General features: G+C 44.9%; 3 protein-coding genes across 6 annotated transcripts; all 3 read left to right on the forward strand.

Moving 5' to 3' along the window:
• The first annotated feature begins 14,233 nt into the window (after positions 1 to 14,233).
• Positions 14,234 to 81,909, forward strand: MAN1A2 (mannosidase alpha class 1A member 2). The gene is made up of 13 exons (XM_081112049.1): positions 14,234 to 15,608; positions 22,691 to 22,946; positions 30,513 to 30,609; positions 39,239 to 39,357; positions 45,331 to 45,411; positions 50,339 to 50,433; positions 54,114 to 54,237; positions 56,849 to 56,942; positions 62,113 to 62,228; positions 63,356 to 63,572; positions 70,007 to 70,179; positions 72,531 to 72,646; positions 79,498 to 81,909. The coding sequence occupies exons 1-13, from the start codon at positions 15,307 to 15,309 to the stop codon at positions 79,628 to 79,630; spliced, it is 1,923 nt and encodes a 640-aa protein (XP_080968175.1). The 5' UTR covers positions 14,234 to 15,306; the 3' UTR covers positions 79,631 to 81,909.
• LOC308533874 (ADP-ribose glycohydrolase MACROD1-like) lies at positions 32,345 to 33,395 on the forward strand (the record flags this gene model as incomplete). The annotated part of the gene is made up of 2 exons (XM_081112050.1): positions 32,345 to 33,313; positions 33,354 to 33,395. The coding sequence occupies 2 exons, from the start codon at positions 32,345 to 32,347 to the stop codon at positions 33,393 to 33,395; spliced, it is 1,011 nt and encodes a 336-aa protein (XP_080968176.1).
• A 44,385-nt stretch (positions 81,910 to 126,294) lies between the features above and the next one.
• On the forward strand, positions 126,295 to 143,355 carry TENT5C (terminal nucleotidyltransferase 5C). Of its 4 annotated transcripts, none has more exons than XM_081112556.1 (2): positions 126,295 to 126,395; positions 141,130 to 143,355. In XM_081112556.1, exon 2 carries the CDS (start codon positions 141,156 to 141,158, stop codon positions 142,329 to 142,331), a length of 1,176 nt encoding a protein of 391 aa, XP_080968682.1. In that variant the 5' UTR covers positions 126,295 to 126,395; positions 141,130 to 141,155; the 3' UTR covers positions 142,332 to 143,355. The 4 variants fall into 4 exon arrangements, 3 of the variants coding, with proteins under 3 accessions (XP_080968682.1, XP_080968684.1, XP_080968683.1); XM_081112558.1 differs by lacking the exon at positions 126,295 to 126,395 and adding an exon at positions 128,046 to 128,168; XM_081112557.1 differs by lacking the exon at positions 126,295 to 126,395 and adding an exon at positions 129,441 to 129,718.
• Positions 143,356 to 144,179: the final 824 nt, after the last annotated feature.

Raw genomic sequence — 144,179 nt, forward strand, 5'->3', positions numbered from 1 at the left:
GCAGAGCGGAGGGTCATAAATGACTGACATTTAGAGAATAGGCCTCATTACTCTCGTTTTGAAAGTAGCCTGGGGATGAATATAAGCTTTACAAATAAGTTTGTCATTACAGAGAGAAGTATCCTTTAAGCATATTTTGGATGAGCTATGAGGAAATGTGGTTGTTACGGTGTTTTGAGATAATTAGATTAAAACCACTCGCATTTTCTGCAAGACAGGATATCCTTTGTCCACGATATAAAGCCCTGAGCACCTTTGCTCTTAGGGAGGGAGATCAGGAGGGGCTGGGTCTCAACGTGAGACACACACCAGGCACAATGGAATGGAACTGACAGCCTGCCACCAAATAGAATGTCTTGGCCCGAGACAGTGAATCCATGTTCTCATCACCTGCCTTATACCTCACTTTCCCCCCCAAAGCTCATACTGTCGGTTAATAGTCCCTTGCACCTGCCTGAATGGCTGTGTCCCCTCGGTGGGGCAGTGTGCTGGGGCCAGCGTGCCTACAGGAGCAGACAGAGGAGTGCCCCAGTGTGATCCTGCCATGATGTTACATTGCTCCCTTCACTGTGGGATGGTCCAGGGCCAGGCCCCCTACAATTCAGGCATCACGTGAATCAACAGTATCACCCAGCCTCAGCACACTTCGAGGTGCTGCTTAGCTCAGGGGCTGGAAAAGCTCAGCTTCAGAGGACGAGACTCCAGAATGAGACGGAAGGCAGGATGGGGCTGGACCTGTCTGGCCAGTGGGAGCGAGGCTGGCACCTTAGGTGGCAGGCAGTTCAGTGCAGTGGTTATGAGTCCAGGCTGTGTGGTTAGACAGTCTGATTCCTAACTAACCAATTAATCATAGGCACATCTCTAAACCTCGCCAGTTTCAGTGGCAGCACTGAGTTCCCTTATTTCAAAAATGAAAAAAATATGTTCCAATAATTACAAGAGCTAACATGTACAATTTGTCTGGTATGTAGCAAGCACTCAATAAGTGTTAGATATTGTCATCAAAAGCAAACTAGATTCACAATATATGTAAGTCAAACCATTATGCTGTATACCTTACACTTATACAGTGATGTATGTCAATTATATCTCAATAAAACTGGAAACATAGGTCATGGCTCATGTGGCTCAGTTGGCTGAGCATCCTCCTCCCATGCACTGAGAAGTTGCCAGTTCGATTCCGGGTCAGGGCACATGCCCAGGTTGTGCAACCTGGGCTCAATATCCAGTAGGAGGGGTGCAGGAGGCAGCTGATCGATGTTTCTCCCTCTCTTTCTCTCTCTCTCTCAAATCAATAAAAACTTATTTTAAAAAAAGCTGGAAACATTGAGTAAAATAAAAAACAATAACTATACATTAAATTTTTTAAAAGAGTGAACAGAGTTTCCAAATGGCATCTGATGTGTGACTGATGTCTTTTTGTCCCTGCGCCCAGCTTCTCGAGGGACAAGCAGAGGGGCACGTTTAGCTGGGCTTTCTATTATTGCTTAGCTTCAGTTCTGCAAATGTTGATTTTGTGTTGGATTAATTTCTGTGCAGAGGAGGTGGCATGAAAGTAGTCTGAGCTCTCAGTTGGCTATTTTCCCTTTATGCTCTACCTGGTCACTACAAGCTGTCTAATGAATATTAATGAAGCGGCTTTAATAAATGTCTACCTGAGAGAATTGCAGAGTGGTAACCTCTGACCTTTCATCCTGTCTCCCCCGTTTGCTGGGTTTTGAGAGTGACAATTATGGTTGTAACATCAATTTTTATTAATAAGGAAAGAGACGAAATTAGAAAAATGAAAGGCTTGGGTGCAATCGGCTGCGCTGTTTTGTAAAACGTGCATTAACTATTAACATTAACTTTGTTCTGGGCCCCGTGCCAGCTGCTTTCCTCAGGCTCTGCCCTTTAGTTGAAGTTATTTGAGCTCTGCTGTCCTGAGGACCAGAAAAGTCGAGTAACCTACTCCAAGTCACACAGCTACAAGTGGCAGGTTTCCACTCCATTATTAGCCACATCCAACTATCCATCCACTCCTTAAATATTTTTGGAGTGCCTGCTATGTGTGATTCACTGTTCTAGGTGCTGGGGACATAATGTGGAGTCAGAGAGACCCAATCCTGATCCTCAAGGAGCTCCCAGCCTTCTGAGGACGGGCTGACAGACAGGCAATTGTGATTTGTTGCAACAGAGAGTGCGGGGTGGTATAGGCATTCCAGGCAGGCAAACCCCGCCTCTGCTCAGGCCCAGGGGCAAAGGTGAACAAGGCACTTTGGGGAACTGCAAGGCATTCACTGAGGTGTTAAATGTTATATGATAAATAAAGACCCAAGAAGGGCCTGTGGGTGCTCAGGGAAGGGGATCACATCTCTGCTCAGGCTGACTTTGAGTTTACTTGACAGATTGGGCTGTCTGACTCTGGTGTTATCCAAAGCAGTCATAATAGGCTCTGAGGATGATGATGTGTGTTCTCTGATTGTAATTGTCCAAGACACAACAGGACTGAAGGTTTCTCCAGGGTTGCTCTGTGTTGCTGTGTTCCTGTGCCACAGCAGAAGACAGGGGCAGCCCTGCCTGGGCCACAGCACGTCAGCTTCACCGGACAAGTGACCGAAACAAGACATAGCATGTGTACGCAGGCCCAGGGCGAGGTCCTGATGTCCTGGAGGGGCGAAACATGTCTCCCAATCACATCGCCTGACCTTGCCCCCTAACACTGTGTGCCAGGCTGTGCTCCTGAGCTGCACAGGTTCCGACTCCCTGAGTCTTCACAATAACCTTACAAGGTGGAGCAATCACCCCTGATGCTTCAGTCGAGGAAAATGAGGCACAGACAGCTTAAGTAAGACGCCCATGCTTTCACACTAGTAGGAGCCAGAACCAGAATTTAACCCCCCTGGTAGCATGGCCCTAGAGTCTATGCTCTTATTCACGGTCCTGTGTCCTCTTCTCCAACTGTCGGAGGTATATTCCAATTGCTGAGAGCTCATGCAGTCATCTACGGGAAGCATGGAGGAGGAGCCATAGTCCCATCCCCTAGCAGGACATGAATGAGAGCCATTTACGGGCAACCTCGTGGGTAAAGCTCCCGCCACCCACACTCGCCCCAGTACTTTCGACTCATCGCTTCTACACCTTCACCAAACAACCAGATGTTGTACAGCTTGTTACTTTCAGTGGAGCAGGAAGCAAAGGCATCACGCTGAACCCTGGCTCCACGGAAGTGGAGCCACTGCCTGTAAGTGGGTGCTTTTTTCACTCAAGCCTGAGCCCTGGCTCCTCCTCCGATGGCTCCAGAAAGGCTCAGCCTCGGGTGGTGGTGGGGACACTGCGGCAGCCTCTTGTTGCCAGGGAAGCACCTTAGGGTTCATGACACGATCGCGTCCCCCTCCAGGAGATTCTGATTAAGTGGCTCAGGGAAGGGCTGGGGTATGCAGATTCAAAAAAACCCCACACCAACTCAGATAAACTGAACTGGTCACCAGATGGGGCTCATTAATATGCTGGTCAACAGAGAAAGGTGAAGAATGCCTGTCACCAGTGATGATGATGATGGTGATGACAAATTAAACAAATGAATGAAGTAATACTTCCATGAAGCCTTGGGATTTAGATGCTCCTAGACCAGGGGTGGGCAACCCATGGCACGCGTGCCAAACATGGCACGCCAGTAACTTTTGCTGGCATGTGAAACCCTCTCTTACAATCTTCCATTTACAATTTTTTTCTTAATATCGACTTTTTTATTTTTCAGATAAATTCAGTGTAGGTGCATCTTAGATAAATAATTTTACATAACATGTATACATTAAAAAATAAATGTATTTTTCATCATCATATACTGTGTTTTTGTCGCTCAAATGAATTTTATTATTTCTTCAAGGTTCTTCACGTACGTACACCTTAAGAGATATCAAGTAGGCGTAACATGTTCTCAAATTACGGTTGGCATGCAGAAGAATTTTGAGTCAGAGATTTTGCTGGTTTTGGCACGCACTCACAAAAAGGTTGCCCACCCCTGTCCTAGACTATTATGTTAGTTCATTAGGAATAAACAGAGCTCCCTGCCTTTGCTGTGCCAGTCTTGTCAAGAGACCCATCTCTGTTATGGAAAGTTATAACCTGGGACCTCTGTGTCCCTTTCCCATAATCAATGTGCCGCTCTGTGCCTCTTGGTCCCTCTCCCCTCAGGTTTTATTCAGATTGCTCCCCAGTATTCTTTTCTTCCTATATTTACGCACTAGTTCGTTCGCTTGCTTACCTTGAGGTTAGTGGTTCCTCCCCAGCTCTGCTTTTATCTGCATAGGAATTTCTGCTTCTCTTGTTACATTAGCTTAAGTGAACCTGAGGTCTGAGATCATTTTCCTCTCTGCCTATCAGAATCGCTGGTAGAGAAGGAAAGGAGGTCTGTTCAGATGCAGAGAACAACTTTGTATGAAATAGCAAGACAGACATATGAGGGGTATTTTCCCCGAAATTCATATAAACAAGGTCGTCAACGTCTTGTGGGGACACTATGGATGCTTTGCTGAAAAATAAAAGGCAGCACTAAAGGCCTTTCCGGTTCCGTGTTATTACGTTATTATAATGATTAGCATTGCTGCTGTGGAAATGATACCATTAACTATTTTCCTGACAGGTGCTGATTCTATCTTCAAATCTGGACTCTCTGTAGTGTGTATAAATCTTGAGCATTCTTCACATCTGCTGGTTTATCGGTTCCTTCCTCCCTCCCTCCTTTCCTTCCTCCCTTCCTTCCCTCCTTCCTTCCTTCCTTCCTTCCCTCCCTCATGCATATATATTTTCAGAAAGTACAAAAATTTGAAGAAAAAAAATTACCACCAAACACACACAGAAAGAACCCCTTAACTTTAATACATATGTGGTTCAACTGGAAATATAAAGAACTATAATTTTATTGCCATGGCCTAATTTTGTCCATGCTGTTTAAAACTAACAAGTTACGATTTTGGAAAATATCAGAAAAGCAAAGTGCAGCAGCTCTATTATCTTACATTATAGGGAAGAGGCACCCCGCATCTTGACAGCAGGACCTCTGTGATTTTAGCGTTTCTCCACTACGAGATGTCTGCATAGCACGGGGCACCCAAATCATTCTTTAGGTTGAGCGTCAGAGCCACTGGCCCGGAAGGAGAAGCCCACTCACTGTTTTGCTTGCACTGCCCCTGCCTGAATGCAGAGGGCTGCAGAAGCAATGTGGTCTGAGGCGAAATTGTACAATAATGGCTTGCAATACACAACTGACTCCATGTGTGAAATTTAATGCAATATTAGCCCTCAAAAAAGGTTTCGTCTTCTCAAGAACACGTCCTTGCCATCACTTAAGAGGCAATACTAGGGTAGCATATCTCATTATGGTTCTTTTACTTTCAGGAAACTCCCAGTCTGCAGATTCCCAGCCAGATTCCTTCTACGATTCCAAAGGTTTCTGGGCCCTTGCAGCAGCCCTGTTCTGGATTCCAGGCTCAAGCTTTACTAGATGTGGTAAATGTTGGGCTGAAATTGCACAGCACGTCTTATTTGCATTAAAACTAAATCTTATTTGCATTTTGGAATGGCATTAAAATAAATACAGTACAAAATCTTAACATTCATAATAGGAAATCTGTAAGTCCTTCCCACCTTTTTCATGCTTGAAGCTACTAGGTGAAGTGCCTTTGTAAAAACAGCTCCTTAATTTTCAGTACTTCTTAAGTGACCTCAGTTTGGCTGTATAATAGGTACATGGCTCCCAACTTCAGTCAATGCCAGAATCATTGTTCTGGAAGGATAAACACATATCATAAACTCACACAATAGTTTAAGGTAATTAATAACAAGCAGAAAAAAAGAAAAGTAGCTATGTGCTACGAAATCTATGGCTCTCTGTAAGAATTCACAGGTCATCAGATTGGATTTATTGTCCTTAATACAAGCTGTGCCCTAAGAAAAGTCATGACTAGCTTATTTCTTCAGTCAGTAGGCATATTGGTGTGTTTGAATATTCATTATGTATAGAAAAGTATGACAATATGGAATAAAATAATCTTAAAGGACTATTACTATTATGTGGAAGTGATTATTTAGAATAGACACATTTTGGGGGGATATTGTTAAAGTATAATTTTCCCCAGATTATTGAAACATCCCCTAAGCACCAAAAGTTTAAAACAGAATTTTTGATTGTTCATTTTGTTGAACTTTTTGATAGACATCTTTTAAAATTGATTTACATTGTATTTTGAATATAATTTAAGTCTTTTAAAATTTTGATTGATTTTAGAGGAAGGGGGAGAGACAGATATCGATTTGTTGTTCCACTTATTTATGCATTCACTGGTTGATTCTTGTATATACTCTGACCAGGAATTCACCCTGCAACCTTGGCATATTGGGGTGATGCTCTAACCAAATAAGCTACCCAACCAGGGATAATTTAACTTTTTTAATGAGCCAGTTTGAATGTCATAATTGAGAGGCTGAGAGTTAAGTGGTATAATCAGAAACAAGGGATCAGTACCACTTTCCTCCCCAAAGCCCTGCTCTTCCTCCTCATTGTCATGCATCAAATTTTCTAGGGCAGGAATATGGATACTATCCTTGATCCCCTCCCCTGCCATCCAATCAACTATGCTATCTGAATGCCTCTTGAAATGCTTACTCTTCTTCTTCACCAATGGTACTACTGTAGTTCAGGCCATTCATGTCTCTTCGATAGATGGTAGAGTTTTTTAAACTGGTGTCCCTGCCTCTATGTAGTAGTCTGACCACCCTGAAGTCCGTTATCCATTTTATAGGCAAAGTGGTCCTTCTAAAAATGCATGTCTGATTTAAGCATTCCTCTGCCTAAAACCCTTTAATGGCTTCCTATTGCTCTCAGAATAAAACCCAACTCCTTAATGTGGCCTCCTTGGAGGCCCTTCATGATTCTATCTCTATTAGCTCTGTTTTTGTCTGTTTGATCTAGCTGTGTCTGATAGATTGTTAAAGTTTCCCACTCAAATGGTGGGCTTGTCGATTTCTCTTTGTAATTTTGGTGGTTTTGTTTTCTGTAATTGAAAGCAATGTTATTAGGAACATTTAACTTCTCAGTAATGACCCTCTTTGTTTCTATTAATACATTTGGTTTAAAAGACTTTTTGAAATCTAATATTAATAATGTTTCATAGGTTTCCTTTTTTTATCCCTTTATGTCCAGTATATCAGGGGTTTAGTTTTGTGTGTCTTTTGGTAGCATTATATGCCTAAATATTATTTTATACCAATCAGATAATGTCTTTTATTAAGAAATTTAAATCTCTTCAGTTTTGTGTTTGCTGTTATATTGGTACTTAATTCTACTATTGTCTTTTGTGTGTCGTGTTTGACATGCCTCTCTTTTCGTCGTTTTTTTCTGTCTTCTATATAGAATGATCAGTTTTCTGTATCAAATTTCCTTAACCCTTGGCCACATTTTTCTCGCTGTGGTTTTAGAAGTTCTGTATCAGCTTTTTGTTAATATAAAGTTTCTTATAAAGTATTCAGACAAAGTCATTATTTTTATACCTCTCCCAAACATGACAAAGGCCTTAGCATGCTTTAACTACCCATTGTGTATTTCCATTCTTCTGATTTTTTTAAACAGTAGAGTAGTGAACCGAGTCCAGCACGGCCAGGGGTGAACCTGAGGAGGGGCGGTGAAGAATTAAAGAAGACAAGAGAATATAGTTGGGACCAGGTGGGATCACTGTGCCTGGATGAGGAAACTGACACAGCCTGTAAATTGAAGCTTTATAGTCAGATCACACAAAGCAAAACAAGGGCAAGATATTTACAGTGTTCTTGCGACTTTCAAATCTGCTTCTTTCCTGTTGTTGCCATTCTCTGAACTCGTTCAAGCCTTGTTTTGGCAGCACTTCCTGCACACCCTGCAGCCCACATCCCTTAGCTACCTGAGGGTCGGACTATAAGGTCAAGCTTACAGCCATAGCCCTTTGGCTATAATTGTGCTGGGAGGGCTTTGTCCTCCAAGCTGGGACTCGTATGTGGCTTTGCCACAAGTCAGTCCAAGGCTTGAGCCTGCCCAAACGTGGTAGCCGCTCTCCACAGAGTAGTTATTTTTAATTCTACCATCACATTTTATTTATTTCTTCCCTCACCAGTACTTCTTGTGTGCTTTCTCTCTGGGCTTATTTTTCTTACTGGGAGAAGTACAATCTCCAGTAGTCCTTTGGGTGTAGGTCTGTGAGTGTTAAACTCTTTTCGCCTTTTATGATTGAAATGTTTTTGTTGTGCTTTCTCCCTTAAATGACAGTTTATCTGGAAATCGAATTCTTGGTTGAGAGTGTTCCATTCAATATTTCTAAGATGCTCAGTTGTCTTTTCTGTTGTTGTTTTTTAGCACTCTAGGTATAGTCCTTTTGTAGATAATCAATGTTTTCCCTTCGGTAGCTTGAGATTTTATCTTTTTTACCATATTGCTCTGTGGTTTCACTATGTGATAAAAGTGTTACCTCACTCTTATTTGTCTTGCTCATTACAGGTGTTCTGATGTTTTGATTAGAAAACTTTCGTCATTTTTTCCTTTTTTTAAAGTATAGCTTCTCTCCTCTTCTCTTCAGTTTTCAGTTTTTCCTTCTGGAACTCCTGTGAGACATATGTTGGCACCACTCAACAGAATCCTGATGAATCTTAACTTTTATTCACATTTTAAAAATATCTTTATTATTCTCTACTGTGTTCTGGATGAATTCTTCAGAGCATCCCTTTAATTCATTACTTTTCCTCTTAAACTTTGGCAAGTTCCCCAGTTAACTCAATCTGTTGACTTTTTTTCATCTCAGTGATCATATTTTTTTTTAAGTTTTCTATTAGTTATTTTTCATATTTATCTGTTCTCAAATCAGCTTGCATTTGTTCCCTCATTTCTTCGTGGCTTTGAGAATGCAGAAACATTAAAAAAAATCATTGTCAGGCAGTTCCATGTAGTAAATCCATGTTCTGATTGTTCATTCTGTTGGCCTTTCTTAGTATTAGATATTTGTATGTGTTTGGAACTTGGTGGTTATACTCACGCTGAATGGGAAGTTTTTATATGCTTTTATCTGTTTTCCTCTTGCTGCCTCTATGCTTGCCTCTCCATGTCCAGCGATTTTTGCCCCCACCTGGCCCCTTGGACCTCCATTCTAGAATCAGGTCTAATGTTGGCATTTTGATGCTCCTACCCCACAGGGATGTTGGGGATTTTGCAGAACCAATCACATGGCCAGTTGCTTGGCTTGGTTCCTGACTCCAAGGCCATATCTTTGTCCTCTGCTTCCCCAGGCAGCGGGTTGGCTGTTTGCTTCCAGCCTCCGTTCACAAGCACGGCTTCAGGAACTAGCATGGCTCCTGTCCTGCACCTTGTGGGGAACATCTTTAGTTCCTGTCCCTCTGCAGGAGACGGACAGCTTGGCTTTTGGAACAGGCCCACTGGGGTCCGGTGGCTTCAGACTTTCTGTTCTATTTCTGATCTATGAAAAGGTTTGTTTTTGAGCCTGGTTATGTCTTTTTGGTTTTCTCTTTGTATATTTTAGCTATCATTATTATTTGTGTGCAGTAAAGGGAGTGGATCAAAACATAATCTTGCTGTACCAATTTGAGCAGAAATCTTTCTGTATTTTCCTCTTCAGCGTTCTCTCGCCATCCCTTCCTCTACAATCTATGTTCTAGCCATAGTTAATTTCTTTAGAGGATCAATTAATTGAATGTCCTGCCCCCATCACTCTGCATAAAGTTTGGATGAAATAAGCCAAAGAGGATAGGCAAGTGTAGATTTTTTAAATGTCAGCTTTATTGCAGGTAAGTTAATAAAGAACAAAGTTCTAGATTTGTAACCCAAAGGAGCTTGCTAACATTTTTCAACTCTCAACCATCACAGATTTTAGGCTGAGAACAGCCCACTAAAGGGGAAGGTTGTGTTTGAGGGCAGACACATTTATCCAAGATCATTGTCAGCACTGGTGTTCTGGGGCAGAGAACAAGAGAAAGAATCCTCAGTAATTAGGGGTCTTTTTAAAAAATATATATATTTTATTGATTTTTTACAGAGAGGAAGGGAGAGAGAGAGTTAGAAACATCGATGAGAGAGAAAGATCGATCAGCTGCCTCCTGCACACCTCCTACTGGGGATGTGCCTGCAACCAAGGTACATGCCCTTGACCAGAATCGAACCTGGGACCTTTCAGTCCGCAGGCCGACACTCTATCCACTGAGCCAAACCAGTCAGGGCAATTAGGGGTCTTTTTACTAGATTAACTCCATCCAGTCAAAAACTATGAGCCAATGAATGTAACAGTACTCATCAGTCAAGTTAACTCCCTTCTGAATGTGAAGGTTAGTGGTGTAGGAGCCAAAAGTTATGGTCTAATGAATAATCTTCCAACACCTTCCTCTGCCCCTGTGGGAAATGGGGCTAGGGGAAAGGAGGTTCCCCTAACACATGCCATGCTCTTCCTCCTTCATCCAAGTCTTTTCACAGGTTCTCCCCACCTCTTTTTCTGCCAACTCCTTACTCATCCTGATGCCTAGAATAAAAATAGTAGTTACTATTTATTGAAACCCAACTATGGGAAGTACTATCATATACATTACCTCATTTAATCTTCATAACAACTCTATAAGGTATGGATTTTAATTTTAATTTTAGGGGCAAAGAAATTAAGCATAAGGAAGGTTTTCAAGATCACATAGGTAAATGGTGGAGGTAGGATTAGATCCAGGGTTCTCTAGTTTCAGAACTTATATTCTTTTCATTATATCCAGCTGCTTCCCATATTTTATTCATCTTTGGACATGCTCAATACCATTTAATGAATGAATATGTAAATCAGTGAAACATTCTCAGGCTAACTGCCTTGAGTGGATTAGAAACAACTGTAATATGAGGATTTATAAAGAATGCTTCACCTCCTTTGGCATCAGATTGCTCTCTATGAAGGTGACATGAACATCCGATTTCGAAGAGCTGTGTAGGGGCTGCAAGGTTTGACATATCTCTGCTGTCACCTCTGTCCAGCCCTTTCAATTTTAGATCTTCCCCTGGCTGCCCAAGAAGTCAATTGCTCTCTCTACAGGGGATGAGCTTGCAATCCCTCCCTGCATGGGGCCACGCCCAATCTACCAGGCTGCACTGGCCAGGGCTGTTGTCATTACTGTATTTGAAAATCTAAGGGAAAAGAGGTCAGTGCCCCTGACTAAACAGTCGGACATTGCTTGTTTTAAAAATTCTTGCAGCACAAGGGTTGAAAATCGCTGCATGGAAGAATACAGAAAAAGCAAGGCTAAAGTCTGGTCACTTTTTTCCCCATATATTTTTCCCATTTCCTACATTTCTCTACACATGGTCATGTCTGGTAGTTTCTTCACTAACATCTTCCTTGGATATATTGGGAACTAGTTGAAAGTAAGAAGAACAGGTTATATAAGTAAATCAAAGGCTCTTTTTTCAACTGTATCTTTTCCCCTCTAGCCTATGAATCTAGTTTAATTAACACAGAGCTAGAAGAAATGTGTGTACTGGGTGTTAAAATTGTTTCAACAATGGAAAAGTAAACATATGACTGAACAATACAAGTAATTTTTATATTGCAATACATAAGTGAATTTCAGGAATGATCCTATAAAACTGAAATATGGAGGGGGTAAATGTTGCTTGGCTGGAATTTAATGCTTTTAATTTCCTAAAATGCTATTTAATTTATATAGATTTGTAAAAGGGAAATCACCGCTTTGTGACCGCTTTGGAATGCTGTCTATGCCTTTGATCAGAGCATAACCACTCTTGGAAGATAACAGTTTAGACCCTCTAGAATGAGATCTGTCCCTGTTGCATATATATTTATTGATTTATTTCACGTACTCTCTGCTTTCTGTTGCTTACCCTCTGATGGACTCATTCATGCGTTCACCTTGATAAAACGGAGTCCACCTATTTGAAATCTGATCTTAACTTTTCCAAGTACCAGTTTCATTAAACTCATTTATTTATTTAATTACAAAAGCAACACAAACAGCACCCATGGGGGGAAATCATAGGTAATACCAACATCTTAACATAACAGCTATGGTATTTTTCAAGTATTCCCTTTTGACTTTTTATATGCATATTTTTATATACTCATGTCCTATTAGCAACTTCTTTTAAAAACACACACGAAACAGTACTGATTATTTTAAAACTCATTTCAGACAGACCTAGTCTCCATAAGATAACATATACACACGTACACATACCTTTTGATGCCAGTGTAGGGTTGTAATAAAGTAATTGATACCATCATCAACGGCTTTAGAATTGCAGACTGCTTGCAGTAACCCCCAACTTAAATAAGCAAAACAGGCAAAGGCAAGAAAATGGAAGGGGCACAAATAAGCCTTCTTCTCGGGCTAACAGGTTGAAGCTGCTTAAGTCACAGTTGTCAGCTAGGTGATGGCAGGTTTCAGTTATCTCCCTGGTTAATGATTTGGTGTCAACCTAGATAGTATTTACTTTCCCAGACTCACGTAACTTGCTATTTTATCCAGAGGTCAATATTTATTTTCCCTCTTCTTTTTTGTGGAAAAATAATGACCTCGAAGGTAGGAAACCAATGTGTTCTCAGAGAGGCTGGGCATTGGAAGCCTACTCATACCATTGACACGTTTTACTATTTAAAGGCGCACTGGGAAGGCAGAAGTTCCTTACAGTCGCTTCCCAAGTGCCAGCAGCCATCTCACTCAGGACTGGGCGCCCTTCCTGCCAGCCTGCCAGGCGAACATGGGCGCTGGCCCTTCACGCGTGTCTGTCTTTGGTTTGGCGAAGCAGGGCCCGTGACCATGACTTCTTTTGTCCTATGGTGGGTAGGCAGACATGCCGAGCTTCTGGGTAGTGCAGCCTGGAATGGACTTCGAACTGTGCCAATGAGCAGGAGGCTATTTTGCTTGTTTTTCAACCCACGGCCGACATTTCCCCTCGCTGCCATTTAAGGGCCTCCTCCCTAATTCCCAGTCATCAGTGAGGGTGTGTGGAGAGGATGGCAGTTAACTATCTGAATAAAACACAACCTGGAAGCAAGAACATATATGTATATATATATTATATATATATACATATATATATATAATATATATATAATATATATACACCGAGTGGCCAGATTATTAATTATGACCACCCCATCAGTACTTCATTGACACTTCCAAAAATACTGAATATTGAAAACTTCCTAAGCAAATACTCTCAAGGTTTTATTATTATTATTATTATTTGCATAACTAATTCACTTCATTGTACTGATGGGGTGGTCATAATAATCTCACCTCTCTCTCTCTCTCTCTCTCTCCATATATCTATCTATTTATATATAATTTTTTTTACTTCATACTATGGACAGCAGAATCCACTCAGACAGCGTTGAGCCTAATGTGAACGCACTGTGGTCTTGGGGCTCTGGCACCCCCTCATTGACACATCTCTTACATGGGGAGGGGGGGGCGGTGGTGAGGACCCTGGACCGGGACAAGGCTCTGTCCTAGATCCCTCGGAAAGGAAGCCCAATGGGAAGGGCAAGGTGGCCGTTCTATTTTTAACACAGAGCCCGGCACAAGGGCTGGCGCTCAATATTGCGGCCTCGGGTGCCCCGCCACGTGCACATGGGCCGCGTGGAGAAAGTTGAGACCTCGTCGTGGGCCCTAGGAACCCCTGGTCCTGGTCGGTAACCGGGGAGAGTAACAGGGGAACCTCGGCCGCCAGAACCCTTGGAGCCGTGACACTCAACGGCGGCGAACCCCCCACGACCCAGCCTCCCCTCGCTCGCCCGAACGCCGGGGCGTCCCCCACCCCATGGCGGCGCGCTCGGCACCGGCGGGGTTACCGGAGAAGCGCCGGGGGCGGCCGGCTTCCCTCGCGGGTCCGCACGGCGGCGGCAGGGAGCTTCCGGGGGCGCGGGCGCCGCAGCGGCGCGAGGCCGGAGCGCGGCCGGCGGGCGGGGCGGGCGGGCGGGCGGAGCGTGCGCGCGCACCTCGCACTCGCCGCCCGGGGACGCCCACTCGCGAGTCGGGGCAGTGAGGCCAGTGCGTGCCCGCAGCCCCCGCCCGGCCCCTCTCCCGCGTGTGCCCAACGGGTGTGGGCCCCGGCCGTGCGGCGCTCCCCGGCCCGAGGCGGCGGGGACCAGGGCCCGCTCGCAGCCCCGCACCGCGTGGACGCACCGCCCCTCCCGCAGCCGTCTCCGAGCGAGCCGCTGCGAGGACCGGAGGCGGCCCCGAGGAGGCCCTCCCGGCCGCCGGGCCGACCTCCCCGCCCGAGGCGCCGCTGCTCCCGCGCGCTCGGGGCCGCCGCCGCCTCCCCGGAGCCGAGCGAGGAATGAGCAGGCGCCGGGCCCGCGCTCTCGGAACGAGGGGCCGCGGCTCGGCTTCTCCTCCCGCCGCGGAGCCGCGGGGGCTCGGTCAGCGCGTCCGGGCGCGGCGGGGACAGCGGCGGCCTCGCTCGGGAGGCAGGCGCCCGGGTTAACTCCACCGGCCGCCGGGAGGAGGAGGAGGGAGGAGGAGGAGGAGGAGGAGCCGGCGGGGCGGCCCGCGCTCCCTCCCCGCGCGACGCCCGGGCTCCTCAGTGGCCGCCGGAGGAGGAAGTTCCGCTCCTGACAGAGCCGCGCGGTAGCGACAGCGGCGACGCGGCGGCGGCCAGGAGGCGCTGGGGCTCGGGACGCGGATGCCCTGCGCGCCAGCCGTCCGCTGGGCAGTGTCGAGCCCTCCCCGGAGCCGGGGCCGTGTCGGGCGGCGCGGGCGGCCGAGACCTGCTGTCGGTCCGCCCGGCGCGGTGGGAGACCGCCCTCCCTGTCGGCCGACTTCCGAGGAGACCCTGGTTTTTCCCGCCGCCGAGGGTGAGAGACCGCGGGACCCGAGCCTCCGAGGCGGCGAAGGGAACCTTCCCTGACTGACTCCGCGGATCGGGCCGGGCGGCCTTCGGGGGCGCGAGACCCCCTCGGAGCACCCCGGGGCGCCGGCATGGAAGAAGCCGCCGGGCGTCCTCGCTGCGGCGCTGCCCGCCTGGCCCACCCCCGGGCATGAGGAGGAGGCTGGCGAGAGCCCCGCACCCCCAGGCGAAGGCGCTGTCAGCGGGCGTGAGCCGCCAGTCGCGGGGCCACACGTGTGTCAGTGTCCCGGGCCCGCGCGGGGAGGCGCCCTGTGGAGGGAGCGCCGCGGTCCTGGCCGAGGAGAGCAGCTGCGCTCCCCCGTCGCTGCCCGGGCTGGGAAGGGGGTCCCATGTGTCGCGCCTTGGCCCGGAGAGGAGGACTGGATAGCGCATTTCGTGCGAGAGCGTGAACGATGACCGCCCCCGCGCTGCTGCCCCTGTCCGGACGGAGGATCCCGCCCCTGAGCCTGGGGCCGCCCTCCTTCCCGCACCACCGGGCCACCTTGAGACTTTCCGAGAAGTTTATCCTCCTGCTCATCCTCAGTGCCTTCATCACCCTGTGTTTTGGGGCATTCTTCTTCCTTCCAGACTCTTCGAAACACAAACGCTTTGATCTGGGTTTGGAAGATGTGCTGATTCCGCACGTCGATGCCCACAAAGGGGCGAAGAACCCCGGAGGCTTCCTGATTCACGGGCCCGATGAGCATCGACACAGGTTGGTTCATTTCACAAGTTGTGGTGGTGACATTGGGCAGAGCAAGGTATGATTTATTGCATCAGATCTGTCGTTTGTGGTGTGTGTGTGTGTGTGTGTGTGTGTGTGTGTGTGTTTTGCTCCGCCTTCTTTTTTCAGTAAAATGTAATTTTCCCCGAGTTGTGAGACTTGTTATTTCAAAACTGGTTTAGTAGAACCATGGCCTGAAAGGGCTCCCGGAGCCCCATTGAGTGTCCAGCGCCTTCGTTTTGTACAGGAGAAGCATTTGTGTCCAGGGGTAACCTAGAGAAATAGTGACCTAGGTTGTGCCTTCATTTATTAAGAATGTGTTGCATTCGGTCATTGTGCCACCCGGTGAAATAGATGCATTGATTGAATCCTGACAGCTTCTACGGGTTTGTCCTCTCCTAAAGGGCTCTCGTTCTCTGACTTTGTAATTAAAGCTTGGTAGTGAATCTGAGCTTTTTAGGAAGACAAAGACGGGCTGAATATACCTGTATAATCAATATATATATATATTGAAAGAAGGGAGAGGGAGAGAGAAACATCCATGATGAGAGAGAATCATTGATCCGGTTGCCGCCTCCTGAGGTTCGAGCCTGCAACCCCAGCATGTGCCCTGACGGGAAATCGGACTGTGATCTCCTGGGTCATAGGTCCACACTCAGCTACTGGGCCACGTTGGCCCGGCCTCATTTCTTAACATGTAGAAATGCCCTGGTTGTTGTTATTTTCGGGGGGGATGCCTTTGGGGGCTCTATGTGGAATCAGTTAAGTTAAAGATGCCATTGAATCCTGTCGTTTCACTTTGAGAGTCATGTAGACAAGATCTGGTTTATGTTTTAAAATTTAATTTTACCCTTATCTATATATTTAGTTGAGAGGTGGAATGTGTCAAGTAACTATTAGAAGGTGATCGATTAAAGGGTTCAACTTCTTTCAAATAACCAAATCTGAAGTGACCTCTTGGGAGAGTTTGGCCAAATTGGGATAAAATGGGAGCTTTAGTTACAATCTCTTTAAATCATTTATGTAATTTGTATCAAAAAAAAAGAGTTTGAGAAAGTATTTACTTTTCTCAAACCTACATTTCCCCCCTTCTTTTCTTACAATAATTTTTCAGTGTGTGATGAGAATCATATGCTTGAGTTGTTTTCGGCTGATGTTATTTTAACTTTTTATCAAGCATAAAGTTTTTGAGAAAGCGTAGGTTCAAATGTGAGCCTGAGTTAAATACTTGGGAAAATGCACTGTTGTAATGAGAGCTGGTTTTTCCTTTTCTCAATCTTGTTAATTTATTATTTGCTTGCTGGTTCTTTTGGCTGAACGTTATGGAGTAGTTACTTCTAAAATTGTTTCATGCCATTATTTTGTAATTAAATTAATTTGGAACTTTTGCCATCATTTTCAACTTCTGTACTCTTTTGTATTTATTTTATTTTGCCTTTGCTCTATGTGAATTTGAAAAAAATTAAGATTTAAAAAATCATTTTATAAATGGCTAGAATTTATTTATTTATTACAGTAGTCATCTACCCCCTCCCCCCACCCCCACCCTTCCATGGTTCTGCTTTTTGTGGTTTCAGTTACCTGAAGTCACCCATGGTCAGAAAATATTAAATGGGAAATTTCAGAAATAAATAATTCATAAGTTTTAAATTGTGTGTCTTCTGAGTAGCATGATGAAATCCCATTCCATCCTGCTCTGTCCCTCCTGGAAAGTGAATCATCCCTTTGTCCAGTGAGTCCACACTGTATACTCTACCTGTAGTCACATAGCAGCCCTCTCAGTTATCAGATCCGCTGTCCTGGTATTGCAGTGTTTGTGTTCAAGTCACTCTTGTTTTACGTAGTAATCGCCCCAAAGCAAAAGAGTAGTGATACTGACAATTCGGTTATGGCAAAGAAAAGCCATAACCTGCTTTCTTTAAGTGAAAAAGTATGTGTGTATAGGGGAAAACAATGTATATAGGATTTGGCACTATTCATGGTTTTAGGCACCCACTGGGGGTCTTGGAATGTATCTCCTGTGGATAAGGGGAGAATACTGTATATGATTATTTATATAATGAAATCTGTACCAGTTTAAAAAGTAAATGAATGAAATGGTATATACATTCTAGTTTTTCATGAGTTTAAAAGTAAACTTTATTGAACATTTTATATACTAGCCTGAAGGTAATAGGTATATTTACAGAAGTATTTCCAGGTGTCACTTTTGAGCCTGGTTAACAATTACATCTCTTAATTTATCTAAGACTATAGGATAGTAGGATAGATTTTGTGAAAAACAGGAGTCCTTTAGTAATTCAGGCCTCAGACCTTGTGAAATTTTCTTTGATTTAAGACTGTAATTTTCTAGCATTAATATTGAGAGATGTCTTTGACGGTGTTCTCCTTTGTTCTTCATATCTTAACAAGAACTTTAGAGACAAGTTATATAGTTTTTTTTTAAAAAAAGGATATGAAGTAATCTAGAGACTACAAAGAATAATGTGTGTGCTGTTTTCTTTTTATATTTTTTGACATTTACCTGTTTATAAAATCAACCTCTGTTACTTATGCAGATCTCTTGATGTCTCCTTAGTGATATTGCTGTTTTCATTTAAAAATATTGGTCATATTTATTCAGCAAATGTTTGGAGTAGTTATTATGTACTAAGCATTATACTAAGTATCGGGGATTATTGGAGAATAATGAAGATGATTAATTTTGACTCAGACATGACTGAAACATTTAAATCTTAGATTCAAATCTCAACATCATTCTTAAAGCATATATTATCATCTTTGGAGTCAGATTCTAGGGGTTCTTTTCACTTAGATGAGGCTCTGGTCATTGGCATTTTTCAAAAGTTCAGATAAGTTATTGTTTTATCTTTCCTTCCCCCCCCCCCCTAAGCATTTATGCCATTAACTTACATATTTCTGGCATGTGGACTAGGCTATCTGGATATAAGGGGCAATGCGCCCGCAGCTTTTTTTCCATAAAGAACTAGACCCTGGCATCTGAAAAAAATGTGCTAATCATTGTGCTAAATTGAGATCTCGCACAATTCTATGTATTTATGTATCTAAAACTATTTCTGTATAGCTATATGGTTATGTCTGTTAAGTTTATTTATAAAGTACAGTAGGTCCTTGGGTTACGTCGGAGATTCGTTCCTATGGCGCGACATAACATGATTTTTGCCATAAGTCAGAACCCACCTACATAAGCACCTATGTCACTCGCATGGAGCACACACACAGCAGTAATGAAGTGAAACAGTAAAAAAAAAAATTAAAAAGAAAGATAACAATTCCTGACCTTTACTTGTGGTAAATAAATAATAAAAAACATAAAGCACATATGTACATACGTTGAAATGACGTAACTTGAGGACTGCCTGTAATATGTGCATGTATTACCCCTTCAGTACTTGGCAGTAAGGTGGTATCTGATATGAAGTTTATATCTGTTTGGTGTATATCTGTTACGTATATAACAGTAAATGTGAATTATTTTTCCGTTAGTTTGTGATGCCATTATAAAACATTTTGTTTTTCATGATCTAGATTTTTTCCCTGTACTTAGAAAGATTGGTAATACCTAGGGTGTGGTGAGCAGCGAACAGCTGGTTCATCCTGTGCTTAGACTGTTGGTGTAAGTCTAAGTTAATAGAATTTTTTTTTGTAATATTAGCTCATTTAAAGTACATATTCTTTGATCCAGCAGTTCTTCTAAGAACTTATTCTTGGTAAATCTTCACATCAGTGCACAAAGTAATGTACAAGAATGTTTCCTGAAGCCAAAACATGACATATTGTAAATGATCCAAATGTCTGTCAACAGGGGATTAGTTAACTAAATGATAATATATCACTATGTGTGCAGAGTTCTTTTCTTTTTTAACTCCCCCTATGGATTTTTCTGGCTATTCCTAACAGCACCATGCTATTTTAATTTCATAATTTTATAATAGTATGTTCTGATACCTAGTATATATTTTCTATACCATTCTTGTTTTTTAAAAAGTTATAGGCATACATAAAAGTCTTAACAGATAATATTACTGTCATTGTACCCACTACTTCAAATCTGAAAATTTCAGCGGAAGATTACCTTTCTTGAGGTAAGCCTCTGAGTTTGACATTACATGGTTTTATGCTTCTACAGCATATATATTGATATAAATTATATATCAATATACATATTGTTTTGTATGTTCTTAAACATATATATCATTCTGCAAATTTTTTTCTTTTTGCTCAACATTTTTTAAGGATTTATGTATGTTGATATATTGGGCTGTGATTCAGTTATCTACTTTAGGTATACATGATTAAACTTCAAATTACTTCTACATTCCCCTGTTGATAAATGTTTAGGTCAAGTCCATATTTTTGCTACAAAAACATTCTTGTACATGTATTCTTGTGCCCCCCTGAGTTTTTCCTCCAGGGTAAAAGCTTAATAATAAAACTATTAAGTTGTAAAGTATGTGCATTATTGACTCAAATTTTGTTACTCAATTAGTCTGTACAGTAGTTGTACCAATTTGTACTCATCTTTGCAAACCAAGTTATTGTGTATTTAAAAAATCTTCACCAATCTGATGCCAATTTTAGTTTTTATTACTCTCATTACTGAGTGAAGTGGGATATTTTTTAAAACATTGATTGGTTATTTGGGTTTCCTAGCCTTTGAGTTGTTTACTCACATTTTTTTGGCCTGTTATTTCTTATGGCTTATTCTCCCTTTTCAAATTCATTTGTAGGAATTATTTATACATCCTGATGAATTCTTAGGTAGATGCATTACATGTATCTTCTTGCAATGGGTGTCTTATTTTTATACTTTGTTTATGGTATCCTTAGTTTTACAGAAGTGTCACATTTTAATAAAATTGAAAGTGTCAATATTTTCCTTTATGGTATTGCTTTTTGGATTTTGCTTAGGGAATGCTTTTCTACCCTGAAGTTATAGTCTCCTTATTTTCACTTTTGGTAGTTTTAAAGTTTGTTTTTCACAGCTTGGTGTTGATTTTTGTGTATGATGAGGTTAGGACTGAATTTATATTTTTCTATGCTGGTGTCCACTTGTTCCCGTGCTCCTTATTGAAGAGTCTGTCCTTTCCCATGGATTTGTAATGCCATTTCCGCTGTATAACATTTTTTCATATGCTCATAGGTTTGATTTTGGGTTGCACTAATAGGAAACCAGCTGACAAAGAAAGAGGCAGAGGTAATTTGCAGAGTCTAAGCCCCAGCATCATGAAGTAGAGTATAGAAGAGCGGATTTGGAGTTGAGAATTTTGGTTTACTCACTGGTGCTGTATGGCTCTCTTGTTTTTAGTGCCTTGACTTGAAGGAGAGGAATGTTGGATACAAATAGAAGAAACCAGCTGTAGTGCATGTAAAATAGGTATTGGAAGGATATTGGTTGGCTTTCAGAATTGATATAAGATCTGGAGAACTAGGTTTAGCAGATATTCAGGCATTAAAGGAAGGCAGGTATGCAGAACCATAGTGAAGGTTAAGGAACAGTTAATGTACCATTGTTGGTGCTGCAGGTCACTGAGTGCTGGTTATAGCTTTGCTGCCTCTGGACACTAGATTCCTCTGCTTTCTGAGTGACTTCTAAAATTGAGTTATTGTTCCTTTATGCCACTTACTCCAGATCTGTAGTTTCAGCCTGAGCATCTGATTTCAAAAGTGTACATCACAGGGCCTTCCTTGCCTTGCTGTTAGACAATAGAAAGATAAAGTACCCAGAACCATTTGACTTCTGTAGGAAGAGAAGGGATTCTACTACCAATATACTGGTGAATTTCTGTTAGATAGGAGATTACATATTAACATCTTAAGAAATGTAAAGTAAACTGCAAAGAACCCAAGTTGTATTGCAGTGATGAAGTTCTGACTTGTGCTGTGCTATTTAGAAATGTAGATAATAGTCTTCCTAGATCAGGGGTGGGCAACCCCTGGCATGCATGCCAAATATGGTAGGCCAGTAACTTTTGCTGGCACGCGAAACCCTCTCTTATAATCTTCCATTTACAATTTTTTTCTTAATATCGACTTTTTTATTTTTCAGATAAATTCAGTGTAGGTGCATCTTAGATAAATAATTTTACATAACATGTATACATTAAAAAATAAATGTATTTTCCATCATCATATACTGTGTTTTTGTTGCTCGAATGCATTTTATTATTTCTTCAAGGTTCTTCACATACGTACAACTTAAGAGATATCAAATAGGCGTAACATGTTCTCAAAAAATTAGGGTTGGCACGCAGGTGAATTTTGAGTCAGAGATTTTGCTGGTTTTGGCACGCACTCACAAAAAGGTTGCCCACCCCTGTCCTAGACTGTACATTTTAGCACTTTCTGTGCGGTGGTTTAAAATGGGCCAGTTACTGCTCTCCTTAATAATATTAATTCATGGGTGTCACACGGACCTGCTGAATTGGAATCTGTATTTTTAACAAGGGCTCAAGAGACTTTTAAGTAGTCATGCCCACATTAGTTGGGAACCGTTGTGCTGTAAGCTCTATGTTATTTCCAAAATTCAAAAGTTGTAGAAGAATATGATGTACTATATAACAAAATGAAAGAATTTCCATCCTCTTATTTTTCTGCTTATCTCTTTCCTTGACCCTGTTTATATTTTTGTTCATCTTGATACTGAGTTCTTAATTCTATTTTTAATTTTCTCTCTCTCCCCGCAAGTTTTTCACTGGTATGTCTCTTGTCCTTTCTCCCTCTTCCCCTCCCTCCTTTTTTTCTTTTTTTTTCATGTGTCTACTTATAAGTTACTGATTGCCGTTTCCTCTGTTTTCATTGGCCCTGAAATTGTAACTTTCTTTCTAGGTTCCCTCTTCCTCCATTGTGTAAAGTGTCAGCTCTTTGGCATCCAGAGCTCATACCAAGTTATATTTATCCTGTTCTTTGGGCAGATAAATATGAGTCTCTCACAGATCATTGCTGTCTTTCAATGGTAGGAGTAGCAATCAACTATCTGGGTTTGTAAGTTTCATGTTTAAAGCTTGGAGGTTTTAAGGGTCATTCTAACCAGTCTTTTTTTCTCCTTACAGGGAAGAAGAGGAACGTTTGAGGAATAAAATTCGAGCCGATCATGAGAAGGCCCTGGAAGAAGCAAAAGAAAAATTAAAAAAGTCGAGAGAGGAAATACGAGCAGAAATTCAGACAGAGAAAAATAAGGTAGTCCAAGAAATGAAGATTAAAGAGAAAAAGCCACTACCACCAGTCCCTATACCAAACCTTTCAGGAATAAATGGTGGAGATCCAGAAGATGATGACATAAGAAAGAAAAGGGAAAAAATTAAAGAGGTAAAAATAAGCTGAGATTTATGATATGAAGTGGTTATAGATATATATTTGACTGGAGACACACACACACACATATGCACACCATTTATGCTGTTTTACTTTGGTCTTGTTTGTTTTTGGGTCATAGTTGTAGTTCATTTTCCAAGTTAACAGTAAGGGCTAGAACTCTCTTAATATGTGTTATACGTATTGGTCACTTAAAATTCTGCTATAATGTTGTTTGGATGGTTACATCATTCTCCCTGTGTTCAGAGATCTTTTGATAGTCAGCATTTTATAAATAATGTAGAATAGATTTATAAATAAGTTATTGAATAAGAAATTTCTTTAGTGTTAAGTTATAAGGGACTCTGCTGGATACTATGCATATCTCCTCATAAACATGCTTCTCAAGAGTTAGCTTTATAACTGTCATCTTTTTTAAAATTACATTTGTATTGATTTCAGAGAGGAAGGGAGAGGGAGAAAGAGATAGAAACATCAGTGATGAGAGAGAATCATTGATCAGCTGCCTCCTGCACGCCCCACACCAGTGATTGAACTGGCAACCCAAGCATGTACCCCGACTAGAATTGATCGGTGACCTCCTGGTCCAGGTTGACGCTCAGCCACTGAGCCATGCCCACTGGTCATATCTGTCATCTTTTAGGGAACGTGCTATGAAACCCCGTAACTATACAGTAGATTAAGAACACATTCCTTCCAAAGAATCTCAATGGACTGAAGAATGGGGAGGGATTGATCTCAGAATTCTTTATATTTATTTAGTCACAGAAGTCTTTCAGTTTGTTATTTTAGGAATGACTTGGAGATAAAGAGAATGCCATAGTGTGTGTGTGGGGGGGTGTAATTTAGTGAATATTTCAGTTGAACTTTGTAAATTAAAACTCCAGCTAATTTCAGATGGAGTTTGCAGTTGTATTGCCTATGTAGATTTTGTCTGGGTGTAATTGCACAACAATATTCCAAAGATATTGTTTATCATAAAATAAGGTAATTTAATTCAAATATTCAAATATCTATATGGATATATTCTAGTAATGAATATGAATGATTTAGCAGGTACTTTAAACTTGACCTTATGAATTATTATAAGACAACCTCGATGGAATCAAAATAGAACTTTACTCTGATTTTACCTCCCCTTTGATGTTTTGTTTTATGCCCAGACTGTTAAGGCACTTTCTTTGGACAGTGTTGGGGAGACATTGATAGGTAGTTATTGTTTTTGTAAGATGGGTGACCTGCTTTTTTTAGATGTCATTAGATTTTATTGAAATACTTTCTCATGTACATAATAATTCAGATAGATAGCTGTATGTTAAGACCACCCAAAGGCTCATTGATTTGCTAGAAGTACGCACAGGATTCAGCAAAGCTGTTGTATTTATTGTTTCAGTTTATTACAATAAAACTAAAGTTAGTAATAGAAAAGGCACATAGGACAGAGTCCAGGAGACACCCGCTGGAGTGATAGAGACAGTGCCTGGTTCTCCCAGCAGTGATGTGTGGCAGTGTGCGTGAAGTGTTGCCAACCAGGGAAGTTCATCTGAGCCTTGGTGTCCAGGGCTTTTATTGGAGGTTTGTTATGTAGGCTTGCCTGAGCTTAGTTCTTCAACTCCTCCAGAGGTCAGGCTAATACCATGTGGCCCAAGGCCCCTACCATAAATCACATTGTTAACATAAACTCTGACACAGCCCAAGGCTTCAGGTAAGCAGTTACTCTTAACAGGCAGGGTAATAAAGGGTTAGAGGTTATTTTCTAGGAGCCTACCACTGGCCAAACCTTTCTTTGGGATGTGCTGGGTTTGGACCACCCAGACCTGCTGAATTAACCCTTTTCAGTGGTTCTCAACTTTCCTAATGCCGCGACCCTTTAATACAGTTCCTCATGTTGTGGTGACCCCCAACCATGAAATTATTTTTGTTGCTACTTCATAACTGTAATTTTGCTACTGTTATGAATCATAATGTAAGTATCTGATATGCTATATGTGTTTTCCAATGGTCGCGACCCACAGGTTGAGAACCAATGCTTTAGATTAAGAATACCATATACGGTGTTCTTGTAAATCAGCATAAAACATATTAACCCCTGTGTAGGTTTCTGTTAAACATTATGGTTACTGACTTAACAAGCAGAGAAAGTTGAAACACAAGCTTGCAGGGGAAGGAGCTAAATAAGCAAGGTGATGTGAACAGCAGAATACCTTAAAGTGTCAAGAATGAGAGAACATTTCAAGAATTAGACACTATTTACCTTTGAAGGCAGGAGTTAAAAATAGAGCTGGGAAAGGATTATTTGAAAGTTTTAAAAGGAGCATTTAACCTCTAGATCCGTAATTCCCTAGACTATGCATTCTAGCTACTGTTCTTTTCCCAACAGAAGACCAAAGTTAACCTTATGAAGGGATTAATTGGAGAAGATCTGGCTTGGGGAATACCAGGTATGACTGTGTAAAAGCATAGAGGTCATTCTGAAAAATGAAGAGAGTGGTGGGGGTAGAGGGAATTAAGTGAAAAATGAATCTGAATATTGAGATCACTTTCTCCTGCTCAGTTCTCAGAATTCTGGAAGCCAGGTTTATATTCAGTAAACTGGAGAATGGGAGGATTTCTCTCTGGGGAGACTGGCCCAAGAGAAGAGACCTACCCTGTTCCTCAAACACCCCTGGGCTTCACTGCTCTCTAGATGAGGCTCAGGCACTAGTGTTACCCACTCACTGACAGTCTTTGTCTCGCAAGTGCTTCGCTCTTACTTGGAGAGCAAATCAAAGGTCACTGGATATTTACCAACATTTTCTTACATGAGAAACAGATGGAAGAAAAATTCAGAGGATACAGAAACAATACAAGGAGCAGAAAAAATATATTAAAAAATGACACCATTGGGATGACAAAATTTAATTCATGAAATAAGAACAGTAAATTATAAAAAGGAACATTTTATATAAAGTAAGAAAATGGTCTTAGAAATTAAAAATATGATAGAATTTAAAAATTCAATAGAAGAGTTGGAAGTTAAAATTGAACAAATCTCAGTAAGACAAGAAAATTGAATAAAAAAGATCAATTTGGAACATCTGACAAGTGATTAGATAGGTATGGTAGGAAGAGAATAGGAATAATGGGAAGAAGTTAGAGAAACAATTCAAGAAAATTAGCCAAATCTAAAGGAAGTGGGTTGCCAGATTGAAAGGACCTGCCAGGTATCCATCCCAATGAGAAAAAAAGAAAAAAATGTCCTGAAATTTTAGAAAAATAGTCATAAAAAAAGATCCTAAAAGTTTACAGAGGAAAAAAAAGGTTCCACTCACAAGATTGGGATTGTACAATAATGGCACATCAGATTCCTCAACAATAATATTGGGAACTAGGAAGAATTTTATGTTCAATCAAATTAAGAATCAAATCTGAGGGTCAAGATATATTTAGGCATTTTCTCAGATTGCTATAAAATATACTTAAGCTCAAAAATAGGAAGAGAAGGGTTTTGAATACAGGGTATCTATCACTAGAGAGAATAAAGAAGCATTCCTAGGAATGAGTAAGGAAATCAGCAGGATGATGGCTGCACTTCAGGTGGAGAGAACATAAATCCAGATTAGAGTAGGAGGATAGAGCTTCCGGAAGGATATGTTACAGAATAAAGTGGAACTGACAGTTTATCTGATGTGTTTAATTGTATTGAGACAAGTTGTAAACCTCACAAATTTTAGAGGTAAATCATAATTATTGCATTAAAAACTAATCAAACAAAAACCACCAAACCCTCAGACCAGTAGCTAACAGCAGGGAAAACAAAAGTTGAACAAAGTAATGTAACAATCCTATGTAATAAAAAGCTAATATGCAAATTGTCCCTCGGGAGTTCGGGAGACCGGGAGTTCAATCGCTCGCTATGACATGTGCTGACCATCAGGCGTCAGAGCAGAACATGGTGGGCGACCAGCGGTGGTGGCGGGGCGCTGAGGGAGTGAGGGAAGGAGGAGGCGGGGAGGCCGGGAAGCGGGGAACAGTGCAGTGGCGGTGTGTGGGTGGCAAAGGAACGGGGAGGTGGGGAACCTGATCGGCCCTGATTGCTGGCCAGGCCTAGGGACCCTACCCATGCATGAATTTTGTACACCGGGCCTCTAGTTGTAAGATAAACATGTAACTTATTGGGAAAATGTAGGTCAGGGAAATATATGGGGGACAAGTATATGTGGAGATGAGTTGATAGAGGCATAAGAGAGCTAAATTATTTTAACTATAGGAGAAGATACTAAATATCTAAAACAAAAAAAATCAAGAAATAGCACTATCCTATATCCTATATAATAAAAGGCTAATATGAAAATCGACTGAATGGTGGAATGACCGGTTGCTATGATGCATACTGACCACCAGGGGGCAGACGCTCAATGCAGGAGCTGCCCGCTGGTGGTCAGTGCACTCCCACAGGGGAGCGCCACTCAGCCAGAAGCCCGGCTGACGGCTGGTGAGCGCAGCAGCGGTGGCGGGAGAGGCAGCGCTAAGCCGTCAGTTGGACATCTCCCAAGGGCTTCTGGACTGGAAGAGGGCGCAGGCCAGGCTGAGGGACCCCTCTTCGTTCCCCAAGTGCACAAATTTTGTGCACTGGGCCTCTAGTAACCTATATTTAACAATATAGAGAGAGGTAAATAGAAAAAGAGGTGAAAGTTTAAGTAATTGTCACAGGAGAGTGGTAATTACGTGTGGAGCAGCTTATTAGATTTTCTAAAAAATTCAACTTTATGGAATCAATTTATATACAACAAAATATACGTATTTTAAGAGTATATAGTTTGATAGGTTTTGACAGGTGGATACATCTGTGTAACAGTAATTACAATCAAGATGTGACTATGTCCGTAATCTCAAAACAGTTTTCTTTTGTCCTCTCAGGTCAGTCCACCTGATTCCTTTGTCCCTGGCAACTACTGATCTGCTTTTATTATAGATTAGATTTGCCTTTTCTAGAGTTTCAGTCAAATGTAATAATAAAGTCTGTGATGTTTTGTTGCTGGGCTTTTGCTCAGCATAATGTTTTTGAGATTTATATGTGCAGATGCACTAAAGGTAATTTTTTCTTAGTGATATTCCTTTTTATGGGTATACCATGGTTCTATTCATTCACCTGTTGAACATTTGCTCAACATTTGTTTCATTTTTTGGCTGTTATGAATAAAGTTGCTATGAACATTTGTGTGCAAGTCTTGTGTGGGCACATGCTTTAGTTTTAGTTTTCACATTTCAATCTGTTGTTATACTGTGAGTTAATTTTTTTATTATGAGAAGTAAAGGTCTTGCATTATTTTTTTCACATAGGGCTTTCTAGTTGTTCCAGTTGTTGGAAGGATTATCCTTTTCTGATTGAATTATCTTGATGCTTTTGTTCAAAATCAATTGACAAAATCAGTAGGTGGTGAGTCTCTTTCTGGGCTCATATCTATTTCATTAATCTACATATTTATTCTTAATGCCAATATGACACTGTGTTGATTGATTTATAGTAAGTTTTTAAATCAGATAAGTCCTCCAATTTTATTCTTTATATAAATTGTTTTGGCCATTCTGGGTCCTTTGCCTTTCTGTAATTAACTTTTCTGTGAAAATAAAAGGTTGCTGGATTTTGATTGGGATTTTATTGATCTATTAATGAACTTGGAAAAATTGTCATCTTAACTATAGTTTTCCATATCTTTCCACTTTTTTCGGTTTTCTTTAATTTTTCTCAGCAGTATTTTGTAGTTCTTATTATATAGTTATTGCACATATTCTGTTATATTTATTTCTAAGTATGTCAGGTTTTTGATGCTATTATAAATGGAATTGTTTTAAAATTCCTATTTCTGTTGTTTATTACTAGCATATAGGAATATATTTTATTTTAGTTTGCTAAACTTTTATCCTGTTTTTTTCCTGAAGTCATTTATTAATTCTAGTGGCTTTTTAAAAGATTGCTTAGAATTTTCCTTGTACAGAGTCATGTCCTTTGTGACTAGAGAAACTTACCTTTTATGTCCTTAATTCTTTTTCTTCTCTTACTGCACTCTCTAGGACTGCTAGTACATTTTTGAAAAGAAATAGTGAGAGTGGACATACTTGATTTTTTTCTCGATTTTAGGGGTTAAGTATTTGGTCTTTTACCATTAAATATGTTGTTAGAAATAGCTTTTTTGACAATGCCTTTTATTACATTGAGGATATTTCCTTGTAGTTATAGCTCATTGACAGTCTTTATCATGAGTGGGTGTTTAATTATGTCAGATGCTTTGTCTACGTCTATAAAGATTATTGGAGGATGGTGTTTTTTTTTATTCTGTTAACAGTGAATTATATTGATTGGTGTTTGAATGTTAAATTAGTCTTATATTTTTGAGTTAAACTGCATTTGGTCATTATGTGCTCATATATTGCTAATTTTTAGTTCAGTAGTTTTGCATTTGTGTTTTATATTGGTTTTCAGTTCCCTTGTAATGTCCTTGTCTACCTTTGGTGAAGAGTAAGGCTGGCTGCAAAAAGCAAGTTGAGAAATATTTTCATAAATAGTGTACTTTAAATGAACAGATTTTTGATACGCTACCATCTATTAAATAATTTAGTTGATATATAAATACTTTGCTATTGTATTGCTTAGACTTCTGAGTTGTAAGAAACTCACTTCAACCTTCTTGATATAAAAATATTTATTAGCTTAATGGCTCTGAGGGCTTCAAGCTTTGCTGAATCCAAGTCTGTAGATGTTACTGTCAATAGTATGTATCTGTCTCTTTCTCTCATTATTTAGTTTCTCCATTTTGGGAGAGAGTTAGCCTCCATCAGCTTTAGGGTTACATATTGCTTGGAGTTTGAGATTGCAAAATGAGATAGGCCTTCTGTCTCCTATCATCTATAATAATATGTATAAAAGGACTTGAATATCCCTACTTGAATCACATTTATACAGTCACTTTGTCTAGGTCTGAAGTAGGTAAACCACAACCTGTGGGCCAAATTCTGCCTTTATTTTTTAAAAGTAAAGTTTAATTGGAACAGTCATGCTCATTGTTTATGTATTTTCAAGTGCTGCTTTTGTGCTACAACAGCATAATTAAGTAGTTGGTATAGAAATTGTATGGACTGCAAAGCCTAAAATACTTACTTTAAAGAAAGAGTGCTGATCTTTGGTCTAGTCAGGCTGTGTTAATTGGTTGTGGAATCAGAGCCTCTTGATTGACAGCTCTATCATAATCACAGTGGGGGAAGAGAGCAATTCCCAAAAGGATTGGCAGTTCCTAAAAGCAAAGGATATGAAACAGACACCTTCCTTCTAAATATAAAAGGACTTGTCTGTTACACTCAATTTTTCCTTGTGTTGCATAGACCCTGAGATTAAACATTATAATGTGTACTTCACACTGATACAAATGTTAATAGAATAACATATTATGAGTAAGGCTGATTAATGTAGGAGACATAGGAGAATATGTAAGGATATAGGAATGGAACCCTTAAATTACTTAAATTACAAAGATAGCAGTGTGAATAATGTAAATTGATGGTTTATAATTTTTCTTTTCTCAGATGATGAAACATGCCTGGGATAATTATAGGATATATGGATGGGGACATAATGAACTCAGACCTATTGCAAAGAAAGGACACTCTACTAATATATTTGGTAAGTTTACTTTTTCTGGTTACTATTTCCATTTTCTATGTCCATTTTTAAAACAAGACTTAACTTTTTAAATTCTTTCTAAACCCTGAGTATTTCTATGGAATGGAATTATAATTTGAAGCAACATGTATTTTTTCTCAAGTTTCAGTCAAGATTGGTTATGGTTGCCTTGGAATACACAGATACGTGGTTTGATCTGTCGACTACTAAATCTTTCTTTATATCAGCAGTAAGGCTGTTTTCCTTTTTAAATATTTGTATATTCCCTGGAGTAGCACTTTTTATCTCCTTCAAGAACTTTTTATTTTCATTCACAGCTTGGCTGACTGGTGCAAAAGGTCTAGCTTTCAGCCTACCTTGGCTTTCAACATGCCTTCCTCTGTAAGCTTCATCATTTCTAGCTTTTAATTTAAATTGAGACATGCGACTCTTCCTTTTATTTGAATAGTTAGAGGCCATTGTAGGTTTATTAATTAGTATAATTTTAAATTGTTGTGTCTCAGGGAATAGGGAGACCCGAGGGAGAGGGAGAGAGACGGCGGACAGCTGGTTGGTGGAACAGTCAGAACATATACAGCATTTATTAAGTTTTGCATCTTATATGGGCACCACAAAATAATTACAAGAGTAACATTAAATACCACTGATCACCATCACAATAATGAAAAAGTTAGAAATATTGTGAGAATAATAAAAATGTGAAGTGAGCAAATGCTGTTGGAAAAATTTGGGCTGATGGACTTGCTCGGCAGAGGGTTGCCACAAACCTTCAATTTGTAAAGAACACACAGTATCTGTGAAGCACAGTAATACAAAGAGCAATAAAATGAGGGATGCCTACACATACAAAAATTAACATGCCCAAGGCGATCTACTTGGTAAATTGAGTGGGTTATTTTATACATTTACAATTACAAAGGAAAAATTAACAATGTGAATGTGGATGGAAGTCTGGGGAAGAGCTGTGTTGACTCTAATGTTCTGCCTTTCTTGAGTTCAGCCCACTTGTTAAACTTCTCAGTTCAAAGTTAACTTACTTAACTAACTTAACATCTTTTACTTAGTCCAGTGATAAGTTTGAGAATTATAAAAACTGTTTTTAGAATCTTCACTTCTTCCCACTATTTTAAATCTTTTTTGTTGTGAGGGATATCTTTTAAATAAAAATAGGTGAAAATACTATTGGGGTAACAAGGCACATAAACTAGTCATATACAATGTAGTTGTCTCTGCTAGCTGTAACAGATCACTACAGTACTTCAAATAGCAGCATATTTCTTTGTAAAACTATGGAAGAATTTTTCTAATGTTATAATTCTCTTACAATTTGTTTATTTTGCTTGGATGCTTTCTGTAAAAAAAGAAAATGACTGGGAAGTTAATTTTCCCTGGGTTTGAAAGATGTTGGGATGGAGGAATAATGGAAAAATTTTAAAAAATATTTATAGTATTATTTAAAATTTAAAATTGTAACGACATGTGAGAGATCTCATTATATGACATTTAATTTAGAGATCACTTAATGAAATAAGTATATTTCCTCAGCAGAGGTTACAGATGGAAAAGTTCCCATTGCTTTGTGGATGCCACAATATGAGACATTAGTGCAGGAAAATCCATTATATTTAATGGTTAATTAAAATTAGATCCGCTAGGAGCGTGTCCCTGAGGGCTGGCATGCGCCACCTGGTACCGGAACTCCAAGTGGGCGGGACCCACTCCTGGCTGACCGCTCATGTCTCTGCAGAGCCGAGTCCCTGGCCCCCTGGCACAGCTGTGTTTGGCGGGACAGGTGCTTAGTGCCCCACGCCCCTGGCCAGGCACCTCAGCCTGTGCCAAGTGGCCCCGCAGCAGTGCATGCGGTCCTCCGGCGTCCCCTGATGCCAACGGGCCCCGCACGTGGACCCCAGCGGGAGTTGGGGCTTGGGAGGCGCTGGCGGTGGGGCGGAGAGCTGGGGTGTGCACCTGGGCCCCCCTGGCCGTGGCGGCGAAAGTGGACCCGAACACCTGCACCAACTGGAAGGAGGCAAAATCCTTTCTGAAGGGCCTGAGTGACAAGCAGCGGGAGGAACATTACTTCTCCCAGGACTTCATCAGGCTGAAGAAGATCCCGACCTGGAAGGAGACGGCGAAAGGGTTGACCCCGAAGGTGGAGGAGCCCAAGTACAAAAAGGACAAGCATCTCAATGAGAAGATCTCCCTGTTCCGAGGTGATATCACCAAGCTGGAGGTGGACGCCATTATCAACGCCGCCAACAACTCCCTGCTCGGAGGCGGCGGTGTGGACGGCTGCATTCACCAGGCCGCCGGGCCCCTCCTCACCGCGGAGTGCCGGACCCTGCAGCACTGCGAGACTGGGAAGGCCAAGATCACCGGCGGCTATAGGCTGCCGGCTAAGTATGTCATCCACACGGTGGGGCCCATCGTCCGCGGAGCGCCTGGCGCCAGCCAGGCTGCCAAGCTCCGCAGCTGCTACCTGAGCAGCCTCGCCTTGCTGCTGGAGCACCAGCTCCGCTCCGCCGCCTTCCCCTGCATCTCCACCGGAGTGTTTGGCTTCCCCAACGAGGCAGCTGCAGAGGTGGTGCTGGTCACGCTACGCGAGTGGCTGGAGCAGCACAAGGACAAGGTGGACCGGCTGATCATCTGTGTGTTTCTGGAGAAGGACGAAAACATCTACCTGCAGCGGCTCCCCCACTACTTCCCAGTGGCCTGACCAGGTCTGAGTTGCTGCACACCCTGACCAGGGGGAGTCGCCTGGGCCTGCTGGACCTTGCTCCCAGCTCTAAGAGGTCGCTGAAGCCGGCAGCTGGGCCTGGGCCTGGCCACCCCATCCTGTCCCTCAGCCCCCTGCCCCTCAGCAGCCTCCTAATAAAGATCACCCTTGTTGCAATAAATAAATATCCTCTCTTCAAGTAAATATCCCGTTAAATTAAACTCAGTGGTAAAGGGTGAGCCCTTTTAAAGGGTTGGAGTATAACAGCGTACTGAAAACAAGAGTTGGATATTAATTTTCTAAATTAAAATTTTAGAGAGGAAGGGAGAAAGAAAGAGAAACATCGATTTGTTGTTCCACTTATTTATGCATTCATTGGTTGATTCTTGTATGTGTCTTGACTGGAATCAAACCGGAAACCTTGGTGTATCAGGATGATGCTCTAATGGTTAGAGCATGGAAGCATCCATGCTGGGGTGTGCACCTGGTTGAGCTACTCAACCAGGGCCTCTGCTTGTTGGTTTTTTTCTTTTCTTTCCTTTTTTTCCTCCTCCTCCTCCTCCCCCTCCTCCTCCTCCTCCTCCTCCTCCTCCTCCTCTTCTTTCGCTTTCTCTCTCTCTCTCTTTCCTCTCCTCTCCTCTCCTCTCCTCTCCTCTCCTCTCCTCTCCTCTCCTCTCCGCCTCCCCCTCCCCCTCCCCTCCCCCTCCTGCTCCCCTCCTCCTCCCCCTCTCCTTCCCCCTCTCCATTGATTTCAGAAAGGAAGGGAGAGGGAGAGAGAGATAAAAACAATCAGTAATGAGAGAGAATCATCGATTGGCTGCCTCCTGCACGCCCCCCACTGGGGACTGAGGCTGCAACCCTGGCTTGCGCCCTTGACTAGAATCGAACCCGGGACCCTTCAGTCCACAGGCTGACACTCTATCCACTGAGCCAAACTGGGTAGGGCCTCTGCTTGTTTTTTTTAAAAACTTCTTTCTCAGAACATTTAATGTATTAACATTTATCAAACAGATACTGGTTCTAGGCAAGGTAGTAGGTAAGTCACACATTATTTCATATAATCATTGCAATAATTATGTAAGGAAAGATTGCTGAATTTAAATTCAGAAGATAAATGAGCTTTCATGTAACTTTAAAAATTTCATTCCTTAGAAGTCAGTACAGATCTTTCAAGTGAGCAAAAGGGATGTTTCTTAACTGAATGTAATTTTGTTAAATCCTAGTGGAGAAGTTTTGACTTAATGTTTTTTTAAAAAATAATAGGATCTTTAAAAAATGAAAAGCAGTTTTAATTTTTGGTAATTTGGTCAGACTTCTTTAAATGTAAACTTGTAGATCACTGTTTGGTTAGGTTGGTAAGTGATGATGGGTCCTGGCAGGTTCAGATTATTGTTAGGAGAGTTCTTGCTAGCTGGCCATTAGGAGCACTTAAATTGGTTTACTGGACACACTGAGTTATTTGCGAGATCATAAAAGTTAAAGGAAGTTACAGTGTTGGAAAGGGAGGTTTTACAAAAGAAGCCCTTTCCTTCTGGATTAACTGGGTATAGAAGCAGGATTTTCCCAGTGGTCCTCCATTTCAGAGGGATCATTCTTACAATGAATAGTAATTAAGTATACTTTCCAATAAAATGTTTTACCTTCTTCTACCAATCTGACATGAGGTCAGTAATGTGCTTTAGATTCTGAAATTTGGTTTGTTGAATAAGACTCTATTTTTCTTCAGAGCAATAGTTATATACACATTAATAGTAAAACATCTATAGTATTTATATAGTTTATTCTGCTGTAGATTGAATTGTGTCTGTCACAGATTTACATGTTGAAGCTCTAACACCCAATATATATTTGGAGATAGAGCCTAATTGGGAGTTAAGCCTAATTAAGGTTAAATGAGGTGGTAAGTGTGGAACCCTAATCTCAATAAGGTTAAATTACATAAGTGTGGGGCCTCTTACAAGAAGAGAAAAAAACACCAGATCGCACTCTTCCCATGTACACACACCAGGGAAAGACCATGTGAGGACATGGTGAGAAGGTGGATGTCTACAAGCCAGGAAGAAAGCCTTCACCAAAACCTGGAGCCTTAATCTTAGATTTCTAGTCTCCAGAACTATGAGAAAATAAATTTCCGTTGTTTAAGCCTCCTAGTCTATGATATTCTGTTGCGGCAGCTTGAACAGTCTAATAAACATACTGTATGCCACAGACTTATTTCAGAGATTGATGTGAATTGGACTAACAGCAACCTTATGAGACAGGGACTGTTATTATTGTTCCTATTTTACAGATGAGAAAGCCAAAGCACATTTAGGGTCAACTAACTTTTCTTAGGTCATGCAATTAGGAAATAATGGGGCCAGGATTTGAATCCAAACATTCTAGTGCTAAGATCCATGCTTATAACCACTATTCTATACTGCTTCAGGAATCCTTCAAGAAAGGAAAAGGTAGTATCAGCACACGGGAAAAATCCAGTGTGAGAAGAAAATGATAGTGAAATGGTAGACAAAGTGGAAAATGTAATCTGCAGAAGTTTTAGTAGTCAAAATTAGCTGCATGTATCTTTTAATAATTTTGCCTGTCTGTGCCTTGGGGTTTTTATCCAATAGCACAAACCTAAAACTACCTATAAACTTTGAAATAAGAACGAAAACTGGTACTCTTAAGGATTTAAAATGAGCATGATAAATATTTTGGACAAAATACCAAAGAGATAAAATAAGTGATTATGGAAGAGATCGGGATATATGGGTGATTAAATCGCTTAATAAAGCTTTTGTTATCTTAATAAAATCTGAGGAACAAGAAAAGTGAAAGTATGTCTGTAATAACCCAGAACATTCTAGTTAATATCAACATGGAGTTGGGAGAAGACTAAGGAATTTACCAGAGTGTGGTGGAGTACTTGTCTTGTTATCAAGATACTAGAGGCCTGATGCACGAAATTTGTGCACTTGGGGGTGGGGGTGGGGGATCCCTCAGCCTGGCCTGCACCCTCTCACAGTCCAGGAACCCATGGGGAGCGGGCCTAAGCTGTCAGACATCCTTATTGTTGAAGAGGCCCCCGCCACCACCGCTGTGCTCACCAGCTGTGAGCCCAGCTTCTGGCTGAGCAGCACTCCTAAGGGAATGCTCTGACCATAGGGGGCAGCTTCTGCATTGACCGTCTGCCCCCTGGTAGTCAGAGCACATCATAGCGACCGGTTGTTCTGCTGTTCGGTTGATTTGCATATTAGCCTTTTATTATATAGGATACTTGATAAGTTGAAGAAAGTATTAGGAGTACATGAATAAGAAAATGTGATGTAAGTGAAGAAGGATAACCATTATAAGAACAAATTTGTATAGTTTTATTTATTTTACTAAATCAAAGCATTAATATTTTTCAAACGCAAGCCTGTCACTTTTTTGTTGTTGAGATTTTCAGATATACTTTAATTAATTTACTAAAAATTTTTTTTCTATTACGGTTGTATGGCTATAAACTTTCAGAAGAAAACACTATTTACCCAATAGAGAAAGGGTCAGAAGGAAAAAGTAAAGAAAAGAAAGACTAGTAAATTAAGTAATGTCAAATGCTGATTCCTAAAATATCACGAGATAACTTGTTAAGACAAAACTTTATCTTTGTTTAATGCTTACTTTGTAAAGTAGATCACTACCTCAGCAGAGCCTTAGTAGCCTGTCAGATGGGGAAGGAAAAAGTTGAGATGTTTATTGAGATTTAAAATCTGTTTTTTTTTTAGATGGGCCTTTTAATTGGAGGAGACTTGTTTATGATGATCAGATAATCATGATATAATAATTTAGGATTGGTAAGCAGGAAATTTGGAGGCAAAGAGTTCAGAGCTTTGGCATGTAATCCATCTTGTGATACTTTCTGTTGAAGAGTTGATGGGTCTCTCAGGAAGTTCCTGGAGTGAACAATAAAATTAATTTTCATCATTCTGAGCAAGAGACTCCGGGAACAGTAAACACTTGATGAAGACAGTATAATAATAAAGTCATGTTAATGTAGATAGTAAGCTGTGTGGATGTTTTCATTCTCAGAAGGTAGAAATAATAATTGCATTCCTGGGGTTGGGGAGGACCCATTTGCTCCCTTTTATTTTTTTTTCTGTGCTACTATGTTTGTTTGCTAATATTTTATTCAGCAATCTTGCAATTCATTAGTAAGATTGGCTTGATTCTTGTCATGTGTTTTTAGTATCTAGTTTTGGTATCATCTAGCTTTTTAAAAAAATATATTTTTATTGATTTTGGAGAGGAAGAGAGGGGGAGAGCGAGAGATAGAAACATCAATGATGAAAGGGAATCATTGATTGGCTGCCTCCTGCATGTCCCCTCCTGGGGATCAGGCCTGTAACCTGGACATGTGCTCTGACTGGGAATCCAACCATGAACTGGTCCATGGGTCGATGCTCAACCACTGAGGCATGCCAGCCAGGCTCAGCTAGCTTTTTTGAATTAGTTCCTAACTTGTGTAAACATTTCCTTTAAGATTAGGATTATCTCTTTCTTGTAGATGGGTAAATCTTATTTTGATTTTCTCTACTCACATTTGATTTATGGCTTCCTTTTTCAGTATGATCAACCTGCTTTTTGATTGTTAAGGATTATTGCAATTTCTGTTCCATGATTATCTAGCCTTGTTGTATTATTATTTTTAAATAGATATTTTGCCTTTTCTATGAATTTGTACCAGAAGGCATGGTTGTCTTGAAACTGGACAACAAATAGGTCTGGACTGCCTGTCACTACTTAAGCCAATTAAGCAGAGACAGGGTTGAATCGTATATGAGCATTTTTATTTTCTAATGTTTATTTTCTAATATTGCTGGCAGCATTGGAGATCAGCAGGTCATCCACAAAAATCTGCTCTGCCCCTCTGCCCCCATAAGCCTGCTACTTATATTGGGAAGAAGGACAAAGATTATGTGTGGAATTAGGCAAAAGGAATAAGAATGGGTATGCAAATGGAATAAAAATGGGTAAAATAGTTACAGATTACAGGCAGTGGGGGGGAATGCCTCCAGGATTCCATTGTTTCCCAAGAAGGTTGCTAATCTTTTCATGATGATAGGCAGTTCTTGGATAAGGAGAATAGACCCCATTTCAAGGTTAACTCCCAGGTCTGGGGACCTACAACTCCAGACAGGTCAGAATGTGCTTTCTTTAATCATGGTTAACAGAGCATGATTAATATTTCTTAGAACTATAGCAAGTCCCCACTATTTGATTTCTCTCTCCCATCCCTAACAGTCTTATGACTTAACTTGTTATCTTGAGTCAGCCTCCCCATTTCTTTAATTAATCCTTTTTTATTTAACCTAATTTAGTTAAATATATAGCTCTCATATTATGACCAAGAAGAAAAGTAAGGATAATTATAATTTTGGTTTTTTAAAAATCTTATTAGTTGTCAATGTACCATCTTTAGGAAGATATATTAAACAATGTATATTATCTATTCTTACAGAAAAGTGAACCACGTTGGTTATTCTTTTGGGTCCTAATATTCCTACTTTTATTGTCTTTTTATATCTGTAATAATAAAAGGGTAATATGCTAATTAGACCGGACATCTTCCAGACATCATTCTGGATGTCCTTCCTGATGAAGCCGGGGCTGGAGGGAAGCCAGCCCAGGTCCCGGGTACCTACGGGTGGCCCATGGAAGGCAGCCTGGGTCCTGGGTTGCCTGTGCGCAGCCGGAAGGAAGCAGCCCGGGTCCCAGGTGCCTGCTGGCGGCCGGAGAAGGGAAGCCTGGGTCCCGGGTGCTGGAGGGAAGCCGGGGGAAGGAAGGCCTGTTCTTGCATGAATTTTCGTGCATTGGGCCTCTAGTATAAAATATTACAATAGGCCTTATGGGAAGGCCATCTTTTTAATGACAGTTTTTCCTCTTCAAATATAGGAAGTTCACAAATGGGTGCTACCATAGTAGATGCTTTGGATACCCTTTATATCATGGGACTCCATGATGAATTCCGAGATGGTCAAAAATGGATTGAAGACAGTCTTGATTTTAGTGTGGTGAGTATACAGTTGATAATTTCTTCGATTGACTGAAAAGACACAGTGTCAAACCCTAATAGTTTTGAGCACTTTACTAGTAGTTTAAGGAAATTCCAAGTCCCCTTTTTTTCTTTTGGGATTATCAGTTGTTATTTAATTTTTGCATAAAATACACATTCTCACTATCTTCCTTGTACTTTTCTTGCCTTTATCATTTGAAGCACTGTGTTAAGGCAATAAATAGGGGGAAAACATATTGAGCTAGAACTATGAGGAAAGCATAAGCTGTAAATAATAACTTTTATTATTTTTTAAAAGATTGAACTATTTGGGCTCTGGCCAGTGTGGCTCAGCTGGTTGGGCTTTGTCTCATACACCAAAGGGTTGTCAGTTTGGTTCTCAGTCAGGGCACATGCCTGGTAGGGGTGGCTCAGTTGTTAAATGGTACTGCTTAGGTTTGAAGCCTAGCACAGCTACATTCTAGCTGTGTGTCTTGGGAAAATTTCTTATTCTTTCTGAACCATCATAAAATACTATCCCATTGCAATATTGTGAGGATTATTTGATATAATCTGGTACATATAAAGTGCTCAGTAAATGTTAGCATTTTTTCCATTACCATTCTTCATCTCAAAGAAGTGTGGACTTTTTTGTTGTCTTCATTATCATCTTTCATGTATTTGTGCCTGCTGTTTCTCTGACTGTAGTCAGAAGTCATTCTTTCTCTGTGTTTTTCTCTTTGGCAGACCTTGCATTATTCCAGTTGTGATTTAAATAAAAAAAAAAATTTTTTTTCTGATGCCTTTCCTGATACTAACCTAGAAAAGCTGATTACTTTCTTTTATATTATTCTAGCATTTCGGGCGTATTTTAGTTAGAACAATTTTTGTTATCAGGTAGGGTTAGGTTTGGCTATGGTGGCAGAAAACCTAATATAAAATAGCTTCAACATGATAAATGTTCATTTCATTCAAATTAAGTACAGAGATGAGCTCTTCATTGGGTAGCTCCTTGAGCATCAAAATCCTGGGGCTCTTTGTCTTGTTGCTATGTCAACTTTAGTATATAGCTTCAAACTCAGGGTATAATGTGGCTCCTCAAGATAAGGTAGATAAACCTTCCAGTTACAGAAAAGAGGAAGGGATAGAGAAAGATATGCAACTGTTCTTCAAGAACACTTCTGGGGAGTTGATTACCCTATTTTTGCTTAAATACCATTGAGTAGCTCTTACTCATATGACCCAAACCTAGCAAAGAGAGGCTGAGAAATAATAGTCTTTTTTCCCCCCTCTCTTTTGGCTAGGTAGCCCTTATAGATTGTACTTCCTGTATCTTGTTTAAGAAAGCACTTCTCCAGGGTCATGAAGATATATCACTATGTTTAATTCTAAATATTTAACGTTTGCTTTTGCATTTAGGTCTTTAAATTCATATGGAATTGATTATTTTATGCAGGGTGAGATAAGCTACCATCAGCTAATCCTTGTACCATTTACTTCCCCACTGTTTATACATGCCACTTAGTTATATTGGTCTTTTGTTTTCTATTGGCTTTTTTCTTTATCCCATTATTAAACTGTCTTAATTACAATATTTTTGAAAGACGCTTGATATCTATATGTGAATCTTAATATCTGATCTTCTTCTAGGAAATTACCTTAATTCTCAGCTGTCTGTTCTTTTCAGCTCTGGAATACTGTTGAAATTTTGGTGATGATTGCATTCAATTTATAGATTAATTTGGGGAGAATTGACATTGGTGCAATCTCAGATACTCCTGTTCATTAATGTGACAGCTTTATTATGCCAAATAATTAGCTAGCATATCGTTTTTATCATTTGGCTCTATCAGGAACCAGACTATGCTATTTATTTTAGTTAGAGAATTTACTGCTTAGTATTATTAACCAAATTATGGGGAACTGAAAAGGCAAAAAGAGGACATTGTGGCATCACAAGAAGTATTACCTACAGTAAACAGCTGCTACCCCTGGGACTTGGAGAACAATGTGAAGAGATTAGGATAATTAAAATTTAGTATTTAAGGACTCTTGTTTCTGGGACCTTAGGAGCGCTTAGGAGGACTTTCTTAGAGCTAGGTTTCAGACTTCTGAGGAGGGGGTACCTAGCTAGTGTTTGGTATTGCTAAGGGCTGTAATGAAGCTGATTTGGAGATTGTGTATGTATGGCAGGGGAACTGTAACCTGGAACTAATGGCCACTGCCTGGGTGACGACACTGTCAGAAACTAGAGATGGAATAAGTCCCTTCTCCTTCCTCTAGCCTTGTGTCATCTTAGTAAACCTCTTATTGGCATAGCCTATAAGGCAGCCAGCTGGCAAATGAGGAGAGGAGGAAGACCAGGGGAAAGGCTCAGGTGCGCTTCTGAGAGGGAGAGCGAGCTGGATGCTCTGTCCTAAGGGTCTTAAAGGTAGAGATTTTAGAGGAGGTCCCAGGGGAATGTCAGTAAAATATTCATCAGCTTTCCAGGTGTGTGATTTCAAGGGTCAGGGTCTCCACTAATTGATTGGTCGGTGCCAGGGGCAGGGAATCATTCAACGCAGCCAGTCCTGAGATCAGCTGTGGCATCGTTTGTCTGGTTTTGCTGCTTTTCTGGGCCTGGAGCTAAAACACAACTGAGGCCTAGATATAACCTCTAGGGACAAAAGGTTAGGGGATCCAAACTGCATGACCAGTGATATGCTAGGGGAGGGAAGGTCACCCTGGGGACAAGGTCCCAGGCTACACTTGTCCTTTGCTAGGCACCTGGGGATTTCTACCTTGGAGACCTGTACATAGCCCATCATCCTTGCTCTGCTCATCTGTATAACTGCCTACCACACTTCCTCTGTGAAAGACACTGTTCTAGATTTCATGAAAAAATTAATGAACAAAACATAGTCTTATCTCTTTCTTGAGTTTATATTCTAGTTTTGGGAGAAAACAGTTGTTAACCTAAAAATAGAAAGCTAAAGTGAGAGGCTACAAGTGTTTACTTGAGATAAGAAAGAATTCAGGCAGAAACCCAAGTTATGTTCCAATTAGGAGGGAAGGCAAGGGATTTTATGAGAAAGGAAAGGAAAATAATTATATGATTGGAAGGAAGGAATTTACAAGTACTAGTATGTTGGTGCTAAAAAGCTGAGTTATTTTCTAGCTATATACACACGGTAGTGTTAATTCTAAAAAATGTCCTTAATTTTCGATCCTTGAAGTCAGGATTTCTGCTTTTCTGTTAGTTTTACAAATAGCTGTTTGGAATATAATGTTGGTTTCACCCAGTTTAGTGGTTATTTTTGTCCAGTTAAAATATTCCAAAGGTTTGAGGGGTAAGACATACCAGGTAGTTCCTCTGGGATGGCAACTCTGACTCCATTTTGAAATGACTCCATTTATAACATCTTTCACACAATAACAAAAATATTCCAAGTTATACATAGTATATTCATTGGTGATAAGTGCTGTGGAAAGCAATAAAGAGTAAGTAGGATTAGAGTAAGTAGAGCTATTTTACATGGGGTGGTTATTGAAGGACTGTTATGGTGACATTTCTGAGAGGAGACCCAACAGAAACTGTGTGAACATAAGTAAGGCTCTCTCCTAATAGATATTATAGCTGAGTATAGAATTAGAAGTTGATGATTATTTCCTTTTCATTTTCTAAAGATATAGTTCCATTGTCTTTCAGTTTCTGTTATGTTGTTAAAAAGTATCTAATTTTTCAAAGATAATGTCTTTTTACTCCTTGTTTTAATATTTTACTTTTTGCTTTGTTGTAGTGTAATTCCCATTACCATGTGTCTTTTATTCTTTAAAGGACTCATAGTGTTTTATCAGCCTGAGGATTTATGTTTTCATCAATTTTGGAAGATACTCAGTCATTACTCCTTTGAATAATGCCTATTTCCCATTCTCTCCCTATTCTCTAGAACAGGGGTCCTCAAACTACGACCTGGGGGCCACATGCAAATACAAATATTGTATTTGTTCTCGCTTTGTTTTTTTACTTCAAAATAAGATATGTGCAGTGTGCATAGGAATTTGTTCATTTTTTTTTTAAACTATAGTCCAGCCCTCCAACGGTCTGAGGGACAGTGAACTGGCCCCCTGTTTAAAAAGTTTGAGGACCCCTGCTCTAGAACTTCTCTTCTGTCTCTCTTGTGAGGGAAGGTATAAATTTTACAAGTAACTAATTATATAGTAATCAGATGGTAACATGGTAAAGATATTAGTGGTGAGGGATTATTTCACTATTTTATATTGTGTTGTCAGAAAGACCTTCAGGTAAAGTACAGTGTAAAGATTGACATAGGAGTTTGGCAATTCTGGAACAGTAAGTACACCCATTTGGTAATAAAAAAAAGTGAGTCCAAGGAATATTGGAAGGAGACGATGTCAGAGAAATGGGGATCTGATTATGTTGGATCTTATTAGTCATTGTACTCTGAATGTAGCCAGAAGTCATTGTAAGAATTTGCCACGGAATAGTAGCCTAAACTGACTTAGGATTTAAAAGGTTCACTCAGCTCTAGGATGCTGTATAGAGTGTAAGCCGAAGGGTAAGGATGAAATCAGGGAAACTGGCTAGAAGATTACTAAGGTGATAGAGGCCTGCCCTCCCTCTTTCCCTTCCTCTATATATTTGTGAATTTCTATTGCAGTGTGCTATATATTGGGAATATATGATATGGAGTAATACAAAGCACTTTGCTTTTGAGGATGGGTATGATGATAGTTATGTTATTAAAAATAACATTGTATTGTGAAAATTCTATATTGGAGAAGCATACTTGTGGTATCAAATGCTGTATGTATTCTGTCTTAATATTTGGAGGACTTTAAGGTAATAAGTATTTCCTTTTAATTTTTATTAAAACATAACTGTTTTTTTTATATTGGTCAATTGTGTATATTCTGTGAATTCTTTGGTCATGCTTCTGCCACTTTTCTTTCCATATGTTAGAATTTTTCTCAGCAGTACCTATATTCATAGCAAACATAGACTCAATGCAGTAAGGTTATTAATATTTGCTATATTTGTACAAAATTTCCTCCTTATTAATTTTGTTCATATTTTTTTCTCATTAGTAATTTGCATCTTGGGGAAATTTAAGTCTTTCTGTTATCATTTATTATCAATACTATTGATTTAATGCTTACAAAGTACCTTCTTTTTCAAGGATGTCTACATATAGTCACATTTTCTTCTACTTTTTTTGTTGTGATATTTTTGTATGTTTGTGAAATGGTTATCCACATTGATTTCTTACCTAAGAGCCATTTTCTCAATATTATTAATTGAATAATCCATCATCCTACCATTTTGTGTGTGTGTGTGTGCCTCTTTTAACATTTATTAAGTTATATACTAGGAAAAATATTTAAAATTCATGAGGAGAGATAGAAGTGAAAATGAGTATTATTCTATAGTGATTAGAACAAGGAAAAGGACCAGTGGAGAGTGCTAATTCCAGAAGTAGCTAATTACAGGAAGTAGAAGCTTTCAAGGAGAGAATAGTCCACAGTATCAAATACTTAGATAATTTCACAATGATATGTAAGATATATGAAAATGGCCCATTGTTCTAGGCCAGTGGTTGGCAAACTCATTAGTCAACAGAGCCAAATATCAACAATACAGCGATTGAAATTTCTTTTGAGAGCCAAATTTTTTAAACTTAAACTATATAGGTAGGTACATTGTTTTTAACTTAATTAGGGTACTCCTAAGGCTTAGGAAGAGCCACACTCAAGGGGCCAAAGAGCCGCATGTGGCTCGCGAGCCACAGTTTGCTGACCACGGTTCTAGGCAATTAGGAAGTAGCACGGGCAGTAGTGGAGGAGTTGCAATAACATTACCAAATGGGAGGGGAGAGATGAAGATGTAGAAAGTGGAAAAGCATTCTCCACAGGATGTTTGCAAGAAACTTACGAAGTATTGAAAACTATGAAGTTTTACGTATATGTGAATATTTTCAATATATTTTCACAGAATTCAGAGGTGTCTGTGTTTGAAGTCAACATTCGATTTATTGGAGGCCTACTCGCAGCATATTACCTTTCAGGAGAGGAGGTGAGCAAAATCAAGTAATACGTTTGGTTTGGGGAAGGGGCTGTGAATGGAACTTAATAAAATGAAAGATTTCAGCAGCATAACATTTTCTTAATTGTCAAATATTAAACTAAGGTTTGCTGAAAGAACTGGAGGGTACAAGTAGGACTGTTCCTTGGGAATAGTGAGTTTTTCATTTTGAGAACATAAATTCATCACAGATTTTAACTTTACATACACCACGTCTCCTTTGCAGGAGCGATCCTTCTTCAGGTGGTTGCTGCTACATTTAATTACATGGTCGAAACAAAGGGAGGGGTGAATGAATAAGATCATAATGAGGGATGAATCATAAAGATTGAATATAGATCCTCCCAAGACCAAAAATTAATTATTAAAACTGTCTGGAAATTGACTACAGTTTTTTGCTCTAAACTTAAAAAACAAAATACAACAACTCTGAGTTCTCCTTCTGGAAGTCTTGGTGTAATACACACAGGCACAGTGGAGTCTTACGGTGATGGAGAAGTGGATGTGGGAAATTCCACTACTCAGATGGGAGAAAGAATGGAATTGGATAGTGGGAGAGAGAGAAACTAAGGGAAGGAAGCTGTAAGTAATTTCTATTTCGTTTTCTGAGAAACTACTTCACCCATATATTCCATTAGTTTGTGAGAACTCTTTGTAAATTTAAGAAAATTCATCTTTTGTTATGTGTGTTGAAACCATGGATTTCTGTGCTGTCTTTAGTTTTTTGTGATAAACTTATAAAATCACAATTTTTAGGATTTTTTGAACCTTTATGGCTTCAAGATGTTATTAGAAAGCCTTCCCCATGCTTGTGTTATTACAAAACAAAAATTCCCATTTTCCTTCCGGATTTTTATGATTTCATATGCTTGTATTTAAATATTTCATCTGTGTTGCATGCTTGTATAAAGAGTGAGCTATTCCTGTTCTACAATTCTTTTAGAAGCAATATGTTTGAAGATGTCGGTGTTTAATAGAAATGTTAGATAAATAATATTGATTTAATTTGTAATTTTACTGTCAGACTTTATTATGTAACTTCGTTATACCTCCAACTTATCTTTCTATAGCCACTTCTTCAGTTCACATTTATTCTTTTTTTTAAATCCTTACCTGAGGATATTTTTAGAGAGAGGGAGGAAGGGAGAGAGAGAGAAACATCCTTTTATTTCCCTATTGGCTGAGTCTTGCTGTATGAAACACTTTCCTGATCTTGCCAGGCTATTGCCTTGTTGAGTACATCTTCTTCACATGGACTGATCTGGGACTTGATTCCCTTTGCTAGGTTGGCCTTACTTTCCTCATGTTGGTTCCAACTGCTCTGGGACATTCCTGCCCACTCCAGTCATATCTCTGGGCTCAGACTCTTGACTTCAGGAGCCTCTGGGGTGACATTAAACAATAAAGGGAGGAAGAAAATGAACTATTTTGGTGCCTTCAATTTCAGGTTTTTTTTTTTTTCAATTCTCTTGAGAAAGGAGCACATTTTTCTTTTTACCTTTATGCTTATCTGATTATGTAGAAGTATTAAATAATTTGTGTAATTGGCATACTTGATTAATTTTCCTACCAAAAGGCATATGATTCAAAATTAATTATGAACAGCACATGAAAGAGAAATATCAGCCTTCGCTGTTCACACTGGGCTCCCCACCTGAAAGTCGAAGCAGAATGTTAAAATTTTGGTTGCTGTTATTGGAGAACACTAACATGGTGAAAGGCATATGATGTTACCATTATTTCTATTTTTGCTATTTTGTGGAGGAAAGTACATATGATTTGGAGTTAGAGGTTGAATTCCTACTCTGCCTCTCTTTCGTAATGATATTTGGCAAGGCATTTACCTTCTATAATTGAAGTTTCTTAATCTATGACAATGTGAGAGTTCCCTTAAGAGTTGTGAGGTTAAGTTACATGACAATGCCTAGCATAGTACCTGACTCAGTAGATATTAATTTGCTTTTCTTCTCCTTCGACTTTTTCCTGTGTGGTAAGCATTCTGTGTTACTAATGGGTGGGGAATCCTTTTATTTATTTTAAAATGGATATATATTAATTTTTTAGGATATAGTCTACTCAAAGTAAAGAGAACATGTTTTACTTTTGTGACTTCCTCATACATTAGAATATTACTGACCATTGTACTTTTCTCCTTGATCATTTTACATGGAAAGCTCTAATCCATATGTTTTAGGAAACCAACAATGAGTCCCTGAGGTCGGCTAAAAAGAAATAAAACAGAAAAATAATTCAGATATGACAGTATTCTAATACCAGATAGACAACAAATCCCTATGTCTCATATAAGCCAGAAAATTACCTGTAACTTAGATGGCAAAATGCCTCTTTTATAGAACATTTTACATGCATTCTGTGTTTTGGTATAAGAACCAAATGAGGGTCATATGTCAAACTGATAAAGCGTTCCTCTCCTGTTGATTTATTAATCTCATAAATATGAAACTTTATCATTTTATTTTCTTAGAACAAGGCTATTTATATTAAATATTCACAAGTTTAAAAATCTTGATGATTTATTATGTTTACTTCTATCCTCAAATATATGGCGTACCTTTTACAGGATTGTCTCTTCTCATTTTTTATTGGTTATCAAAGTGACATCCCTTCCTGAATAAGATAATAACATAATTTATGTGGATAACTGCATCTGAAATCTGTCAGAATGGGTAGAGAAGTGGTTATGTGGAGTTTAATACATATTTCACAGATAATAAAAACAAAATAAAAGAAACACCGCCACCAAAACCTTTCCTTACCAAAACACAAACAGTACTGTATTGTCTGTGGGTAAGGTCAATAGAATATCCTTTTATTAAACTAAAGTCCTTTAAGAAAAGTTCTGAGTTAAAGAAAAAAGAGTTGTAGAGTATTATTTTTTCCTGTTTTAAATATTAGTCATTATTGTCCTGCTGCACTGATTCTCATTTTATTCTTTGAAAACCTAATTTTGCTCCAAAAATTGCTGCTACTTTCATTGAAAATTCCACGCCTTCACTTTCTACCGATGCTGGTACTTGAACAAACATTCCACTATGCTTTGCTGACCCAGATAACATTTTAAAATATACTCTCCAACGTTTTCCTCTTAACTGTAAGAGTTCATCTACACTTTTGTACTCATTCTACATCTTTAAAGTCACAGAGCTAATACCAATTCATAGTTGATGGTTATGGTTATGATTACTGGTTTGACAGATCAGAAGGGTTTCGAGTCACCTGCCACAGGAGCTAGAAATTTAGGGGTGAAATCCAGGAAAGAGTGAGCAAGAGAAGAGAAGCCCCCAGTTCTGTATACATGACACTATATTTAGACCACATTGTTTTATTTCCCGTATTTTTATAGAGCTATGCCATAATTTTCTGCCTAAAGTAAATGCTTATCCTTCCACTTCCGCCTGGTGAAGAACTTCAAGGCCCAGATTACTTATCTTAAGCATCTCTGTTGACGTCAATATACATACAATTAAATGCACCCACTTTAAATGTAAAGAAGCTGTTGGAGGGAATACACATGATACAATTTTTGAAAAATAATTTTGCAATGTCAAGTAAACATTTAAAACTTAAAGTTCTCTCCCTAGCCGATTTGGCTCAGTGGATGGAGCAATTGTCCTGCCAGACTGAAGGGTCCTGGGTTCTATTCTGGGTCAAGGGCACATACCTTGGTTGCAGGCTCCTCCCCAGCCTGAGCCCTGGTTGGGGCTTGTGCAAGAGATGTGTTTCTCTCACATCAATATTTCTGTCCTTCCCTCTCTCTACAAATCAATGGGAAAATATCCTTGGGTGAGGATTAAAACAAAGATTTTAAATTCTCTTTGAGCCAGTTATCTATTTAGAAATATATTTTCTAAAAGTAACAATGTGGATACATAAGGTATACTCAGAAGGATATTTCATTGCAGTAGTGTGTTTGTAGTAACCAATATTTGAAAAGCCCATGAAGTGGGGATGGTTGAATAAATTAATACATCTCTTACTATAGAATGCTGTACAACTATAAATGTAAGTTTGATATATTTTAACTAGGAAAAATGTGCTTGCTGTGTGTGTGTGTGTGTGTGTGTGTTTCATACATCCAGTCAGTTAGAGTGCTGTAAATAACCCATCAATTTGAAATCAGTTTGAAAGGATAGACTTGAAGCAAATAGAAGAACGTGCCACTTTTCCTAATGAGGCATTATGATCCAATCTCAGTTTGGAGCCTGTAAGTCAATAGTTCCATAGTAGTGTACACAGACCTATCTATTTTGATATGCTAAGGATATTTGAAGTCTTACCATGTATATTTTTGTAATAGTACACGATTTTAAAAGTTTAGAAACACTGATATTTAGGTAATTGATTGTTTCAGGTACCAAAAATAGCAGCAATTGGGACCAAGGGGTGAATCATTTATAAATATCAAATGAAACTTGGAGTGTGAACTCAAATATTTTCTTTTACTTTAATAAATTGATTAAACTTTGATGGAAAATGTTGAGGCATAAATGTACTTAAAGTACTTCAAGGGTATTTATCCAAATAGGGTTGTGTCTTTTTCTTTTGTTTTGATGTTTATACTAAGCTTGTATACCATGGATGAACATCTCATAGCCTAGTGTTTTTTCTTAGATCTTTGCCAGCTGAAAATACAGATACTATCAAAACCATATCCTCATCTTTCAATTAATTGTAATTTCAGCCCATTGCACATTGGGTAGCTTTCCTCAGTATCCAATGTACATTTTCCCTGATTGTGATATATGCTACATAGTACCTCAGAGATGTCATTTTCACCCTGTACTTGCATGTATCCAGTACATTTCAGTATGCATTGTATGAGAGACCAGCATATGGTGATGGCTGCAATTCATGAATTGATTACTATAATTTATGAATATTCATGTTTTTATCTCAGATATTCAAGATTAAAGCAGTCCAATTGGCTGAGAAGCTCCTTCCTGCCTTTAACACACCAACTGGGATTCCCTGGGCAATGGTGAATCTGAAAAGGTAAGTTCTATTTGTATGTAGGTATTCTTGTTGTAGAATTCTATTTTAATTTATCTATTGGGGTTTTTATTTAATTTATGCATTTGCTGTTTCTTTGATGGGAATTACCTTCTACCAGATCTAGTCATCATTTGCTCCTTCTCACATCATTCAGTTCTCAGTCATATTGTGTCTTTTCAGAAGCACTTTCTCTGAACATTATACATAAAGAGCCTGCCTGCTAACTCACCTTCACTAGTACCCACTATTCTGTTTTTCTATTTAATTTTCTTCATAACAAATACCACTATTTAAAATGGTCTTATTGCCTAGCCAGTTTGGCTCAGTATATAGAGCATTGGCCTGCAGACCAGAGGGTCCTGGGTTCGATTCAAGTCAAGGGCGCATACCTTGTTTGCAGGCTCCTCCCTGGCTTGGGCCCTGATGGGGCACTTCCAGGAGGCAACCAATTGATGTGTTTCTCTCATGTCGATGTTTCTCTCTGTCCCTCTCCCTTTCACTCTCCCTAAAAATCAATGGAAAAATATCCTCAGGTGAGGATTAACAACAATAACAACAACCCCCCCCCCCAATAAATAAATAAATAAATAAATGGTCTTATTTTTATGGGAGCAGGAATGTTATATGTCAGATTCACTATTACATCTCCTGGAGAATAGTAGGCACTTACTATTTAGGAATGAATGACTGTCCTATGTAGTTACTAATATTTATCATTATTTCTTCCTTGATTCTCACTTCTAGCACACAAAAACCCGTTACTGGTACCATATTATTTTCAAAGATAGTGTAAAAACTGCACCAGCTAATTAAAGAACGTTAAATGAGATAGTGATCATGTATTGGTAACTTTTTTTTTTTTTTCAAGAGAGAGAGGAAAATGAATAGAGAGATAGAACATCCATGAGAGAGAAATATCATTGATTGGCTGCCTTCTGCATGCCCCCTCCTGGGGATCAGGCCCACAACCTGGGCATGTGCCCTGACCAGAAATCAAACCGGTGACCTCTTGGGCTTGAGAACTATTTTAATGTTTCCCCACGCAGATGAATAAAATATAGCATATTGAATTGTCACTATACAAGTGGGTATAACATGAGAGAAAGACTTACATTTTTACTTTGTCCCCAAAGTAGAAAAGACCCTGGAGAATGGTTTAGAGATCTAGTAAGAATAACTCTGCTACTTGAATAATTAATCTAGACTTCCAGTTCCAACCATGGAATAACTTATATCAGACTAACCCTACCACCAAAAACAATCATAAACGCTTAACCAAATGGTTTGGGGGCATTATAGAGCAACTAACTCAGGTGGGATTTCCTAAGATCATCTCCGTATAAACATTGGCTTTTCCCCCCCGAGGGCATTTTCCAAGTCACGGTACAGAGCAAGAGGTCAAGCCTAACATGGGGCAGAGGAGGCCTGATGATCAGGTGCTGGAGCTGCCAAAATGAATGAGACTTGGGGCACAAAGTCTCAAGACAGGAAGGAATTGCAGAGGAAAAGCTCAAAAATTTATGTACAAATTGTCCTCAAGTTGTTGGCTGATTCTGTGATTGCACATGCATGAGGCAAGACTCAAGGAAATCCAGCAAGAAAACAGCATCCGGAGGCTAGTGGGCAAAGGAGAAAATTTAAGTGACATGGTACTGGGAAGACAGAGGTTAGTGTTTGAGGGTGCAAGGTGGAGATCTCTTGATAAACACCCCAGGCTTTCAGCTGAGTCTCAGAGGGCCACTCCTTAGGAGTAGAGGTAAAACCGAAATAGACTACCCTTAACAAAGCCTAAAACCGAGGTAATTTGCCTCTACTCAACCTGTGTTTCACAAGAAACTTAACCTTCTTAGAAGACAATGCCTAATGCCTTAACATTTTTTCATTTATATTGTCTGGCTTCCAATAAAAATTATAAGGCAGGCTAAAAAAAAGACAAGAAGATATCCTAGCAATACTTCTGCACAAAAGAAATCTACACAAGATTATTCACTGTAAAAGTTTTCATAATAGCAAAATATTAGAAATATTATTTCTAATATTAGAAATATGCTGACAGACCACCAATAGGGTATGGATTAAATTATATCTGTTTGCATAGTATAGTAGCTTTCACACTGGCACTGTTAAGATTTGGGACTGAATAGTTCTTTATTGTGTGATACTGTCCTGGCCATTACAGATGTTGCATCTTTGGCCCCAGCACAATAAATGCAAGTTTCACCTTCAGGGTTTGAGACAACTCAGAATGAATGCTCTCACACATGTTCATAGGCCTCTGGGGTGGGGCATTCTAGTTGCAAGTCATTACTATCATGGAATTTTGTGCATCTTTAAAATAAAGTTGTTAATGAACTAAGATGTAAAAACCACTGAGGTACATCTTAAGAGTTAAAATACAAGGTACAGAGCAGTAAATATACTTTGCTATGTTTTGTTTAAAAAAGGAAGGAAATGAGAATATATATTGGGATTGCTTATATATGCATTAAAAATTCTGTACCATCATATCAGTTAATGAAAGTGATATCTATGGGACTTGGTGGTGTGAAGAGAGATGAGATTTCTGGGGTGAAATATGTTTACTATATGCTTTTCTATGTTTTAATTTTTAAAATGTGGATGTAGTACCTATTCAAAAAATTTTTTAATAATAAAGTAAAATTTTAGTTATAAATAAGCTATTGTGTTAGATTGCCGGGAGCCGGTCCATGCTTGCTGTTTCAAGGGGCCTGGCATATATGGCATACTGTTCTTAATATGTTTGCTCACCTTCTAGGCACTATGTGTTTTAACCAAGGTCTCTGAGAAAGGTTGTTTCCCCAGGTAGGGATTTTCCCCTGAAGTTAGGGAGGGAATAAAACCTCTTAACTAAGTGCCAGGTGGGTAATTAATCACTTTAACTACAAACAATCATGCTTAAGCTACATAATCTTTACTCCCTGGAATGGAGATAAGAAACGCCCTAACCTTTGTAATAGAGATTGATAGGATTGGAATCAACTGGTATAAATACAGATGTAAGAACACAGAAAAAAGAGAGACAGAAATTGGCACAGAACCTACACAGAACGTTCTCTAGAGACAGAAGAACTTCGCTGGAGAGAACATGGCAAAAGATCCTGGACAGAAACTGGCCTCAGAACCTAGAGACAGAACCTAGCGAGAGAACATGGCAAAAGATCCTGGACTGAACCTGACTACAGAAATTGGCAAGAGAACCTGACTAGAACCTGGTGACTGAACCTGGCTTGAGAACCTGGCTGGAGAACCTAGCGAGGGAACTTGGCTACAGAACCTGGCTGGAGAACCTGGAGAACCTGGCTGGAGAACCTAGCAAGAGACCATGGACACAGAGCCTGGCTGGAGATCCTAAGTAGAACCTCTCTGGAGATCCAGACCAGAACTTGGCTGGAGATCCTGGCTAGGCTGCTGATCAACTGAACGCTGTCTCCGTGTCACTCCTTCTTCGCCGACTCCGTCCACACCTTTGGGGACCCCTGGACCCGCTGGGGTTGGACCCCAGCATTAGATATAATATTTTAAATTTTATTTTTCAATTATAGTTTACATTCAATATTATAGATATAATAATTTCTGAGATATTTAAAGTGTATGTATTCATTTAAAAAATATTTTGGTCTTTTTCCAATTCTTCTCCTTTTCTCTTTGCTTTCATTTAGTGGAGTCGGACGGAACTGGGGCTGGGCATCTGCAGGTAGCAGCATTCTTGCTGAATTTGGAACACTGCATATGGAGTTTGTCCACCTTAGCTACTTGACAGGGGATCCAGTTTACTACAAAAAGGTTAGCTCTCTTTCTTTTGTTATAAAAGAGTTGTTTTGGCAGCACATATACTAACATTGGAATGACACAGAGAAGATTAGCATGGCCCCTGCACAAGGATGACACGCAAATTCGTGAAGAGTTCCATATTTTTTAAAAAAAAATGTCCTTCAACATTCACAAAAAGATTTGACAACATTCACAAAAACATTCTCTAAGATTTGATGCTTAGAGAATGATTGCCTTTCTAGAAATATGTTTATTAGAGTTCTGGCCTTTTTCTTTTTAAATTACCTAAAGAGATGTCCTTTCTTTTTAGAACATATTTAAAATATTTACTGTTATTTGAGAAGTTCTAATGACTTGTAGGCTTTTAAAAAATCTCATTGTCATCTCTTCAGCATTGTGCTGAAATTCCTAGCTAGCATGGTTAGGCAAGAAAAACAAAACGAACAAAAAGTTCATGAATGGAATTGACTTGAAAAGGAAGGAAAAAAACAGTAATTAATCACAAATTACATGGTTATCTACCTAAAATATTAAGACAGTCTACATTTAAATTATTAGAAATAAGAGCTTAATATATTTTTGAATATAGATATTAAAAGTACGTAGCATTTCTCGGCATCAGCTACACGAGGCAAGAAAGTGTCATTTTACAAAAACATACATTATTAGAGGCTTGGTGCACGAATTCGTGCATGGGTGCGGTCCCTCAGCCTGGTCAGCGATTGGGGCCTATCGGGGCCGGCTGGTAGGGGGAGGGACTGTGGGAGGTTGGCCGGCCGCAGGAGGTTGGCTGTGGGAGTTCACTGACCACTAGGGGGAAGCTCCTGTGTTGAGCGTCTGCCCCCTGGTGGTCAGTGCATCATCATAGCTACCAGTTGACTGGTTGTAACGGTCGCTTAGGCTTTTATATATATACTAGAGGCCCGGTGCACAAAAATTTGTGCACTCGGGGGGAAGGAGGGGGTCCCTCAGCCTGGCCTGTGCCCTCTCGCAGTCTGGGACCCCTCGGGAGATAACGACCTGCTGGCTTAGGCCTGCTCCCGGGTGGCAGAGGGCAGGCCCAATCCCTAGGTGCAGCCCCTGGTCGGGCTCAGAGCAGGGCCGATTGGGGAGTTGGGGCGCTGCCCCTGTCATGCACAGAGCAGGGCGGATTGGGAGGTTGCGATGCCACCCCCGTCACGCACAGAGCAGGGCCCATCAGGGGGGTTGGGGCTCCGTACCGTGTCACGCACAGAGCAGGGCCGATCAGGGGTTTGGGGAGCTCCCCTCTGTCACGCACAGAGTAGGGCCTATAGGGGAGTTGGGGCACCGCCCCTGTCACACATAGAGCAGGGCGGATCAAGGGGTTGGGGTGCTGCCCTCTATCACCCACAGAGTAGGGCCGATAGAGAGGTTGTGGCCCCGCCCCCTGTCACACACAGAGACGCAGGGCGATCAGGGGGTTTGGGCACTGCCCCCTGTCACGCTGATCCTGGTGCCGGGAGGCCTCGCGGCTCCACTGATCCCGGTGCTGGGAGGCATATTACCCTTTTACTATATAGAATAGAGGCCTGGTGCATGGGTGGGGGCTGGCTGGTTTGCCCTGAAGGGTGTCCTGGATCAGGGTGGGGGTCCCCACTGGGGTGCCTGGCCAGCCTGGGTGAGGGGATGATGGCTGTTTGCAGCTGGTCACACACCCTTCAGGGTGGGGGGTCCCCACTGGGTTGCCTGGCCAGTCTGGGTGAGGGGCTGAGGGCTGTTTTCAGGCTGGGACTGAAGCTCCCAACTGCTCCTTTTTTCTTTTTCTTTTTTTATGCTGGGCCAGCTTTAGCTCTGGCTCCAGCTCTGAGGCCTCAGCTGCTGAAAGTAGGTATCTGGTTTGTTTAGGGTCTATAATCGAAACTCTGTATCAACTCCAGCTCTGAGATCCCAGCCAGCTGAAAGCTGGTTTCTGGGGTTTTGTTTAGCTTCTATATTTGTTACAATGTTTCTTAAACTGCAGGCTCAGAGGCCAGCAAGGCAGGCGGGGAAGGTTGGTTTCCTCCATCACTGAAGCAAGCAAGCCTCATGTTAGTTTCAAGCTGCCTGGCTGCCGGCCGCCATCTTGGCTGGCAGTTAATTTGCATATCACCCTGATTAGCCAATGGGAAGGGTAGCGGTCGTACACCAATTACCATGTTTCTCTTTTATTAGATAGGATAGATGTGATAGGGATAAAAATGTAAGTTTTCTGCAGATAGATCTACCAAAAGATAAAGTTCAAAATTACTGAGTACTATTAAAGAGGACCTTAATAGAGAGAGATAGGTCCTGCTCATGTATAGTTAAACAGTATCAGAAGAATTTTAGTTATCTCCAACTGTACCATCAATTCAATGCCATCAAAACTCCAGTGGCTTTTTGCTTTGTATTTTTATTGTTGCTTGATTTTATATAATGATCATATGTCATTAGAAAAATGAGGCACTTTAAAAATAGTAGCTTTACTTGACCACCACACACACACACACACACACACACACACACACACACACACACACAAAAGCAGGGGAGATGGTGAAGGTTCTGAGTGAGAAAAAAAACACAAAGCTTAGATAAGTATAAAGCCATGATGACATTTATTTTTGTTAATTGCATTCTTTAGGTCATGCACATTCGGAGGCTACTTCAGAAAATGGATCGTCCAAATGGTCTTTATCCAAATTATTTGAACCCAAGAACAGGTCGCTGGGGTCAGTGTAAGTATTTCTAGTACAGCTGATGCTTTGTTAAAAGATGATTTGTGTGGAAACTTTTGCTTGATGTAGTGGTAAGTACACTACATGTAGAACGAGAAGCCCCCAGTTAGTGTCTAAACCTGAGATTTACTAGTGCTGTTATCTTTGGCAAGTTTCTAATCTCTTGTAGCTTCAGTTTTTCTACTTGTGAAATGGTTAAAATATCCACTTTCTTGTTATATTTATTTCATCACAATAAAGAATTGCAATAAAAGTAATCCTTTCATCCCCCCCCAAATAAATTGAAATTGCTTCTTCAGAATACATTGACTTTCAGCAGTATTAATTTTGAGGATGTTATAGAAAGCTATTCAATGGTTATTGGCAAGGAGTCTTTAAAATCCTAGGGGAGTTGCTCTTATATCCTTTAGCAGCTGCAGCCCTTACTAAATTGTCCAATTTGTTCCTTTTAATGTTTCATATATTTTATATCAGCTTCTGAAAAGTACATCAAATTCCATTATTATCTTTGAGCAGTATACATCTGTCATATCTATAAATAGTCTGCAAAACAGTGAATTGAACTGAAATTTAACAATTCAGCTTTGGCTAACTATATTGTAATTAGAATAATGATAATGTTTGTGACATGCACATGGCAATCACAAAGAATAATTACTGGTAATTACCTTCAGGAAAAGTTCTTGGCAACAGATTTATAAGAGTATGGTAAGAAACCTAGATTTAAAGCCACATCATTAGTATTTTTTCTGGTTTTAATTAATTTATTTTTTACTCGTTTTCTAAGTACAATGCTTAGCCTATGCCATTTAATGATTGATGTGAAGAAAATATAGGAAATTGGTCATTACTAATTTATTAAATTTTACACTAATAAAAACTGGGAAGAACAAGAATGGGTAAAATATTTGAAGTTAGAAGACTAATTCTGGATTTCCCACTTAATAATTTAGATGTTATTTAACTTTTCTGTGCCTTTGTTTTTTCATCTGTTCTAATTGTACTTATTTAATAGGATGACCATTTGGATCATATTTTAAGATAATGTATTTGAAAATGCTTCATAAACTTTAAACATATGATATGAATATTAGTTTTTAATCTAGAATTATCTATAAAACACTTCAGTAAATCATGACATGTTGACACAGATTATGTGAATCATTGATATTTAGTAGTGTTTTGTAATGTGTTATCAATTTCTGAGTATCAAAAGGAGCTCAGAGAGTCACGTTTCATTGAATTCGACACCTAGCAGGCATGTTTCAGTGGTTTAAGTAAGAAGTCAGACTACTGGGTGATAAATTCCATAGTTATCGTGGATCTCAGGCTTCTGCTGTGTGTTCATTTATTAAGCATACTAGAGGCCCAGTGTATGAAATTCGTGCATGGGTAGGGTCCCTAGGCCTGGCGCTGCTTGTTCACTGGCCCTGCTCTTTGCCACTGCCGCTGGCTGCCTCCCTCTGAGGGGTGACTGGCGGGGCGATTGGGGGCCCCCCTGCTGGCACCCACCTTGGCTGGCCTGGGGCCTGTGGGCTGGGGGCAGCTCCTGTGTCCTCCCCCTGGTGGTCAGTGCACATCATATCCACTGGTCGTTCCACCGGTCATTCCGCTGTTTGGTCAATTTGCATATTAGGCTTTTATTATATAGGATAATCTTCCACTGGAGCAATAGGTTAGAAGAGTTGGAGAGAACCTCTGAGCAGGACTGTGACTATATACTGTAACCTGAGTAACATACAGCTAAACCATAAACTCTGGCAATAATTCATGGATCCAAAAAACATTTCTCCTAAGCCATGATTTTGCTTTTCCCTGTTTTCCCTCACTAGTTCACCTCTTTTAATTCTGTTCTACTTTTAATCTTGTTTACTTTCCTGCTCATTTGTTCTTTCCAGAGATCTACAATATAGCCAGAGCTTCTTTTACAAAACCCTGTATGTTATTTTGATGACTCTTCTCTAAGTATTATGCTCCAGAGTACCATTTATATCCTCTAATCATTCCATTCTCTCTGGGTAAACTCCCATGGCTCAAATCCATTTTATGTATTGATGACTCCCCAGTGTATACCCCTAACGTAGTGCTCTCTCTGGATTTCTGCATATCTGATTGCCTGTTTATCATATTCATTTATATATCCAACTGGCACCTCAAGCTCAACATGCCCCAAATTCAAACTCCTTTGAGGATCTGGCCTTCATTTCTTCTTCCCTTCAGTTAATTAGGCCTTCAGTTCTCTCCCACAGTTAATATCATCCCTGATCAATGCATCCTCCACAGTGGCTTCTTATTGATGGCTGCTATCAGGTGGTGGTTGCTGAAAGTTGGGATGCCTGTGGCAATTTCTTAAGATAACAATGAAGTTTGCTGTATCAATTGAATCCCCCTTTCATGAACGATTTCTCTGTACCATGTGGTGTTGTGTAATAGCGTTTTATCCACAGTAGAGCTTCTTTCAAAATCAGAGTCAGTTAAAAGATCATCTTGATAAGGTTAATTAATAAAACTATTACAATTTTTAAAAGATATTTTATATACCACCTAAAATTATCTTGAATAACACTGGTTACAATTAAAAGTCCAACACTAGCAAGAAGTAGTAGAGTAAACTAAGATTCCCTGGGCTCCCACATGCTTTGGTTTTTATTCATGATTGAGCAGTGGGAACAAATTAGGAGACAAGGGAATGAGAAAGTCAATATATTTAACATTAGCTAATTGCAGAGATATCCAAAAGGAAGTAAACTTACGAAAGGTTTATTAGGACTTCTGCTTCATGGTAGAAGATTGAGCTATAACTCTACCACTGTGGCCAACCATCCTTCCTGAGACTAGAATGAAATGAAAGTACAGAAATGTAAAAAGGAGTCTATAATAATAACAGTATAATATGCTAATTAGAATGGACAGCCGAATGACCTTCTGGACATCATTCCGGACGAAGACGTGGTGGCAGGGGCCGAGGCAGAGGCGGTTAGGGGTGATCAGGCAAGCAGGCAAGCAGTTAGGGGTGATTAGGCAGGCAGGCAAGTGGTTAGGGGCGATCAGGCAGGCAGGCAGGCAGAGTGGTTAGGGGTGATCAGGCAGGCAGGTGAGCAATTAGGAGCCAGCAGTCCCGGATTGCGAGACCCGGGCTGAGGGGATTCCCTCCCACACACACACGAATTGCATGCACCGGGCCTCTAGTAATCAAATAAAAGTAAAGAGATTTGGAGGCAAGTTGAGAGATCATAACGAACAAGATATTTCAACAAGCTTGTAGAACATATTTTGGCTGGGAGTGGGTGAGTAGATCGTTAAGAATAGCATAATCTAGAATATACTCCAAGAATTGGAGAAAAGGAAACTGTTGTAACTCCAGAGGTTTATAAACAGTAGGTACAAGTATTTGAATTATATGAGTGAAAAGTAGAGCTAAAAGCAGATATTTGTTCAAAGTCATTATAGGGAACATGGGCTTGTTTAAGGTACAAGTGAATTATTAAATGAGTACAGGCAGACATATTGCCTGAAGTGAATGAGGGCACTTTCCCCCCATTTATTACTTTCTATAACAAGATGACTTAATTACATAAGATACATGTATTTCGATAAAATGTAAGCATATAAAGTAAAAATTGAAGGGCTCCTTTTTTTAGATGTAATCATTGTTGACAGTTGTCTTTTCAAACCTTTTCTATGTGTACAATAGCATTCTTTAAACACGCAATTCTTTAGTAGTATCAAACTATGTTGTTCTGAAACTTGCTTTTTTGCCCCCTACTCAACAACATATAATAAATATCCTCCAATATCAGGTTACAGATTTGCCTGATTCTCTTCAATGATTTCATGGTCTGCTAGAGTATGTATGTATATGTATGTATGTTTATACGTAATTTATTTAGTCACTTTTTTAGACATATAACGTATCTTACTATTTTACTAATGGAAATAGTGCTGTGATGCATTTAGATCAGTGTTGTATATTTGTGCAAGTGTTAGTGTAGTGTAATTCCAGAACTAGGAAACCTAGGTTACATTTTGATAGCTACTATAAAATTGCCTTTTAAGTTCCAGCAACTCTGAGCCATACCTTATCAACATCATTATTAATCTTTTAAAATGTTTGCCCATTAAATAGACAAAAATGGAATCTCATTGTTTTAATTTGCTTTTCTCTGATCATTAGTGGAGTTGAGCTTCCTTTCTTAGGTTAATTATCAATTTTGTTGTTAATTGTATGTGCCCTATGTTGGTTTTCCTTCTGTTATACTTAAGTTTTGTTTACTTTTAAATCATTAATCCACCACAAATTAATTTTTGTGCGCTAAAGATATAAATATTAATATGTATTTTCTCCCAGATAGACAGTTGTTTCCATAAACCTGAATAGTTCGTCCTTTCTCTCTAATTTGAAAAACTAATATATGAATGTAATATGTGATATTTTTCTTTTCATGAAGAGAAGATGTGAGTTTTGAAACAAAGCTTGAGGATGGGGGGTAGGGTTTATAGAAAGTCAGGAATAAAAGAGTATAGTTGCCTTGGGAATTATTGTTAAATCGGATAAGATTAAAAGTATGGATGATATTTCATCTATAAAAATAAGAATATACCTAGGACGAACAAATATATACTAATAGCTATATAAGTAGTAATCAAGGATATTGATTCAACAACTTAATATTGTGCAAGGTGACATTACAAAGGAATTCTTGGGTTTTTTTTCTTTGTAGATTTCTTTAAATTTACTGCCTACTGCACAGAATTCACCATTCACTATCTATAGAAAAATGAGCTCTTTTCGGTTAACATCAGATTTTAGTATGTCTCTTACATTTAATCTTATAGCTTATATAGTTAAAACCATTAATATACGAAAGATAATTATTTTCAGTAATGGAAATGTTTGGATGTGTGACACTATGCAAACTATGTGACTGAAGAAAAAGAAGACTACTAAGTATGTGAAATACACCCAGCAGAAGAAGATTTTTCTAGAAAATTGGGTATACGTAGAGGAGAGTGATTATAGTATGCTCTTACTGGACTAAATTTGAAGTATGTTGGAAATAGAGCTGTCAACATAATTTTTAAATAGTCATTTTAACTGAAAAACATTATGTAATTGTCTTCTGTCTTCTCTTTTCTCCACCTCCATCCTTCTCTTTTCTCTTTGTTACAGATCATACATCAGTTGGTGGGCTGGGAGACAGTTTTTATGAATACTTACTGAAAGCATGGTTGATGTCAGATAAAACAGACCTTGAGGCTAGAAACATGTATGATGATGCTATTGAGGTAATTATGCTCAGAACACTTACCTGTTTAACATATGGCATATACATTGTATTTGATAGTGACAGATGGACATCTTATATGCATTTTATTATGTGCATTCATTGTAGAGTTTAAGTTTTTTAATATAAAAGTCTTATATTAAGTGTTCCTTTATTGTGGCATTTTAAAGAAATTATAGAAGAAAGAATTTACTGTAACATATTTATGTATGAACAATTATTTTAATTATTTTTAGTTATTGTCTGTAGAGACTAGAAAAATTTCTGACTTTACATGCATTTCCATGAACATTTCTTCTTTCAAATGACCCATTGAACATGTATATTGAGAGCCTCTGGGTAAATAATAAGGGCAAAACAGTATATAGTACTTCCCACGTGCCAGGCACTGTTCTAACCCTTTTACGTATGTGAAGTAACTTAATCCTTCCTACACTTCACACACGAGGACTTCAAGGCACTGAGAGTTGAAGTAACTTTATGAAGGATGCACCAGTAAGTGATGGAGCCTGGAACTAAACAGCCTGGCTCCAGAGCCTGTGCTCTTAACCACAGTTCTATATTTATATAACCTCATACCACAGTGTTGTGGCAGTTTACATTTGGAACAAGTTTCATTCTTGGCAACACTTGTATGTGATATTTCCAAGCAAAAACTGTGAAATAGAACAGTGTGTTAACCACTTAGTATGTTACTTGGTTTCTGATCTAGTGTAAACATATCCCTTTAATGATTTTAATCACTTTTTAAAAATTGTATATTTTGTATATACTGTAAAGTATATACAATTCTGACTCTAGCCATTGATCAGTACTTAGAGTTTTAGTTTGTTTTTAAATTAAGCAAAAGTTATTATTTCCTAATTTATATCTTTACCTTTTAGGGAATCAATTTTCTATAGTTGTTTACAAAAGTACACAGGAGTTGAACTAGTATGTGGCATGTATTGCTTTGCTCATATGCAACTTGATTACTCCAAAACTCATTGTAAATTAAGCCTTCCAATTTGGGAAAGTTACTGCTTTATGGAGTCTTATATTAACAAGGTTTTATAGTCAGAAGGATGCAGTAAGTTTGAACACTGATATTTTGCTTCTGAAATTTTGAATATCTACTCTTTCTTGTAGGCTATAGAAAAACATCTTATTAAGAAATCCCGTGGAGGCCTTACCTTTATTGGAGAATGGAAGAATGGGCACCTGGAAAAGAAGATGGGACATTTGGCCTGCTTTGCTGGGGGAATGTTTGCACTTGGAGCAGATGGTTCCAGGAACAAAGCTGGTCATTATTTAGAGCTAGGGGCAGAAATTGCACGTACATGCCACGAGTCATATGATAGAACGGGTAAGAATATTAATAATGCTAATTACTTAGTCCAAAATAACTTGCAAGTTAAAAATATGTCCACAAATAAGAAGGAAAATATATAGGCATTTTTATTTCAGAATAGTTATTCTAATACAGAAAATTATTTTCTTAAGGACTTTAATTTTAATTCTGGAAATGTGTTCCTGCATCACTTTCTTTTTATTTCTGAGTTCTGCTACTGTTTTTGTTAATAGAGGTTTTTAAGAAGTTGTTTTAAAGACAAAAGGTAGGGCATTTTGGGGATGTATGGGATAACATTATTTATTTTCCTATAGTAAGAATCCATTTAGCCATTTCTTTCAACTTCTATGAAAAGTTACATAAAAGGACACAAAATAGACCAATTTAGGTTACATGCCTTGCCTGTCCTCTTGTGAAAATAAAAAGATAATTGTAGTTGTATTGAATATATAATTGGTGTCTAGGTAACCAGTAGTTTCTTAGTTAGTTTTCTAACAATTTTTGAGTTGTTTGTTCCTTTAACTAAAAGATCCTCTGGCATTGCTTTAGGCAAATATGCAATATTTCTGGGCTTCAATGTCCTTACCTGGAAAATGTGATGTTTCTCAGTGGTGACAATAATTGGGAATGAAAAATATATTTTTTATGTATAAAGCATAGATACACATATAGTTATAGATAGGTAAACAGTATGTATTATTAAAATTTCATGAAAAGAGAAGGCAAATCGGTTTTTAAAAAGCCTGAAAATGCGGTTGAGGAAAACTGGATTAGACCTTCCACGGTTTTCTGTGGCTTAAAAATGCATGTTTTTATATGAAATAATGGATGATGAGTTCCCTGAAAGACTAAAAACCAGTGATTTCTATTTGTGATTTCAGAAGTTGAATTGTTGCTTATATCAAATAACTGAATTTCTATTTTAAGGATAATTTACAAATTATCCATGACACAAATACGATTGGCATAAAATTTATTATGGTTCAAAATCTGCCAAGTTACTTTGATATAATAAGGAATTGAACTTATGGTGAAATTGAGCCTGCAGTTTCCTCACTAACTAAATCAAGGATTTCATTTCTTAACAAAATATAACTAAGTCAAAAGGACATTGAAACAAATCTTACTTTAGGGAGTTTAAGTGTTAATATATAATACATGTATAATCAGTGATCTAAGATACAAATAGAAGCTAAATTATATTATGTTGATGATATAGAATATATACATAAAATAGAGCTCAGATCAGTAAGACATTGAGGACCAGAAAGAACAGTAAGTGTTTATTTATGTTAGGACCCATAAATAAGGCTTGTTACGCAGATTTGGACCATAAATCAAATAATAGATGAAAAATAGTAAGATTTCATAATACAGCAGACATAGTAAAACTATGATATACCATCTACACTAGTAAAAGGTAAAGATGCAAATTGACCATACCTTTGTGACGCCACCAGGTAATCAAGAGTGAGTATGCAAAGGTGTGTCGGGTTAATTAGCATACACAGGCACTGAGTGGCCAGGGACGGGGCGGGACAAAGACATTCCGCACCGTCCCAGCTGCTCTGGGCCTCTGGGCAGTGTGGGAAGGCAGAAAGATGGCTCCAGGCAGAGCAAAGGCGGTGCCGGCAGCCAGGAGGAAGAAGGCTCATTCTTGTATGATTCTTCCTGCATTGGGCCTCTAGTAGTTATTATAATTAATCATTCACTCCTTTAAACATGGAGCACTTATTATATGCCAAGCATTATGCTGGATGCTTAATAGGTAAAAGTATTAACAAGATGTATTTCCTGCTTTTGAGAAATTTATAGAATATCAGAGTTATGAAAGAATTCTCTATATTTCTGATTTTCACATTTCATAATGACATTGCTGATGTTGATATGAAACACTGCGATTATGGAAAGAACATGTGAACTAGGATTCAAAATTGCCTTGTTTTACTATATATTATCTGTGAGCCTTAGGCAAACCTTCCTAAGACTCAGTTGCTCCATCTGCAAAAAATTGGGATATTAGTACCTACCCTATCTTCTTCATAATGTTGTGTTGTGAATATAAATTAATTTTAAAAAATTCAGTCAATGAACCTGTGTCCCTCTTTGCCATGGTATTCCGCAAAAGATTACTGTTTGATTTGTGTCCTATATTTTCAAGACTTCCACTGTTCTTTACTTAATCTTTAGTCTCAATTTAGATACATTAATTAAAAAGTACGATCCTAGTTCTGCTCGTTTCCTACCAGGTCATTACATCTTCTGCTGTGTTTTCTTGCATCTATGCTATAATTTTTTGGCCACTGTGTTTAAGAATATCCATTCACTTCTTAGCAGTTATTCTAGCTAAATTCATATGACAATTATTGCCTTGGAATTTCACTTTCATTTGTTGTTGGAATTAGCGTTAACATTAGTTCAAAATTTGGCAATCTTCATGGCCTGCTGTTTACCTTTTAGCTGGGTTTGTAGGAAGCATTGCTGATTCTATTTATGATACAGCAGTAACTTAGTGGTTTTTTCAAACTATTATAGCTGCATGGGAAGCTAGATTGGTACGTTGTTTTAGTTTATGCTGAGGTATAATGCAAAACTGGTATCAAGACTTCCAAAATATAGTACATTCTTTTTCTGAGATTTTAGATTTAAAAAAAAAATTCTGAGCATCATTAAAAGTGACTATTATATAATTTAATTATTTCATGCTGAAACTGGATAAATTCTATCACAATTGGGGTTGGGAGAATTTAATCTGTTTAGGCGCATGTAACATCCAATGGACAAAAGACCCATTGAACATAGAGTACTGAATGTATTTGAAGAGTTTCCACAACTATTTTTTCCTTAGAGGAAAGGATACAGGAAAATAGTTTAAGTTCTTCCCTTGTTATTAGCCCATTCAAACTATAGTCAAATTGCCTATCCTAGAATATTCTTTGTGCTTTTATCTTTGGTTGAATTTCTTTTGTTGACTTGAATGTGCTTATTTTTCTATTTGTATGAGTCCTACCTATCTTGGAGTATTCATATGAGTTGCATTTCCCCATAACTTCACCAACTAATATGTGTCTTCTTTAAACTTATCTTTTATTGTCTTACTACTCACTTTTATCACATTTGATATTTTACTTAATTTTTTTTGTTTATTCATGTCTCTTTACCTACATTATATGATTTTTGCATCCTCTGGAGGTCTTCTTGTCCAGGCACTAAATTGTTTATGGTTTTGATTCAATTTTTAAGTGTTGGATTAGTTATTTTCTTTTTAGAAATGAAATATCAAATGTAAGTGGGAAGTTTAAGATAGGGAATAGAGAGTAAATGAAATTGTTTTTTACAACATCCTATATAATAAAAGCATAATATGCAAATCGACCAAATGGTGGAACTACTGGTTGCTATGATGCGCACTGACCACCAGGGTGCAGACACTCAACACAGGAGCTGCCCCTTGGAGGTCAGTGCACTCCCACAAGAGGGAGCACTGCTCAGCCAGAAGCTGGGCTCATGGTTGGCGAGCGCAGCGGGAGCCTCTCTGGCCTCCTCTGCAGGCAGGCGGTAAGGAGCAAGGTGTCCCAGACTGTTAGAGCCCTGGGGATTGGGCCTAAGCCGGCAGGCGGACATCCCCTGAGGGGTCCCGGACTGCAAGAGGGCGCAGGCCAAGCTGAGGGACTCCCCCCCCCCCCCAGTGCATGAATCTTGTGCACCAGGCCTCTACTCTAGTTTCTTAAATAAAAGAACACCTATGAAATAGTGCCTTCAGAAACATGAAATTGATGATTTGGCCAAAATATGGATGTAATAGCTTATACACTTTGACTCACCAACTCCTCACAGGACAATTATGTTATCTTTCTGGTATGTTTTATGTGAGAAATTATGAATGACCAATAAATGAAGTACAATTTTTAGTGAGTTTAAAATACTAGTTCCATGCAGCCAATTTCTCCTTCAGTTCAGACAATATTATCATTGTAATTACAGAAGTTATTTAAAGTTAGCCTTAAGATTGACATTTAGCCCTAACCGGTTTGGCTCAGCGGATAGAGCATCGGCCTGCGGACTCAAGGGTCCCAGGTTCGATTCCGGTCAAGGGCATGTACCTTGGTTGCGGGCACATCCCCAGTAGGGGGCGTGCAAGAGGCAGCTGATCGATGTTTCTCTCATTGATGTTTCTAACTCTCTATCCCTCTCCCCTCCTCTCTGTAAAAAAGATTGACGTTTGAAAACTCCAGTTGATTACTTCTTAGCACTCATAGTCTTTGAGAAAGGTTTACATAAGAAATCCAGACAAAATAACTTACCTTACTTTTTTATTGGATTTACCATCATATCAGTACTTATAATGTTTGACTTTTATCATCATTTGAAAAGCATTTATTAAATGACAAATAAGAGTTGATTGTATATCAGACTTTTCAATAGCTAGATAGAGGTTTCTTACAAAATACTGATAATTTGTTGGTTACTCCTAACTTCAGATCCCATTGAGGAGCTGGTCTGTGCTTTTTGTACACCCATAAAGTTTTGCCGACAATTTCAGAGGCTTGTGGACACAAATCTGTCTCCCTCTTCCAAAGCCTCCCGTAGAGTTCGTGAACTTGAGGTTAAAACCCCTGCTTGAGTTCTGCATTAACTCTCCAAGACTGAGCCATATAGAAACTGTGGTTAACTCTTCTGGATCACGTGTTTTGCTTTTAATAGAACTATCCACCATCACAACAGTGTTTTTAGTTTTGTATTTTTTAGGGGGATGGGCATAGTAAGAAAGGCTTTATTTTCGCCTCCTTTGAATTGTCATTATTTGGAGCTTATGGTGTCACCCTTGTAATCCTGAAATTGGGTGACAGCAACACATCATGCCAACATCGATGCCATGGTTTTGTTTATGGTCCACCAGCATTATAGTTTTTGTGCTGCCTTTTCTAAGGAAATAAAAAAATGTGCAGCATTATCATGAAAGAGGTGAGAAACCTTGAAACTATTTGCCACCAGTGTAGCCTTGTGAAAAGAAAGGTGGCCGCTAAGAGTGGTAATTGTGTGCGACTTCACCATCCCAGTGAAAGATGACTTTATATTGTCCAGGTTTAGGGTGCTAGTGTTATTAGAAAGAAGTTCTTAAGAAGCTTTTCAAGTAGTGCTATATTCCAGCCTGAATGGAAGTCATATCATCCAAGAAATAGTATGTAATGCTGAAATATATGTGTAAATGGACATGTTTTATTCAAACTGGACAGAAGTTTTCTTACAAAATAATTGATAATTTGTTGGTTATTCCTCACTTTAGGACTAAATGGGCAAATTACTGGGGAAATTCTTGATGATTGGCAATTTCATCCTCTTCCTTGCTGCGTGTTTTGATACTATAGGACAGTGATGGCAAACCTTTTGAGCTCGGCGTGTCAGCATTTTGAAAAACCCTAACTTAACTCTGGTGCTATGTCACATATAGAAATTTTTTGATATTTGCAACCATAGTAAAACAAAGATTTATATTTTTGATATTTATTTTATATATTTAAATGCCATTTAACAAAGAAAAATCAACCAAAAAAATGAGTTTGCGTGTCAGAGGTTCACTATCACTGCTATAGGAGAAGAAAGTTTATTTTAAAAACTGATTTAAGTTTTAAAATATATTATTTTTATATACTGTATTTTATAAATTTTAGCATATATAGTATGCTTTAAAAATTATGTACTCTACAACTAAATCTAATTCAAAGTCTGAGTCACTGGCCGAAACCGGTTTGGCTCAGTGGATAGAGCGTCGGCCTGCGGACTGAAGGGTCCCGGGTTCGATTCCGGTCAAGGGCATGTACCTGGGTTGCGGGCACATCCCCAGTAGGAGATGTGCAGGAGGCAGCTGATCGATGTTTCTCTGTCATCGATGTTTCTAACTTTCTATCTCTCTCCCTTCCTCTCTGTAAAAAATCAATAAAATATATATATTAAAAAAAATAAAAAATAAATAAAATGTCACTGAAAAATAAAAGATCTAAAATGTTTTCTTACGTGTGTGTTATATTAAAAGGACTTTAAAATTGTCTTGACTATTTAAAAAATAATTCTGCACAGTACAGTTTTCTGTCTCATTTTATTTTGGGCCAAAGCAGAATATGTAATGTGCTTCTGCCTACCTTTGCATTTGTTTCCAAAGGATGACTGGACTCTTATTGGATTAGATAGATTTAGCAGTATGTTGGTGTACATTATTTATGAGAGAGACTACTTCATGTCAGAATAATAGGAATATTTATAAGTCTATTGTAAGAAAGCCAAATGTGGATCTTTAAAGTCACTGATTTTGCAAAAACAGCAGCAGTAAAAGTAAAACAAATAACAAAAAATAACTTTACTTCATCCCCCATTCCTTCAGGGGAGACAAAGCTCTGGCATGCAAACACATATGGCTTATTGTGCTCATTATTTCTTTGGTCATGCTACAGCATTAAAGCTGGGCCCTGAATCCTTCAAGTTCGATGGTGCAGTAGAGGCGGTGGCAGTTCGGCAGGCTGAGAAGTATTACATCCTCCGTCCAGAAGTCATCGAAACCTACTGGTACCTGTGGCGATTCACTCACGATCCAAGATACAGGCAATGGGGCTGGGAAGCAGCTCTGGTAGGTAAACTAATTTTTCATTTCATGTGCAAGAGTGTTACCAAGTCCTTCTCTAGTGTCATGATCCTCCTCCATGTTGCCTCATGTTCAGTAACTGTGGGACTAACTCTTTATCTGATGAAAAACTCTATTAGTCAATTTATGTTTCTTAAATAGCAGAAGTAAACCTTAGAATCCAGTTTAGTTTTCTATTAGAGGTATTTTCCTATTGGTGTTCACTCATTATTCTTATTGAGTAACTACAGAGTCATTTATAAGGCAAGTTTTCACTATGATTATAAAATGTCTGTGCTTCCCTATTAGAGGTCAAACTCCAAAAAAAGGGAAAATATTGTAAAGCTGCCCAGATTCACAGCCTGGGTGGATTACCCCCTCTTCATTTTAGCTTGTATTCTAAATAATTCCTTAGTGGATCACCATAAGAAGGAGCAATGAATTGTTATAAATTTTTTAGATTGATGGACAAATACATATATTTGAAATGGGGAGTTTTTAATGGTTATTAAGTAAAGAAAGCAAGTGGTTTACTCTTACAGCACTCACCTTTGAAAGAACCTCCTGGCTCTCAGTACCTAGGGAGGAAGAAAATCACTAGTCTTTTTGTGGAAGTATTGCTTATTCCTGGGAATGAGGAGTATTTTATTCTCTAAGATATACTAATTATGATAAATAGTACTATCTATGATGAATGTTTATATTTAAATTGTTTGACTTAAATCTGTAGTGTAGATAGAATGAGAGAATTCTAGGTGAGATAAGTAATGTCAGTAAATTGCTCAGACAAGAATATGCAAGATATATTCTAGAGCAGAACATAGACCAATTTATGTAAAAAGGTTTCACAGTGGCAATGAGAGGGGAGTTTAAAGCCATTGTATGGATGGCCTTATGTGCCAATAAAGGGATATGTACTTTACTCAGTGACTCTGGAAGAAAACACGCGCACCTACATCCCCCCCCCCCCCCCACACACACACACACACATCTCTCAGTAAGAGATAGGTGTTTCTCACATGGGGATAGAAAGTCCTTTGCCTATCTAAAAAGACGATCATATGTTCTTTTTCTTCACCATCTCCCACCCACCAAAATTCCCTAACTTTAAGAATCGATTATAGGACTACTAAAGATTTTTCAAAGGGGGAGGAACTACTGAAGGCTTTTTAGTTGGAATTAACAAAACACAAGGATCTGATTATAATCTGCAGATTGGTGGGGTTGGGAGACCACTGCAGTAGTCTGGGAATAATGCAATAAAGATTTGAACTAAGGTGAAGACACTCACATGTCATTGGTCATCCAGACCTGGATAGTCCTTAGGAAGTTTAACAGAGAATAGTAATGGAAGGTGGGTATATAGAACAGGAGCAGAGGCAGCATTTGTTGGTGCTGCCTTTCCACCTGGGTCCAGAGTTGGGAACGGAGCTGCTAGTGAAACTGTGCTGCAGTTGAGAAGATAGCCAGGCTGTTGCTACAGTGTCTCAGGAATGGGGCACATACATGTGTCAGTAGCAGTGGCTTACTAAAGCTTATGTAAATCAAACAGTATTTTCCATAGGGGCAATAGACAGGTAAAGTAATCCTGCAATGTGTCTGACTTGAATGTTCCCTAATATTTAAGGGTTCTTATTTAGAGGAATAAGGAAGATAGATCTGAATTAGGGGTGAAGGGTTTGGGTAGAAGTATCCTCTCAATGAGAAACACTAGGATAATTTGTCCTGTTTCTAAGGTCCTTTTTCTCTGCACAGCTTCTTAACATATGGCCCTACTCTTATCCATTAAAAAGAGGTTTGACAAACTCAAACTTTAACCCATATCTGTCCAAATTTGAATTAACAGGAGTTAGAATTTTGCTTTTAATAGCCCATATAGACAGACACACAAACAGTAAATATTATCTCATTGCTATTATTATGTAGAGCTTCTAAGTAATGCTTTTTTTTTTTTTTTAGCATTTTTGGATTATTGTTTATCCTTGGAAGATATAAAATTGCATTTAAAAATTTTAATTCAGATTGGCCTCCCTCTCGATTTGTCAGAATTAGTGAGACTTTGTTGTGTCATACAGGTCTCAAATCCAGTGTGAATGACTTAAATTTGACTCCTAAGTTAGGAATGTATAAGATGTCTTAAAAAGATTAAAGAGTTTTGAATAGGGAGAAATTCCACAGGAAACAGGATACCTCAGTCAGTTTTTCCAGAAGAAACTATTTTCATTTGATAATAAATTGTATTCTTAAACTGCCAAATTCTCATATAGAGCTCTGTGAACTTTTGACAGGGTCCCTTAACTTGACCTTCCAAACTTGAAATTTGTGTCCTTGATTCTTTTGTCTGATCTCTTTCACAGGCTATTGAGAAGTATTGCCGAGTCAGCGGTGGGTTCTCTGGGGTGAAGGATGTTTATTCCTCGACTCCTGCCCATGATGATGTGCAGCAGAGCTTCTTTCTCGCTGAAACGTTAAAGTAAGTGGAGGCCTTTTAAAAAGTTTTACATCTTTAATATTTAGCTGCATCTCTAGAAGAATGGCAGAGGTAGATATTTGAGGCAGATATTTAGTCAAATGAGAGTTTAGTACCTTTATTTTTCCTTGTTCTTTAGTGTGCATTAGAATCACCTGGAAGACTTCTTAAAACACAGGTAACTGGGTCATCCTCGCAGTTTCTGACTCAGTAGGCCTAGGGTGGAACCTAAGAATTTGCATTTCTGACAAGCTCCTAGGCGATGTGGATGATGCTGTTCTGGAAACCACACCTGCACTACTAGTAAAATCTGTTAGTATTCACGGTCTTTTGGAGAGTGCATGACCCTAGTCATCCATCCCCTCATTGGAGATTCCCATAAACATAAACGTAAAGAGAACAATGAAAAAGGAAAAAAAGACAACTTTATTATTTGGGCTTATACTCAAAACCTCAGGCAGGAAGAGGTGGAGACCTTAAATATGTCCACTTCCCTAAAGACTACAGAATAAATAGCTCTTGATACTCTCTCTTTGCTTAATATTTCTATTTCCTGTCTATCTGTACCTGAATGCCCCATAAAGTGTCACTTTGTTTAAAAAAAATGTTTATTTTTCAGATATTGTTCAGGTTACTTGAGGATAAATCAGTAGACAAAAAGGACAAAAATTTCTACCCTCCTAAAGTTTACATGCTAGTATATTTCTAGCTTAAATTTTGGTATATTATTAAAATTTCTGTGTGTCAAACAAGGTGTCTCATCCTAATGGCCATCTTATTTCAATTATTTTTATTATTCCTACTGCTCTGATTTTTCCCATCTTTTCAGTTTGTGCATTATAGAGTTATTTCTTTTTTCCTTCTAATATATCACTAAGTCTTTATGATTCCTGTTACGTTGCTTTTTTATTTTGCTTCTCCTTTCCATATCTGCAGTTGACACTAAGCCACACCCTTATTACTGCTGAGGTAGTTTAGAACATCTGATTGGTAGTCAGTTCCCTACGTCTAACAGTCATTTCGGTTTTTGATTTATCCTGTGTGATTGGGCCTGAGGCTCTGAGCTAGCTGAAAGAACTCTGGACTGGCAAATAAAACCACAGGAGCTTTAGTTATATACTTGCTACGACCTAGCTGAGTGAACATGTCAAAATAAAATTTCTTTGCTTTGAGTTAATCACATCTGTAAACTGTTGAATTTGACCCAAATTATTTAAGAGTTCTTCTTTTATTTTTTTAAGACCAGAAAAATTGTAAGAATAAAATACAATGAGTATTTGTGTATCACCTAGATTTACCTATTGTTAACATTACCACACCCCTGTATATATGTGTACACACACACACACACACACACACACACAGTTTTACTATTTATTTTTTAAAAATGTTTGCTGTATAATTTGAGTTACCAGATTTCTGATACTTACACAAGTGTTTTAAGGAAAGGGCATAACCCTGTGTAATCACAGTACAGTTATCACACTGGGGAAAATTTAACATTCATATGATACTGTTGTTTAATATGTAGTCCATTTTCAAATTTCTCAGTTGTTCTAATAATGTACTTTAAACTAATTTCTTAACCCCCAGAGGATCATTTGTTGCCATGTCTCCTTAGTCTTCTTTAACCTAGAACAAAGTTTCCTTGCTTTTCATCTTTTGTGACATTGATGAAAGTATTTAGACTAATGGCGTTGAAGAATGTCCCTCAGATATATATCCGTGTCTCCTTATGATCGGGTTTAGTTTAGAGATTTTTGACACAAGTATTATATATATGTATTTAAGTTCTTTCTTAATTCTGCCCAAGTTGATTTATAGATTCATTGCATTTACACTCAAAATCACAGGAAGCATGATGGACCTGGAGAGGATTATGCTAAGTGAAATAAGTCAGAGAAGAACAAGTACCATATGATTTCACTCATATGGGAAATCTAATGAACAAAATGGACTAAAAATAGAAACAGACTAATGGATAGAGAACAGACTGACAGCTGTCAGAAGGGGTGGGGATTGTGGGGCTGGGTGATAAAAGGTGAAGGGGTTAAGCAAAGAAAACCCTCATAGACACAGACAACACTAGGGTGATTACCAGAGGGAAAGGCGGTGGGGGAGGTAGAAGAGAGTATAGGGGGATAAATGGTGATGGATGGAGGCTTGATTTGGGTGGTGAACACACAATACAATATACAGATAATGTTTATAGAATTGTACACCTGAAACTTACATAATTTTATTAACCAGCATTATCCCAATGATTCACTAGAAAAAAAGACAACTCAAAAAAATCATGGGAGACTTTTTTGTAAAAATTAATAACTGTTTCTAAATTTCATATGGAAATGCAAAGAACCTGGAATTACCAAAACAAGTTTAAAAAGAACGAAGTTGAAAGCCTAACACTACCTGATTTTAAGACTTATTATAAAGCTATAGTGATTGAAGCACTCTGATATAGATATAGATATCATTATACAAATATCAGAGTGCTTCAAAAAAATTATATATATATCAGTGGAACAGAATAGAGAATCCTGGGTGGGAAGAACTCAATACATTTATGGACAACTGATTTTTAACAAAGGTACAGAGACAGTGACGTGAGAAAAGATAGTGTTTTCAGGAAAAGGTGCTGAAGTAATTTCATTTCTATATGTATATACAAAAAATCAGCTCAAAATGGATCATAGATCAAAATTGAAAACCTAAAAAAATAGAACTTTTAGTAGAAAACATAGGAGAAAGTTTTTGTGACCTTATGGTGGGCAAAAGTTTAAGATACTGCATCAAAAGCATAAACCATAAAAAAAGGAATTGATCAATTGATCTAAAAATGAAAAACATCTGCTCTTTGAAAGATGTTTGAAAAATAATGAAAGAAAATTAAATGAAACAATGAAAAGTGTCTAGACTATATGTTGATAATAAGATAACATGCAACCCAATTTAAAATGGAGAAAAAGAGTTGAAGTGTCTACTTCACTAAAGAAGATTATAAAGATGACAAATGAGCTCATGAAAAAAAAAGTGCTCAATGTCATTAGTGCAATTAGAACTACAGTGAGACACCACTACACTCCTATTAGAATGACAAAGTAGACCCACACCTGAAGAGACGTCTGCCTTTACTTTCTGACTTTGGACTTTTTGTGTGGAGATGTAAGGCATGGAGCCTCTTACAATTCTGAGGAAAACGTCAAGAATATTACTAAGATCCTGATTACTGGGGAAAAAATTAAAGAACATAATCTGCCAACTCAGAAAGTCCTTTCCACAAATGTAGCAGAGAAAGAAAACATTTTTACTGTGAATAAGCATGAATCCAGACTGCCATTTGCGTCACAGGCCCAATGCAAAGACAGGAAGAAATCTGGCCTTTCCACATATCCAGGTTAGGTACAATCCATTAGGCACCTGTGCTGAAGATAGGTGATAAGAACGCTTTCTCCACAGCACCATTCGCTGTACAGTTTATTCTAAATTCACATGGTAACTGGGGTGGTCATCCGTGTTAGTTAATTGCCTTTATCCAAAAGGAAATATAATACTTCCATCTTAATTACAGCTTTGAAAAAGGCACCTACACTACCCTCCCATAGTGACTAAGAGATTGGGGTGCTATTTTCCTTAATGTTTACATTTCAAAGACAGCACCCTGGCCTTTGAGGAAAATGTTTCTGGATTGTAAAACTGGCAAGAGGTTTATTTTGCTTGTAAAAAGATTTATATACATATCAAAGGGATAATTACAAGTTTTCCCAGATAAGGTCTTTTGGCACCAGGAAACTTTGGATGTCATTAACCTTTACAAAACTGGGAGCTCTGATTATGTTCTACTGCTGACTTAACCAGCCTTTGTTACCACCTGCCTCTGGACTGTTTGTTTGGCAGATAAACCCAATTGTTTGTGTGGTTTAGAATCCTGTCTTTTAAAGGCAAAATCATCCTAATTTATTTGACCCCTAAAGGCAGAGGGGCATGAATTCCCTTTAGCTCCCTGACATCTCAGGACAAGCTAATCCATCCCAGCATACCAGAAATGTCTGCCTTCTTCAGTTAATCTTTAAACACTGCATTTGTATTTTGCACTGGAATCTATAATATGCCCATCTTTCTTTCCATCTTTTTTCTTCCTCACCCCTTCCCCCCAGAAAACAACTTTAAGATGTGACAGAAGATGTGGGGAAAGTTAGAGAGGGGCTGATATTTTGAGGAGATTAATGATTATATGTTTTAATGCATCATCTTTTAGAATATAATTTCCACTGATTATCTTCAATTTAATTTGATTTCTAGCCAGTCAGTTCTAAAAACATCATTTAAATAGTAGAAGTATAAATGAAGTTTTAAGTAAGTTATTTTTCAAACAGTATTTTTCTTATGCGTTCTTTGTAGTCCTTAATGCAAGCCTTTTTAGAGTTGTAACATCTATGCATAATATGCCCGACATTGCCATTGTAGTTGTGAAAAGAATAAACGAGTCCTCAGGCTTGTTTGATAAATAAACAGAGGATTAAGTAAGAGTACATTAACTTGGTGGTGGGTTCTTTCAGCCTTACCTTTTCTCTATAGACACTTAAATGCTTCTCCTCAGACTTGGTTGACCTCTTTCTGAAAACGTTTCTTGTTACCACTAACACTGTGTTGATGATCTGGCAACACCTCCCTTGAGTGTCTCATCTTTTTTTTCTTTTTTTAATATATATTTTTATTGATTCAGAGAGGAAGGGAGAGGAAGAGAGATTGAAACATCAATGATAATGGGAGAATCATTGATCGGCTGCCTCCTGCATGCCTCCTACTGGGGATTGAGCCCATAACCCAGGCATGTGCCCTGACTTGGAATCGAACCTGGGACCCCTTAGTCTGCAGGCCGATGCTCTATCCCTGAGCTAAACCAGCTAGGGCGAGTGTCTCGTCTTTATGTAAGAGAAAGCTAAAAGAGATGTGAGCAGCATTTAAAAATAGCTCTAAAGGTAACCAAGACACCCAGTGAAACTGAAGTACTTAATAGCACCTTTTTATTTACCTACAGGCTCCAGTCAGTGTCATTGGTAATGTGTTATTTCTTACCTTGAAGTACAGTTTCAAAAAAATCTTTATTAGAAGAAAAGAGTATCTAGTAGTCTGGTAGCTGAATTAGATTGTAGACTTTTCTCAATTTTCACAGCAAAGATCATTCTCCAATTGTTCTATTTTTAAACTCTGGGTTAAAAATCTTAAATTTAAATCAGTAATAGTATACCATGTCCTTGATCATCCTCTTCTGAATTTATAATCCGAAGTTAAAAAGAGTTGTTTAGCTGTATTACTTTAAATACTGACTTTGGTACAAATTTTTAAGTGTGCACTGGTATGTTATTGAAGTCTTGTGTCAGCTCCTGCTCTCCATGCATTGTTTGACTCTGCCTGAAGGGGTCAGTCTTGTTCCAAACCCTGGACCAGGCAGCAGTGCTGCAGTCTTTGCCTCTGTCTTCCCTGTGTGTCTCTGGCTCCAAATCTCGCCCTCCTTTCCTTGTAAAGGTGTAAGTCCCTGGAATTAGGGCCCTCCTAAGTCCAGAGTGATTTCATTTCCAGATCCTTGAGGCCCTATTTCCAAATAAGATCACATTTTTGGGCTTTAGTTGGAAAAAAATTGGGGTGGGGGGTGCACTATTCAACCCACTATGGTAATATTAAGGTCCTTTTTAAAAAATAATAGCATCTTGCCCTGGCCGGTGTGGCCATAGCATCCCAGACATGTGTGTACACGAACCCCAAGAGCGTGTGCTTCTGTTCTCCACACAGTGAGCAGACCCAGCAGAGGCTCTTCTGTGGCTGTCTTTCAGTTCTCATGTCTCTGCCTGCAGCCGGTGAACAAATCAGTCAAGCAGGTCTCGGGTCACAGAATGGGATTGAAGCCTGTGACTCCCTGTTCCAGCTTTACCAGTTACAAGTTGATACGCAGTCTCTTGTCATCCAGAATCGTAACAGTAATCAGAAAAAATATTAAAGTCCCGGTTTTTAAAATAAATTTTAGCTAAAATACTGTAAAGGAATTCTTTACTGCAGCCTTGTAAGGCCAGCTAGTTGCTACTAAGGTCAGGAGTTAGAACCCAGATTTCCTGACTCTATATGGTTAGATTTTTGTGCTCACTTTCATGAACCCCTAGTAGAATTCGGATTGGAATTTGCCCAGCATAATAGGTAAGAATCATTGTGTGTGTTAAATCTGTCATTTTTTATTTCTAAGTGGTCACTGTGGCTTGCATTTCTTGTGGAGAGGTCAGGAATCCTTGCCTTCCTAGAAACAATGCCATTACCCATGAAAAGAGGTTAATAATTTTTAAGCCTCCTCCTATACATCCATGTTTCTGAAACTTCTATTAAATAGTTGGCAGCACCTGAAAAAACTATTAATATATTAGTGTATAAAAGTTCTTGCTGTGTCCTAATAATGTACTTATTTACTTCAGTATTTATTTACCAATGTCAGTTAATGGACTTCTAGTTATGCTATGTAAGCTGCCAAAACATGTGACTGATGTAATGTTTAAAAGAATGTCTGAAAATTATGAAGTGATTTGTCTTATGCCATTTTACAGCATTGTTTTATGTGCTTCAAACAGGTATGTGAACCTGTTCCTTAACCTCTTATTTCAGAGCTCTCGTTGTGCAGCTCATGGGTTTTCCTATGCGCTATTCTGGAGCACAGGGTTTTTGCTTTAGATCGTTTGAGTGGCTGGGGTTTGTCCTCTGATGTGTTGGAGCAACTAAAGCTACTCAGAGTAGTTCCTGGTGTCCTCTCATTCTAACTGGACCAGGGGATCTTCTCGTGGAATTCTAATGGGCGCTCCTTTTCTTTCCAGGTATTTGTATCTGCTGTTCTCCGGGGATGACCTTTTACCTTTAGACCACTGGGTGTTCAACACAGAGGCGCACCCTCTGCCCGTGTTGCATTTAGCCAACACCACACTTTCAGGAAATCCTGCTGTTCGATGAAAGCAGCTCCAGAAAGACCATTCTCACCTGTGTTTTGTTTACATGGACCCTACAGAGGAGTCTGGAGAGGGGACTTCCGAAAACCTGAACCTCTACGTCAGCATGGCAGGGTGAAACATGCCTCGCTCCCACAGACTTTCAACTTGTAGATATCTCAACTTTGAAATAATTCCGTTTTATACCTGACCAAAACATACTCCGGTGTGTGTAGGATGAAGACCTGGTCTGCTCAGATTCTTAATGAGATGGTCACTTGAGAAATTAGGCCAGTTACTCTCCGATACTGTTTTTAGAGTCCAGGAACCTGGAGGCTTGACTTCCTAAGAATAAGCCAGCGTGTGGAGCGTCTTCAGGAGTCCGAGATGGCCTTGGCACCAGTTTCCATTTGCCTCCTCCACAAGTGGAGCAGCTTTCAAATCAAATATTTACGCATCGTTTAGCCCCATTTCTCCATTTTTAATAATGGAATGAACTAAAATCAACAAGAACCAAAAAACTGTAACTGGATCAGCAGCAAGAAGACTCGGAAAAGAAACAGAAATACTTACCCCTGTCTGAATTTTCAAGTTCCCCGTTGGATGACCAGACTGGCAACCATTTCAAGTCCCAATCCATTCCATTGAAATTTCTTGGTTAAATTTAATTTTCTCTGGGGGTGTGATCTTACAAAGAATATTCTTCAAGTCTTTGTCTCCATATGGAATCATTGAAGCTGTTTGTCATGACCACTGCTTGTGAGCCTGGGTTGGGGATTTGGTGCATGTTGTTCAGTCTAGTGTTGGTAGCATGACAAAAACTGGAGGAAGTGCCAGTTTGTTGCCTTGAAACCTGTTCTAAGAGAAAGCGTTGGTTATTTTTGGTAGGAGGCTATTTTTCCAAACCAGCAAATCTACCAAGTACATTTTAACCTCATTGTAAACTTAGTGGAATCCCTCAGCTTGCAACTTTATTTATGTAGCTGGGCAAAATGCATTATACTGTTATGCAGCTCTGAATTTCCTTGATGAGCTAAATTACTTTCACAGCTTATTAAATCAAAAACAAAATACACACAGTAAAATGTCCTTAAGTAGTCTATCTGAAATGAGGACACGGGATCCTTTATTATCTCATCAGATGACTGAGCTTTTCAAAAATATTCTTATGTAAAAATAAATTTAACTTTTATTTTCTCCAAGGATATTTAAAGGAACCCAAAGAGTGAACCAAAATAGCTGCAAAGTAATTTTTAGTGATAAAAGTAAAATGTAATTTATCATATTACATTGAATTTGGGATAGAGCTAAAGGATTTTCTCATACCATCAATAGATTTTGCAAAGATAATTCTTTTTAAATAAATTATTTCTTTATATTTGGGGGAAGAACTTAAATTTTATCAAGAACTATATTGTAAGATAAATGTCTAATGCTTATGAATTTTCTGTCCCTTGAATTTATGTCATAGTGCAAGACACTTTTTCTTCTTTATATTTAATACAAATAGCTCCCATTGATAATAAAAGTTGAGAGTAGTATAATTAGTCTAATACCTAGTCTGAATTTGAAGATTTCATGAAACAATGTGCAAGAAGCCTACCTTGAAATTCTGAAGGCTTATTCCCTTATTTTGATACTTATTTTTAACCTTTCATGGGCATGTAGATTTAAATTGGGAAAAGATTTACAAATTCATATAATTAAATATTTTCTAAGGGTAATCATCTTATCCCACAAGTAATCAGTCAGTCTTCACATTTCAGCAAATGATCAATAATGATAACCACTCCAAGTTTTTCAGTATACATAGAAAATAAGGATGTGGAGCCAGGTATATTATTTAAGTCTTTAAGAGAGTTTGATTTTAGCTCATATTTTGAAATTGTAATATCTTTTACTACTTGAAAATTAAGATTTTAAATGAGAAGGGTAGATGCCTGTCACTTCAGAAGAGAAAGGGAAATAAAGTATTTGGTTCTAAAAAATTAAAAACTTGAGTTGACAACGACCCAGAACAGCTGTGTAGATGGCAAGGAACCCTTCCTTGCTTAGTTCAGAAGAATTCAGAGTAAGAGGCCCTTCTGGGTTCCCCAGGAAGTTTTCAAGGAATAAGACACAACCCTCACTCCCGAAGGGCTCTGTTGACTGAGCGTAAAAGAAGGCAAAGAAGTGTACAAGCAAAGAATCTGAGAGGGACAGTGGGAGGGTCTTCACCACTCCCCTGCCTTCCTTGTGAGCTTATAGCGATGCATCCAGCTTTTCCTTCTGGATACCAAAGGCGATTAAATTAAAGTCGGCTGCAAATGACTTGCCAGTGTCATGTTTGATTTTTTTATGGATTTTTAAAATCATTTCCTCTGAGATCAATCCTTATGCCATATTCTGCTTAGTTTCCAAGAGTATTCTTTACTTCCTTCTGTCCTTGATAGTCCTTTGCATTTTGCAGGCCTATTTCTGAGGTTAAATAACTCATTACATGTATAAAACCTTTTGCAAAGAGCCTAGAAATGTCTTTACCAGGTGTCTCCTCAAAGAGTAGGCACCAAGGAAAAAAACAGATGTTGGAATACCCCTCTACGTTCTACCTTTATTTCTTTTACAGTTTTAGAATCACACCTTTTGTTCAAAACAAGGTAAAGTTGTTAAGGCCAAGAGAATGTGGCCCTAACCAGTGGTCGGCAAACTGCGACTCGTGAGCCACATGCGGCTCTTTGGCCCCTTGAGTGTGGCTCTTCCACAAAATACCACGTGCGGGCGCGCACATACAGTGCGATTGAAACTTCGTGGCCCATGTGCAGAAGTCGGTATTTTGTGGAAGAGCCCCACTCAAGGGGCCAAAGAGCCGCATGTGGCTCGCGAGCCACAGTTTGCCAACCATTGCCCTAACCAAAAAGAAGACTCAGTGCAGAAAAGTCAGTCCCCCAGGTAGAGGCTTCTTCCTTCCCGGTGGGCATATGCTGTTTGGTGTCTCTGACACCAGCTCCTTCCTGTCTCTGAGCAGATGTTGATTTGTAACTGAGGGAACGTGTTCCTTTTGTGGAATGTTGACCCTGATTTTCTGTGGTGTCAGCTAGGGCAATCCAGGCCTTCGTTGGGTAGATTTTAACCTATCAGTTTGAAATTTTGATCATCTCGTCGTTACTCTCTGTTGCCAAAGTCTTTGTCAAAACTACAAGTATGCCAGTAAATGACTGTGCTTGCCATTCTCACGAGGCAGTGTCTCCTTAAGCCTGGATTTCTCTGAGTGAATGCATGAGTGAGGGAGAGAATGATGCGTGCCAGCAGCATGCGAGGCGCTTTCCAGCATTAGAACACTTGTGGTTCCAGTGGCATTCTCTGTATGAGGAGTTCATACCATTTCAGATGTTTCCCAGTATGAATCACGTTTCAAAATGCTGCATTTTATATTTCATTGAAATTAAGAGTAAAAGAAGTTGTTTATATTTTAAACAATGTGTTACTATATAATCCCAGTAGCTATAATTGTAGTTAATAACTAACATCTCTTGGAAAATGTCAAAGAAATATTTGATTTCTGATGCAACTTGGACTAAAATATTTGGAAATAAGTGCAAACATTCTTATTTTGCTAAATCACTTTAATTAGATAATTAAAAATTAATGTTTTCTAGAAATGCTGGTTATTTTCTATTCAGAAATCTTGGCACATAATTCATGGGTAAAACTTGCGGTTGTGTATTGTTTTTGCTCTGCTGTGTGTCCTACTAGTGGTTGTTCCATGCTGTTAAATATAAAGAAAAATATACTAACCTAATTCTAAGTTCCAAATAATAGTTCCCAGTAATAGTATTTTGAGTTCTTATTTTTCCTTAGGTTTCTTTCCCCTCAAATTGGCTAGCTCATATCGTATCCACTTTTTACATAAATTTATACAAAAATACAATTATACAGAGAGATTTTTAATACTGTGTATTAACTAATAAACACAATTGTTCATTGGGTTTGGCTGCACAACTAAGCAGAATATTGGAATAACCCAGAATGGTCTGGAGATATTTTAATGCACTTATTCTGGTTCAAGAACATTGGTGGTGGTGATTTCCTGTTCCTTTGGCTCATTTAGGTCATGATGGGGATGTTCCTTTTGGCTATGGCTCAGCAAGCTTTTCTGTAAAGGTCTAGACAAATATTTATTTGTGAGCCATCCAGTCTCTGTCTCTGCTACTCACTTCTGCTGCTGAAACAGGAAAGCAGATATAGACAGTATGTAAATGAAGGGGCATAGCAGTGTTCCAATAAAACTTTATTTACAAAAATGTGGAGGGCTATGATTTTGCCCACGGGTCACAGTTGTTAATGTTGATCCCAAAGTTTAATTTGTGTAAGACCCTGCAATATTTGATTGCATCTTTTCTTTGTATTTGAGTTCTGTAATTCATTTTTAAAGCGAAAAGATGGGTGTGTGTAAGATTGCATGTATTTGTGTCACCTAAAGCTATATATTTTGTTATCTTGAAAATAGATACGCTCCTGTGGAGTCTGTTCAGGTTTCATGATGCAGCTATCATGAGGGAGGCACATTTTTTGTTCCTGGGGTGTGCTGTCAGCCACCTACGGGCCTTGCCTTATCATTTAATGCCACACTTACGGAGTCCCAGGTAAAACGAAGTGTTTCTGTGGTGTCGAAATAGTAATCCTCGCTAAGTTCTGCCTGCTCATTGACCTTGGGCCCAAGACTCCGGATTACTGGGGCTGCAGAAACCCCTCCGCTTGAGTGCTTCTAGTCCTCCAACTGTACGATTGGATCGCTGACCTTTGTGCTGCAGAATCCGATCTTGAAAATTTTTCAGCAGCAGAAAATGGGTTATGTGCCATTTGGCAGCCACTATTGCCCTTTTAGACTGCAGAAGGGTCCTGCCCCTGCTCCCTCTAGACCTGCCCACATCTGAGAAGATGTAGCCAAAGGTCAGCTCCCTTCCTCCTCCTCCTCGGCGTAACTCTCCTGAAGCCCTTCACTAGTCCTTAGCATTATTTCAGAATGTCGATATGCATCAGATTTAAATTCAGGTACCTCTCAATCTCAACATTACACTTCACGTTGAACATTTTAAACTTTGCTTGAGCCCAGCAGAACTCATGAGATGACAGCACCATATTCCCCGTAGATACATTGCAATGCACTGATCATCCTGAGCTAATAGATCTCTCACTAAGAAGTTTATCAAACATTTCATGATTTTTGGAAATTCTAGAGGAGGGGAAGCCTGTAGTCAGAGGGACAGGGAGCACACATTGTAAATGAGCTCCCTCTCTAGGTCCAACACACTATGCAGGTCACTGCAGCTCAGTGTGAAAGTGAGTGAGATGACAAACACATAAACCCACACACGGAGGATTCTAAGCCACTGCAAATGTCTTGCAGCTATTGGCATACTGCAGAATTGGACTGCAGATTGCATACCAGAAACTTCCATGGAGACAAGCTCAGCTCGGGGAAAATTATTTTTTAGGAAATTTAGAAGTTAGCTTTTGTTGGGTTAATTAAAGTATCCCCAGTTTTAATTACTGGATTTGGAAGTTGAAATGCCGTTGCTCAATTCTGCTGGTCTCAAATTCACTGATAGAATTTTTCTTAAACTATTTAACTGGGGTAAGTGTAACCTCTTGAATCAGTACCCACTGACCGCTCCTGAACTGATTTCCAGTCATGTCCTCTGTATGTGATTTTTATAAATTAAAGGTAATATTGTATATTAAAGATCAAATAAAGATGTTCTTTAAGTGAAGAGTCTTTGTTTACCCTTCATTTGTACCCAGTGATGACAACACAGTTCAATCTTCTTCCTGTTACAGAACAAATTTGCCTCTTAAAATAACTGACAGTCTTCCGTCTCCCACATCCAGAGAATGTTTCCTTTGGTTTGGCTGATTGTGTCACGTTCCTTGATGTTATAGGAAGGTGAAGACCGGGCTTAAAGGTAATTTTTAGTTCATCTTGCTCAAAGAAAACAATAGTATTACTGTGCCTGTTACCTCTAAGGCCTAGCCTAGTCCAACCTCTGAGATCATCAAGCTTAACAATACCCAAATCACTGATCTCATTCACATTAACACCTGACCTGACTATGCTTAAGGAATAGAATCAGCTAGACTGTATATAGTGGTTTATAATCTAGCGATACTGTAAATGCAGATGATACTTAAAACCCTGTACTCAGGGAGCATCAAGGAAAGTAGTGGTAAGACCTGAAATACCAGCCCATTTATATCCTCCAGGTCTAATTCTTCCTGGCACAGTGGATTTCAACCTAATCAAAATTTTAAACTAGGAACTTGACGCTGTGAATGTAATTAATTGTGGGCTTACCTTTTCAGAAGCAACTAAAGCAGGACCAGATAAAAGAATAAGGATCCCTGAGTGACTGTGATTTGATAAAATCCGGGCCTTTCTCTGTCTACCAGTAGCTGAAATTTTCATTATTTCACTGAGTTACAAAAGACTGTCCACAACATGCAAATAGCATTCATATTAAGAGTATGGGTTCCTCACTGAGAGTAGATCCTTCAAGTAACTGACATGTGACCTGAATTTTAAGAGGAAGTAGAGTTTGGAGGTACGGGAGAGAGGAGCTATTTGACAAGGCACCGATACCGGAAGAAGCAGTGGGAATGAGGTCCAAAGCAAGGTAGGAAGACTAGCCTTGAACCCGAGAAGGGACATCCACTTCACTGAGACCTGTAACACAGTCTCACACGGTCCTTTTCAGGCCCTGAGACCACAGTGTCCATGGCCCAGGGGCACCCGCCCAGCCCCGCACTGGCTTTCCCTTCCGAAGTCTGGGTTCCGTATCTACCAAATAGCCCATAAGTTACAAGAAGAAAAAGGGGAGGATGTCATTTTGGAAGAGGTTATGGGACTTCCCTGAAAATATCGTGCAAAAATACTTATCAAAACTTTAGATGACTCCCCAAAATAATGAGCATGGATAGTGTTTTGAAACAGTTCAGCAGTAAGAAATGTGTGCCACCAGAGGGCGCTAATCAATCAATCTTCTCTCTCCCTCCCTTTCCCCCTCTCTCCCTCTCTCTCAGTGAAACCTCTGACTACATTTTGCTGCACCCTGACATTGACTAACAGAGGGACGCCACAGCTTGGCTGCCAGGTAAGCCTGTGACTAAGGACCTGCTAGGACCCACAGTAACCTCAGCACAGGATTCCGCCACCCCGGGCTCAGGCCCCATTGAAACCAAGTCAGTGATGAAATGTTTGTCAGACAGAAGACAAATATTGCCTTAAAAAGACTTCCATTTCTTTCCAAATATGACCTCCCCTTAGAAAGGACTTTGAACTAATAGGTAAAAATTATTAGAAGATGAAAAATATATCAGAAGCCAGACCTAGAACAAGTCTGATTTGAATCCTACAAATAATTTTAGCTGATATGCTATGGCATAGTATACTTAGTGGAATTTAAAAATCAAATTATAATTACAGTACTTTTTTATTTTTATTGGGTGTATTGCCGTGACTTTGGTTAATATTTTATAGGTTTCAGGTATACAATTCTGTAACATATCATCTGTATATTGTGTTGTGTGACACCTCCCCAAGTCAAGTCTCCTTCCAGCACCACTCACAGCTATTCTTGTTTATATGACGCTGCTCGAGTCCTTTTGGAATTTTTTTTTTCTTGAAACTTTCATCGAACATGTATGTGGCAAGACTCATGTGAGGCACAGGAGATACAGAGCCAACTATGATACTTGTGTGTCCTCTGGGCTGGACGAGGGTCAATGGGTGAGCCAGAAATTATGTTCCCTGGTCAAGGTGTGTACCGGGAGCTACTGAAGCTCGGAGAAGAACCTGCTGGGGTGGGGCAGGAGGGTGTGGTGGAAAGAGAGCAAAAGAATCCAAACCATCCTGACTCCTGACTCCCGCATTTGGAGAAGAAGCATTTGACTAAAATTCAAGGAATGACAAGTTTGTCAGATGTGATAGGAATTGGCTGTAACAAACAAGGCAAAGACATTATAGGAACAGGAAACATCCCATGTAAGATTTAGGAGGGTCGCAATTGGGAATCTGTCCTTCAGCATATTAATTTTGCGATTCCTATCAGACATCAGTGGGGCTTGAGCGTAAGCTGTTGGTCGCATGAACCTGGAGTTTAGGAGTCTGGGCTGCAGATAGGAATCTGGCTGATCAGCAGGTAGCAGTTGGGACTTGTTGAGATCACCTAGGGACTTGGGTCACTTAGGAGAGAGAGGGGAGCGAACCCGTCCCAGCGTCTACAGGTCTGAGCGATGAGAGGCTGGGGAGGTGGGGAGAACTATCCCGGGACTGAAGTTACCTGCAGACTTTCCATGCACCCTCGTGTGGAGGACAGTTTAAAAAGCCAAATGAGATTTTAAAAACAAAAGAAAAATTATTTTTTAAGGCATTTAAGAACTGCAATCTATTGAGGGGTTGGTCAGACCAAAATCGAGGAGGAGTGACCCCAAAGGGAGAAGCGACCCAGCTGCCTTTGACGCAAGGACGTGGTGACAAGGAAGCCTGACCGGGAGGGACACCGAGCTCCTCGGCTGTGCCCAGGGGAGCATTAGGCCCGTCCCCGCCTGGATTCCCCGGCTGTGTCCAGGCATTAGTGGGACCCTGTGTGGCACCCTGTGAGGCGCTGTCAGAAAGGACCAGGGCAGGGCCTCTGTCCCACAGTCCAGGGGCTCGGGACAGCACAGGTGACCTGGAGGAGGGTCCCTCCTTCCTCTCTCTGCCTCAGGAGCCCACAGCAGTGTGGGGCACGGGGAGGGCCCGGAGGGGGCACCGAGGAGCGCCTGAGGGTCTGGTAAGCCACAGTGCACCTCGGAGGCTCTGTCCCAGGCGGGCCACCAGCACAGCACGCAGGAGCGGCCCACGTGGCTTTGGACCAGGCTCCAGGCAGGGAACAGGGACCAGCTGGGGACTTAAGCAAAGGGGACTCATGAGAAGGACACGGGGGCTCAGTCCCTGCAGAGAGCTGGAGGCACAGGCTTGCGGAATGGGCAGGAACTAGGGGTTCAGGACACCAGGCCCCAGAAACCCCCAGGCAGGAGGCCGCTGCCAGGCACAGCCTCACCGTGGAACCATCACAGACCTGTTCTTAGCGGGCCTGGCTTTGCAGGTGTGAAGTTTGGGTTTTGGGGTGAACAGTGAGGAAGGGTTCGAGTGCTCACTCTGGCTAGCAGGGTGAGGGCGCTCTCCGCTCACCGAAACTCCGGTAGGCGTGGGTTCTCCGACACTCAGAAGTCAGTCTAGGGCAGCCGTGGGCAAACTACGGCCCGCGGCTGTTCTATCCAGCCTGCGGAGCCGAAAGAGTGGAGGGTTCTCTTGCTCTCCCCTCCGCTCCTTCATCAGCAGCAGTGTTAACATGTATTAGTTCACACAAACACTCCATCCATGCTTTTGTTCCGGCCCACCGGTCCAGTTTAAGAACCCATTGTGGCCCTCGAGTCAAAAAGTTTGCCCACCCCTGGTCTAGGGGCTGGCAGCTGTGGCACGAGGAAGGCAGGAATCCCGTGAAGTCCAACACTCCGTGCAAGTCCCAGGCCTGGTGTGTATTCACCGTGTGAGCGTGAGCCACGAGTCTAACATGTCTGAGCCTCGATTTTCTCACTGGAAACTGGGGTGATAGCGCACCTCTAACAGGTGGCTATCCCCACATGCATCCTGAGGGCAGGCCAGCTGAGGCTCAGATGTCCCCGCTTCCTTCCCCAACCTGTAGACTGGAGCCCAGCTGAGGGTCAGGCTTTGCTCACAGACTGGCCACTCAACTGCAGCCTTGCTCAACCCCCCGGCCACTGTGGCTCCTGAGCGTGGAAGGTGCTGCTGAACATCATGCGGAGATTATAAATCCTCGGCAACTCAGGTTCCTGGCTTTCAGCTTAACGATAATCACCTGTACTCCAAGCCTTCTAAAATGCCAGGCACCAGGCTCATCCCATCACAAACACCCTCCTGCCATCCTCAGAACAGCGGGAGGTAGGTACTGTGATTTCTCCCATTTTCAGATGAGCAGACAGCCTCAGAGAGGCTAAGCTGCTTCCCCCTGGTCCTGTGAAATGATTGCACCCCTAACCACTGGGACACACCACTTCTGACAGCGGCTGACTGAGCCCGCCCACAAGCCCGGCCCTGGCCATGCAGCTCACAGCAGGAAGCCAGCCTTCCCTGAGAAGTTACGAGTATCCTGGATTTCCTGCAGAGCTGAGGGGCTGTTCTTCCACATCCGAGTCCAAGCGTGTGCCAGGGCTGGAGCTCTGGGCCACCCTCATGGGTCTGTCCCTAACGAGATCTCAGGAGAACCCCAGCCCTCACTGGGGAGAGGCCCCAGGGAGAGGCCCACATGGGCCTGAGGGTCATCTGTGCTGGGGCTACCACTTACAGGAGTCGTGCTGTCCATGGGGGACCCCGAAGCGCTGAAGAATGAGAAGGCTAGACCTCTGGAAGCCTCCAGGCTGGGCGAGGACATCCTCTTGAAGAGGCACCAGTGTGACACGATGGTGGACAGTTCCCTCTGGGCACTCAGGACCCAGCATCCCGCAGACAAGATCCTGAAGTGGCAGCCCTGTGTCTGGAGGGCAGAGGGAAGCAGCTCGCACCTGCTCGGGCAGGAGCAGCACGGTTCATCTTACCCCTTTGAGGAACTGCTTCCAAGAAACACAAAAAGAAACATTCTGAGGACTGGGTATTTTTCCACTTGGCAAACTTCTGTGATTTGTAGGACACATGGTACTCTGTCCCGACTCCGGTCCTTTCCTTCTTCCTCCACCCACGATCCTGTCCACCTGGCTCAGGCCAAGGGCCCAGGTCAGCTGCACACTCAGCTCCGGGCCTGTGTCCCTCAGTGGGAGGACCATGGAGAGCGCAAGGAGAGGGGCCGCCCAGCTGCCACCAGAGCCAGCAAAGTTTCTCGAAAAGTAAACGTCCACCTTGGTTTCTCTGGAGCCAGTAGGTGTCAGACAGACCTGAGTGGGCATGTTTCCTGGTTTTGCAGCGTGTCCGCAGAGTAGGGGATGCACAGGGCAAAGCCACCCGCCACCCTGGCCACAGAATGAGGCAGCTGGGGCCCAACAGCCACCAGCATCCTCCTAAAAGAAGCTAGAATTTTTAAAAAAATCTAGTTTGAAGGGGTCCTTGAGACTGTCCTCAGAGACAATTTGCAAATTAGGAAACCCAAAAGAAAAAAGAAAAAAGAGCGGGAAGAGGTTATTTAAAAAATGTATTCAAGCAGCATTTGTTTATTTACAAAGTACATGCTATAATCATTATTGCTGGGTCACTAGAAGGTTTACAAAGATTAGTTATATTTAGTCCTTACCCTCAGGGACCTATCAGGAGAATCGCCCCCGAAAGGGCTTCATCCCATCTATTGTTTCTGTCCATAATTTTTAGGTCTGGTTTGCTTTGGCAGAAGTGACTCAGCTAACAATTGGCTGAAGACATTTGAAATTAGAGTTAGTGTAGCCAATCTGAGTTCAGCCCAACGCAACGGCGCTGAGTGAGCATCTGCTATATGGTAGGTACTGGGCCCGGCACCAGGGGTGCAAAGGTGAGTGACATATAGTCCCTGTTCTCAAGGTTCCAGTCTAAATGTATCCGGACTTCAAGTGGAATAAATGCCATGAAGAGGCATGACATGCATGGGCAGAGAGAGATGCATGGCCAGATTTCCATGCATGGCTGGAAATCTGGATGCTTTCTGAAGAAGGTGGCAATAAAGTGTTAAAACAGCCCTCCCCAACCTCTGTCTGTCCTATCCTCTTTGCTCTTCCCAGCCAAGTCAGTTTATTCATGCATTTAGTCATTCATTCAGACTTTCACTAAATATTTATTAAGCTCCAAGGCGTCCTCAGTACTGTTCGAGATACGGGGATACAGGATGAGTAACACAGATAAAGTCCCAACAATCTGCATACATTCCAGTAGGGTGGGGGTGGATGACCGAGACCAACAAACGAATAAAATAAATAAGAGGTCAGCGATGCTGCAAATACAAATAGAACAGGGCGAAGGAGACAACTAGTGAGTGTGGATGGGGAAGGCATGTGTGATTCCACACGAGGTCTTTGAGAAGGCTTCTCCGAGGTGGAGACATCTGCGCAAGGACCCGAGTGAAGAGGCAGAGTGAGCCTGAGCCCTTTGGGGAAGGGGGGGGGGGGCGGGGGGGGGGGGAGTATTCCCGGTAGAGGGGACAGCAAATACAAAGGCCTGAGGCAGAAACACATTTGATGGCCAGATGGCAGGAGCATCCTGAATGAGTGAATGAGCAGAAGAACAGTGAGAGACCTTGGACGGAGAGGCAGACAGGGCCTGACTGGAGGGGCCATGTGAGGAGTTCAGATTGTATCCACGGGTGATGGAAGCCCCTGGAGGGCTTAATGATCTGATATGGGTTTTACCAGATGATTGTGTCCGTGGGGTTGAGAAAAAGCTTGAAAAGTTCAAGACAGGAAGCAAGGACAACTTGTAAAATATTTTCAATTTGAGAAAAAATAGAGTTGACCTTTCTGATGAAGGGAAATAACAGGACGAGTCAAGCCGGGGGTGGGGGACTTCAGGGCTCAAGTTTGGACCTCGGTTTAACATGCACTTTAGATGTCTGAGTGGAGACACTGAGCAGGCAGTTGGGATAGTTGAGTGAACTTCAGGGAGGAGTCAAAAATACCCACCGCCACCCAGAAGGCGAGAGAGGTGGGACGCCTGACAGAGTGCCTTAAGATATGGCTGCAGGACATTTTACGACTTCCTTTCTTTTCGTAGAGAAGCCTCAATAGAATGTAGAGGGTAAAAGCCAAATTGTGGGTGTGAAGACAATGAGTAGAGACTATTCTCTCAAAAGAGCCAAACATTTTGGCTTTGTTCACTCTCTATTTCTTTGTTTTCTATTTCATTAATTTCCACTCTCTATTATCTCCTTCTTTCTACTATCTTTGGGTTTTCTGTCCTTTTTTTAAACTCCTAGTGTAGAGTCTTAACTAATTTTCAGCTTTCCTTCTTTTCTGATGGAATGTTTCAGGATATAAAAGTTTCCAAACATCACATATGCTGCATTCCACAGGTTTTGATATGTGGTGATTTCACCCTCATTTCGTTCTGAGTATTTAACATTTTCATCCTGCATTGTTCTTTGACCCTGCCTTCTGTCTCATTCCGACAAGGATGCCATTACAGAGATAAGTGTACTGCAGACACCAGCAAAAGTGACCGACAGATTTGAATAACACACAAATGGACGTTCTGGCGATGAAAAAGGTAGGCACTGAAATGAAAATCACGTCTGACGGATAAAACAGAAGATGAGACGCACCAAGAGAGAATTTACTGAGAACGCAGCGAAGAAATATAAAAACACGTACAAAATGAAAGAGTTCTCCAAAGAAAGAATGAGAAGGCCTCATGTATCTGATCGGAGTTCTGAAATAGGGACTATCGAGAGAATGGCAGCGAGGCGTCAGGATATTCTAGAAATGATGCGAAATGCAGATGAACCCAGATCCAGGAAGTATAAGCTATCCTGAGGAGGATAAATTAAAAACAAATCCATGCCTAGACACATGGTAGTAACATGGCAAAACGGCAAAGACAGGAGACCTTGAAAGCAGCCAGAAAGAAAAGACAGATGACTGGAAAAGGACAGTTAGAATGACAGTTGACTTCTCCACAGAACAATGGAAACCAGAAAACGAGCCCTGAAGTACTGAGTGGAAAGAGCTGCCAACCTGGACTTGTGTACTCAGCAGAAGTATCATTCATGAATAAGAGCAACATACTGACAGGAACTATTCTAAAGAGTAAACTTCAAGGGCCCTGGCTGGGGGGTTCAGGTGGTTGGGGCACTGTCCCGTGTACCATGAGGTGGGAGGTTCAATTCCCAGTCAGGGCATATACCTAGGTTGCAGGTTTGGTTCCCAGCCTTGGTTAGGGTGCGTGTAGGAGCAGCCGATGGAAGTTTCTCTCTCACATTGATCTCTCTCTCTCTCTCTCTCTCTCTCTCTCTCTCTCTTTCGTCAAAAATCAATGAATGTATTCTCTGTAGAGAGCGGCTACAGCATTTGGACAGGTTCAAGCCTCAGACTAATGAGAGAGCACGGCCCTCTCGTGGCAAAGCCACGTGCAAGTCCCAGCTTGGAGGGCAAAGCCCTCCCAGCACAATTATAGCCAACGGCTATAGTTGTGAGCTTGACCTTATGGTCCGAACCTGTGGTCCCAGGTGGCTAAGTGATATAGGCTGCGGGAGGTGCAGCAAGTGCTGCCAAAACAAAGCTTGGTAGGGTTCAGGTGCATGTAATTGAATAGATTCAAAACCCGAGAGAACATTGTAAACATCTTGACCATGCCCTTACTTTGCCTCGTGGAATCTGGCTATAAATAAAGACTCAGCTTGCAGGCTGTGGCACTGTCTCTCCATCCGAGAGCAGCATCCCACCTAGCCCCAGCTTTATTCTCTTGTCTGTCTTCTTTAATTTTTCACCGCCCCTCCTCAGGTTCGCCCCTCTCCGTGCCGAGAGCGGCACAGTTCTCAGGTGAGGATAAAATAAAAATAAACTTCAAGGAAGAAAATGATGCCAACAGTATGGTGTCATTTGCAAGAAATGATGGTAAGCAAATAAATGGTAACTATAGCAGTAAACTCAAAATGTCTTTTGCTGAGTTAAAAAAATATTCTAAACAGCACTCTGAGTTCAGAGGGAAAGAAATGGAGCTAAATTCTAGGAGAGGATGGAAATTATAGTTCAACTTTAAGAGTTTAGGTTAACAATGGACACAGACACCAGGGGGGTGAGGGCATAAGCGGGGGGGGGGGGCAATGGGGGTAAGGACACATATGTAATCAATAAAGAAAGAAAAGAAGGATTTTAGATTAAATATGTGTGACAAACTTTGAAGGCAACCACTAAAAGAATAAAAATAGCTTGCAAACATTTCAACTGTGTAGAGAGGGAAAAAATGAAATACAGGAAAGTATTTGATCAATTGTTTTAACAGGCAAGGATGAGGGATGACAGAAATCGCCAGGTGAAAATAAAACCGCTTTGCTCTTTATGCAAGGCAAGACTGAACGACAAGGCACGGAAAAGTCTCCTGCCCCATCACGGAGTTTAACACGAGAGTGACTGGTCAGACATGTGCTGGTGGTGACACTGCCCGTCCATGGAGTGTGGACTGTGAGGGGCCAGGCGGGAGGCTGAGCGATAGTTAGGAAGCTTCACCACCGTCTAGGCCAGACATGACCAGTGCCCAGGCCGAGGCTGTGTCAGTGACAGCGGGGGCAGGCAGAGAGGGCTGGGAGGTGAGAAAGACATCCTTGTTATCCTGAGATAAAGCCCCCAGTGGGTAAGCTCTTCACGTCAAAATGCAGCCACCACCTGGCCGGTGGTGTGGCTCAGTCAGGAGGTCACGGTTCAATTCCTGGTCAGGGCATATGCCCGGGTTGCAGGCTTGATCCCCAGTGTGGGCCATGCAGGAGGCAGCCAATCAATGATTCACTCTCATCATTGATGTTTCTATCTCTTTCTCCTCTCCCTCTCCCTTCCTCTCTGAAATAAAAACATAATTTTTTTTTTAATCGACAGCCACAGGCCTCTGATCTCACACCGGGAAACGGAAGCACTCGTCCCATAGCCAGGTCTGGATTCTGGGCTCCACATCAAGGCATCAGGAACTGGGAGAGGCGGACCCGTCTTCCCTCACAGGTGACGTCATCCATGCTCTAGGCAGTCTGCCCTTGTGGGAGGTGCCTGTCCCATGGTCGCCTTGAAAACCTGTCTCTGCAATTGTCATTTGAAGCTCTCCTCCCTCGCAACTAGGCAAACACTGGGTGGAGGAGAGAGAAACACGGGCACTACCTTAAAACTACCAAGCCTGATGTCCCTGCCACAAAAATTCCTTCCACTTGAAGGAAGCGTGGCTGACTCCGCCTCCTGCTCTTCATTCTTCACACCTCAGGACAGGAGGGAGGAGATCCTATTGTTTGGTTAGGTCAGGCACGCAGTACTTCTCACATTTCCATTTACAGATGAGGGACAGCAGCCCAGATGTGGATGTGGCCTGCCCACAGTGGCTCAGCAGTCAGCGGCCACACTGAGAAGGGAAACCAGTTGTCTGGGGCGGGGTCAGTTTGTTTCTCTGCTGTCAGGTGTGAATCTGTTTTGGTTTTAAGAGGCAGGCAGCGGAAGAGAAACTGACCGACTCAAGCCTGTATTTCCATCCACCCACTGGTCTTCCTCCTCCTTTATGTAAAGAGGTTTGGTTTTGTTCCAACAAATAAGGAAGATTCTGAGATGACTATAGAACCTTGCCTTTTGATTTTAACAGATTTCTCAAGCTCAAGTGTCACAAAGCAGTTCTTAAGAAAAAGACCAGCATCCTCACGACAGTCAGTGAAAGAGAAAATAGAAGAGGGAAGCATTGAAGTGTTTCTTATTTAAGAGAGTTTCCCCCAGCTAATAAACACCAATTTATATGTTGGAAGGACTATCTGAGTGTCCATCACGGAAGATGACAGGCTGTTATCTGGAACGGTGATGTTTCTAAAACATTGTGGATAAAGAGCACAGTCCAAGAAGCTTCTAAAGAGAGACAGGCAGGCGGGGTGCTCAAGGTCAGATAAAGAGGAGCAGGAGTCAGGAGGACTTGGGTTTCTCAATAGTAACCCTGGAAGCTAGAACATACGGACCCTTGCTTTCAATATTCTGTGCGAAAAGCATTTTCAACCTAGAATTTTACATTTGGTCAAACTCTCAAGCAAGGACATTTTCTGACAAGCCAGGTCTTAAATATTTGCCACCTCATGAGAGATGCTGAGAATGGCCAGCTAACCTCCATATTTGGCTGAAGCCCAAAGCCACCATCATCCAATGAGCTTTTGAGACACGTGACTACATCAGAAATTTTATTTTTAAAGAAGACTACTTAATATGTTTTGAATATTCCAAGTTTCAGAGGTTGGTCTTTAAAGTTCGGAGTTAGAACCAGCAGCCATCATTTGTCAGCACTGGAAGCAGCTCGCTGACGCCTGTGGTCATTGTGTTTGTCACACACAGATGCCCACTTCCCGCTCAGGTTTGGGGGCAGGGTAGGGGGGGAGAGAAAGGTATTTTTAGTGTCTCCTTGCCAGTACTGCGGAGTTATTCTCTTTTTTCCACATAACTAAGGTAATGTTTATTTCGTTTTTAACTCCTACTTAGAGATTTGGTTGCTGATGAAGATGCTACTTAACTGAAGTTCTGTACTGTTGGAATATCTTCATAACGAAACTTTAGATTTTTGTTCTGACACCAATTTGTACTTTTTGAAACCTTGGATAAACAGGTGTGGAAATAAAGTAACAAGACTAGCTTTCAGAATAACAATCTATAAATTTCCATCTGCATCGGAGCTTTTATTGCACGCACGCCAAATTCAGCATTTTCCCTAGAGAAGAAAGAAAGGGGGGGTCTTTTTTTTAACCGGCCTAACTTAAGAAAAAGGGGCACTGTCAAGGTTCGTTATTCCGGTTACTTCTACAGCAGATTCTAGCAAATGAATTAGTTTCTCTGCAAATCAGCTTGTGGGGGTTAACAAATCCCACTCGGCTGGTATTACTATATAGTAAGTCATTTTTTAAAAATAATCAAGTCTGCTTTTTCATCTTGTTTGACGATCTCACATAAATAAATGGCAAAACAATTCCAGAGTCACATACTTTCTCTTTGGCTAAAGAAGAAGAATAATGAAAATGACCCACTATTTTGTTTCGGCCTGTAATTCTGGTCAAATATGCAGTTATAATTTCATTCTTAATATAGAGTTTAAGGATGCATACAAAATTTTTTCCTTGTGATTCCTAAATCACTTACTTCCTTCACTATGATTTTTCTATTGGCAACCTAAAGATTGGTTTTCTATCCTATGAAAATGTTTTCTACCAGTTTCATCGTCCTCTTGCTGAGACTTTCCCAGCTAGAACACGGTAACTAAACACCGAGAGAGAAAACATACAGCATCAACATTCTCACAGATAATCCTGGTTTTGAAGTTATCAGACATTATTCTAAAAAATAATTGATTGGTATTTTTAAGAACAGATGACAAGATGGAAATTTCACCAGAGAATTGAAACCTATAAAAAGAGTCACATGGAAATGACAGGACTGAAAAAAATAACTGAAATGAAGCATTCCCTGGTGAGCTGAACTTCTTACACAGCAGAAGAGAGAATTCATGGCGAGGAAGACAGGTTAATAGAAAACACCGAAGTGAGGAGAGAGAGAAAAAAGATGGAAAACAGACAGAGTGGGAGATGCATGTGAAACAAAGAAAGGGTCTAGTACGAATGTTATTAATGTCTCAGAAGGAGAGAGAAAAGAGAAAGGGACAGAGGACACTTTAAGAACCACTACCTCGTTTTGTCCTAAAAACTTTCTTTTTTATACATTACTTATATATTTATTATTATGTCTGGGTTGAAGATGATTCACCATGGATGATGTTTGAAGTTTTTTCCTCCTTATGAAATGTTGAAGGGACAAAGTACCTCCTCACAGGTCATGGCAAAATTTCTTGAAATAGCCGTGGCCTAAATAGAATTAAATAACAAAAAGCGAAACATAGTTCTTAAAGTTTATTTTGTTAGTGTTGTGAATGCTGGTACATCAAACCATTCTGTGATGATTCAAATTATGTTGTAATGTAACCTCTATTATCCTTTTTGTGGAGCTTAACTTTTTTTTAACATTTTTAGTTCAAAAATTTCTTCAAATAGTTGTCTGACCAACCACTCTCTTACCCTTCATATCAACCGGTAATCTGTTTCCTATGTATTCAACTATTCAAATGTTTTTTCATAATAGTTTTTAAATAGAATAACTCATTAATTATGGCAGCATTTCAATGCTGAAGAATTAGACATACATTTATATTCAATTTATTTATACAATTAAAACATATCCTATACACAAGGAGATACTCCAAAATACATCTAAAATGATGACTTATACTTGAAGGTAAATATTCTAATATTGTGCTAATTATTACTGACATTTTGGTGCTAATTAGATATGGCAGTGACTCTCAAGGTCACACAATTATTGGCTGTCACAAACTCATGGATGCCAGGAGTTATGCTGAAGCATGCCTGTGGCTCTCTGGCCTTCTCAAGTCTGAGGCTCAATACCAAGGCCAAAACTAGTTGCCAGCCCATGCATACTATCCCCCATTTCTCAGGGGGTCTTCTACCAAAATGAACGTGTGAACCAAGAAAGAAGAAAGCATGAGATTCAGGCAACATGAGGTCCAGCTTAACGGAGGGAGGAAGCAAATCTCTAGTTGATGGTGAAAGGAGGCTTTGGGTCCACAGCTGTGAAACAGGTGTAGCTGGCAACCAGTCCAGAGGATCCATAGATAGAGCTCCAGGAAGTTGAACTTGATAGAATATCTGATGTGTCTGAAGGACAGGGGAAGTGGGGAAGGGTTTAGATGGAGAGGTGAGAGCTGAGGTTAGGGTTAGGGTTAGAGTTAGGGTTAAGGTTAGTGATAGCTATGGAAACTTGTATCAGACACACACTCTACGAGCCTCTTCTAGCTGTTGCTGCAATGGGCCAACCAACAGTCCCCAGAGTTTGTGTTCTCCCATCACGGCCAGCGTTGGATGAAACCCTTTGCCACGGGGTGTGGGACCTGGGCAGCCCAAGAAGAGGCCGGATAATGCAACCTGGACGTGCCTGGAAATACATTCACAGTGAGAAAACATTACCAAAGTGAGAGACCAGAGACAGGAAGGAGGCGACCGATGAATTCTCTTTCCTTCTTCTCTTCCATGGCGGATTGCAAAGATGTGGTTTCACCTTGCAGCTCGCTCAGTTGGAGAAATCGCAGGTGCAAATGAACATACCTGGCCACGCCACCGGCTGCGGCTCTTCGTGGCTCTCGTGTCACCACAGTGGTGACACACCACTTTGCATTGTTGCCCGTCTTCAAAAGATACATTTAAAAATGCATTTCCAGTGCTAGTTATGGCAAAGGGCAAGACTGTGGTTGTGTTGCTGTTCACTCTTAGGTGGAGTTAGGGTAAGTGTCTGTTTCACTTCTAAGGGAACTTGCAGTTTTCTGGAGTAATTGTGCCTTTTTCTGTTTCCTCTAGCTCAGGTGATCTGCCTGTGATGCTCCTCAAAGGAGTGGACGTCTTGTCAGAACTTCCTGCAGTCGGCAGTGGGCCCGCATCACCTGCAGTGATGGTGAGGCGCCCCCGGCTGGTGCTGCGTGAGTCAGACCCAGCCTGCACCCTCACTCCGAGGCCACTGAGCATCAGACACGGGGCTTCCCCCTGCCCGGATGGACTCTGCCCTGTCCCTGGCGGGAGTCCAGCTGCTGGCAGCTCTGGCAGCCACTGCAAATCAGAAACCAGGGCCGTGGACGGAGCTGCTTGAAAGCACCCTCTCGGGCGGGAGCTTCTGTTGTGCCGGAGAAGAAGCCTGGTGGTTTCCCAGGACGGCGCTGTCCAGGCTGGTGGCTGGAGTTGTCCAGGGCGCAGACCCATCGAGGGAGGGATTGCGTTAGCCTGGGAGGAGGCACCCACTAAGCGCCAGATGCCCCGCTCGGTCCTTTATGAGCACGGTCGCTAACCCCACAACAACTCGGCAGGTTTGTAAGTCTTGTTCTTTCCTGGAGATGAGAAGCTGGTGTTCAGAGAGGTCAAGTAACTGGCCAAAGGCACAGAGCACTAACTGGGGGATCAAAGATCCATCCATCCATCCATCTGTCCATCCAGTGCCCCGTGTTTCCCACTGACATCCCACTGGCCCCCTTCCAGAAGCAGGCCAGGCAGTGGTGCTGGATGCTGAGAACAAGCAGTTGGTGCAGAGGTTCCCGGGGAGAAGGGTCCCAGCATCTGTCTGCTCCCAGATCACTGCCACAGCCGGCGCTAGGGGACCGCTCGAGCCAACGGCAGCACCTGTGAGGCTCCGGCAAAGGGCTTCATCATTGTCATCGTCACGGCTGTCATTGTGGTTTGGCTGCACGCTCCACAGCCGATGAAAGCCTTGCACATCCCTCCTTTTATTTGAACTATAACACCTTGCCAAGTAGATGTTAACGATTCTCAGAATGAAACTCAGAAACATCCTTCCTCCCACAATCTTCCTTCCCCGTGAGTGGTCAGGGTAGCCCCTCTGGGGGGGCGGGAGGGAGGACCCAGCTCCCCACCTGGGCAGTGAGGGGCCCAGCCAGGTATCTGTGGACGGACGGACGGACGTACAGACGTGAGTCCTCACCCAGGTGAGGGCGGAAGACGCCAGGCCCCGGGGATCAGCTAGCATTTGAATTCAGCCGCAGAACAGCAAATATTGATTCAAGAAGCTGCCCAAAGGAGCTGACATTTTTATAGTCAACAAATCAAACCCAGCCCCTCCCAGCACCCCCGGGCACAGGCCCTTCCTCTCCAGGCTGCCAGGGCCCGGCTCTGCCACCACCCTGGGAAGAGGAGGAAGAGCGGGTGGGAAAGGTCCACAGGGCCTGGCTGGCGTGGCCACTTCACCTTTCGAGGGGGGGAGGAGCCCCCCTGCAGGGGTGGGACCTGGGGAACCAGCCAGCCAGCCTGACAGGTGGCAGAATCCCCTGGGACAGAGCAGGACCTGGGCTGAACCCCAAGGACAACAGACACACACCCCACACAGCTTCCTCCTGGGGTGGCTCTCTGCTTTGTAGCACGGGCTGGGGCCCCTCATTCATGGATGAGGAACCTGAGGCCCAAAGAGAACAGTGCCTCTGTAAGGTAAACAGCAGGTGGACAGCGAGACCCCCTCACCTTCTGTTCAGGCAGAAGGAGGGTCCAGGCAGCCGCAGTAAGCAGGCAGACGCTGCCCCTGCCCTCTGGCTCTGCCCACATGACTTGAAGCTGCACTCATGCGCCTGCCTGCATCCTTTGCTCCAGCAGGTCTCTTACCTGGAGTCGCTCCCTTCCATAACCTCCTTGGAATGCTGCTCACCACTCCCGCCCGGCCCTCGCCGAGTGCTCCGAAGCACAGGCTGGTTCCCGTCTGCGCCTGGGGTGCATCATCCTGGCCTTGTCTCAGTCCTTCCAGACCAAGAGCCCCAGCGAGAGCAGCGGATGCGCGGGATCCATTCCTGTTGCCTCAAAGAGCCTAGAAAAGTGCCTGGTGTTGAGCAGACCTTCAGTGTCTGTGGAATTGAATTAGAACAACCCAATGCACTCGATGCAGAAACCCAGGAGCAAATTCGGCTGCGTGTGAACAGGGAGGAGGCCGAGGAGCCCAGGTGGCCCACGGCAGGAAGGAGGCGTGTTCCTTCTCTGCTTGCTCAGGCTCAGCCTGCTCCTCACCCATCCACCCATCGCTGAGGGGTTGAGCCTCTGGGTGGGTCAGCCCTGGCTGGGTGCCATGAAGGCAAAGGCGGGGAGCTCACGCTCTGCATTCTGTGTGGAGCTTCTGGAGCACACGGGCATCCTGGCCAGGGACCCGGAGGCACTGGAAGGTGCATTTCCCGGCCCAGTGATGAGGTGTTTGCATGGAGCTAGCTCAGGGCAGAGGTGGTACAAACCCCTCTGAGCTGGGCACACAGTGCAGATTTCATCACCTACATGAGACCCTCTAGGACTCTCTCTTGTCCTGAGCAGGCAGTTCTGTGGCCTAAGGCCATAGGGCCACCCAGGGATCAGTAGTGGGGGGGCTCCCTAGTCTCCACAGGAGGCCTCCATATATGGTAAGGGTGTGTCAAAGGCGACTGTCCCCTCCGTCACCAATTCTCAGACATCAGGAAGGGAAGAAAGGGCATGTGGACCAGCAGTTGATCTTTAGGAAGTTGACCCAGGAGCATTTGTTTTTTGATCATATCTGGTCTGCCTAAACTTTGTCATGTGGCCATACCTACTACAAAGGCCTCTGGGAAATGTAGTTTCTTATGGGGCAGCCACACACCCAGCTTAAACTCGGCAAGGTTTATTGTTCAAATGAAAAAGAGAGTATGGATACTGGGGACAGTTGGTGGTCTCGGCCTTACTCCCACCCACCCTGAACAGTGCCTGGTTCTCCTCATGGGCCTTCCATGCCTCCTCCCACCCCCCCGCCCCCAGCTGGATCACCAGCCACCAGCCAGCTCCGAATGACCTTGGGCGTCCTTTTCCTCCTCTGTAAAAGAAGAGTTTCAGACCACGGATCACTGAGGTTCCTTCTAGCACTGCCACTTGACGTCCGTGGTTACAGGCGAGTTATTCAACCTCTCTGGGTATCAGTTTCCTCATCTAGAAAAGAGAGATTAAAATAGTTCTTACCTCAGAGGCCTGTTGTGAAATCATCCCGGGTTATGCCTGACATATAAGAAATAATCAATAAGTGCTTGCTATAATCAAAATAATCTGAGTTCCGTCTGTCATTTCCTTAGGAAGAATCTGATGTACTGGCTCATACCGAGGCCTCACACAGGGCCAGTAAGTACTTGGCACAATCCCTGCTCTAATCCTCCCTCTGTAACAGGAACAGACGTCGTTAATCCATCAAGACGTTCTCCGTGTGAGCCAGGAGCCAGCCTCACAGGCCTCCATGCAGCCCCGCCAATCAACCCAAGATGGCACCCCCTCCTCCAGGAAGCCTCCTTGCTGCAGCCCCAGGTATGCGCCCCGCCGCCTGCACATGCTCCTCTCGTGCTTGTGTTATGCTCGCCCGTGATTTCCTTTTTGCCTGCCTGTGCTCCAGCTAGACTGAGGGCTGCTTTGGTCTCTCCAAGGTCCAGCCCAGTGCCCGGAACATTGTATATATTGAAACAACGGATGCTAGACCCTGGGGCTGGCAAGTGGGGAGATGTTTAGGGGTGGGCAGTGGCTACGGGACCACCTCACAGAAGACCATGTTCCCTGCCTCCGGAAGCTGCCACGGGAGCTGTGGGGCGGGTCTCCCAGCCCAATGGCCCCTGCAGGGCGAGCTGGACACTCCTAAGGGATCTGGGGCAGCCAGCACAGGTGGGGACCGAACCAGGCCAGCGAACATGGTGGCCCCATGATTTCTCTGAGGGACCTGCCACCCCAGGGCCTGTGTTGTCGGCCTGCACCTCAGGCTCCAGGCTGCAGGGCGACTCCCCAGTGAGCCAGGCACCTGCTTTCTACTCCAACAGACTGACAGTATCACCTTGGCGACATCGAGAATGAGGGGGTGGGGAGCGGGGGACCTGCCGCCACCTGCCTGGTTACCCCAGAGAGGTGCTCGCTGCTGGGGCTCAGGCCGGCGGGGTAGGGGCTGTGGGCACACTGTCCCTGAGCTGCGTGGGGTGCCCACTCCTCTATGGAAGACAGGACTTTTTCTCACTGATCTCTTAATAAGCCTTCACGAGGTTCAGAAGGTTAACGCTGAAGGGAACAGCCGTGTTTATCTTTCGTTTTCAGTCTGATTTCTTCAGTGGCCTTTATGTGTAGGAAGTTCTTTACCATTCAAACCGGCCCATGCTTCTCTGGTTTCCTGCGACAGCTTCACCTCTTTCTCGGTGTTGGCCCAGCCCGCCCCGGGTTGGCAGGTGGCTGAATGGTCCTGGGCTTGTTTCCCCAGAGCGAGGGGGTTGGGCTAAACCAGACCTTCCCAACGCCGTCCGACATGCTTCGTGGAAAATGGGTTTCCTGGGCAAAGACGTTTGGAAAATGCAGGTTGCATCAAAAGTTCTGAGAAATCATACAATAAAACAGCGATTTTCAACCGGTGTGCCGCAAGAATTTTGACAACACGCAATACCTGCCTGTTTGGTCAGGGGCACGACCTCTTTTCCGGCTCAGGGGATGCCTCGTTACCTGTGGTCACCCCCTTCCACAGAGGAGCAACGGGAGGCTCTCCCGCCAGCTGTTTTAAGCCTGATTTTGTCCCCATTGAACTTTAACCCCTGTTCAATGGTGTCTGAAGAGATGGTCAGAGGCCATAATATTGCCGTGGGCTTGTTCCTCCTTCAGCTGTCCCCCTAGTAGTTGACATTTGTTCCTGTTTTACCTTAAAATGCGAACAACGCAATGATGGACAAACTTGCCCGTTTTGCATGTTTTATTTCCCGGAGGTAGATTTCTGGAAGTGGCGTCACCGGGTGAGAGGATGTAAACTCGTTACTGTTCGTCCTGTGTGTCGTCAAGCAGGTTTCCAGAAAAGAAAGGCCGAGCCCCCGACACCCCTGAGCAGTGTGGGCCGCGCCAGCCGAGGCGGACCAGTGACCCGCTAGGGCCTCCGTCCTGTTCTCATCCACTGGGACGACCCCTGAAACGGACCTGACCCAGCCTCGCGCTCATGAAAACAGGTTAGCCAGTAACTGGAAGCAGTCAGTCCCATAGGCCCGTGGAAATCCCCGGGCCCCTTCCCACAGAACCTAATTGTCATAGATAATAAATCCAGAGGGAGTGGCGAGTCCTGCCAGCACTCTCGCGTCAGCAGCTCTGTGCTGCGGTCTCAGGTGTCATCTGCTGGGACAACGCCAGTCCTGGTGAGAAATATGGGGCTTGGAGTCTGTCGTCATCAAGCCAGGCAATCATCATTCCCAACATGGATTGAGTATTTACTCAGGACATTGTGCGGATTAACTAGTCCAATTCTGATAATAATTCTAGAAGGGAGGCTTTCTCACTATGCCCATTGTGGCAGTGGGATGAGGAAACAAAGGCACAGAAAGGTTGAGTAACTTGTCTGAGGTCACACAGTAAGTAGGTTGTGAAGACCCAGGGGATGGGGCTGAGACAGGGGAAGCAGTGGGCCTGTGCTCTGCAGCTGAGGAGTGGGCAGGCAAGCTCCTAAACTCCCAGAAACTCCGAAACTGTCTGTAAAACCAGACCCTGACAGTTTCCAGTGAGGTAGGGTGGTGCCTGCTGTCCTGGCCTGTCCCTGAGCCTCCCCTGCTGCTGTTCCTCCCGCAGCCGCCTCTGCTTCCTTAGCTCTCTATGCGGAGGGCTGCCCGAGCCTGGACCCAGCTTCCCCAGCGCCTGCCTTTTGCATAGGACGCAGCTCTGTCACCTTTGGGCCTCTGAGGATCATGTCCCCCTTCTGTAGGGGTCCCCCTCCCCAGCCCAACCTCCCCGTGGCCTGTGGCTTTATCTACTCCACTCTTTTTAAAAAATATATATTTTATTGATTTTTTACAGAGAGGAAGGGAGAGGGATAGAGAGTTAGAAACATCGATGAGAGAGAAACATCGACCAGCTGCCTCCTGCACACTCCCTACTGGGGTTGTGCCCGCAACCAAGGTACATGCCCTTGGCCGGAATCGAACCTGGGACCCTTAAGACCGCAGGCCGACACTCTATCCACTGAGCCAAACCGGTTAGGGCTATCTACTCCACTCTTGACCAACACCCCCCATCCAGACCTTCCCTCCAGCCCACAAAGGGGGCAGCAGAGCAGGGTGAGGCTCAGGAATGTGCTGGTCCTGGTGGGAAATGCATGTCTCCTGTGGATCCAGCTGCAAAGTACATATGAAGCAATTATTTACCAAAGGAAAAGGCAGTAAAGGAGCTCAACAAATATTTGCTGAATGGGGACCACAAACGCCACTTTCCGTGATGCACACTCAGAAGCGTCTCTCATGGGAAAGCACTCTGAGGGCCCTGCACATGTGCATGGGAGCCCTGAGCCCTGAGCCGCAGGTGTGCATGGGAGCCCTGAGCCCTGAGCCGCAGGTGTGCATGGGAGCCCTGAGCCCTGACCCGCAGGTGTGCATGGGAGCCCTGAGCCCTGACCCGCAGGTGTGCATGGGAGTCCTGAGCCCTGACCCGCAGGTGTGCATGGGAGCCCTGAGCCCTGACCCGCAGGTGTGCATGGGAGCCCTGACCCGCAGTGAGACACAGAAACCTCTGGGGAGGAAGTATCTGGTGCAGTGACTTCCAGTGAGTCCATGGCAACTGGTGTCGAGGCTGATGTGCTAAGTACCCCAAAGGGACTCCGGAGGCACTGGAGTGAGTAAATGCCCACAGTCCCTGTGCTAGAGGGGCTTCTCTGAGCGTCAGGCCTTGAGGACCATGTCCCCGAGCTCACTGCCCTGGGATGCGCCTGCTGGATACCTGCCTGGGAACCTCAGGGAGGGTGCGGTGGCGGGGGGGGGGGGCAGTAAGGAAGGCAGCTTTTATCCAATCATAGAGCCCCTCTCAGACCAGAGGCACCAGCATTTGTGCCCAGGAGGGGGAGGGCTTCCCTCCCTCCCAGGCTTCCACCAGCAATGCCAGAGAAGGTCGCCCCTCCTGACTCCCAAAGGGATGCTGGGGTCTCGGGGGTAACTGCTGAGGATCGCAAATAGCCTGGTGACCTGAGGTCAGAGATTCACTCACACACACACACACACACACACACACACACACACACACACACGTACGCACATGCACGTACGCACACGGGTTTTGTGGGTGGCACATCCTGCAGCTCCAAGCCACTGGAGACAAAGTCCTGCTCATCCCTGCAGGCTCATGAGCCCAGGGAAGACTTGTGGGGAGATGGACAAAGGATAGGCGAGCGTTCGGAGGGGCATCTCCGGCACAGGCTGGAAGAGCAGCGCCCCGGAGACTGGACTCGAGGACGCTAGCTTGGAGGCAGTGGTGGCCGAGACTGAGCTGGGGCAGTGGGTCCAAGAGAGAGGACTCGGTGAGGGCAGCACGGGGTGGCGGAGCACGTGGGCGGTCGGTTGTGCTGGGGTCTGGGAGGCCAGGGCGGCAGGCAGTGCCCGGGAAGATTGGAGCCACTGCCCACCTGCTGGCTCTGCTCGTGGCAGGTGGGGGCAGATGGAGTCAGGCCTGGGGCTGGGGGCCCTGGGTGAGAGCAACATTACTGGGCTGTTCTTCGGCCGGGAGACCCAGGGGATCGGGGTCACGCCTGGCTCCGTTTCCCCTCCTGGGCCACTTCTCCCGCTGCCTGGGCCACACTCTGTCTTTTAATTCTTCATGTTGCTGGCACTTCAGACCTCCATCTGTTGTGCCTTCTTTCTCACGCAGGAGCCGGCAGGTGACTTCCCCGTCCCTGCGGACGTTTCCTTCTGATTCACCCTTCCTGAGGCTGTGTGACCTTGGGACCTTGACTTGATGTTTACCTTAGATGTTTATCTGAGTCCACATCGGGCTCGGGCTGGGGGTTTAGATTTGCTTTGCTGGGAGGCGGGGAGGGGGCCTGAAGGGTTAGTCAAAATATACTGTTGGTCGCCATTTCAGCGCCTTTCAGGTGAGCCTACACTCAGTGCCATGCTGTGTGACAGGAGCTGGGTATGTGGAGATGGGTAGGACATGTGCCCTCCCCGAGCAGAACAAGGGAAGATGACAGGAGCCAATAAACCACCAGGCGGAGAGATACATAGAGGCAGAGCTCACTGCAGGACACTGAGACACCACCCAAGAGTGAGCTTGACAGTAGGAAGGAGTGTTCAGGGAACACCTTCTGGGGGAGGTGACATTTGAGCTGGGTTTTAAAGGATGCATAGGAGTTCACTCCTGGTCCATAGTAGGGAAGGTCGGCAGGCATTCCAGCAGGAGGAATCGCATCTGCAGGGCCTGGAGGACTGAATGGGCATGATGAGTACAGATGATGGTTATTAGTAAAGCCCTGCTGGGGGGCTGGGTGACTGAGAGTGACCCTGGGGAGAAGGCGTTCACCTTGGAGAACAGTGCAGGCAGCTCTTCGCTGAGTGCTCTGTAGCCTCAAGCTGCATGTGATGGGCGTGTCCTGGCATTCTGCATCATGCCATCTTTTGCCCAGGACCGTCTCTTGTCTTGCCCTCAACCTCCCCTGCCCCTGAGTTTGGCCCTTCCATGACAGTCCAGCTCTGGGCACCTTTCCCAGCCACACTGCAGGGGCTGGAGATCCTTCAGTGGCGGGTGGAGGGCAGGGGCCCCAGGAGGACTCAGCCAGGGGGGTGGTGGAGAGCTGTCCATGGGTGGCAAGACCCAGCGCTGAGGCTGAGGCATAGAGAAGGAAGGGCAACCTCCCCCATCTCGACCACTGATCACCAAGTGGGCGCCACCTCAGAGGGCACCTGGGTACCAACAGGGCGGCTGGTCAGAACCAGGCATAAGAGCCAGGGCAGAGATGGAGCCACACCCAGGGGTGGGGCAAAGGCACCAGTGAGGGCTGCCTGCCCTGGGCAGCAGTGTGGGGCCTGCGGCCCCGTGGCAGGCCGAGCCTATGGCTACACGGTCTCCCTCTGATGTAGCCGGCGGAGGCTTTTGGAAAGCTGGGGCTGCCAGGGAGGGGGTGGGGGGGGCGGGGACACCCGGCTCCACCCCCCGGGGAAGGGGTACTCACCCCTTGGACTGTTTGCCTCCACACAGGGTGAAGGCTGGTACGTGTTGCCGGCCTGCTCACACTGACAGATGATATTTACGGTACTTGGGGCTTTCCCTCTGATGGGCACTGTGCTGTGTGTTTTGAAAACGTTGCCTCCTTTAATCTTCATACCCGCTCTGCATGAGAGGTGCTGTCCGCATCCCTCCTTAGAGACGAGAAACCACGCACAGGGCAGTTGCACACAGGGCCAAGGCCATGGCTGGCAGCGATGAGCCGTGCCCGGGACCAGCGCACGGTGCCCCCTCAGCCCTGAGCTGTGCCCGCACTGCCTGCCTGCCCATCTGCGGCCCGGCCCCCACGTTCACCGCAGCAATGGCTGATGGGGAGTGGGCGGCACTGGGTCCCTGTCCGGGTGGGGGAACCTCTGAGCTAAGCCATCCTGCTCCGCCCTCTCCCCTCGCCCAGAGGCGGGGCAGCTATGACCTGGGCCGCCCTCCTGGGCTGAGAAGCCACAGGGGGCTGAGTTCCGGAGATGCCCTTGGGACTGGGGACCCTCAGAGGCCCAGGGTACTTGGCTGGGGGCGAGGCACTGGCTCTTGCAGCCAGGCACTAATCCGAGAGGAATACTTGGTATTTCTAATCATTCCGGCTGGAATTAAACTTAAATCGGCCCCAAAGCACAGCCAGGAGAATGTGAGCAACTTGCCAAAGAAACCAGGCCTGCGCAGAGGCTGGTCTGCTCCACAGGAAGTGTGTGCCGGAAAGCAGGAGGGGGAGCCGCGCACCCCTGCACTCCCAGGCACCCCCCATCCTCGGCCCCGCTATCTGGGCGCGTCCCTGGTAAACCACCCAGTGGTCGGGTAACAGGCACCTCAGCCAGGGAGGCAGCCGGGGGTCAGAGCTCTGGGTCTCACCAGGACTCTGCTGCTGTCGCAGGTCCCTTTGCCCAGGGTCCCCTGGTTATAGTTGGTGGCATAGAAGCAGCCCAGTTTCGTGGCTGGGAACATGGGCAATGGAGCCAGTGTGCCCAAACCTGCCTCCATCACCCAGTGTGTGGCCACTACTAGCCCATGACCCTCTGGGCCTCAGTTTCCTGGTTTGGAAACCTGAGATAATTGGGTGTTTGTGAGCATGAGGTCGGTAAGTACACGTGAGGAGCTGTGCCTGGCTCATGCACGCACCGTGTGTGAGCTACTGTCATTCTCCTGGCCTCAGTTTCCTCACTAGCAAGATGAGGTTGGGGTGGCCCTTGACCCCCAAGGCCCTTCTCCAGGTGACGTTCTCTAGCCATGGACCAGGCCCTGCCCCCAGAAGAGCACTTCCTTCCCGGGGGAGCTGGGGAGAGACTGGCTGGGCAGAGAGCATGGCGTGCTCCCCGAGCCGCAGCTCATCCAGTGGCTGTGCGTACAGGGAGAGTGTGCGTACAGGGAGAGTGTGCGTGTGTGTGTGTGTCCAGGTGGAGTGCAGACAGCCAGCGTTCGGTTCTCTGTGGAAGTGCAGATGGGAACGCACCTGGGCAGGAGCCTGTCTGATGGGGTGGGGAGTAACCCACACCTGCAGGGAGGGCTGAGGGGTAAGGTAGAAGGTGAAGATGTCCAGCAGAACCTAGAGGAGGAGCTGGAGAGTGGAGGCCGGGCCAGGTCCTCAGCGGGGGACACTGACCCCAACCTCTCTGAGGCTTTTATGTCGCCACAAGGCAGGTGAGGCTCAGGGGAGCCCCCTGAAGTCGTCAGTGGTCCCGTTTGGACTCGAGAACTCCTGTCCGACCCCCAGGCCCAGGCTTTGGTGCTGTTCCAGGCTACCCCTTGGGGGAAGGCAGACAGACCCGAGAGGCTGCCACCGGCCCTCACTCTGCACGGCTCAGATACGGGAGGCTCGCTGCCCAGGCAGCGGGCGGTGTTGGGTGGGCACCCGACTCCGGGGGGCAGTGGTCGCAGCTCCAAGTGCTGAATGGCAGTGCCCCAGGCCTGGGGCGGGGGGTGGGGGGGGAGGCTCTGCTGAGGAGAAGAGGGCCCGGACTCACGAAGCCAGGGCAGCCAGAGGCTCCAGCAGGGCAGCGAGGTGGGCAGAGAGCGGCCTCTGCCTTCACCCGGGGTATTCACATTTTAGTTCTGTTTACAATGTGACTCCCTGGGCCACTCAGGTCCCTTTCTGAGCCTCCGTTTGCACATGGGTCCTGTGGGGCCCTGACTCCAACCCTGGCCTCGCGGGAAGAAGCATGTGGCGTCGGGGTTAAGAGCACAGCCTTGGCACCTCAGCCTTGACCCTGAGCAGCTGTGTGGCTCTGGGCCCGTCACAGCCTCTCAGACTCAGTCTTCTTCTGCGTGAAATGGGATTACCGTGGTCTCTGCCTCAAGGGCCGCTGCCGGGAGCCGGTCCATGCTTGCTGTTTCAAGGGACCTGGCGTATATGGCATACTGTTCTTAATATGTTTGCTCACCTTCTAGGCACTATGTGTTTTAACCAAGGTCTCTGAGAAAGGTTGTTTCCCCAGGCAGGGATTTTCCCCTGAAGTTAGGGAGGGAATAAAACCTCTTAACTAAGTGCCAGGCGGGTAATTAATCACTTTAACTATGAACAATCATGCTTAAGCTACATAATCTTTACTCCCTGCAATGGAGATAAGAAACGCCCTAACCTTTGTAATAGAGATTGATAGGATTGAATCAACTGGTATAAATACAGATGTAACAAGACAGCAAGAGAAAGAGAGAGAGACAGAACCTAGGCACAGAACCTACACAGAGCGTTCTCTAGAGACAGGAGAGCTTCGCTGGAGAGAACATGGCAAAAGATCCTGGACAGAAACTGGCCTCAGAACCTAGAGACAGAACCTAGCGAGAGAACATGGCAAAAGATCCTGGACTGAACCTGACTACAGAAATTGTCAAGAGAACCTGACTAGAACCTGGTGACTGAACCTGGCTGGAGAACCTGGACAGAACCTGGCTGGAGAACCTAGCGAGGGAACATGGCTACAGAACCTGGCTGGAGAACCTGGAGAACCTGGCTGGAGAACCTAGCAAGAGACCATGGACACAGAACCTGGCTGGAGATCCTAAACAGAACTTCACTGGAGATCCAGACCAGAACTTGGCTGGAGATCCTGGCTAGGCTGCTCATCAACTGAATGCTGTCTCCGTGTCATTCCTTCTTCGCCGACTCCGTCCACACCTTTGGGGACCCCTGGACCCGCTGGGGTTGGACCCCGGCAGGCCACTGTGCTGTATTAACTCAAATCGTCCCCATGAAACACTGAGAACAGCACTTGGCACGAAGAAAGGGCTCGTAAGTCCTCGTTACTGTTGCAGTTGCTGCGGTTTCATAAGGCTGTCCCTCTGGAGAGCTCGCACAGAGGCGGTGCTGAGCTGCGGGGAGGTCTGCGGGAGGGAGCGGGTCTGTAATTGTTTGCCCTCATTCATGCCCTCCTTCCCTTTGAGATAACACGTGTCACCCCATTGACTTTGGACTTGACTGTGAGACAGGGACTTGAAGATGCGATGATGTTCTCCAGGCCTCCGCAGAGGTCAAAACGTAGCGAGAGGGTTTCCACATCGCACTTGCTTGTTTCCTCTGTCACGGAAGGGGTTGCCCCGAGGGGCCGCTCCTCCAGCCTGGGCCCCGAATGAGAAGTCGGGGGCAGAGCCACAAGGGCCACAGTTGACCGCCAGCCGCATGGGATGTGAGCGAGAAAGCCAGGTTGGTTGTTGTGAGCCCCTGAGCGTTGGGGCTGCTCATTACTTCAGCCACACGGACCCATACTGACAGGATTAAGAGGGAGGGCCTCCGAGGAGGGGTCCCACGACCTACTGGAGCGAGGAGACAGAGCTTGGAAGCTGACGTGAAGGAAGCGATGGGAGCAGACAAAACCCGGCACACACAGGCTGGCATGCATGTGCACACACGTGAAACACAAGGGAACTCCCCACACCATCTGCCCTTCTTTCCCACCAGATGGACGGCAGCAGGTCGCCGGAGGGAGCTCGCTTTCCTGCAGGGTCCCCTAACCCACCCCCACTGGCCTGGAGCTAGCAGGCTCTCCCCGTGCCCCCACCCCAGCCCGGGCCCCTCCCTTGCTCCTGGCCCTGATTCCTGGGTCGCTCTCCCTGAGCAAGTCCAAGAAGCCCTTTGCATTGGCCTCTGTTTTGTTTGCTTTCGCTTGTGCCATCCTGCTGTGGGCAGGGAGGAGGCGAGCCAACATCAGCCGCTGCCACAGACCAAGGGCAGCATTTCCTGGCCTCCGGTTGGGATGTGGTTCCCTCCCCGTGGGTCGTCCGCCCAGAGCCAGGTCTGCAAATGGTTGGCTGCTGCGCTCTCTCCGGCCCTGCGGAGGTTTGTCTCCGAGTGGGCCCTGCGGTCTCTGCTGCGTGGCCTGCCCTCCGGCCCCCACAGGCCTCCCGGTGGGCACCGCGGCCGGGCAGGCTCTGCCATCTTGCTTTGGGAAGAGGGGCTGTGCGTGAAGCCTGACCTCAGTGGCCTGGGAAGGGTTTCCATTCGGAGCACTTTCCACCCAGGAGGCAAAGCAAACATCTGGCCGCACAGTTCCCTTGGCCCCTGCCAGCCACCCCACTCGGGGATTCCAGGCAAATTCCATCATTTCTCCATTTCCTTTCCTCCCTGTCTAGCGGAGCCTGGGCGATCTGTCTTCCCTCCCGTCGGGGAGCCATTCACAGCCTCTCCCTGTGTCTGCCCCGGCCCTGACGGGAGTTTTCCTGTGGCTTCTGTGGCCGCCACTCTGTCATTCACCACCCAGTGCTGCAGGCTCCCCGGCACTAAGGACTCTCCCAGCCAATCTCGGCCCAGTGTGGTCGCTCCAGGCAATTATCACCAAGGCCTTGGAGAAGCCGCGTCCTTGGCCCAGCAGCTCCCAACCCCCACCCTGTTCCTGGCAGCTCGGTCCTTGCATTGGGTGCTTTGGGTGCAAGGACCAGGCACTCAGCGGCCTCAGGCGTTGCCTGCAGGACGGAGGCTGGGGCGGCCCAGCAGGGCTGTGGGGGCCTCCATTCAGCCCCACAGTCGGGGCCCCTTCGCTGGTGCGGCATCCTGTCTGCATCCTCCCTTTCTCATCCTTTTCTCGGCCGCTGCTCCTGTGGCTGCTCCTGTGGCTGCTCCCCGGGCTCTCTCCTCTCTTCTCCATGGCACGTGCTTCCTCGTGGGGTCTCGTCTGCCTGCTCGTGGGGTCTCGTGCTCTGTGGCCTCTGCCGACAGGAGCCGTCTCTGTGCGGCTGCTCTGGAGACCCCCTGAGAGGAGGCGCTTGGGGCATCCCTGGCACCTAGTCCCGCTGGACAGAGGCCTGGGCCAGGCCACCTGGCAGGTCTCTGATGTCCCCATGACCAGCCCATCGACGGTTCTCTTGGAGTCGGGTGCCGAGCCCTAGACCAGCTGGTTCTGTATGGCCAGCTGTGTGTTGGCCTGAGCCACAGCACGGTGGCCAGCAGCTCAGGAACTGCCTGTGTGGCTCCGTCCCGAATGTGGGGTGGGGGGCACTCGCCGACTTCCGCCATCGGATGGCACCAAGAGCGCCTTTAGCTGTCCCGCTTAAGACGCCCATCTGTCTCCTGCTACTCAACACACACTTCCAATAGGGCAGCTCCTCACGTGTGCCTGGCTTCCTGGTCCAGAGACAGGGTGGGAGCCTTTGGAAATAGCCTGGGGCTGGCTGTGGAGGCTGTGGACTGGGCGGGCCCTGAGAATGGATGGGTGGGGAGGCGTGGGCGCGCGGGGAGGCTGGATGGGCTGGCAGAATGGAGACAGGACCGCTTCTGGGAAGATGGGGGCTCTCCATGGGTGATTTCAGGAGGGCAGAGGAATGGCAGGGCCTGGAGCAGGAGGCAGATGGTCAGCCCAAGAGCAACGGGTGGTCGATGGTCGTGAGAGCCTGGCGCCGTGGCCGTGCGGTGTGAGCTTGGCCTCAAGTCCCACAGCCCAGCTTCACTTCCCAACTTTGCCACCTGCTAGCTCGCTGACCTCGGCCAATCACTTAATCTCTGCGCCCAATCTCCTGATCTGTCCCAGGGGAATAATAAGACCCCGCTGTGACCCCCTAAGGCGATGCAGACAGAGGGCACCACACTACGTCCAGCCGCAGCCAGGCCTGGGCTAGTAGGGACGACGCTTTTGTAACTAACATTACAGATAAAGTAATAATAATGCCAATCAGCCCTAGCCGGTTTGCTCAGTGAATAGAGCGTCGGCCTGTGGACTGAAGGGTCCCGGTTTCAATTCCGGTCAAGGGCACATGCCCGGATTGTGGGCTCAATCCCCATTATGGGGTATGCAGGAGGCAGCCGATCAATGATTTTCTCTCATCTCCCTTCTCTCTCTCCCTCTCTGAAATCAATAAAAATATATTTTTTAAAAAAATAATGCCATTCACAGGGACCAGGAGCCTGGAATGATTGGGTCTCGCGTTTGGCGATTTAGGCACCGGAGCTCAGCTGGAGAAGGGGTTCCCAGAGCTGGGAGCCGGGCCTTGGGGACCCTGGCCTGTGTCTGGGGTCTCAGGAAGGTCTCGAGGCCTGGGTGGGGGCCAGGGCAGCTCTCAGGCCAGCTTGGCTGAAGGACTGGCATGGACGAACCTGCTGGCACTGAATTTGACTCAGCCGTGAGGAGCCCAGGCAGAGGTGACAGAGGTGACAGGGAAGGGACCTGCTGCTGGCCCCTGTCCCATGCAGGGCCCTGAGGCTCAGTAACCCTCTGACAAGCCTGGGGAAGAGGCAGCAGTTGGAGCCACGCCCTCAGCAGGGCTCAGGCTTGGCTGAAGGTTCTAGTGACCTAGGGGCTCCCCGTCCCCCTAGAGACCGAGGTGGCAGTTTCTACCAGTGGAGACGTTTCTTCAGCCTCTCCTCTGCGTGGAACCGCTCTCACGCTCCGCAGAGCGTCTCGGCCCCGCCCTGGTTTCTGGAACTCTCCAGCCTGGGCACCGAGCTGCACCCGCATGACGCCAGCGCCTGGACGGGGGCCTCAGCGCTGACTCAGCGGAGCCCGGGGCCTGGGCCTGCGGCTGCGAGGCCGGGGTCCTGGGGCTCCCGAGCATCTGTGCACCTCCTCTGCCCCCTGGACCTCGGAGCTGATGCTGGCCACGGGCTGAGCGTGGAGGCTGGGAATGTAGTGGTTATTCAGCTTCCTGAGACGCTGTCCCTACGTGATCGCCGTGTGCCCTCGCGATGACGCTGTGGCACGGATGAGGCAGGTGTCGTCACCCACATTTTACAGGGGAAACTGAGGCTCTGGAGGTTCTATTGCTGCTGCCTGGCCCCTGAGCCCAGGTCTTTCCGCCTCAAAGCTGGTGCTCTGTGTCAGGGGTTCCCCAAGATTCTAATTTAGAAGGTGGGTCCAAGGAGTGATCTTTTCACAGTCTCCCCAGACGGCAGGCGGAGGTGCATGTAGGAAGCTGGGACCAGGAGGGCAGAGGCTGCGGGAGTAAAGGAGCAAATCAGGTTGCCCTGTGCAGATAGCAGGAACTTGTCACAGGAAGTCGGCTCCTCTCCAGGCCATGGCTCCAAGGACGGGGGTGGAGGCAGGGTGCTCAGGGCTGCCCAGGGGGTGTCTGGAGGACACCCTGCCCTCAAAAATTCCAGAAAGACTGCTCATCAAGAGTGGCCGATGGAGTTAGATGGCCCGATTCAGGTCTCTCTCTCCGGCTCACCAGGCCCGTGGCTTTGCCGAGTGCTCCAGCCTCTCTGCCGCAGTCTTCCTGCAGTGAATGAACCATCCTTCCTCCAGGAAACGGCCCTTGGTGTACAGTGAGCCCTTAATCACTGTGAGCAACCCGGGGACCAGGGCTGCCTTTACCCCGGAGGCCTCTCCTGTTTCCAGCCTCCTCTGCAGCTCCCGGCCGGGCCCAACGGGAGGAGACAGGCTCTAGGACGAGGGGGGAGATGAGACAAACCCAACCCAGGTCAGGTCAGCTCTGCCCCAAAGCTCTGCCTTCCCTCAGAGCCTCCCCGCGCACCAGTGTGACCGTGGCCTTGCACAATTCCAGAGAAGGGGGACCCTGTCAGCGTGGTGACAAAGGCGCGGGCCAGGCCAAGCGAGCGGGTGCCCGGAGGCGCTGTGCACACTGCCTCTCGCTGTCCTGGCGTCAGGAAGACTCGGCTCATGTTCTCGGCCCTGGAAACTATGCCCTCATCTTGGGCTTTCTCCATCACCACCAGCTCCGCTCGCTTGGACAGCCGCCCCGGGGAATTCGCTCAGCAAAACAAATAGACATGTATTTTGTATCGGATCACTGGCAGCGAGGATGGGTTCTGGCCCGTGAACTGGAGCCGAGGCCAAGCACCGTTCTCCAGAAGCATGAGGCCTCCCCCCGCATGCGGACCCCAGGTGGGAGGGCGCAGGACCGCAGGACAGCGGCTCCACGTGTGCATGGGCCCCCCTGAGGCTCCAGAGCGACTGTCCAAGGTCACACGGCAAGTTTGGGGGAGCCGCCCCGGGAAGCCAGGCTCCCAGCCCTCCCCGCCCAGGTGTCCCCCGGGCTGGCTTGTGCAGGATGGACATCATCCTTGGGTGTTTGCCAGCGCTTGGAGCTTAATGAGGTAGACGCTGATTTAATTAGTAGAAAGGCCAGTTTGGGGATTCTTGGATACAATGATGATCATCATTCCTAAGAAGGATAACAGAGCTTTACAAGATTTTAAAGTAATTTTCTGATCCTCGCAGACCAAATGATGTTTAAGGGAGTGTGGGAGCTAGCAGGTGCTCTGTCTAAAGTAGCTGTCCTCCTCTGGAACACTATCAACAATAAAAAATATTTAAAGCAGCCGTCCTCCAATATCAGTGTGCATAAAACCAGCCAATCACTGATGGGGCCACCTCCCAGTGGGCCTGGATATGTGACTGACTGCACAGAATATTCTAGCTCTCCAGTGGCTGGACACCCGTTCTTGGAATCCTACTTGAAAAACCAGACAGGTAAGGCTGGAGCGCTCACGGTGCATGCGGGAGGCCTCTGCCCAGCTGTGCTGTCGCTGCTGCTGTGTCCTGTGTGGGGGTGGGGGTGGGGGTGGGGAGAAGGCCTGTGAGGCACAGGGGCTTCCAGGAGAGGGCTGGTCCACTCGGTGGAGAAAGGAGGAGGTGTGTGCTGGGGCGGGCGTGCTGGGGTGGACCTGTTTATTGATGCCGGTTCCGAATGGAACAGCCTTAGCTGGCTTCCTCAGGACGCTAGGGCTAATGTTCTGTTCCTGCAAAAAGGGCCCCTGGACGGGTCCGAGTCTGCGAGGGGTGGTCAGTCACACTGCCACCTGTGCATGGAGAGCAGCACCTCCGATCACGTACTCTTCCTAGAGGCCCGATGAGGCCGATACTATTGTTCCCATTTCTCAGAAGAGGAAACTGGGGCACAGAGAGAGTAAAGAGCTCGCCCGAGGCCACACAGCCTCCAGGCTGCGAATGCCGGCCAACCTGGCACCGAAACCTTCCCCTTAGACCGGGTGTCGTAGGGGTGGTCCTTGCTCATCCCGGCGGGAAGGCCCCAGGGTGCCATCCCACGCCATGGAAGAGGAGCCTCGGTTGGAGCATGGGAAGGTGCCTTTCGGCAAGAACCCGGGTGGCTCCACCGTCTTCAAGTTTGCAGAACAGTATCCTAAACGAAGGTGCAAACTCACTGCCCCCGATGGGAAGCCCTCTCGTGGTGCTTCAGGTCAGGACCCCGGGGAAGGCCTTCCTCCCCGGGGGCCCAGCTGACTCCAGTCTGAGAAACACACCTCTTCCCCCGGGACTGACACCAGGACAGATGGGACCCTCCCTCCTTCCAGGGGCAGCCTTGTCCCCAGCATGGGTCCTGTGCTGACTCGGTACAATCAGAACATCGTTGGCAAGCAGTGCCTGTGGGTCACCCCCTTACTGCTGGGACTTGCAGTCATCCATGGTCCCAGCCCCTGCCCCCCCCCCCCCACACACACACCCCAGCAAGAGCAGGGGAGAGGTGCCACCTCACCCAGGTGGGTGGTGAGAACCCCAGTGTGGTTACAAAACCTCTGTACCATCTGCAAGCACCAGGCCTGGGATCATTTTAGGATTTCTCACACTGAAACAAGCCCTTGGGGAGAGAGGCTTTCTAACAGCACAGTCCTCGCTCGTGCTTTGGGAGGGACGGCACCAGCTCGATGGGAAGGGATCCTCGGGCGGGCGGGGACGGATCTGTGGCCGTGGCGGTCGGTCGCACTGCTGCTTACCCGGGAGGCCTCAGGCTCTTGGCCCCCTCTGCTGTCCCTTGAGCACCTGTGCTCTGTGGTCCCAACCTAGAAGCCACCCCAGGGCAAGCACATGCCCACACAAGTCGCTGGCGCCAAGCCCCCTCCGGGAGTTTGAATTTTAGATGGCAAAGGAGTTGCAAATTCGTGGTGGGAGGAGACGCTGGAAGGGACAGTAGCCAAATCTCATGAATGGTTAGGAATCACTAATATGGTGCCGAGAGGACATTGAGAAAAATGAGCACTTGGATCACCGTGGCCATCAGGTCCCGGGCGCTGTGAGGTCAGCTCCCCCAGGGAAGCCTTCACCCCCACATGCACAGGTGAGGACTGGAGGGGCCCTGCCACTGAGTGGGTGCGACCCGCCTCCTTTGGACTCTCATCGCTAAGACTCAGTGAGCAGAGGAGGGAGAAGGGGGAGGCGAGGAGAGCTGGTGGCTGAGAGGGGCATCAGGATGGGCCCAAACCAAGCTGGTCATCACCAGGAGGAAAGCCACAGCGGGACTGGGGCTCCGCCTGCGCGATTAGTGCTCCGGAAACCGCGGGGACCCGCTGGAGGCCTTGACTGATGCCATGTTCTTTTCCATTTCTTCTCTGATTACATTGATCCCGTACTTTTGCTGAGGCTGTGACAGTCTAATTATAGACCTCTCGGCTGCTGAGCAAACAGTCGGCCCCACTCAGTATATCCGCCTGTTACACAAGCTCAGCTCTGGGACACTGTCATTACAGGCAGCCAACCCCAGGATGCATGGAGATGCACAGCCACGCACCCTTCCCCTCCTTCCCGTCCCTGCCGGAGCCATAGGTGCTGGGGGTGAGCCAGGCCAGGTCCTTTAAAAAAAAAAAGATGGGAAACTGAGGCTCAGAGCAGCGGCTAATATAGCACAGAGTGTGAAGTGAAACCTAGACTAGGGGTTGGGGGAGCGGTGACATCCAAGGCCTCTTCCTTTCTTGTTTTCTTTTTCTTTCTTCCACCAAACATCCACTCGGTGTCTGTCCTAAGAAACGTGGAGGAAAGTGTCACCTGGCCAAGAGCAGGGAGTGTTGGCCGGGCGGGGCCAACTGGATAGCCCCCATCCTCGACGCTTCTCAAGAACCCATTTCCTGCCCTGACCGGTTTGGCTCAGTGGATAGAGCGTTGGCCTGCGAACTGAAGGGTCCCAGGTTCGATTCTGGTCAAGGGCATGTACCTTGGTTGCGGGCACATCCCCAGTGGGGGGTGTGCAGGAGGCGGCTGGTTGATGTTTCTCTCCCATTGATGTTTCTAACTCTCTATCCCTCTCCCTTCCTCTCTGTAAAAAATCAATAAAATATATTTTTTTTAAAAAAAATCCATTTCCTGGTCCTCCAACGTGTAGGCCTCAGAAACATGCCTACGTCTGTGACCCCGAGGTAGATGCATCAAAGATCCTGATTGGCTGAAGCAGTGCTCGCAGGGATGGGTGCAGAGGCTGGAAGGAAGAGGCATGTGTTCAGACCTCCATCTAAACTTGCTTTGCTGTTGGGCTAGAGCCCCTTCCTGGAGTTAAAGCTGAAAGCGCCAGGGAGCCTGTTCCTGAACCTTCTTTGCAAGAGGGGCTTGGGCTCTGCCGATGAGACGGTCCCCATCCAGATTTTGAATCAGAAGTTAGCGATGGGAATAAGCAGGGACACAAAGACTCGATGGTCAACAGGTGGTGGCTGTGGTGGTGGTGGCCCTGTTCTCCAGCCGTCCTGCTGATTCTCTGGGCTCCCCAGTAGCTTTTAAAGAAATCCCGTTTTGTGTAAATCTTCCAGAGTCGTTTTTGATGAATTGCAACTAAATATCCAGGCTGAGCTGAGGACTGGAAGATAAAGTTTGAGCATTGAGAAGCACACCTGGCAGGTGAGTGCGCTGTTCCTAGTGGGGGGCGGGGGGGGGGGCGAAGGGGGAGGGGGGGCGGGCATGCTAGCCCTCTGGCCAGCTGGGAGGGCGGAAGGGGTGGGCAGCAGGTCTCTTCTCCAGCAGACATGGATGTCAGCCCGGGGAGGGGGGTGGGGGCGGGGGGCGGGGTAGTTTCGGGCATTTTGGCAGCTGGGGAGAGACATCCGGGGCCTCAATCTAAGGCAGGTTCAGAGTGGCCCCAGGGTTGGTCACAGATATGAAGTGATCCGTTAACAATTTGTTAACAATTTACACATCCACGGAACCTCTTTTCCCTGAAGGGAGATTTGAAAGCATTAATCCTCAGATAAGAAACCTGGGGCCTCAGCAGTGACGGTCGGTCGCCACAGCCAGGTGTGGGGCATTCACCCTCCCCTCCTCTCCGCCCACCTGCTTGCCAAGCTGTCCCGACAGTAACATGAGAAAGGGCCCCGTTTGGCGAAGGGAGCTACTGTGTGCACGGGGCAGGGCCTGTGCAGGGGTCACTACCTCGTGTGAACAGCACACACCTCCATGGAGCAGGGAGGCTAATGACCGTTCCCGTTTGGGATGAGGAAGCCGAGACTCAGATCGGGAAGCCATTTGACAGGGATGCAAGCCATCTGACCCAACCTCCCCCTTCCTCCAGGGACACCCTTAGGGAGGTGGGCAGGAAGCGGGTCCAGAGACATCCCTCAGCATCTTCAGCACCCACCCTCTTTCCTCCGGCAGTGCCACCATCGCCTTCCCCCCTTTCTGGGCCCTGATCTTCCTCCCTGCCTGATGCCCTGGTGCCCCAGTGTCTCTGCTGTCAGAACTGCCCCAAAGATCGAGCCCACTTCCCCCTCCCTGCCCATCAGGTCTGACCAGTCCTTGGTTCATTCCTTCTGTGCTTTGCTCCAAATAAAACTTACGCCTTTTCCCTGGCCGGCGTGGCTCAGTGGTTGAGCATGGACCTGTGAACCAGGAGGTCACGGTTCGATTCCTGGTCCGGCCATATGCCTGGGTTGCAGGCTCAATCCCCAGCAGGGGGCGTACAGGAGGCAGCTGATCCATGATTCTTATCATTGATGCTTCTCTCTCCTCCTCTCCCTTCCTCTCTGAAATCAATAAAAAGATACATTTTTTAAAAACCTTACACCTTTTTACTCCCAAACAAGTGTTCTTTCTGTACCACCCAAGAAGAACAGTGGCCGGAAGAAGCCCGGGAAGAGACCGGGATTCACTGCTGGGAGTTCCAGATGGAGCGGAAAGCAGGCCCCTCGCCCACCGGAGCCTGGCTAAGGGGACAGTGCCACGTGGAGGCCCCAGGCAGGGCTGCGCGGGCTGCGCTGCTGCTTCAGGACACAGGTTGGTTCAGTTTGTGAAAATGGTTGAGCTGTGCTCTTATGATCTGGATGCCATGCTCTATATGGCAATGTAGAGCAATAAAAAACTTTGCTTAAAAATCATTTTTAGAAAGATCTTTTAACCAGGGCATTTTAATAAACACTTAGCATGGTGATCCACCTAGAAATAAAGTAGTACAAAAACTCCAGACTTAAACTGGTAAATGAGGATAGCTGGGCACTAAACAAGAGGTTTTTCTTGCCTTACAAAAAGGATTAATAATAGAAACTTTCTTTTTTTTTTTTTGCTTCCCCCTGGAGTTAAATAAGATTCTATTGAGACATAACATTTTTTCACGGTCGTGGCCACAAGTGAGGCACAACCTGCATTTTGAAGACTTTCCTGCCTTTGCTTTTCTTTCCTCGGCAATCCTAGGTGCGGATCAAAGCAGCACTCAGAATGCGAAGGTCTTGAAACCATTTTGATTGGATGTGCTCCAGCTGAGGCCAGAATGGGGCAAGAAGGAGGCTTCGATAACCTCAGGAGGACAGTTTCAATACGTGGTTCCACGGCCAGTGGGCAGTACCTGGCGACTTCCTGAAACTCCCCGCACAGGGTGCCACAGTTTTATGAGGTAGAAAGAACACTGTGTATTTTAAAAAACAAAACACACACACACACAAATAGAAACAAAATTCTAGAAAAGTCGTCATGCCCCAGAAATAAAAAAGGGCCCAAAGATAAATGTATACACACATATGAATAATGAATTTCTTTTCCGGCTCGTGGCTCTCCCTTCTTACCTACCACAAACTTGCCTAATGGTCAGGAAGCTGGACAAAATTTTATCCAAACAAAGGTAGAACCAACCAACCCCTGCTAGATCAAATTCTATGTAAGAATTTCTGACCTGTGTTCTCCCCTGAGGCTACCTGTGCTAATGGCAGATACTGAAAAAGTAGAAATGGTCCAAAGGCCAACGGAATAGAATAATCTGCATTTATTTTAAGGTGGTTGTGTATGCTGGATTTTTTGGACAATCTGCATTTTAAGTAACCAGTCACTCCTAACTGCATTTTTTGGCAATTCACTCATTCATTCATTATTCATTCATTCATTCATTGAACAAAACTATGTGCTGTTGGTGCTGAACTAAACTGTATATCCATGAGGGAAAAATAAATTTTGACCCCAAGCTGCACAAAAAATCTGAGAGGAATCATAGACCTAAATGTGAAGGCTAAAACAATCAAGTTCCTAGGACAAAGATTTTTTTAAACAGGACATAAAAAGCACTACTCATAAAAATAAGATTAATTAGATTTTTTTAAATTAAGAAATTCTGTACATCAAAAGATAACATTAAGAGAATTAAAAGGAAGCCACAGACTGGGAGAAGATATCTGTAATACATGTATTGGACAAAGGACACATAGATCAGTATGACAGACAACCCCCCAAAAATGGCAAAAGACCTAAACCAGGGGTGGGCAAACTTTTTGACTCGAGGGCCACAATGGGTTCTTAAACTGGACCGGAGGCCCGGAACAAAAGCATGGATGGAGTGTTTGTGTGAACTAATATAAATTCAAAGTAAACATCATTACATAAAAGGGTACGGTCTTTTTTTTTTTAGTTTTATTCATTTCAAACGGGCCGTAGTTTGCCCACGGCTGACCTACACAGACATTTCACTGAAAGGATATCAAAATGGCCAATAAGCATCTGAATGTTATTTATTATTAATAATGATCTCAATATTATTATTAGAGAAATGTAAATTTAAATCCCAATGGAATCCACACCCCCTTTTTAAAAGTAAACAAACTGACCATACCAGGCAAAGTTGTGGAGCAACCGGAAATCTCATATCACTGGCTGGAATATAAATTGTTATACCTCTTTGGGAAACTGTTTAGCAGTCTATTTAAAGCTTAATATGTGTATACTCTATAATTCTACAATTCAATCCTGGGCATAAACATAGGATGAATAGTTGTGGGGATCTAATATATAGCATAGTGATTATAGCTAATAACATTGTATTATCTACTTGAAATTTGCTAAGAGAGTTGGTCTTAAGCATTCTCAACACACACACACACACACACACACACACACACACGGTAACTATGTGAGATGATGGATGTGTTAATAGCTTGATTGTGGTGATCAATTCACACTGTATATAAAAACATCATGTAGTGCACTTTAAATATATACAGTTTTTATTTGTCAAGTATACCTCAAACTGGAAAAAAAGATTATTTGTAAGCAGCTTCATTCGTGATAGGCAAAACCACACATCCACCAGTAGAATGAGTACATGAGTTACTGAATATTTACATGATGGGATAATACACTGCATTGGAAAGGAATGAGCCACTGCTCCCTGCAACAACATGGACGCATTTCATAGACACACTAGTGAGTGTAAGAAGCCGGACCTGAAAGTACACACACTGTGTAAGCCACCCATATCAATTTCAAATATTGGTAAAACTAAGATACGGCGATAGAGGTCAGAACAGTGGTTACCCTCGTGGGACACTGGATGGGAAGGGGCACGAGGAAGCTGGAGAGTGCCAATGTCCTGATCTGGGTGGCAGTTACATGGGTGCACACATATGTAGAAATGCATCATTCTGTACACATAAGCTTTGTGCACTTTACTGAATTTATACCTCAAAAACTGAAAGTAAAAAAAACACACAAAACACCCACATAGACCATATCACCTGCGTACACGTCCTACAATAGTCGCTGGCTTTTTCTACAGCCACTCCTACTGGTCTCCTCTCTCCTTAACGTTTCAGGAGCCGCCCCTCCCAGGGAAGGCATGTATGTGAGAACCCTGCTTGTCCTGGCAGACACTGAGCGCATATTCATTTCAGGCGGCAGTGGGAGGGGCCGGCACGGAAATACCGCCTCCGAGACGTAATCTTTTCTCCCATCAGTACAAGCTCCATAAATGCTTATGGATCAACAACAGTTACTATTTTATATCAATAACACGGACCACACACCTGATATGGGGCATGCGCGACGAGCTTCCCCTTTTCTTATTTAAGACTTAGGTAACCCTACCACGCGGTTCCCGTGTCAGTCCCACGTCCAGGTGAGGAGATGGAGACTGAGCGCGGGTGGGTGAAGTTAGTTGCTCCAGGCCTTGCAGATCGTCAGGTGATGAAAGGACATCCCTTCCCAGGTTCTCTGAATGTACAACCTGGACTCCAAACCGCTCGCTGCGGACTGAGTGGGTGGCGTCCAAACCCCGCCCGCGTGTTACCTAACACGCGCGAGTCCGGGGGCAGCCCGCGTGGGGCTGGGGCTGGGGCTGCCGCGCCGGCCGGGCTTGGCGAGGGATTCCTCGATCGAGGCCCTGAGCCCCGCTCACTGCGCACAGGTGGTTAACCAACTGCACCGCCTCCTTCCCCAACGACCTGCAGCCAATTTGCCTGGGGAACCAGGAAGCCTCCCTCCGCTCAGAAACCATACAATTTTTTTTTCCGACTTCAAAACACACCCCGGAGGTAGGCGTGGGGGTTCCACTCCCCACTCCTGCAAAGAGAGAACCAACGCGAAACTTCCAGAGAAGCAGGAGGAAAACGGGCCGGCGAGGGAGCGGGACGGAGGGGCGGGAAGCTGGGGGGCGGAGGGCGGAGTTGGGTGATAGGAACGGCCGAGCAGAGCGCAGTGGAAAGTAGAGACAGAAGGCGTCCCAGCAACTCAGAAGTTAAGAGGTGTCAGCGCAGCACCTCTCTATTGCGCCTGCGCAGTGCCCTTCTCGGGCACCCTCACCCCGTCCCACCGCCGAAGATTTACTCGTCTCCAGGCAACCATTCACCCGAGAAGCCAATCAGAGGGCGCCTCTGGCCCGGCCCTCGCCGTCAGCGTCCAGGCGGAAGGATCCGGTGGGCGCTGGCTCCGCCCTGCCCTGCCCCGCGCTCCCCGGGGGAGGCAGGCTTAGGGGCGGGGGAGGCAGGCTTAGGGGCGGGGGCAGGGGCGGGGGCGGCGGGCGGAGGCGTGGTCAGGCCGTATAAGAACGAAGGGGGCGGCGGCCGGGAGGCTCACTTGGTGCCGCTGCCTGGGGCCCCTGGTGACCTCGCCGCTCCTGTCGGGGGGCTGCCCGCGCCAAGGACCTGCGTCTGTCGCCTCCTCTTCCGCCGCTCAGGTGAGTCCAGGGCACCTCTCCTCCAAGGGGGCGAGGATACGGCGGCTCCCGAGAGCCGCGCGCTCTGCCCTCGGGGGTCTGTCCCGGCCGAGCGGAGCTCCGGTCCTGGCCGAGCCGCTGGGGGCCGCAGGGGCGGGGGGGCGGGGGGGGGGTTGGTGTGTGGTGCGGACAGGTGCCGGGACCCGGTGCCCCCTTCCCCCGCTGCTCCCTCCCTGGCAGCCGACCTCCACCCCCCCGTCCCCGTGGGCCCGGCGAGCCGCTCCGAGACGGAGCTGCAACTTTCCAGAGACTTCGGCCCGGGCTTGGCAAACTTGGCGAGTTCCTGCTCCGCGCGCGTCCTGTGGGCTGCGCGCTGGCCGGGCGCCGCGCGGAGGCCGAAGCGTACGTGATGGGGCCCTTGGGCTCCCGCCCGGAGCCCGCCGGCGCCCCGGCCCCCCTCCCCTCCCCTCCTCGCTTGCAGCCTCTCGGGCTCGCACCTGCGCTCCCACCGGCGCGTCCGCCCGCTCCGGCCCACGCAGCGCGAATGCGAGTGCGGCGTGTTGGGGAGGCGCCGCGGCCGGGGCTGGTATCAGGCTGGGGTGGGTGGGAGGGAGGGCGGGGGGCGCCCCCCAGGCCCGGTGCCAGGGCCCTGGCGGAAACCGTAACACTTTAATTGGACTCACACCAGCCTGTGGACACCGTGGGCAGGCGAGTGACCCAGGCGAGTGACTTGGGCGCTGCGCTTCTCTCGGCAAGTTCTCGGGAAGACGCTGTCCGCGACCCGGTTCCGCCCCTGGTGGAAATGAAACTTGCTTACTGCGTAGACGCAAAGCCATGGCAGTCAGCGGACTCGCCTAGCGGTGCCGCGGGTGGCCCCTAGGCGCTGCTGCCCTGGGAGGTGTCGCAGCTGGGATCGCGAAGGTGGGAGGGGAGTCGGCGGAGGGGGGCGAAGCTGAGCACAGGTTGGCAGCCCGCAGACCTAGGCGCCTCGGCGGGGCGACCTCGCGGCGGGGGTGGGGGGGCCGGGGGGGGGGGCTTCACCCATCCTCGCTGGAACCTCCGGTTAGGGCTGGATCCGCGGGAGGGTCGGCTCAGCCCCCCGCCCCTTTCCTTTTGGTCCGGAGTAGGAGGAAGGCTTCCGCGGGGTTGCTCAAGTCCTTGGTTAGGGACCTGCTGCTTTTTAACTTGTTTTTTATGGAGTTCTAACGTGCACACAGGGCAGCGCTTGAAGGATCGATGAGGCGTTCAGGAGGGCTGTGTAGTCGTTTGTCTCGTGACCATTGGCGTTCGGGATATTTGGGAGGTGGGTTAGGAACCTGAACCTCCCCAGGAAGTGAAGTGAAGACGATTCAAGTCTCCTGAAGGGAGACCCTGGGCTCGGCCCAGCTGCCCTCCGCGGGGGATGAGAGTGGCCATTGTTGGCTACACTAACCTTTCAACATGTGTAACTTGGCAAGGACTTGGCTGGGAAGGGAGCAAGGCAGCCAGGCCAGGGTGGTAGGAGCGCTTCCGAGGAGAGTCGTGCTGAGGCTCAAGGCCCCGGAGGTACCACGGGGGCGGGGGGCGCGGGGAGGTGAAGGGGGGGGGCCCCCCCCCGAGACCCGCACAGACTGCTCGCTGAAGCCGGTGGCGTGGGGACGAGAGAATGCTGACCTTTCTCTTCGCTTTCAGGGGAGCGGTCTGAGCTGCACCAGCAGGAATTCTGTCCTTTGCCATTGTTGTTTGTGAAGATGGAAAACTTAATATCTCGGGAGCCAAGCTTTTCCTTGAGATAACTGAAACTTATGCCTTAAGGTATACCCTATCTGTAGCGTGCACTCGTCCTCCACAAGGCGTGTTTAGAGAGCAGCTAGAGTATGCTGTATAGAATTGTCCAGGTAGCTGTGGGGAGAGTCCCATGGAAAGATGAAAACAAAAACATATCAGTTTCTCTGCCATGAGGCTTCTAAATTGTTCCCCCAAACAGCGGTCCCTAATTTCACAAGGAACATCAGGGTGTGCATGTGGAGTTAAACAGCGACACTCTGTGTGCACTTGTTTCCGCAACACCTTCCTCATATCTAGAGATTAAGTTGGAGTAACTCTGAAGGGAAGGGCTTGGCCCTGGGCCTGTTTGTCAGAATGAACGTGAGAGCCTAGCACCAGCCCTCCCCCCCACCCCCCTTCCTCTGCTCTAGTCTGAGCTCCAGAAGCTCCAGGAGATCCCACCCTGAGTTGCAGAAGCTCCCACCACAGCCCCTCTCCCAGCAGCGCCCCCCTAAGCCTCCATGCCCAGAGGTCAAGGCCAGAGCAGACTGTGGACATTTTGCACCATCCACCAGAGGACAGAGCAGTCCTCGTCCTTCCTGACGTCCAGGGAACTGGCGGCAATAAAGATAACTTAGGGTGGACCGTAATGCCCTTGCTCTGCCAGTGCCAGTGCCCAACTCTTTTGATACCGAATTAGAAAATGACTTTTTTTTTTTAACTGCTCAAGTAAGTAGTACCTTGTCTTCATCTTTGAAATGTTGTGTGCACGGGGTCAATCACTAAAGAGTGAGGAGCCGTGAGCTCTGAGTGGGTGTGCTAAACCTTGCTCACGCTACCAAGAGAAGCTTTGGAAGCCCCAGACTAGTTTTGGGAGTTAAACTAAACTTGTGCTTGGGTTTCTCGGTTTCACACCAGACTGGGCTGTATCTGTTATTGTGAGAGAGAGAGAGTGTGTGTGTGTGTGTGTGTGTGTGTGTGTGTGAGGGGGCGGGGGCGGGGGGGGGAGAAGGGGAAGCAATGCAGAGTCTGAGGTGTTACTTGGAATAAAATATTATCAGGTTAGATAAGGTCCGTTGCTTTATTGTGTGGTCACTGAAGTAAACAGGCAGTAAACATGTTCTGCCACATGGTGCCTTGACTGTAGCGTGTTAAGCTGGCATGCGCTATTATCATGAAGCAGACATCTGTGGGTAAAGGCAGGCTGGTGTGTTTACAGCCACTTGGCTACAGCGGTGCTGGTGACCTGTGCTGCTTCGGGGGTTCCTGGTCTCAGGCTTTTTTATTCTTTCACTAGTGCGTTATAAGAAGTTCACATTTGTAGTTGAAATGGTTTAGAGGAAGCACCTTGGCACCGACTATGTCAGGAGTCGCCCTGTGAATTGATGGGAGTGAATGGATTTTGGACAGCTGTCCCCGGTAGCTGCTCTAGAACTGTTTCGGGACTTCTTGGAACAACAGGAAAAAACTAATACGAAGAAACAATTGCTGGTGTTCAGCAGCTCTCCCCGTAGGATGTTTTCAGTCTCCGAGCCTTTTGGGGTCCTGGCCGCTGACCCGCTGCCAGTGTGCATTTCTTGGATGGCAGGATTGAGTCAGTAAGTGGCTAAGTGCTTCGAGGCCTGGTTTGTGCCAGGTGCTGAGGAGGCTGAGGGAGCGGTGTGCGGAGAGGCCTGGGGCTGCCCCGATGCAGGAGGAGCTGGGCAGCTCAGTGTCCTCGGGCAGGATGTGTGCTCACTATGGGCGCCCAGAGCAGGGCCTGGCACACAGGCTCAGTGGGCGCAGTGCTTGCTGGCACAGGCGGCCCTTCCTCTCAGAGGGGAGGCCGGCTTCCCGTAGGTGTGGTCCACGTGGGCCAAGGTGCTGGAGCTGTGGGGAGCCGAAGCTCCTAGACCAGTGGTTCTCAACCTTGGCTGCACGTTAGAATCACCTGGGAATCTTTTTAAAATCCTGATTTCTGGGCCTCATCCTCCGGAAGTTGTTTCTTTGTGACTGATGTTGTGGCCCCACCCCATAACAAAGAAACAGAATTTCCAGAGGATGAGGCCCAGAAGTCAGGATTTTCAAAAGATTCCCAGGGGATTCTGATGTGTAGCCAGGGTTGAGAACCACTGTCCTAGACTGAAATCCTGGGCCTTTTTCTAAATGGAGGCCTCAGGGGTGTAGGTTTGGAGCTGGGAGGCTGTGACCACTAATTGGCCCACAGCTGAAACCCCTCAAGCTGTTAACTTGCTCCCTTCAGCATCTCCCATCCACCCCACACTGGCCCCCAGCACGGCACCCGCAGCTTTTCTCTGCCCACATGCCCTCGGTGGTCAGTTCTGCTGAATCTTCGTCTTTTGACGTTTTTGTTTTCCACTACCTTCAATGACCTAGTTCAGGGCCCTGCAGACGGCAGCTCGATGAGAGCAGCAGTCAGCTCCTCTCCCTGCCCGCCCGGTTCTCCATCCCAAGCTCTTGGGTTGCTACCTTCATAACCCGCAGGCTGAGCTGAGCGTCTTGTCAGGACCTGAACCTTCCTGACCTTCTGTTTATTCTCGACCTTTTGCCTCGGAGTCTTCCCAGCTGCCCTGCCTTGCCTCCCAGGACACATACTCAGAGGTTTGATCAAGCCAATGCTGCTCCTCCCTCACTATCCTCCAATCCATCTTCGGACCCTTCTCTGAGGCTTCTGAGCTATCCCCATCTGAGGGTCCCCTCAGCCCCTGCCTCTCCTCTTAAATACTCCTGACAGCTCTGCTTTGTGCCTTACTTTCTACTTTCTTCAATCTCATCTTCAATTGGACACACACACAAAGTCCCATATCTGCCACCGTATTACCTCCCTGGAAGCACCTGTGAGGAGAACGTCATCCATGAATCCTGAGCCGCTCCCACCCCTTGTGCTGGCATAGCTGCTGTCGCCTTGCTTAGCCCTCAGGAGGGTGGGAGAAGGGGCAGTCTTCCACCTGGCCCGGCTGGCTACCCCTCACCCCAAACACACCGTGTCTCTTTGTCCCTGACCTGTGCTTGCAGTAGGGGAGAGGTGGGCGTGAGGACCCCCATGGCCAGCTGACTGGGCGGTCCTGGAGTAGTGAGGAGGTAGCTGAGTAGGAGGCCCATCGATCCAGAGCAGAGATGAGGGGGACACCGCTGAGCACCTGCGCGTGTCCGGGTGCTGGCCTGGGTCTCCCGTGCCCAGACCCTTGTGGTCTTGATCCTGACCTTCTCCCCGCTCTGAGGCTGCCGTGGTTGTGTCGACACCTGAGTTCTGGCCCTGGCAGCGCCTGTACCTCTCAGGCTTCAGTTTCTTCATCGTAATAAGGACCATAGACCAGCGCTGTCCAGTAGAAATGTAAGAGCCTCAATGAAGTTTCTAGTCGTCACATTAAAAAGTAAACATAAAAAAAAAACAGGTGAAAATAATTGTATTTAACCCATCATGACCAATATCATTTCGATTTAAAATAATATAAAAATATTGACGAGCTGTTTTACTTTTTTTGTCTCGTACTGAATGTTTGAGATCCCCGTGTGTGTTTTCCATTCACAGAACATCTGAATTTAGACTTGCCCATTTCTAATGCTCAGCAGCCCCATGAGGCTGTGGGTACAGTATTGGGCAGTGCCAGTCTCCACCATTTGCAAACATGCTTGACTCTCAAATTCTGGTTCTACTTGTGTGGGAGGCAAGAGTTAACACATTTATGGAAGGAGAGTCAGCTAGGACATAAGCTCTACAAGGGCAGAGGTCTTTGTCTCATCAGCTTCTAGAACAGCACTGGGAACACAGCAGGCACTCACATATTTGGAAAGAGTGAAAGGAAATTCAGTCATGGTGGCCACCTCATTGGTAGTCATTCAACTGTGAATGAGACCTGACCCTAGAGCACAGGATGTTTGATTCCTGCCAGCATGCCCTGTTTTCTTTTTCTACAGGTGAAAATGCTCATAAGGTAATCAAAGAATTGCAGATCAAATCCGAGGGGGGCAGGGGACCAGGACTCCACAATTTATCAACAATTAAAATTTGGAACTGCAGTGGGAAATAACTTTCCAGTGAAAGCTTCTATGAGATGCCCAGTGACAGCAGCGCCTGACTTGGTAAATGCTGATGTAATGGTAACCATCCTAGTGAGTTACAGTCATGGCTTGTGCGACTCCACACGTCGGCGCACTAAAGGCAAAGTGAAGTGGCTTGGCTGCCGGAAGTGCATTTGTTGCAGAAATAGGTACCACCCCACGGGTTGGCCCTTTACTTTAATCCACCCCTTCACCCCCGATTTTGTACACTTACCCACATCTCTGTTCTTAGCAGCATTTATAATGTTGTCTGAGGGATCACTGAGCCTGCTGCCGTGCTCAGACCTGGAGGTCAGGTAGCTGCCACGTGAATGTTAACTCCAGGGAAGGATCTGTGCGAGCTAAACCCTGGATGGAACCTCGTGCATAGTCGGCGTCCGCACTGAAGTGAAGGCCAGCCCGGGCATAGACATATGTGAGGGGTGCATACGTGTCTCATGTATGTGAAGCGCATTTGCGCGTCAGAGAACGGCTCGTGCCTTTCCTGAGAAGGCCCCGGGATGCTGGTGGTGACTAGGCTGCAGGAGGACCGAGGGCCTGCTGGGCACAGCTGACCGCTGACCAGAGCTCTAAGCTGGAGAGCTGGATGGTAAAGTCACCTGTGGGAGCAACCCTTGGTCAAACCTGGAGGCCCTTGAGCACTGTGGATGCAGGTGACCTTGGTCATCCTTACAGTAACGGTCTGCTAGAGGGGGCCCCAGTTTCCCGGTCTAGTCGGTCTCTAAAACAGGATGGCCAGCTCTGGGCATCTCTCCAGTGAGTTCAGACCAGTAGCATCTCTGACTTAGAAAGAGGCCTTTGGTAGGAGGGCGTGGGCCACCCAGCAGCAACAAGGATTATTTCCATTTCGACTGCGTAGCTAGCACTTAATAATGCTGACACCTTGGGAAAATGAAAGCTGCTCAGCTTAGCTTCCATCGAAAGGTGTCTATGTTCCGACCTCGTTAATATCTGCATTGGCACCCATTTCCGCAGATCCCTGTACGCCCTCGGAGGTCTGCGTGTCCGTTATACGTGGGCCAGTGTTTTGATTCTGTTTGTGCTGTTGTGGAGCCCGGTGTTATCTCCCAGCCACACTTGCTGAAGCACCCTATTTTGACTGACGGGATGAGCTTTCTGTTTCAAGTCTTCTCAGGGCGGGGTCTGTGGACAGAGCCCCGTCCTTGATAACCATGAAGACTGCGTGTTGGCATCCGAGGGGAGGAGGAACTTGGGAGGGAAGGATGTGATGCAAAGCAAGGCGCCGGCCCAGGGCTGTCTCTTTCTCCAGCCCAGGCAGCGTCCGGGCGCTGTGGGAGTCTGCCCCAGCTTCTCAGCCCCGGGAAACTGACTAGTGTCAAGTGGCGAGGAGGATGCTGATGGCCCTGAGAAAACAGATTGAGACCTGACTGTGACCAGGGGCCCAGAGTGAGAAAAGCCCATCTGCGGGTTTGTGGTGTCGCTGACTTAGAAATGTTTTCTCTGGGCACAGCTCGGTGGCCCGGGGCAGCCACTGGGACCGAGGGAGAATGTGTTTGTGGGTGTTTGCATGGGCAGCTGTAAACATAACTTTGTGGAAAAAGGAAACAATAAACTTCATTGCCCTTTTCACAAACAAGGCATTATTTTATCTGGTCCTGTTGCCTTGGGCTGTCTATTAATGTGAATGTTTAGTCCCTGTGCGTCAGACACAGGTGTGCCTCAGTTATCTGGAACTTTCTAATGTGCTTGGGGGCAGTGGCGAAGGCTCCAGAATCCCCTCTCCTCCCTGCGGTGGGGCCCAGGCCCTGGTGAGGGGCTGCAGCCGGCAGACAAAGGGCTCGCTCAGGCTTCCCCGGGTCCCAGATAACTTCTGGCCTTCACCCGTCTAGGAATTCGAGGAGTCAGGGAGGTTTGCTCTTCAGAAGGCCACCTCCACCTTGGCCCCGGCTCTGCTCCCTTCCGCCCGCTTATCTGCCGCTGCACATGGTTGTCCGAAGTGCCTGCCGTTTTCCTCAGGACGAAGGACTCTCAAGGGTCAGACTAGATGCCGGTGGGAAAGTGGCAGGTGTCCAGTCCCAGGTGCACTGCGCACTCGGGGTGCTCTGTGCCAGCTGCTTCCGCTTCCTGCCTCCTGTGCTGCCTGGGTCCTGCTCACTCTTGCAGATGGGCCTGCCTTGTCCCTGCAGCTCCAGTCGGGTTACCTGTTTCCTTGTCTGCGGGAGTGTCCTGTCCAGTAGGTGGGCCTTCCCGGTCTCCCCGCCACCGGGCCGAGCCCTGGCGGCCCCTTTATGCTGTGAGCAGAGCAAGTGCCTTAGGTGCCCAGATCCGGAAGGGTCAGCCCATCCCTGCAGCCTCCCTCCTGTGCCATTACTTCCTCTTCCTGATGCTTATCCAGCAAGCGGACTCCCAGCTCCTTCCCTTCCTGGCTCCTCCTTTCTGCTTCGTCTGAAATCACTGTCTTGCCCCCAGCCAGCATCCTGGCGCTGCCTGAGGGGAGGACCCCGGCCTTCATCTCCAGCCACTGTCCCTTTAACACAGCATTAGCATAACTGTCAGAGTTTCTATGTGGAATTACACTCAGTTCTGGTGGCTGGCCAGGCCGCACCACCCCCCAGATCCAGGATGGATCTGAGGGGTGCAGTTCTGTACTGACGGCTGTTAGTTCAGTTCTAAATGCGCTGTCTTGCTTTCAGCACCTGCCATCTGACCTCCCCAGGGGGCTCAGCACACCTTTCCCTTGTCTGGTAGAAAACCCTCCCACCCCCCTCCCCTCTCCCGCCTCCCTCCCCTCTCCCGCCTCCCTCCCCTTTCATCCCTCTTGCTGTCCTCTACTTTCCTACAACTACCTGAGCAAAGAGCTTGTCTTCAAAGCCCTCCCCCCACCCAGCGCATACACCCACGTACCACCTTCAGGGAGCCTCTTACACCCCATTTCTGCCGCTTCCCCCTGGGGCTTCCCTGGGCAGTTGCTTTGCGGATCCTCTTTGTGCCCAGTTTTCTGTCCGTAAAGGGGACAGATACCGTAGTATCTCCCGCACCAGGGGTGTTGAAGGGGGGCGATGGGGTGGCCCGCACAGAGCCTGCAGCAGTATCTCCCGCACCTGGGATGTTGTCAAGTAGAGTTTGATGGCTCAGACTAGAACACCTGGCCAGACATCTAGTCACCTTGGTGTCCTCTGGCCATGGCTGTGGCCACACAGAGAGCCCCTGGAGGGCCCCGCATCTGTCATGCCTGCTGGAGTCTGAGCAAGTGGTGAAATGACCCGTGGAAAGGACGTGGGCTGGGTTAGTAAGATGCTCGGTGACGCAACAGCTGATGCGCATCCCACTGAGGGTGGGAGTTCCCACACCGCACGGTGGGCAATGCGTCGCCGCCGGTGCCTCTCTGCCCTCGGGCCACCTGGGGGTCCTGACGATGACCACCGCCTCTGCTCAGTGCGTCTGCTCTGCACAGGTCCTGCTGGGTGCCGACTCAGCTGTCGCTGTCTCAGTGCGTGTGGCGGGGCCAGGGGCCAGCGGAGGCAGGTGCCGCAGTTACATGGGTAACAGGCTGCTTTCTCCTTCTATGGGCAGGACCAACGCGATCTCTGTTTTAGAAAAGATCACTTTATTAGCAGCGAGAACTGGGGGATGTTGTCACCAACTCCAAGACTCAGGACAGAGGCTCCCGAGCTGGGGAGCTGGGGACAGGCCTCCTCGTCATCCCTGGTCCTCATTCCTGAGTCGTGGGAAAGGGGCAGTGTAGCTTCCTCGGAGAGCGCGTGAGAGTGAAGTGGGATTGCCTGAGTGGCTCAGACCAAGTGCTCTTACACGTGCCTCTCCACACCTTCCTTTTTCAGGAAACAAACAGGCCCAGACCGGGCTCTCCCTCTCAGCCAGCTGCGGGAGGAGGCGGGAGGTTTAATAGGCGTCTTGCCATCCCTGCCGCTTCTGCTTAAGTTCTCCAGGCTTTTATGTGCAAGTGTCCTCTGTGGTAGACAGAGGAGAGTTTGTGGAAGGCGCCAGCTACGCTGCACGGGTCCCCTCAGCCGGGGCCCAGGGACAGCAGGTGTCCGCTCTGCACACACACCTCCAGGGTCCGCCACCAGGCCCGGTCCACTGCCCATGGCCGGGCTCTCACCTGAGCTGGACTGTGTTACCAGGAAGGTCCAGGCTTTTGAGGAAGCAACCAGCAACACTGAGAGGGAAGTTCGCCACGAAAGGAACGCTGAAATGCGTTCGGGTTTCTTTTGTATTTTAAACTTACAGCAGGCGCAGGTGGGGGTGTGGCCCAGTGGTCTCTGGGCTGGACGATGGGCTGAAGAGAGCTGCAGTATTTCCATGGCAGCTGCATAGGAGTCTCTAGGGCTTTCCCACTAAATATCACAGCCCGGGACTTGCATATGCACCGTCCTTCCCTGGGGGGGCGCGTCTCCACATACACAGCGAATGCTGGACAGTGTCTGTCTCATGCCAGTTACAAGTAGGAGTGAGTGTCGATTTGACCTACGTCTTTGACCTTGAGACCCAGAAGTGCTATACATGTCTAGGTGCTCTCACCTCCAGCTGTTCCCCTGCCTGTCCTGCTTGCCTGCCTGGAGTACCCTCAGGCTTGCTGGGATCTAGATTAGCTATGGAGCAGGGTAGACATTGCTTTACCCCTTCCTTTAATGGGCTCAAACACGGGTTTTCAGGTCATCCTGCGAGGAGTGGCTCCGTCCCAGGCAGCGGGGAAGCAAACCTGAGTTAGACATGGCCTCTCCTCAGGGCGCTTGGCTTCCCCTCTGGCCTCCTTTGGCTTTTCCCTCCCATTTCTGTTGCTACCTCTGCAAACCTGTGTTCTTTTCACGCGTCACAGCCAGAGGAGGGAAGAAAGGGGTTCAAGGGCACCCAAGAGAGCTGTTCATCGTGAGTCAGACACGAAAAGATTAAAGAGCTTGGTCATCCTCACCCGTGAAAAGATGCCTGAATTTTCAAATCAATGAGAACTCGCGGCCCCTGCCTGTCCAGGGCCCTCTGTGCAGAGCACAGTGACTGCTTCCCAGGCAGTAAAAGGGAAATCAAAACACTGCCGTTGGACTTTGCCGGGCTTCTAATTAATTTCTTTTTACTGTTTTGTGGATTTTTGAACTAGAATTTGCCTTGAACCAGGGCCTTTCGTGAGCTGGGAATGTGTGTTTCATGTGATCCTTTCATATGGGGATTATACCGATGTTGATTCGTGTGGTTAATTAAAATGAAAACTGTTCCAGTAAGCCCCGGTGTGTTCTCTAAGCATTAAGGGCCCGTGACTTGGATTTATTAGTAATACCAATGTTTGTCTAAGTAACTGGAAAATGTGCTTCTGATGTTTGAAGTTGCTTGGATCGGTGAGGGAAAAACAAAGGATTCCTTGCTAGCAGGATCAATACCTCATCCCGGGTTCTCCTATCAGCTAAGCACTGAATCGGAGCCCAGCCTAAGTGTGTGCCTTCAGTAGCGTGAGCTCCTCTCTGAGTCATGGTCAATGGGGAGAGTGGGAAACTACACCACGGACTGGTGTTTGCCGTGTCCCACACTGTGCTCATATACAGACTACTAAAAGCTAACTCCATTCTTCATGAGCGTGTCAGAAGACATTGGCATGGGAGAAGCCAACCACAGGCACGGGACAGTCTTGAAAATGTCATTGCCTTTATTAAGGCCCTTGCCGCTGTAGCTAATAATCAACATAACAGTGTCATGTGAGGGTGGCTATCATGTGTCTGAAATGAGAAACAGCAATTCTTACACAATTACAAGGAACATTTTTGGATAACAAACATAGAAGGAAGCTAGATGAGATGGCTTATCCATTATTTTGTAGTGTGGTTCTTTTGTTTTGGTAAACAGTGGACATCTTCTTTTACATAGAACATAAGTAGAAACGTGGCTGGAAGCCACCCTTGAGGAGAAATGGTCTCCCCTCCCCTGCCCACCCCCTGGAGATCAGCATTGAAGGCTTGGAGGGGAAGCTTCTACGTGTGTTTGACTTTGGCACATGGATATGGGGCGGTGTGGAGGGCACAGGAAAGGCACTGAAGGAATTTAATAAGGTAGCAGATGAGTAGAGGCTGATGGGGGAAGATTTTAGAACACGGATAATAAGACTTTAGCTTTTTTCAGCTAACACATGTATAGATTCTAAATTCAAAAGGGATAAAATACATTTTTCTTCATCCTCTGTCTGCCAGCTTGGGGTGGTATTTGGTGCGGGCTGAACTACTGTGTGTCCTTCCAGATGTTTCAGATCGCATAAGCACAGATGTATATACTTTTGCACACAGTTTTGCACTTGCTTTTCTGTTAATAAATCTTAATGAGCACTTCATGTTCATTCAGATAGAGCTGTCACTCTTCTTTCGGACAACCGCATGTGTTGGTATGTGTAGCTTTATACATAATTCTCCGGGTTTTGTGCATAATTGCAAGCATGTCCATGGGATAACACCCCAAGTAGACTTCCTGGAAATAGAACCGCGGTGTCCAAGGATATGGCCCCTGAAAACCGAGAGTGCAGCATTATTCTCTAGAGAGAGCCCCGGGCATGTACCCAAGGTGACTGCTGCTGGGTCTTCGCCAATCTGTTAGGTCAGAAGGATACACTGAAGTCTTCATCTGCCCGTCCCTTTAAGGGAAGGTTGAATGTTGTGCATCTGAGCCACTGTCCATGCCCTTTGACCCTTCCTCTATTAGGTTTGGAGAATTTCTGATCTGTAGAAGCTTGTTATTCCTTAAGGAATATTTGCCTAATGTTACAAATATTTTTCTTTGTCTTCTGACTCCTTCATGGTGTTTTTACCATGTAGAACTTCAATTTTTATATAGGCAAATGTATCAATTTTTGTGTGACTTTGGGGTTTTATATGATGTAGAAAGGACTATGTAAGTATATAGGTACCGTGTTTTTTTCCTAGTACTCTTAGGGTTTCATATTTTATACTTAAGGTTTTGTTTTTTTTAGTTAACACTATTACAGATGTCCCCATTCCCCCCCTTTGTCCACCTCTACGCATGCCCCGCCCTCCCCTCCTGGCCCTCACCACACTGTTGTCTCTGTCATGGGCTACGCATACATGTTCTTGGCTAATCTATTCACCTTCTTCCATCCAGTCATTGCCCTGTGACACTTGACGTCTGTCTCAGTATCCATGCCTCTGGCTCTGTTTCATTTGTCAGTCTATTTAGTTCTTTAGTTTCCACATGGATATGTGATCATATGGTATTTGTCTTCCTCTTTCCCTGCCTGGCTTATTTTGCTTAGCACAGTCTTCTCCAGGTCCATCATTGCTATCTCAAAAGGTAAGAGTTTCCTCCTTTTTACAGCCACGTAGTATTCCAGTGTGTGAATGTACCACATTTTTTAAGTCCATTCACCTACTGATGGGCACTTGGGCTATTTCCAGAGCTCAGCTGTTGTAAATAACCCTGCTGTGAAATAGGGGTGCATATATTGTTTCTGATTGGCTTGAGGAGAGGTGCATAAAAGCCAGATGGACGTGGCCAGGTCTTGGCTGCGTGCTGCCTCTGCCCCTCGATTCCAGCCTCAAGCTCATGTTGCCTTTCAGTCGTCTTGTGTCCCATTCCCATAAGTGGTCTTCCTGTTCACCCCAATCAAAGGACACTTCTCTCTCCTACCCTCCTAGTACATTTTCTGTCTGTCACACCCACCTTCTTAATGACCAGCTCCTGGAAAGCTCGGCTCACTCTGTCCAATGGCACCCCAACCCTGACAACCACCCCATTGATGTGAGCGCCCTAGGTAAGGCAAGAACCCCTGACCCCAGAGCAAGACTAACAATCCAAGCTGACACCCAGGACCGCGCATGCTGGCTGTGCATCCGAAGCAGCAGCTCCCACGCAGTGCACCTGCAGAGGTCCTTGGGGTGGTTCTGTGTGTCCAGCAGGTCAGGAAGGTGACGGGTGGGAAAGCTGCCCACGTGAAGTCTGAGGGCAGCACCTTGACCTTTTGTTTTAGCTCCTCCGTCCCTGTGGGTCCACCAGCACCTGGACTCCGATATATCAGTATTTTTTAATAGGTTAGGATTTCCAGGAATTGACTGCTTTTCATTTTCAGCAAAGTGTAACTTAGTTGGAAATTGCTTTGGTGACTTTGGGCTCTCGCAGTGATGTTTCTCTCCTGGTGCTGAGCGCAAGCTTCCTCCTCCTGGGATAGTTCCAAGGCGCTAGTGTTCAAACCACAGCTGGAAGGTGACGCTCCCCTGAGGAAGCTCCCCGCAGGCTGCGCAGGCCTCCTGGTGGGCAGAGCTGTTCCCCACACAGCTGGCCTAGCCCTTTGCAGTCCAGGACTTTAGTCACCTCCTCGGGCAGACCCCTCCCACAAGCACAAGGACATGGGGTTGTTGCCAACAGGACCGCAGTGCACTTGCCCCTGATGGGACTGACCCCATTCCCTCTTCTTGGGCAGTTACAGCCCCGACTTGAGAATTCATCTGTTCACGGGGTGAAGGAAGGCTTTTCTGTGGCTCCTGTGTGCTGTGTGTGGCCTTGGTAGCAACCCGTTAAGATGCGGTTAGGGAGCAGGAGAGGTCATGTCCACAGAAAACAAGGACGCGTAGCAAAACCTATGGGCCCTCTAGCGACTAATGATGTGCTCAGGCTGCTTGGGGTAACGAGTTTGTCTCCTTCTCATCACACAAACCAATGCAGCCCACCCCCACCCCCACCCCCACCCCCACCCCCACCCCCACCCCTCACTCAGACCAAACAAGCAAACAACAAGCACTGAGACAAAGCTGTGAAGCCATCCAGTGTGGTACGGGGTCCACGTGTGTGCTTTGTCCTTCCTTCCTGGAGACACTGTTCTTGATGCACGTAACTCCCTTCATCCTCACAGCAGCACCCAGCAGTAGGGGCCACGCATCCCTGTTTACAGGAAAACGCTCAGAGAAAAATCACCCCGAGTCCCTGGAGCTGCTTTGCCACGTAGAAGTGAACCCTAACTCTGTTTCTCACCCCCCACTTTCAGTTTCCCTGGCAAGAACGTCCCCCACGATGGCGGAGGAGAGCAGCAGTCGCGGGGACTGCGCGTCCTGCAGCGTGCTCAGCTGGGACCAGGTGAGCCGGCTGCACGAGGTGCTGAACGAGGTCGTGCCCGTCCACGGGCGGGGCAACTTCCCAACCTTGGAGCTCACCCTGAAGGACATCGTGCAGACCGTGCGCAGCCGCCTGGAGGAGGCAGGCATCCAGGTGCAGGACGTCCGTCTGAACGGCTCGGCCGCCGGCCACGTCTTGGTCAAAGACAACGGCTTGGGCTGCAAGGACCTGGACCTCATCTTTCACGTGGCTCTTCCCACCGAGGTAGAATTCCACCTGGTCCGGGACGTGGTCCTGTGCTCCCTCCTGAACTTCCTGCCGGAGGGCGTGAGCAAGCTCAGGATCAGCCCGGTGACGCTGAGGGAGGCCTACGTGCAGAAGCTGGTGAAGGTGTGCACGGACACCGACCGCTGGAGTCTCATCTCCCTCTCCAACAACAACGGGAGGAACGTGGAGCTGAAGTTCGTCGACTCCATCCGGCGCCAGTTCGAGTTCAGCGTGGACTCCTTCCAGATCATCCTGGACTCCCTGCTCGTCTTCTACGACTGCTCCAGCCAGCCCATCTCCGAGCTCCTGCACCCCACGGTGATCGGGGAGAGCATGTACGGGGACTTCGAGGAAGCCTTGGACCACCTGCAGAACAGGCTCATCGCCACCAAGAACCCCGAGGAGATCCGGGGCGGCGGGCTGCTCAAGTACAGCAACCTCCTCGTGCGGGACTTCAGGCCGGCCGACCGGGAGGAGATCAAGACGCTGGAGCGCTACATGTGCTCCCGGTTCTTCATCGACTTCCCGGACATCCTGGAGCAGCAGAGGAAGCTGGAGACCTACCTGCAGAACCACTTCGCCGAGGAGGAGAGGAGCAAGTACGACTACCTCATGATCCTGCGCAGGGTCGTGAACGAGAGCACCGTGTGCCTCATGGGGCACGAGCGCAGGCAGACCCTGAACCTCATCTCCCTGCTGGCCTTGCGCGTGCTGGCCGAGCAGAACATCATCCCCAGCGCCACCAACGTCACCTGTTACTACCAGCCGGCCCCGTACGTCAGCGACGGCAACTTCAACAACTACTACGTGGCCCAGCCCCCAGTGACCTACAGCCAGCCCTACCCCACCTGGCTGCCCTGTAACTAACCGTGAGACCTGAGGGTTTTCTCAGCGGGGAACCCCCAGAGGGCAGGGCTCTCAGGTAGGGGAGCCTCCTTCTAGATGTAGGTGTTTGGCTTTTAAAGGGGAACTCAGCTCTGATTCTGCTTTTTTTTTTCTTTGTGGACCCATTGCAGTGGGTCTGCAGTCTGTCATGAGCCAACCCTGAAGGGACCCGGTATTGCAGTGCCACTTTGGAAAATGCTGTAGGAAGTATGGCCTCTCCACTTCTTTCCCAGACAGACGCTCACACGTCACGTCCCGAACGTCAGCTCAGGGGCCTGAGCTCTGTGCGGTCGCTGAGATTGGGGGACGCGTGGGCAGCCGACGAGGGGGGCTAAGCTGCTCGTCTCCCTGGAGCCTGGGGCAGGCTGTGCTGGCCCTCGCTCGCCTGGGATTCTCAGTGACATGAAAGTTGTGCTGATAGTCTGTTTTCTTGTTCAGCTTTAGCTAGGCATGCCGTTGTAAACACGAGGGTGCTCCTTTCTGTTCAAAGGACTACATGGTTTATGTTTATTCCCTGTCAGCAGAGCTGAGGATTACTCTCATCAATAAACCAAAGCCAGTCGCTGGAGAATCGAGGTCTGGTTGGAAGTGGTATATGGTTTAGATGCTGTGCTATCCTGAGGAATTGTGTGAGACATTGCTGAGAGAGAAAAAAAAAAAAGGAAAAAAAAAAAGGTCTTTTCTTGAACTATAACTTGAAAACAAAATAAAATGTGGAACCTAATGTTAAAATAGAATTATGGTGGTGGGGGGTGATTGTAAATAGGAAACAAGAATGTTCAATTTTATTTTTTCTTTAAGGAATTCTTCTGGAATGACACTTCTCGTTTCCTCATCAGTTCATCACTTTTGTTTTTCTCCTCCCGAGATGAAGGGTTGTGTGCCCAGGGTCCTTGTGACTGACGTGTGGTGACTGACGCTTTAACTGGAAACCCGCTTTGATCACATTCCAAGTATGACAAGCTGGTTTTTTCTGGAGTACTTGGGCTGATTTTTGTTGTTGTTGTTTTTCAAAAGTAGAGATTTTCTCCTCCAGGTTTTGTTTGACAGCAAATGAATTCAGGAATTTCTGTGACCTGTGGAAGGACCTGCCCTTGTGGGCGGAGTTCTTTGGCTCTCAGGCGCTTTAGGATGGAGCTGCTGTCCCCACGCTGCGCTGAGCGAGGGGTGGGGGGTGGAATGGAGCATCAGGTGGGGGCTGAGCGTCCAGCCAGGCCTGGTGTGCCCCAGCCGTGCGGGGGCCCCTGGCAAGGATCGATTCTGGTGTGCCTGGGGAAGAATTGAGTGAATGAAGAAGAATCTTCCTTATTCCGGTAGATTTGACCAGACCTGTGTGTATTCTGCACTTTAGAAGGAAAACAGTATTAACCTCTAGTCTAAAGCAAGCTTAGTAAATAGAGAGTTCTGGGCTGTTGTTTTCCCAGTAGATTAAAGAAGGGATTCTGTGTGTTGAAACTTCATGTACGATCTCTTAGCAAGCATCACTTCAGGGTATCAAGGGCAAAGAAATTCAATATTGCCAGCCAGCCTGGTTTCTAAGGTGATTTAATCTAACCCGTGGCCAGAAAACCCCAAGCCCAGAGTGATTGCTTTCTCCTTGCTTTAATAAGCAATGACGTTACCTAGATGCAAAAATGCTTCATAGAAAAGGAGTGGTTTACTTTTTTCTGAAGATTATATTTCCAGGTGGGTTGTGTGTTTTTTTGTTTTGTTTTTTCTAGGATGTGATGTTTTGGTCGCTTAAAAGCAGATGGGGCAGGACTGAACCCCAAGGCTTACCTGGTCTCCAGGTTGTGCTGTATTAGGTGGACAGAGGCCACTTCTTAGTGT

This window comes from Myotis nattereri (genome assembly GCF_964212035.1).
Source record: "Myotis nattereri genome assembly, chromosome: 18".
Taxonomy (NCBI): Eukaryota; Metazoa; Chordata; class Mammalia; order Chiroptera; family Vespertilionidae; genus Myotis; species Myotis nattereri.

Coding starts and splice junctions, on each gene's coding strand:
- MAN1A2 (XM_081112049.1), top strand. CDS start 15,307: ATGACCGCCCCCGCGCTGCTGCCCCTGTCCGGACGGAGGATCCCGCCC. Junction 30,610..39,238: donor ACACTCTACTAATATATTTG/GTAAGTTTACTT, acceptor CTTCAAATATAG/GAAGTTCACAAATGGGTGCT. Junction 56,943..62,112: donor AACAGGTCGCTGGGGTCAGT/GTAAGTATTTCT, acceptor TCTTTGTTACAG/ATCATACATCAGTTGGTGGG.
- TENT5C (XM_081112556.1), top strand. CDS start 141,156: ATGGCGGAGGAGAGCAGCAGTCGCGGGGACTGCGCGTCCTGCAGCGTG.